This window comes from Trichosurus vulpecula, chromosome 1 (assembly GCF_011100635.1).
Source record: "Trichosurus vulpecula isolate mTriVul1 chromosome 1, mTriVul1.pri, whole genome shotgun sequence".
Classification (NCBI taxonomy): domain Eukaryota; kingdom Metazoa; phylum Chordata; class Mammalia; order Diprotodontia; family Phalangeridae; genus Trichosurus; species Trichosurus vulpecula.
This window is the reverse complement of record NC_050573.1, coordinates 393958299-394102477: the sequence shown is the minus strand read 5'-3', so window position 1 is coordinate 394102477 and position 144179 is coordinate 393958299. Positions and strand designations below refer to the sequence as shown.

The 144179-nt window shown below is 37.7% G+C and overlaps 1 protein-coding gene across 3 annotated transcripts; it reads right to left on the bottom strand.

Annotated features, from left to right (window-relative positions):
• Positions 1-47734: 47734 nt before the first annotated feature.
• MALT1 (MALT1 paracaspase) lies at positions 47735-143927 on the bottom strand. 3 transcript variants are annotated; one of them, XM_036761093.1, is made up of 17 exons: positions 143612-143927; positions 136981-137147; positions 125359-125480; positions 123796-123946; positions 115155-115333; positions 114582-114678; positions 112378-112410; positions 109652-109678; positions 88629-88661; positions 81426-81629; positions 58724-58901; positions 56613-56687; positions 56136-56263; positions 53596-53745; positions 52553-52710; positions 51235-51360; positions 47735-49702 (listed from the first exon to the last, which is right to left on the bottom strand). In XM_036761093.1, exons 1-17 carry the CDS (start codon positions 143827-143829, stop codon positions 49280-49282), a joined length of 2469 nt encoding a protein of 822 aa, XP_036616988.1. In that variant the 5' UTR covers positions 143830-143927; the 3' UTR covers positions 47735-49279. The 3 variants fall into 3 exon arrangements, with proteins under 3 accessions (XP_036616988.1, XP_036616996.1, XP_036617004.1); XM_036761101.1 differs by lacking the exon at positions 112378-112410 and having other exon boundaries at positions 47786-49702; positions 143612-143907; XM_036761109.1 differs by lacking the exons at positions 109652-109678; positions 112378-112410 and having other exon boundaries at positions 47786-49702; positions 143612-143907.
• Between the last annotated feature and the right edge of the window lie 252 nt (positions 143928-144179).

Genomic DNA, 144179 nt, shown 5'->3' with positions numbered 1-144179 from the left:
TTTTATTTTTGGAGAGGGGGAAGGCAAGGCAATTAAGTGGAGTTAAGTGACTTGCCCAAGGTCACACAGCTAGTAAGTATGGCAAGTATCTGAGGGTGGATTTGAATTCAGGTTCTCCTGACTCCAGGGCTGGTGAGCTACTCACTGCCCCACCTAGCTAGCCCCTGATTGTCTTTAAACAAGATAGCAGCTTGGTATAGTTCAGAGGTTCCCAAACTTATTTGGCCTACCACCTCCTCTAAAAAAATTTACTCAGCATACCTCTGGAAATCTACTTTCTTTAATCCTTTAATGGTTTTTTCAAAATTTGTGTCATTTCAAAAAATATATAAAGTATTTTTTAAAAAATGATGTATCAAAAACCTACACGACATAATGCTGAGTGAGCGGAGCAGAGCCAGGAGAACACTGTACACAACCACAGATGTATGGATTCCGTGAGGACCAACCCTGACAGACTTTGCTCTTCTCAGTAACACAAGGTGCAGGCACAACTCCAAAGGACTCACGATGGAGAATGCTATCTACATCCAGAGAAAGAACTATGACATTTGAATGCAGATTGAGGCACACTTCATGCTCGCCTTTTTCCCCTTCTCTTTTGTTTTTGTTTTTGGGTTGTTTGTTTTTTTTTTCTTTCTTTTGGTTCTGTTTCTTCTTTCTCGTTATTCATTCCATTGGTCGTAATTCTTCTCCGAAATTTGACTAGTGTATAAATTAATTCAATGCGAAGTCGTTTGTGGTAGTTATATGAGATTCCATGCCGTCTTGGGGAGGGAGGGGAGAAAATCTGGAACTCAAAATTATGTAGAACCGTCTGTTGTAAACTAAAAATAAAAATAAATTTAAAAAAATGATGTATCTTAAATTTAATAATTTATTGTAAATTTGTAGGGTTTTTTCCTGTATTGAAATTTGCATCATGTAACCATATATTATCATATTGTAAATAAGTCATTACATGCACATATTTCTACCGATGCATACTGAAATTCCTGACAATGTGTGTCAGGCTCATCTCCCAGCACTTGCTTGTTAAGACCTGTCTTCAGACTTGACCACTAATTGGTTATAATTTGCATTTTCTGTGTTTATCTGGAAAATAATGTAATCACTACGACTTTAACTCTGTTACACAACAGATGAAACATGTACGAATGGTCTTTCAAAAATTTCTTCTCTTCTTTCCTTATTCTTCCACCGCCCCCTTATTTTTATTCAGTGCGCCCCCGTTGCACCTGAGGCTACTACCACCCCCCTGGATTGTTCCCGCACCCCCAAGGGTTGGTATTACCCAATTTGGGAACCTCCAGAACTGGTTTGGAATCAGATCATTAAGAAGAGAATATGGAAATTATAAGAAGTCCTGGAGAGCAGCAGCAGAAGGAGAGCTAATGAGGCAGAGTAGGAAGGAATGCTTTGTTATATGTGTGAAAAAAGCACAAAAAAAAATTGGTAGAAAATATACATATGTCCTTTTTAGAGTTAGAAAGACTTGAAGTCAAGTGCCCCCTCTGACACATACTGGTTATGTCATGTGACCTTGGGCAAATAGCTTAATCTCTCCATGTTCCTCCAGGCATCTCTCTTAGATGTTTGGTTGCAAAGAAGGTGTGGGAGTTCCCTCCATCAATTAAATCACCCATTTAGTCCCAACTGACAGACTGAGATGAAGAGGAAAATGTCAATGTTGCCTGACATTGCGGGGTAGATCAATTTACATTTGCAGACAGTGACCCAGACTAACCTATATTGAAAGCTGTGGACACAGCCATCACTAATCCCCATATTCATAGGGCTGTGTGCTGAATTTTTATCTGTGAAAATACTGATGCTTCTGAGTATGTTTCAAAGTCACCCACTTGCCCACACAAATGAAACTGAATTGGAATTCTGAAAAATTATACACTGAGAACAACAACAAAGGAACAACATGTCTATCAGAGACCTGGAGATGAATCAGTTTCCTGGGAGATTTAAAAGCCGTATTATTTTTGTTGATATCCCTCTGTGGTTATAAAGAGACATTAGTTGTCACTAAATAGAGTGGCTGCTGTCTCCCTCTGTGTCTCGTGTTCTGCTGTGGCTGTGCTGGTTACCCAGGCGAAGGGTAACTCCTTCACTCTCATGATCTTCTATGCTTCTATGGCCTCTTTGCTAGTAGTGAGGTTGGGCTCCTGGACTGACATGGAACTTTAATGGAGGATGGATTAGCTCATTTCTATAGTCTAGAGTCATTTGTGTAGAATGGACTTGAAAATGCAATTCGATTTTAATTCTACAAGCATTTATTAAGTGCCTACTATTTGATTCAATAAATATTTTTAAAAGTACCTACAGAACTCTGTATGAGGGGCTAGGGTGGGGTGGGAGGGGGAAATGCAAAGTTTAGATAAGACATTCCCCTATGGGGGGAGCTAGGTGGTGCAGTGAGTAGAGGAGGACCTGAGTTCAAATTCAGCCTTGGACACTTGACACACTTACTAGCTGTGTGACCTTGGGCAAGTCACTTAACCCCAATTGCCCTGCCTTCCCCCTTCCAAAAAAAAAAAAAGACATTTCCCTATGGGCCTTGACCTCCCAGGGTTTATAGGATGGTAGGAGCAAATGACATTCAACCCAGATAATTATAGGTAGCTAGTACGGGGATCTTTCTCCCTTCTACTCTCCCAAACATCCCATCCCATTTTCCCATCCTCAAGGGTCTCCTTTAGGATTGTTGACAGCTTTAAATTATTGGATAATCCTGCCCAGTTGCTTAATAGAGATTCTTCCATTATTTAGAGAGAGTTCCAGGGGAAGTAGAGATGAAGGAGCTTTGTGTGCTCCTCAACAAGCCAGGAATATTCTTTCCTGTGGAGGACACACCTCTCAGAGGGATAAAAAGACATCAAGATCTGTACTTGTATCAGTAATTAATGTGGGACTTTTTTACTGTTTTCTCTTTTGGAGCACTTATTTAATCAAGTGCCCTTCATGAGTCTGGCCTTTGTTTCTTTGATTAAATCAGGAGTCTTTGATGACCTCCTTGCCTCAAGGGAAAGCCTAGTTTACATGGGTTTGAGTCACATGTTTGTGTTGCCAGAAGCTTTTAGGCCACTGGGATTTGAGTTTGTGATGCTTTTAGGTCACGTGGGTTTGAGTGCCATGCTGTGATGCCCTTTGACCCTGAACAGGTACTCAGAGGTTGGTGTTTTTCCTTTGGGAAAACTCACTGTCTGGGCAAGTCGTTGTAACTGCCCCCCCCCCCCCCCCCGGCCCTGCTGCTTTTCTACACCAGACCCATTGGTTCTTCTCTGGTAACTGGATTGTGATTTGGTCTGTTTATATTGTCTCTGTAATTTATTTGTATTTGCTGTGAAGTTCAGGTTGCTGGGTTTTCCTCCTGAACTAAGTGACTTATATATCTGTGTTTGATTAAAGTGAGATTGTTAACCCCTTAAAATTACTTTCCTTAGTAAAGCAGATCAAAGAACCTGTGCTGGCAGCTCTTATTGCTTGTTGGGTCTTACACCTCAACAGCAGCTGCTAGATAAATTGTTGCTACAGTACTTACCATCTCTTACCAGGGAATCTGAGACAATGAGTCTCTTGAAGTTGGAGAGTTTTAGGAACCTGCTTCCTGTGCAAGCTTCTGGTAAGCCAGAAGTCCTTAAAGTGAGATCTGGGGGAGTGGTGTGTAGTGGCAAGGCAGAGTAGCCTCAGTGAGAAGAAAATCCTATATTTGATTCTATGGTACTAGGGCTGTGACCAAGGGAGAACAAAGAAATGCTGGCCCTGGAACAAGGCTTTGGCAAAATGTTTTTCTTTCTCCAATTCAATTCAGCTGTTGCTTCAGCTGGAAAGCCTTGCTTTATCCCCTTCCAGCTAGAAATGGTTTCTTTCTTCTGTTTTCCTGGAGTCCCTTGTTTGGATCTCACTTTTACCTCTATTACACTCTAACCAGTATTATGTTTGTGTATATTATAACCAGAATGATGGGATGTAAGTTAATGGGAAGAGGGGAGTGGGTGTTATTTATTTATTTTTGGCTCATGTTTAGGATTTCCCCTAAAGTAAAAAGTTACTGAATGTACAATATAAGGCAGCTAAGTAGCTCAGTGGATAGAGCTCAGGCCCTGGAATCAGGGGCACCTGAGTTCAATTCCAGTCTCAGACACTCACTAGCTGTGTGATCCTGGGTGAGTCACTTAACCCTGTTTACCTCAGTTCTTCATCTGTAAAATGGGCTGGAGAAGGAAACGGCAACTCACTCCAGTATCTTTGCCAAGAAAAACCTCAAAAATGGGGTCAGGAAGAGTCAGGCACAACTGAAACAACATAACAACAACATGGGACAGGTATATATTTCCTATACACAAAAGAAGACAGAAAGAAACTTGAACAAGTTGATAGTACTAACTACTGTTAAACCTGGCTGGGTGATTGATATTTAAAGCATTTAAAAATGAATCCATTTGCAGTATTTTATATTTCAACTTGACTATTCATTGTATCCCTCAAATTCCATATTTTCTTGTCTTCTTGAATGCATGGTTAGGAATTGGGTCTTATCGTCCTCCAGCTGCTTGTCATGTTCTCTAAGAAGGCTGGAGTGGTTGCCTAGGACCCTTTCTGAAGTGTAGTCAGCACTAACACCTAAGATCTCTAAATGTCTTGAATTCACGAGGTGGGCTCTCAAGCCTAGACACATCTATCTCAAGACTGATTTTCATTCACTCAAGATCAGGAAAGAACAAACAGACTCAAATCCAAAACATGGTGGTGATGATAGCAGAGTCAGGGATAGTTTCTCTTTCTCCACCCTTTGTGGGAGGTGGTTCCAAATAGTCCTGATACAATCTTCAGCTAGAAAGAGAAGAAAAGAAGAGACAGCCAGGGTCAGTCACTCCCCTTCAAAAGGTCAATTTAGTCATCAGCTCTTCTGACCCAGGGGTCATTAGGGGATTGCTTCATCATTCCCAAAGCACCAAAGTCATTAGGAATGAGCACATTTCCTCAGAAATGGCCAGGACAACACAGCATATGCTCTATGGGATGTCCCCTATAGATTCATTCTACACATGCTCCCTGGAGGTGTGCTTCAACCCATGCAAACCATCAGCTCCTAAATAAGCCAAGATAGTTCTCCAGGTGGAGGATGCCCCTTCTCAGGTATCAGAAGAAGAATGATAGTCAAGACAGTCAAGTATCTCCATGTCTCAGTAGCAGAGGTGGCAAAGAGGAATAGCCACATTGAGATAAAGTCTCTAGTCTGGTTCTAGGATGCAGAGGGAGGGATACCTTCTAACTAGATAGGAAAAAAACTATGGAAGCAATGTGGTACAGTAGAAAAAGACTGGCAGTCTGAAGTCAGAGGACCTGGGTTCAAATACTGTCTCTGTCCCTACCAGTATGACCTTGGACAAGTCACTTAATCTCTCTGAGCCTAAGGTCCTTCTAACTCTAAACCCATAATTCTGTGACCCTCTCTATAACACTGTCTTCCTTGTCTAGTGAAAGAGAGGCAGGGGGAAGAGGAGAGAGGGTGGAGAGAGAGAGAGAGAGAGAGAGAGAGAGAGAGAGAGAGAGAGAGACAGTGGTGGGACAAAGAGCCATAAAGGAGAGTAATGCCTGACTGCAGTGACACCTAGTGGGAATACCTGGGAACTACAAAAGGGAAGGAAACTGACTGATTAAGAAAAGAACTTTGGAAAAGGAATGCTCTTTGGAGGGTCTCTTTCCCCATCCAGGTGTTCTCTTTTGCTTTGTCTCATGTTTCAATGATATTTTTCTTTTCCCTTTATGTTGTGACCTGTATGCTTGCCAGTAGAGAATTGGTCTCAATATTCTGTGGTGGGATCATAGATTTAAAGCTGTAAGGTACTGTATAGAGTCCATCTGGTTCAACTTCTCATTCCTTCGATAAAGAAACTGGAGCCCAAAGTGGTCAAGTTGACTTCTTTGAAGTCAAACAGGAAGTGACAGATTCAAGATTCAAGTCCAGGTCCTTCAACTCCAAAGGAAGTGCTTTCCCCATTGCATCACCTGTAGTTATCTTGAAAACAATCTGGTGATCACAAGGGAAATTAACTTGTGATTTTATTATGTGAGTTAGTTTATATATTCCAGTGAAATGTTTGATGATGTTGGAGAAGGAAGAGGAGGAAGAGAATGAAGAAAAAAAGGAAAAGGAGGAAAAAGGAAAAAAAATACCACTTGATTTTGCGATCTTTCATTTTCAATTTATTATTACAATACTCCGATTACAAAGCTCAGATTTATATAGAACTTCAAGGTTTGCAAAGATCTTTATTCACAACTCTGTGAGGGAAGCAGTGTGTCATAATGGAAAGAATGTGGATGGTGGAGTCAGATGACTTCCTACCTTTGTGACCTTGAACCCCTTGCTTAAACTCCCTGGGCCCCAGTTTCTTCGACTGTAAAATGAAAGTATTTGAACTAGATGGCCTCTGAGGTCCCTTGCAGCCCTAGACCTATGACCCTTTAATAGCTATGGTAAGCATCATCATCCCTTTTCACAAATGAGGAAACTGAGGCTCAGAGATACATAATAGCTAACTCTAGGCCACACCGCTAATAAGTGGCAGAGCCCAGATCAGAACCTTGGCCTCCCAACTCCAACTTCTGCACTCTTTCCACTGTACAACACTGCCCAACTCAATTTCTATTAGACCCATTTAAAGCAAAATGTTCTTAAACATATTGGAGGGGAAATTTTCTGCCCTCTAAACTTCATCAGAAGCCATTAATAAAATTATTTAAGTAGAACAAGACTCTAGATCACAGATCTATACCAGAAAGATGTTGGTTATAATACCATACTGCTGCAAAACCATAGAGAGATTCTCCAAGCTCCCCTCAACGTGTGCTAACCATGTGAGTCTCTGAGAGGAATGACAAAAAACCCAGCAACCCCATAAAATCTAAGTGCATTAAAGAGGCACCAAGTGTTTTATATGAGGTCTAGGGGGATCAAAGAGAAAGGTTACCAAGTGGGGGAAACCAGGGAAAACTTTACAGAAGAGATAGCCTTTTAGTGGAGTATTAAAGAATTAATTAAAGCTGAATTAAACAGCTGAAGATTGGTGGAGGGAAGTCTTTGACACAGGGAAAGCTTGATCAAGGGCAAAGTATGGGACGTTCCAGCTTGAATGAAAAAATTTGTGCAAGAAAATAACATATGATAAGCCTAGAAATATAACATTTTTAAAAAGAATTAAGAGAAAAAAATTCAGCAAAACCAATCAATACATACGAAAAAAAAAAACCTCAACAACCTGATGTTGTAAGTGGGTTTCCACACCCACAAGCCATCACTTTTGCAAAGGAGCTAAGGGAACAAGCCAATCTCGTTCTTTTTAATTTCTCAGCCTTAAGTTTCAATTGTTTCATGGTGGTTATTTTTTTTTCAGTTCCTATTGTTGCAGTCTCTGGTTATATTGTTTTCCTGAAGAGAGCCTGGGATAGACCCATTCAAATAACTTCATTAAGGAATAAGGAAGGAGATATGGAAAAAGAAGGAAAAGAGAAGGAATAGTTAGAAACTGAGTAGGAGAACAAGGTAAGTGTATAATCTCTGACATCAAGGGAAGAGAAATATAGAAGGAAGTTGTGGCCAGTGGTGTTAAATGCTGCCAAACCTCAAGAGAAATGGGTCTTTAAAAATGCCGTTTGGATTTGTTCTTCAGGAGGCAATTGGTGAGTTTTGAAAGAGCAGTTTCGATAGAGTGGTAAGGATGGATGTCAGATTGCTGAAGGCTGAGGAAAGAGTGAGGGCAAAGAGGTGGAGGCAGCACAGAAGACTTCCCAAAAGTTCGTTAACGAAGGAGAGAAGTAAGACTGGGCAGTTGTTGGATAGGATTGAAGGGTGAAGATAAAGAGTTTTTGTTTTTTCAACATTGAGGAGAACTGAGCGTGATGTTAGTCTGTGTGGGGGAGGTAAGAAGAGATGAGATCAAGGGCACAGGAGGACGGATTAGTTTTAGCTTAGAGCATCATCTCTGTAACTCTATACGATCTTGTTCTGGGATAAAAGAGAGAGTATTGGATGATGGGGAGTTTTAAGGAGTATTTGTGGTTATTGTGGCTGGTGCTGAAGAACATGAAATAGTCCCTGACTTCAAGAAACTTACAATCTAATTGGGACACTTGCATAAATTAGTTTAATACAAAACAGAGAGGGGCAGCTAGGTGGTGCAGTGAGTAGAGCACTGGCCCTGGAGTCAGGAGGACCTGAGTTCAAATTCGACCTCTGTTGCAAGAATTCTGGTAGCAGCTGCTGTGGGGAGGAAAGACCAACACAAGCCCAACAACAAGAACGCGGCCAGCACAGATTCTTTTGATTAAGGGGTTAACAATCTTACTTTAATCCAACACATACATATAAACTCACTTAGTTCAGGAGGAAAAGCCAGCACCCTGAACTTCAGAGCAAATACAAACAAGTTACAAACATACACAATATAAACAGGCCAGATAACAATTCATAGTTACCAAGAAACCATCAACATCTGGGTTGACAAGGCAGGAGGATCTTAGGGTGGCTGCCCAGAGTCCCATGCCAACACTCCTCCAGAAGTGAGACCCTCAAGCAAATAGCTCTGTTCTCTCTTTTTATACAGTCTTTGGACATCATCAAATGTCATTTGAGCGACCAGAACTTAGGCGCATACTATTGGCTCTGGTGTTAGCAACTCCCCTTAGGACCCTGGGGGCTTCATGCCTCTCTCAAACTAGCTACCTAGTCTGCTAACCAGCCTGGCACTTTGTACCTAGCAGTAAAAGGGTATGGGCCTGGGGTTTAGCACCTAGTAAGACTCAATCAAAGACACTTAACTTAGCATTCTAAAACAGTAAAAAAAAAAGTCCCAACTTAATTAATATTACAACTTCAGACACTTGACACCCTTACTAGCTGTGTGACCTTGGGCATTTACCCTGCCTTCCCCCCTCCAAAAAAAATACAAAACGAAATTATGAAGAGTACGAGAGGTACAGAGTACCCCTTGGGGAAGCTAGGTAGCACAGTAGAGAGAACACTTGGTCTGGAATCAGGATGATGAGTTCCAGTAGGGCCTTAGACACTTTCTAGCTGTGTGACCTTGGGCAGGTCACTTACCCTCTGTCTTTTTCAGTTTCCTCAGCTCTAAAATGGGGATAATAATAGTACCTACCTCCCAGGGATGTTGTGAAGATCTAATGAGATATTTTTAAAGCACTTAGAGCAGTGCATAGCACATAGTAAGCACTAAGTAGATGTTATTTATTATCACTATTAAAATTCCTTGAGGAGTTCAGAAAAGGGTTAGAACTTCTAGCTGGAGTTGAATCAGGAAAGCCATGACATTTAAACTGAGTCCTTTGGGATAGGCGGGATTTCCTTTAAAAATTTATTCCAAACTTAACCAATGAAACCAGAATTTACACATACAAAGGAGAACAGCATTATGCATGAAAATGTAAATCTCAAGTACATCTTGCTTTTTCTTTTAAAGCAAATAACTTCAGCATGTAATTTTCAAAATTGTCCTTCTCATCTCTTTCTGTTCTCTTCAGTGCATTTTAATAATTTTTCTTTTTTGTTTTGAGTATTTTGAAAAATACTTCAGCGACTCTCTTTTCTTTTTGGAACCTCTTGCTAGTCACTCTCTTCCACTCACTCTCAACATCAGAAAAAGAAAGAAGAAAGCAAAAACCCTTGTTTCATGAACGTGAAGCACCAATTGTGTCCTCCTTTGAAATCAGTAACTTCTTTTTCATCAGCAATTCTTGTCTAATGCTGAAACCATCTTCGTGGACACAGGAATTCCAATTGCCCTTTGCTCTTCAATCCATATCTTCCATTCCCTCTCTAAATCAGCCCATTTTGCTGACTTGACTCTCATGGCCTTCTTCTGCCATGGCGTTTTCAGTAGGGTTTCTTCTTCCTGTAGCCAGTCTCAGACTGTTTTCTCAGTTGGAAGAGGACCAAACTTATACTCAGCAGCACGATTTCCATTCACTTTTGCAAACTGAATCACTTTTAACTTGAATTCAGCACTGTACGAAAATCTTTTCTGAGTCATTTCTGGGCAGAACATGGCAAAATGTAACCTAATATACCACTAACAAATGTGAAACAATGAGCACAAAGACAACAAACATGAAAAAGCGGGAAATGTAAGTAAAAAAAATCTACAACCACTGTATAAGAAGCACCCAGTTTTTAGATCCCAAATTTTTCGGAAAAGGGTGTATCTTATACATGGGGAAATATGGTACATTGTTCCTGATTCTGTGCATTTTACTCCACATAGTTCATACAAGCCTTCCCAGGCTTCTCTGAAACCATCTCTTTGTCATGTTATATGGCACAATAATAATATTCTATTATTCATAACAATTTCTTCAGCCATTGCCTAACTTGATGGACACTTAGTTCCCAGTTCTTTGCCACTACAGAAAAAAATAAAATATATTGCTATGAATATTTTGTTATATATGGGTCCTTTACCTCTTTTTTTGAGTTATTTGGTGAATATTATAGTATTCCTGTTGGGTCAAAGGTAATTGGCATTAGATGGAATTTCAGCAGGTAGAGATGGGAGGTAGACTACAATAAGCAATGCATTAATATAGGACTCTAGGTTTACAAAGTACTTACATACATTTACTCAAAAGCCATATAAGATAGGTGTTATTGACACTATTATCTCTATTTTTAAAAATTTTTATTATTTATTTAATATTTTATGTTTTCAACATTGTTTTCAACATTGATTTCCACAAGATTTTGAGTTACAAATTTTCTCCCCATCTCTACCCTCCTCCCCACTCCAAGATGGCATATATTCTGATTGCCATGCTCCCCAGGCAGCCCTCCCTTCTGTCACCCCACTCCTGCCCATCCCCTTTCCCCTTACTTTCTTGTAGGGCAGATTTCTATGCCCCATTGCTTGTATATCTTATTTCTCAGTTGCATGGAAAAACAACTTTTTCTTTTGAGCATCTGATTTTAAAACTTTGAGTTCCAAATTTTCTCCCCTCCTCCCTTCCCACCCACCCTCCTTAAGAAGGCAAGCAATTCAACATAGGTCATACATGTATCATTAGGTATCATTTTCATGCTTCTCTTGATTCTTGTATTTAAAAGTCAAATTTTCTATTCAGCTCTGGTCTTTTCACTGAGAAAGCTTGAAAGTCCTCTATTTTATTGAAAATCCATATTTTGTCTTGGAGCATTATACTCAGTTTTGCTGGGTAGGTGATTCTTGGTTTTAATCCTAGCTCCTTTGACCTCTGGAATATCATATTCTAAGCCCTTCAATCCCTTAATGTAGAAGCTGCTAGATCTTGTATTATCCTGATTGTGTTTCCTCAATACTCAAATTGTTTCTTTCTGGCTGCTTGCAGTATTTTCTCCTTAACCTGGGAACTCTGGAATTTGGCAACAATATTCCTAGGAGTTTTCTTTTTGGGATCTTTTTCAAGAGGCAATTGGTGGATTCTTTCAATTTCTGTTTTACTCTCTGGCTCTAGAATATCAGGGCAGTTTCCTTGATAATTTCTTGAAAGATGATATCTAGGCTCTTTTTTTGATCATGGCTTTCATGTAATCCAAATAATTTTTAAATTATCTCTCCTGGATCTATTTTCCAGGTCAGTGGTTTTTCCAAGGAGATATTTCACATTGTCTTCCATTTTTTCATTCCTTTGGTTCTGTTTTAGACTATCTTGATTCCTCATAAAGTCACTAGCTTCTACTTTCTCCAATCTAATTTTTAAGGTGGTATTTTCTTCAGTGGTCTTTTGGACCTCCTTTTCCATTTGGCTAATTCTGCCTTTCAAGGCATTCTTCTCCTCATTGGCTTTTTGGAGCCAATGGTGTTATTTTTTAAAGTGTTATTTTCTTGTATTTTTTTGGGTCTCCGTTAGCAAGTCGTTGACTTGTTTTTAGTGGTCTTCTTGCGTGTCTCTTGCATCTCTCTTTTCTTGCATTTCTCTTCCCAATTTTTCCTCTACTTCTCTGACTTGCTTTTCCAAATCCTTTTTGAGCTCTTCCATGGCCTGAGACCAATTCATATTTTTTTGGAGGCTTTTGATGTAGGCTCTTCAACTTTGTTGACTTCTTCTGGCTGTATATTTTGATCTTTGTCACCAAAAAGAGATTCTAGAGTCTGAGTCTGAGTCTGAGTCTGCATCCTTTTTCGCGGCCTGCTCATGTTCCCAGCCAACTACTTGACCTTTGAGCTTTTTGTCAGGGTATGACTACTTGTTGAGTAGAGAGTGCTTTGTCCCAAGTTTTAGGGGCTGCCCTGCTGTTTTCAGAGCTACTTCTACTCCACTGTCACTGCAAGCTCTGCTACACCAGTGCTTCTCCTCCCCCAAGAACTGCCAACAAGGATTGCAACCCAGGTCCAAGCAGGGCAAAGCAAGCCCTTCACTCCTTCTCTGGTGTGCCGGTTGATTCCTCCCATTGTGTGAGCCAGGGACTCTGGAAGCAGCTGACAGCCTTGGAAGCAGCTGCAGGAGCTTCCTGCTGCTGCTGCAGCTACTGCTGTCCCACCTCTGCCACCCCCAGGGCTGGGGCCAGACTGCTTTCTAACCCGATCTAGCAGTTTTCCCACTAAACTGCTCTGTGGTCTTTGGCGTTTGTGGGTTGAGAAGTCTGGCAACTGCCACAGTTCAATGATTCATGGTCCTAGGGGCTGCTCTGGGCAACTCCCAGTCTGGTCTGTCCTGGCGCGGCCCATGCTGGGCTGTGCTCCACTCCCAGCACCATGTGATAGACCCTTCCCAGCCACCATCCAGGCCGTCCTGGGCAGGAGACCAGCTTCCCTCTGCTATTTCGTGGCTTCCACAGCTTTAGAATTTGTACAGAGCCATTTTTACAAGTGTTTGGAGGGATTTGGGGGAGAGCTTAAGCAAGTCCCTGCTTTCCAGCCACCATATTGGCTCTCCCCCCCTATTATTTCTATTTTGCCAAAGAGGTAAGTAAATGTAAAGGCAGCTAGATGGTACAGTGGATAGAGTACCAGGTCCGGAGTCAGGAAAGACCTGAGGTTAAATCTAGCTTCAGACATTTACTAGTTTTGTGATTCTTAGTAAGACACTTAACCTTTGTTTGCCTCAGTTTCCTCATCTGTAAAATGAGGATAATAACAAATTTAATAACAAAATGAGGATAATAGTAGCACATACCTCCTAGGATTGTTATGAGGATCAAATGAGACAGTAATTGCAAAGTGTTTAGAACAGTGCCTGGTATATAGTAAGTGATGTGTGTGTGTGTGTGTGTGTGTATAGATAGATATAGATAGATAGATATATCTACATACACACACACATATATACACACACCTACATATACATATTTGTATATATACACATACACATATACATACATATACATATACATATATGTATATGTGTGTATATATATAATATACATATACACATATATGTCAAGTATGATGATGATGAATTTCTGAAAGATTAAATGACTTGCACAGGATCAAACAGCTAGTAATTGTCATAACTAGAATTCACTCCCAGTTCCAGTCCAGGGGTCTTTCCATCACAGCTCACTGACTGGCTTGCCTTTCTTTTCATCCCAACTTTTCAATTTATTAGTGTGTTTAAAATTTATGAACCTATTTTAATTTTTAAAAACATAAGGTGTAGAGAATATGAAAAGATGCACATTTGGTATTCTTTTCTTTTCTTTTCCCTTTCTAGTCAAAAGATCAACTCTGGTCTGTCACCTCAGTCGGAGATATTTGATCGTGCAGAGCCGGGGCCAAGGAGTCGAAAGGGAAGAGAATGAGAAACGAAGAGGTTTTATGGAGTCCATTCTGAGGACAGCTCTCACATGAAGGACTGACATTCTGGATTTTCTTAATCTCTTATTGATTTTTTAATAGGAAGGAGGAGGATGGAGAGGGCAAGAGCCACAGTGAAAAGAGAAAGAAAGATAGTTTGGTAGTCCATTAACTGACAGGGTTGTACAAAGGATCAAATAAGATAATACATTCAAAGTTTTGTGTAAACCACAAAATGGGCAGCTAGGTGGCACAGTGGGGAGACAGATAGGTGGTCCAGTCTAGAGTCAGGAAGAATTGTCTTCGTGAGTTCAAATCTGGCCTCAGATACTTACTAGCTGTGTGACCCTGGGCAAATCACCCAACCTGTTTGCCTCAATTTCCTCATCTGTAAAATGAGCTAGAAAAGGAAAAAGCAAACCACTTTAGTATCTCTGCCAAGAAAACCCCAAACGGGGCCATGAAAAGTCAAACATAACTGAAAGAACTGAACAATAACAGGTCGTTGTGTTTCTCCTTTGTTCCTGAAGTGGACCATGACATCAGGGAAATGATGACATGACTTGCAGTTGACTTTGATTTGAGTGAGGGAGGGCTATGTAAGGTACTTTCTCCTCCAGAGCCATCTGGATCCAGTGGCCTGATATTCACCAGGATGACTGGAGATGTCCCAGGATGCATTGCGGGACCCTGGCCCTTTCAGGCTAAGGTGTTTTCAGGTTCTCATTTTGAGTGAGGTAAGGCCCATTCAGTGAATAGGCCTCTTTAAGAAGTTAATGAAGAGTTGGCCCCTTTGATCAAAACTCAAAAAAAAAAAATCGAACTGGGAGGGGAAGAGCCTCAGAGTTCTTGGCCAAAAGAGAAACAGTTACTGTTTGGTATTTACATTCACTCTGTGCTAGCCCAAGAACTTATTGTCCAGTCTATCAGCTCCAGAGGGAATTGGTTTGAAGGCTTAGTTTTTGAGAATGAAATCTAGTCAGTAAACCTGAAGTTAAGGAGGCAGCCTTCAGCCATAGAAATGGAGCATGGAGAGGAGGGAGAGAGGCAGAGAGGCAGAGGCAGCCTCTGAGGAACAACAAAGCCATGAAGCAAGATGTAAATGTCCAACTGTATGCTTCAATTCTTCAATACTTCACTAATCTGTGTAGAGATCACATCTGCTGAAGAAACCCAAACTGCTCCAGACTGCCTTCGAGATAGTTGTAGACAGCTTTTGTGAGTTGATCAGGCAATAGATTTGGAATTGGAAGGGAACTTAATGGCCATTCTACTTTTATAGATGAAAAAACCCAAAAAACAGAAGCCCAGAGAGGTTAAATGATGTGTCTAGCCAGTAAATGTTGGATTCGAATCCTGTATTTCTTGACTCCAAGTCCAGTACTTTTATCCACCATACCAGAGGTGACAGACACATGCTAGAGGCCTTCATTATGGCCAGCAATACTCTGCAACACTTTCAAATGGGAAACTAGATAAAAAATGTAATTGAGGAAATAGTTAACAAAATAAAAATGCAATAGAACATAGATAATGTTAACATGTGTTTTTCTAAGTCCATATGCTGCCAGATTGTACAATTTAATGGCACCATTTATTTGAATTTGACACTACTGCCCTATACTATACTGTTTCTTTGCTGAGGATGAAAAAATATCTTCACTTGGTAGCCAACCTTCTGGTGACCATCCTCAGGGTGAGGGATGAGCTTCTTCAGACTTCATGACTTCTTCAGACAAAAGACTAGATCTGTTGCTGGGTCAGTGCTAGAAATCTTTTCAGCTTTCTGGCGTAGTCTCTAAGAATTCAAGGTCACCAGTACACCATAATGAAACATAGAATAGGACTTTAGTAGTGGGCTGGGCTAGCTATTATAAAGTTCCTAAATCTTGATACCCCATCAAGGCCTAGCTCTAGCTGCATGTCCTCCATGAAGACTTCTGATTAAATTTTTTCACAATTCTTTTTTTTGCCCATTTATTCACTCATTCATTCATCCATCATTCATCCATCTATCCATCCAACCATCCATCCATTCATTCATTTGTTTATTTGTTCATTTATTTATTTATTCATTCATCCATTCATTTCATCTATTCATCCATCCATCCATTCATTTATTTATTTATAGTTTGCAACATTCAGTTCCTCCAGCTTTTGAGTTTTAAATTTTTTCTCCTTCCCTTCCCTCCTCCCTTCCCAAGATGGTGCGCAATTTGATATAGGCTCTACATGTACATTCACATTAAACATATTTTTACGTTAGTTACGTTGTAAAAAAGAATTATAACCAATGGAATGAACCACAATAAAGAAGGAGCAAAACCAAACACAAAAGAGAGAGAGCAAATAGTATGCTTTGATCTGCATTCAGACTCCATAATTCTTTCTCTGGATATGGATAACATTTTCCATCATGAGCTTTTTGGAGTTGTCTTAGAACCTTGCATTGCTGAAAAGAGCCAAGTCTATCAAAGTTAGTCACTGCACAATGTGGCTGTAACTGTGTACAATGTTCTCCTGGTTCTGTTCCCCTCACTCAGCATCAGTTCATATAAATCTTTCCATGTTTTTCTGACATCCACCTGCTCATCGTTTCTTATAGCACAACAATAATATTCCATTACATTCCTATGCCACAACTTATTTTTGCCATTCCCCAATTGATCGGTATCCCCTCAATTTCCACTTCTTTGACATCACAAAAAGAGCTACTATAGATATTTTTGTACACGTGGTTCCTTTTCCCATTTGTATGATCTCTTTGGGAGACAGCCATAGAAGTGATATTGCTGGGTCAAAAGCTATGCACATTTTTATAGCCCTTTGGGCATAGTTCCAAATTGCTCTCCAAAATGGTTGGATCAGTTCACAACTCCACCAACAATGCATTAGTGTTCCACTAATTTTCCCACATCTTCTCCAGCATTATCATTTTCCTGTTTTGTCGTGTTAGCCAATCTGACAGGTGTGATGTGGTACCTCAGAGTTGTTTTGATTTGCATTTCTCTAATCAATTGTGATTTAGAGTATTTTTTCATTTGACTATAGATATGTTTAATTTCTTCCTCTGAAAACTGCCTGTTCATGTCCTTTGACCATTTCTCAATTGGGGAATGACTTGTATTCTTATAAATTTGACTCAATTCTCTTTGTATTTTAGAAATGAGGCCTTTATCAGAGATAGCAGTTGTAAAAATTCTTTCCCAGTTTTCTACTTCCCTCCTAATCTTGGTTACATTGGATTTGTACAAAAACTTTCCAATTTAATGTAATCAAAATTATCCATTTTACATTTCATAATGTTTTCTATCTCGTTTGGTCATAAATTCTCCTCTTCTCCATAAATCTGACAAACTATTCCTTGCTCTCCCAGTTTGCTTATAGTGCCAGCCTTCATATCTAAATTGTGAACCCATTTTGACTTTATTTTGGTATACAGTGTAAGACATTGGTCTATGCCCAGTTTCTGCCATACCATTTTCCAGTTTTTCCAGAAGTTTCTGTCAAATAGTGAGTTCTTATCTCAGAAGCTGGAGTCTTTGGGTTTATCAAAGAGTAGATTGCTATACTTATTGACTACTGTGTCTTTTGTACCTAATCTATTCCACTGATCCACCACTGTATTTCTTAGCCTGTACCAAATAGTTTTGATGATTGCTGCTTTATAATACAATTTAAGGTCTGGTATGGCTAGGCCACCTTCCCTTGTATTTCTTTTCATTAATTCCATTCATATTCTGGACTTTTTGTTCTTCCAGATGAATTTTGTTATTATTTTTTCTAGCTCCATAAAATAATTTTTGGTGGTTTGATTGGTGTGGCACTAAATAAGTAAATTAATTTAGGTAAAATTGTCATTTTTATTGTATTAACTCAGCCCAACCATGAGCAACTGATGTTTTTCCAATTATTTAGATCTGACTTTGTGTGAAATTTTTTCACATTTCAATTCATATTCGAAACAGTTAGAGTTTGAAGGGAACCTAGAAGTCATCAAGTCCCTTTTATAGATGAGGAAATTGAGCCCCAGATAGGTGAAGCAATATCCCAGTGTCACACAGGGACAAAACAGGATTTGAATCCAGATCTAGCAATGGTTTCACTGGACTGTACGACCTCATGTTTAGCACTTAATTGTTCCATTTATGTTATTTTTTCTTCCCCATCAGAAGCTATGGCTTTTGAGGTGGTAAGACCTCTATCTTGGACTTCCATTTCCTCCTAAGTGCCTAGCACAGGGCTGGACATATAGTAGATGCTTTATAAATAGTTATTGAGTCATTGAAAAATGTTGTATAGTAGTGTTTTATGCAAACAGAAATTTCCCCCAAAGAAGCAAGTTTATATTTGTCTGCCCTGATGTAGCATGGAAAGAACTTTTTCTGGGGAGACATGAAGTCCAAATGACACTTTTCTGAATGGGGAATTTCTTTTACAATCTCAGTGCACCTTGCCCCAGTTATAATTAGGAATTATTTAACTTCAGATGGCCTGCAACAATAGCGTTGTAGCCAGGATAGCAAAGCTAGGGAGATGAGACACAAGAGCAGGCGCTATCCCTGAGTTTACAAGTTGGTAATATTTTGATGGAGGCCACTGTGAGGTTCAGTGCATAGAGGGCTAGGCCTGGAGTCAGGAAGACCCAAGTTCAAATTCATCCTTAGGCCCTTGCTAGCTGTGTGACCCTAGGCAAGTCACTTAACCCTGTTCACCTTAATCCTTTGGAGAAGGAAAGGTAAACCCCTTCAGTACCTTTGCCAAGAAAACCCCATCATGGGGTCACAAAGAGTCAGACGCGACTGAACAACAACATCTTTTGAATTTGACTTTTGGGGATTTCATGTGTTGGGACTCGTGTTGGAGGTTTGGATGGACTGCTCTTGCTGTACAGAGTTGTGGCATGCCAAGAGATCAGAACAAGGGTTCAAATGCAAATACCACATTAGAACATCTCCCTATCCCTGTCTCCATTCTGGGATAAGGAGCAGCTCTTCATTTCCCGCCAAATTCATCTGAGTCCTCTTTCTCCTCCTTTCTCGCAAGGGGGAAGAATTCAAATGAGGCCTCTGTATCCAGCAGCATGAACGGCCTGCTTGTTTTTAGCCAACAAACTATTTCCCCCCACCCCATTACTTATCATCTTTTCAGTGCTACCATTTCCCTCCCCCCTTTTATTATATAAGAGAAAATCCAATGGCCTTCAAGTCCTCGTTTGGTGTGATTAATGCTGGCATGCCAGAGGAGAGGTTTGGATCTACATGGCAGGGCAGAAGGTACAGCTGGAGGGTGAGGGGAGAAAGAGCAGACATTGACTCCATTTGGAAGCCCTAAAAGCCAATCAGGAATATTGAAATCATAGCCTTGGAAAGTTCAAACTTCCATAAATAGGAGAGCTTGTAAACAGAGAGAGCATAACAAATAATAATGTTATTAGTATACGCATATGCATACACTCACTCCCCTAGATCTAGTAGAGAGAGATAAGCCCTCGAAGACTATTAGTCAATCAGTCAACAAGGATTTATTAAGTGCCTATGATGTGCCTGGCCGTGTGCTAAGCCTTGTGTAACCAGAATGGCCTTTGTTTTCTTTGGGTGGCTCAGTTTACCTCATTGGGCCTTGTTGGGTCTGCTGCTCCTCTTCCGGGACAGGAAGCCCAGACACCATGCCAGGAAGCAGAGAACTTCCTGTGTGATGAGTCTTGGGGCTGGCTGAGGGGAGGTGTTAACTCCAGAGCCATGCCCTGTTGGGTGTTAACCTAGTCTACGCTAGGGGGAGGGGCCAACTCAAGAACCAATCGGCTCTGGTCATTCAGGCAGCACTTGATGATGTCAAAAACTCTATAAGAGGGGAGAGGACAGCTTGAAGAGCTCTCTTTCCTTTTCCGGTTGGCACGGCAGTGGTGGGGAGTGTGACTCTGGGCCAGCCCTTGCTCTGGGGCCGAGCCCAGATGTTGGTAACTATGAATTGTATTGAGTCTGTCTGTTAATATTTGTAATTTGTTTGTATTTTGGTTTTGAGGTTTGGGTACTGGTTCTTTTCCCCCGAACTAAATGAATGTTCTGAACCTCAGGGTGCTGGTTTTTTCCCCTGAAGTATGTCTCTTGATGCTTGTGTGTATGCTCCCCCGAACTAAATGAATGTTGTCTGTATGCTAACTGAATGCTGGATTAAAGTAAGCTGGTCAACCCCTTCAACGTGCTTTCCTTGTTTAAGCAGATAAAAAGAACCTGTGCTTTCCCGGTGTCCCGGCAGCCTCCTGGGTGCTGGCTGTGGGGGGGATCTTACGCCTCCACAGAAGCTGCTAGCTGGGTTGTTAAAACACCTTGGGGATGCAAAAATTTTAAAAAAGGGGAGGAGGGAAACAAATCCTTTGCTTTTAAGGAGCTCACAGTCTAATGAGAAAAGACAACATGTAAGCAACTCTATACAAATATAAGCCAAACCTGGGAAGATGGGGAACAGTTATAGGATCTCCTGTTACCACACATACAAACCTAATCTGATACCCCTAGGAGCTCAGAACAAGGGTCCCTTGGTGGAAGGGTACAAGAAGTTCTCTTGACTACAGTGGTCTCTGCTATGACTCATAGGGACAACACAATACTTGTATATCTTCTTAAGAGTGAGCACTCCCTCTTTAAAATGCTACGTTGCCAAATCTGATAGCCTTTTCTCAGTCCTCATCCTTAGGACCCCTCTGCAGTTTTTGACACTGTTGGCCTCCTCCTCCTCTTTTCTCCTTCAATTTTCTTGAAATTTATCTCTCTTCTTTTTCTTTTTTTTTTTTTTTTGGAGGGGGGAGGGCAGGGCAATTGGGGTTAAGTGACTTGCCCAAGGTCACACAGCTAGTAGGTGTGTCAAGTGTCACTGCTCCACCTAGCTGTCCCCTTCCTGCTATCTTTTGAACTGGAAATTGCAGGGATACCTGTCAGCTGGGAAATGGCTGAACATACTGTGGTATATGACTGTGATGGAATTCTACTGTGCCATAAGAAACGATGAGCTTGATGATCTTGGAAAAACATGGATAGACTTGCACAAAATAATGAAGATTGAAATGAGCAGAACCAAGAGAACATTGTATATGATAGCGGCAATATTGCTTTAAGAATGACTTTGAGTGAATAAGTCATTTTGACTATTATAAATACCCAAATTAACTACAAAGAATACACGAAGGAAGATGCTCTCTATACCCAGAGAAAGAACTGATAAATAGAAGTATGTATAGAATGATTTACGTATCTATACATATTTGTGTCTTTTAGGGCAGGGGGTGGGGAGAGAAGGGAAAAAAAAGAAATTTGCATGATAACGTTATTACGTATTTAAAAGGAATAGTAAGTTAGACATAACAGATTTTCAGTTTCATGGGCAATCATCTTTTTAATCATACTATGTTATGGAAATGGTTGTTTTATTTCTTAAATTAAAAATAAAATAAAAACATTTTAAAGTCTCATTTTGTAGCCTTTGTCCGTCACCTTTTTGTCAAGTGGTAGATAGTATACTTTCGCATTGGTTTTCTGGCATCCTTACTGACAATGGCATTGGGTGCAGTTGTTAAGTCTTTCAAGGTTGTTTGCCTTTACAATGTTATCATTGTATAAATTGTTCTCATGGTCCTTCTCACTTCTCTCTGTATCAGTTCATAGAAATCTTCCCAGTTTTGTCTTTTCTTAATGAACAGTAGTATTCCATCCCATTTATATGATAGAATGTGTTCTGCACTTCCCTAATTGATGTACACCCTTTTAGTTTCCAGTTCTTTGCCACTTCATAAAGAGCTGCTGTAAATAGTTTTGTACATAGGGATCCTTTATGTCTTTCTTTGATCTCTTTGGATCTCTTTGTAGTAGTATTGCTGGACCGAAGGGTATGAACAGTTTGGTAAATTTGGGGGCATAGTTCCAAATTGCTTTTCAGAATGTCTGGACAGATTTATAGTTCCACTATCAGTGTATTGATGTTCCAGTTTTCCTGCAGCCCTTTCCAAATTTGTCATTTTCTCTTATGTTACCTTTGACAATCTGGTAGTTATGAAGTGGAACCGCAGAGTTATTTTAATTTGCATTTCTCTAATTATTAGTGATGCAGAGTAATTTTTTTTCCTATTCTGGACACCTTAGATTTTTTCCTTTTGAAACTGTCCATTTGGGTAATTGGGGAATAATAGCTTCCTCTTTGTACTCCCGACTCCAGACTCCTAAAACACAAATCTGATCACATCACTCCCCTGCTTGAGAATATTCAGTGGATCCTTACTGCCTCTAGGATAAAGTACAAATCCTTCATATTGGCACTTAAAAGCCTTCATGGTTTGACACCTGTTTATCTCCCAGGATTATTTCACACTACTCCCTATCACAAGCTCTACATCCAAATGTCCATCTCCTGGTCCCACGTCTTTGTACAAACTGTCTTCCATATCTAGAGGCACTTCCTCTTCATCCCTGCCTCTTAAAATCAATCCTTAGCTTCTCTCAAGGTTAATCTCATGTTCTACTTCCTCCTACAGTCTAACCCAGGGGTGAGGAACCTGTGGCTTCGAGGCCACATGCGGCCATCTAGGTTCTTGTGTGTGGCCTTTTGACTGAGTCCAGGTTTTACAGAACAAATCCTTTTATTAAAGGGATTTCTTCTGTGAAGTTTGGATTCAATCAACGGGCCGCACCTGAGGACCTAGAGGGCCACATGTGGCCTTAAGGCTGCAGGTTCCCCACCCCTGGTCTAACCCTTTCCTGTTTTCCCTGGCTAGTAGGGCCCTCTCCTCAAATTACTTAATAATTTACTAATGTGCACACCCCTATTCCAGTAGATTTTAAGTTTCTAAGGGCAGGGACTCTATTGGAACTCTCATGCCTTGCACATAAGTAAGCACACAATAAATAAGAAATTAGTTAAGATACTTATTGGATCGGATTAGAAGATGACTTCCTGGAATGATCTCCTTTCCTAAAATCTGTCATATCCGTGTTCTGAAATCTCTCTCTTCCTCCACTACCCATTATCCATATGAGAGTACATTTCCTGTCTCTTGCCCCAGGTGCAAAAATTTCTACTTAGGGTTTTACTGGCCCATCCCAAATTTCATTTTGGAGACTTTGTTTTCCTCTTTTGTCAAAAGATGGGGTTAGATTGGATGATCTCAAAAGCAACTTCCATCCCTGACATATTATAATTCATTAGTCCTTGCTGCAGAGTGAGGAGGATGAACTTACAGAAAACCTGCTAGACCTGTTGGAAGGAGCCCAGCTGTCCAGCACAGTTCTTGTTGGCATGGAAACCAGAGAACAGCATGGTTTCAGAAGGGCCTGCCCTTTCCTGGAAGTCACAGCTTGGAGAACCTGAGAGCACACGTTGAAAATAATTGTAATTGACAGCCTGTACCCTTGCCTCCCTTGCAAATCCTATAATGATAGGGCAGAGCTTAATATATCCATGGTAGGAAAAAGGAAAAAAAAAGGCTGAGGAATACCCAACCCTTAACACATTAGATGCTATGCAACTTAGAGTTCAGAAACAACGTACAATGGCAAGAACACAGGACCCAAGAACTCTGGGTTCAAATCTCAGTTTTGCTATTGTCAGGCTGTGTGTCTCTGGCCGCTTTCCCTCTCCGGGCCTCAGTTTCCTTGACTGAAAAATGAGGAGGTTGGATTAAGTGATCTCTAAGATGATTTCATTTTTAGCATGAAATTATCCTCCCTTTCCTTTAATAGTGAGTCATAGAAAAAATAGAAATGATAAGATAATTTTGATTGCTAAAAAAAAAAGAGAGAGGATAGATTTTTCTGTTTGCTATAGTCAATAGAATGTATAGTAAGTAGATAGAATGCCAGGAGTCAGGAAGATTCAGCTTCATAAGTTCAAATCTGGCCTCTGAAACTTACTTAGCTATGTGACCCTGGGCAAGTTTTAACCTTGTTTGTCTCAGTTTCCTCATCTGTACAATGAGCTGGAAAAGGAAACGGCAAATCACTCCAGCATCTTTGCCAAGAAAACCCCAAACGAGGTCACGAAGAGTCAGAAAAAATGATTGAATGACAGAGGTGAATAAAGGTAAATTGTAGTTCTTGGCCTCCAAGCAAGGTTTTACATGTCCCTAGTCCCCTGTCCTCTCATCTCTCAGGATGATGGTGATGGTAATACTATGTGTGTATGGGCAGGGGGAGGCGTTGATAGAAATGAGCCCTCCCTTCATGTAGCAGGGATGGTAAAGACACAACCTTCCATCTTCAACCTTTCCAAAATGTGGCTGACTCTTCCGAATACTTTATACAAACGACTAGAGCACAGAAGGGAAATGAAGGGAGTAGGAATTCAGTCAATGGAATGGAACTGAAAAGCATTTATTAAATGCTTCCTATGTGTGAAGTAAACCTCTAGGAACTGAGGACACGAATAAAAAAATGAAGACAAGGTGCACATATTCTAATTGAGGAGGTGACACATGAATGAGGGTTCATGCTCATATTCAATTTATGGCACATAGAAAGGGCAGGTAGTACTTAGGCAGAGAGAGGAGGATGTTGGGGAGTAATAGCAGGAAAGAGGATTGTGGGTCCAAGGGTTAGAGTGGAGTGAGGCTCCGCGTTACCTCCAAGAGGGGTAGGAATTTCGGTGCCTCTTTCCAGCTGCCACTGGGCTCCATATTTCTGTCCCCTCCCTCAAGATTGGGAATGGAGTGAGATGTTTAGGTAGAAGAGTACCAGCTAAAGTGATGACCTTAACAAAGTCATCCAGTCTGGTAGCCAGAATCTTATGCTCCTGAGTATCCTGGGTTCCAGTTCCAACTCTGACACTTCCTAGTTGTTCAGCCTTGGGCAAAGTTTCACTTTTCCTCATTGGAAAATGAGGGAATTGATAAAGATTACGTCTCATGTCTCTTCACACTCTGAATTTGAAACCAAACTCCCATTTCAATGTTTTCTTTTTCTCTCACTAAAACTACTGTTAATCCTTCAGTTTATTGACAGAAAGGAAAGTGCCAACACGCAAAAAGAAAACATTTGGCTTTTTTTTTTCCTTTCCTAATCACTGATTTTCTTCCTGACTTTCTAATGGGACTTGAGATGACCTCATTTCTCCATTTAATCATCTGAGATTTCATTAAGTGTTATACGATAGTGGTAGGAATGTAAACGGGCTTAATGCCCCATATGGGCCAGTGGGGGGCGCATGAGAACGCAGTTTTCTTCAACTAACTCTCCAACTTCCATTTTTCTTTTTAAAGAAAAGGGGAAAGTCCGATTAAAAACCCAATGCAATTTGCCATCCATTCCTCATCAACTCTAGTAAGGAGGAGCCAGCACCAAGTAATGACTGAGGATTTGAAAACGTTCCCAGAAACCAAGGATGCTGAGAACAGCTGTGCTTGCCAATTCCACTAACTGTTGTTTCCTGGAATTGCATTTGTCCTGTGGTTCTCACACTTTTAAATTCCTCCTTCCTCCACCCTATCCTCTATGGCTCCAGTGACCCTTCATATCTCATCTCAGTCCTCTTCCCAAAACAACCTGGCACAAGATTTGGGGGGGGAGCCTTTTAATTTGGTTGGCTGGTTTACACCTTATGTGTTGCTCTGTGGGGTTTTCACTTTTCTTCCCCCCTCCACCCTCTCCTAGTGGAAATCTAAGAAATGCATGTTGAACCGAATTAAATTGAGATCTACACTAGATCTGTTTTTGTATCCCTACAACCTGGCATGGACACTTTGCACATAGGATAATAATAAATGCTTATCGCTTAATGCTTAATAATAAGTGCTTGTCCTTTCTCTCCAGGGAAGGACAGGCAGATGCATTCCTGTATGCTAGGGGTAGGGAAGGATAATATAATCTGACATTCGTTTCTGAGGTGAACTTTCAATGAAAAAATCTTCCTGAAAGCGGCTCTGAACTCTGCTTTGGGAGACATTGACCTGGTGATCACAGAGATTCTTAGTGTCATTCAGAAACATATTCTATTACGTGTCTTAAAAGATTTATTGGTACAAATGTAAACCTGCACCCCTAAAAGGAGATTTCTGAAAGGATGCCCATATTCAAATGGAAATGACTATATATATTTATTGCAAAATTTGTTTTTCTTCTTTTTTCTTCCAATGAGGGGAGGTGATGGAGATAGAAAATGAATGCTTGCTTATTGAAAAAAAATTAAAAATTAAATAAAAGGGAATGATAGGGCAGAAAGAATTGACATGGAGTTGAAATCCAAGACAAATAAATGTGAGGAGAGAAAGAACCTGGCGAAACACTGAATTTGAGCCAGAAGATTCTAAAAGAACTATACTCCAGGGTATTGAAAGAACTTAAAAATGTCATTGCTCCCTCAGTACTCTTTGAAAAACCATGCAGAACTGATGGCGCTGTGACTTACTGCAACTATAACCAGTCAATGTGGTTGATCACAAAACACACTTACCCTAGTGTGGTGCCCAGCTAGCCAGAAGTACAGTCTTCTCTGTGGTTCTCAGAGAATCGGTGATTTTCAATTCCTCAGCTCTGCCTGTCTCTAAGGGGTGGCACTGACTCACTGCCAAGGCCTGTGTGGATTTGTGTATGTACCCCATTAGTTTCCAACCACTGGTGAACCAGAGCTCTATTTTAAACTCACTACGTTTCAGTGAGCATTAGTCACATGACCTCGACATAATGGCGTCAGTTCAACAGAGAAGTAGACGTTCATATACTATATATAGCCTTTTTGCTGTTAGCATAAAATTGGTAAATAAATATTACATTATTACTGTGGTGGGAGAAATATCCTAGCTCCCTGCCCCCATGTAATTTAGGCTAATTTTTCTTTTAAAGGCATTACAACCATTTTTGAGACTTAATCATCTCAGGGCACTAAAGATGGAGCCTGTTGTCATCACTTCCTGGACCCCTGAATATTAGACAGCCATGAGGAGCTCCAGGAATGCTGTGACGCTTGGCTATTGAACCCCGATGAGCGATTTAGATACTGAAAAGCTTTGCTTGGCTGAATTAACTCCCTGTGTGCTGCATTAAAATTCTTGTTGAATATGCATCCCCTGCTATGTCTAAGGAAAACCTTTTGTTACCTATTGAATGATCTATGGGTGTCCTATTTCATTCCAATATCAAACTTAAATTACCAGGGGACTGTCCTAAGGTGCGCCCAGCCCAGAATGATAACTAGGATATGATATATAATAAAACAAAGAGACATCTATTAATTAATTGCAAACCCATTACTCTCCTGCCTCCAGAAGTTTTCCAGACATAGATCTAGGATTTATTGAAACCAAAGTTCTAGGAAACATAGAATTTGAGTTTGTTTAGTTTCCTTCCCTCACTCCCTTTGAGGGGACAAAGGAGCACCCAATGAAGGTTTGGTGAATGCTTCTGTAGGACTGCTCTGTAGATGAAAAGGCACCAAAGTTGGAGGGATTCTGGACCTGGGCCCAGTGATCATCCTGGTGAATGGATCTAGCGTTTAGGAGGATGTGGAAGAAGACTGACACTTTCAAGTAAGTCAAATTAACAAGCATTAATTAAGTGCTTCCTATTATGTGACAAGTACTGGGCTCAGCCCTGGGGTTACACAAGCCAACAGTCTCTGCTCCAAGGAGCTCACAGTTTAAATGGGGAGACAAAATGTAAGCAACTATGTGCTAACAAGATAGACACAGGATAATGTGGAAGAGGGAAGGTAATAGATTAAAGGGGACTTGGAAAGCCTTCTCGTCAGGATCTTAGCTGAGACTTGGAGGGAGCCAGAAAAGCTAGGAGGCAGAAACAAGGAGGGAGAGCTTTTCAGGCATAGGCGACCATCACAGGAATTGCTGGGAGTCAACATATGGAGTGTCTTATTTGAAGAACAACAAGGAGACCAGTGTTACTGGCTTTGTATTACATTAAGGTATAGCTAGGTGGCACAGTGGATAGAATGCTGGGCTTGGAATCAGGAAGACTCATCCTCCTGAGTTCAAATGTGGTCTCAGACACTTGCTAGCTGTATGACCCTGGGCAAGTCACTTAACCCTGTTTACCTCAGTTCCTTCTCTGCAATGAACTGGAGAAGGAAATGGCAAACAACCGCAGTGTCTTTGCAAAGAAAATCCCAGAATTGGGTCATGATTACTCTGACATGACTGAACACCAAAAAAAATTAGGGACTCTGAATACCAGACAAAGGATTTTATATTTGATCTTGGAGGTGATGACTGAGTAGGGGTTGGGGTGAGATGATGTGTTAAGACCTGTGCTTTGATGGCTGAATGGAGGATGGAATGGAGTGGAGGGAGACTTGAGGGAGGGAGACCAATTAGCAGACTATCGAAATATGCAGGGAAGAGGGGATGAGGGCCTGCACCAGGGTGGCATCAGTGTTAGAGGAGAGAAGGGAGTGTATGGTAGTGGAATCAGGAGAACATCTTACAAAACAACCAAAAATGTTTAGGAAAAGAACGTTGAAAGATATTAAAACTCTGATCATTGCAGTGACTAATAATGACTTTAGTGAAATATTGAAGATTGCCTCCCTCCTCTTGGCAAAAAAATGTTCAATGACAAGTGTGGAATGAGGCATATGTTGTCAGACAAGGCCTATGTGTAATGTTATATACAACTGCAATGCTCTGCAATCAATTAAAAACAGCAAAATTTTGATCCAAGTCCTGTGGGTATAAATATTAGACACTGATTATACAAAGGGCTTCAATGTCCTTCATATACATATATACAACACAGCCGATAATTCACTATTCACAGAAAACAATTCACTAAATCTGCCTTAAAACTAATATTCTAGCTCATAATAAATATTAGCTGGGCATTTGTTGAACTTCACTTTCTTAGAATTTTTATAAAGGCTGGGAGGGAGAGAATGATTTAGACAGATCAGGCACTTAAAAGTTCTTGAGGGAAATTTGAGCTAATGTTCTTTCTTTTTTGATATGTTTTCCTAGAAAAAACAAGAGCAGACAGTCAAGATATTTCCAATGAATGTCAAACCCCTCTCAAAGTTAGGGATCATTTTTAAGGGAGTCTTTTTAATCTGGTTCCCTTATAGATTCTTAGGTTTTTACAGTCAGGTGGGAGCTCAGAGATCAGTTAATCCAACCCCTCCCTGGAGCATGAATTCCCACTGGTTTACCTTTGCTCCCTTCCTCACTTATCCCCTATCAACAAAGACAACCTATAAGACAAAAAGAGGGCACAATTGGACATCCTGAAATTTGGAAATGGAGTGGAGGAGAGGCACATTTTCCATTGTCTTGGTGATTCTGGAAAGTGTCTGCGGGTTGGTTGTGTGGATGAGGCTCAGACCTTTTTTTTTTAAACTACCTTCTCTACTTTTACTGTCACCCCGAGTCATTGTCCAACACACAGCATCTGATTCGTATAAATAATCCATGAAACAAATATGTATACCGTAGGCCATTTTCATCATAAGTATTGGCTTTGTTGTTGTTGACATGCTCTTTAATCCTTGGGATGCCTGAACAAGAGAGTGTTACCTATCTTATCCAGAGGAGAGGAGAACAGTTACCTTTGTTCTTTGTTGGATTATTGCAGAAACACTTTAAATTGAGATAAAGAGACAATTTCAGTTAAATAAAGTTTGCATGAACAAGATCATATAGTCATAATTAGAAGAGAAATAGTTGGCTGAGGAAAGAAGATCTTTGCATACCCAACCATAATTCCAGAGGACCAGTGAGGAAGCAGAGTACCCACCTCCTCCTACAGATTCAAGATACAAAATGGGCATAAATTTTCAGACATGGTCAACATTGGAATTAATTTTGTTTGACTATGCCTATTTTTACAAGGATTGTTTTCCTTTTTGCAATTAAGGGAGGTAGAAGGGAGAGATAATAAATTTTTTGCTACTTAAATTTTTTTTAAAGTAAAAATATTTGCAGCAAATTTTCCTGAGCAAGTTATGATATCAAAACTATATAGACAATTGGTGCAACTATGTAAGGATAAGAGCCTTTCACCTAGTAGATAAATGGTCAAAGGCTACAAACGTGAAATTCTCAAAAAAAGAAATGCAAGCAGCCAACAATAATATGAAAAATGCTTCAAAACATTAACAATAAAAGAAATGCAAGTTGTAACAGCTCTGAGGTTTTATCTCATATTACTCAAATTGGCAAAAAAAGATGTAAAAGGAAAATGACAATTATTAGAGGGACTTTGGGGGGGGCAAGTACACAGATTCCCTGTTGATGGACCTGTGAAGAGCAGCCTAACTGTTCTGGAAAGTAATCTGGAATTATACCCCCAAAGTTGATAATTGTATATATTGTGATCCTTTAACTCAGTAATACCACTACTCAGCATATATCCCAAAGGGATCAAAGAATGAAGAAAAGAATCCACATGTACAAAAATATTTATAGCAACCTTTTTATTGTAGCAAACAAAACCCTAGGAACAAAGGAAGAGCCCATAAAATGGGAAATGACTAAATACATTATGGCATATGAATGTAAATGGAATATTATTTTGCTGTAAGAAATGATGAAAGGGAGAAATTCTGGAGAATCTGGGAAAACTTGCATGAAAGTAAGTAGAACCAAGAGAACAATTTATACGATGACTACAGCACCATTAAGGAAAACATCTTTGAAAGATGTAGCAACTATGATGAGTGCAATGACCAGTCATGACTTCACAGGACTGATGACATTCTTCCCACCTCTTGGCAGAGAGGTGATGCTTTAGAGGTTCAGAATGACACATGCATTTGTTTTGCTTGACTATACTCACAAGAGGACTTTTATTTGGGGAGTGTTGTGGGAGTGGGAGACATTGATAAAAATGCAAGAAAAAAAACAGAAACAAGAATTAAGAAAATTCTAAAAATATACAGACAAGAAAGGTAGCGTTGGTACTGCCATGTTAAATTTGATGTATCCCTTAAAAATTACACATGATAGATTTATAGTTTATTTGTATATGGAAATGTTTACGTTTGTTGATGATCATCAAATTCGTAAAAAAGAAAATAAAACTGTATATGAAGAAATCTGGTGGATTATGACCCGAGTTTTGGACTATTTCAGGTAAGAGCTAAGGAGAGACAAAGAGAGCACTAGGCAGCTAGGAAGAGAGGACTTTCTATTTTTAGTGTGTTCCCTGGGTGAACTTTGCAGCGCATCATGACCCCTATCTCTTCCCTCCACCAGGTCCCAGAGCTCCTTCATTTTCTCTCCCATTTGCCTCTTCCTATGTTATTTCCAACATTTTCACCTCTAGTTAGTGGCTGAGCCTAGATTAGTCCAAAGCACTACAATCAACTTTAAAAGCATTGCCTTTCTATCACTTTTGAGTCACAAGCACAAGTCTATATTCTGTTACTGTTTCCTCTTCACAATATTTTTTTTCAGCTTCTTTCTGAGCTCAATGATACTCAGCAATTATCTGTCGAGTAGCCAAATGGATCAGGGTGATGTACGTATATTCGGATGGTGATGTAGGTCAGTGCCCCTACCCTTCCCATCATTTAAACTCATTGACAAAATATGGACTATGCTTTTTTTACCCTTCGATCTTAGAGCCATAGAAGTTTAGGGCTGGAAAGGAACTTAATGACTATCTAGTTTAACCCAGTCATTTTATACATGTGTAACCTGAAGCCTCCAGAGGTGGAATAACCTACACAAAGTCATATAGTCAGCTGGTGGCAGTCTTTTGGCTAAAATTCCAGGGTCCTGATTCTCGATGTTATTTTCACTAGGGGGAAGGGAGCAAGCATTACTAAGTGCTCACTGTGTGCCAGGCTTCAGAATGGGAATTCAGTGGATATGGTGGCAGCCACAGCCTTGATGACAGACAAAAGTGTAGTCCGAGGAGAGTTCTTGCTGCTCCCCCCCACTACAGTGCCCATGTGAGATAAGAGAGGAAGAGGAAAGTAAGCATTATTAAACACCTACTAAGTGCCAGGCATTGTGCTAATGCTTTACAAATATTTCATTTGATCCTTACAATGCAACCCTGTGAGGTAGGTGCTATTATTATCGTTTGTAACAGTTAAGGAAACTGAGGCAGAAAGAACTTAAGTGATTTGCTTGGGGTCATATAACTAGTAAATGTCTAAGGACAGATTCAAAAATCAGGTCTTTCTAACCCTAGGACCAATGGTATGTCCACTGTGCAATCCAGCTAAGATCAAGGAAGGAACCCATGGAGAATGTTATTTGTGGGTCTGACATTGTTACCATTAAAAGTAAGCCTCATATTTGTCGCTCCTCTTATGCTACTGGTGACACGGCCATGAGAACACTGGGCACCAGAGTGGCAGGACACATGGGGAAAGTATTTTTATTGGTTCTGCCCCAGGCCAACCACACTGGGCCCGTGCTCTATGCATCCCTATGGTGGGCACTACAGGATGACAAGATATTTAGAAGTTGCATGTTATTCTTCCTTTCCTGCTATATCCCAATCACTGCTACAGCTGGGAACAAGCAATAACTCACTCCTGTTTTCCACCAGGCCAGAGGCATTTCTAGGCAGCCATGGCAGCAGGAAGGAAAAAGGGCACTCAAGACAATGGGTGGCAAGAGGAGTAACTCACATGTCTTTGATCTAATCTAGGTGTTTGGATTCCAAACTTTTGAAATGGTGAAAATGCTCCAAGTGGTTTCTAATGTCTCACAATGCTGGTGATGTGTTGGGATAGGACCCAGAGAAGACACAAATTAAGCCTGTCCTTCAACTGAGGCCAACTTTTGTTTATAGGCATTTCTAGGGATGCATTATAAAATGCATATCCCAGAGATTTCAGTTGGAACCAATTCCTTAAGACCATACTATAAACACTAGCGCAGATGCAAAAGAGTTCTGAGCTCCTTGGAAGCATAGTACTTTATAAAACCAAAGTGTTATATCAGTATTCTGTAAGGCCATCATCACCTCTATTTTTCATCTTACTTTCCTCTCTCAGTTCTTTCAATTCCCCTATAAAAACGGCATTCCTCCCACCCCAACCCCATGCCCTCAATTTTCTCAGCTCTGTCTGCCATAGCCAATGCATAGCTCTTCTCTATTATATTCTCAGATGGGGGATCAACTAGAATTTTCTCACTAAATTTCAACATTAATCTTGTTCCTGCCTCTGTCAATTAAAAGGGCAGTTGGAAGGCACTAAACATTATGACCATCAGACTAGCTATTTGGTTAGCATAGTAAGCAGGGTGAGGAGAGATAAAAATCGGCATCTCTGATCTATCAGGGTCTTAGGTTCCACTCCATTACCTTCAACTCAGAAAAATAGCAAAGCAATTTTGGCTGTCAACATCTGTTACTTAGGCAACAGAATAACCTAGTGAATTCAATTTAAAGTAATGATCACACTAATACACTGTCGGTGGAATTGTGAATTTGTCTAACTACTGGAAAAAATATGGAATTTTTCGGGACACAGAGATTCTCCTGTTGGACATATAGAACAGTGAGATAAAAGACAGAAAAAGAGATCACATATGCAAAAAATATTCATGGCAGCACTCTTTGTGGTAGTAAGATATTGAAAATAAAAAGCATTCCCACCAATTTGGAGAATACTAAATAAGTTGTGGCATACACACATTCACAAAAGAGTATTACTGTACTGTAAGAAAAGATGAAGATGAAGAATTTAGAGAAGCATGGGAAGATTTACATGAATGAAGACAGCGAAGTAAGCAGGAACAGCACAATAAGGTACCCAATGACTATGATAATGGAAACAAAAACAACATTGAAAAAAAAAAGCCATACACTAAGTAATTATAATGAATGACCCATCTCGGCCCCTGAAAAGAGATGAGGAGGCAATGCCCTCATTTGGAAAGAAAAGTGGGGATTATAGGAATATAGAGTGTTAACATACCGGTTAATTTTGCTTTGTTACAATGGCATACCTAGTATAATTGACACCCAGAGTGGATCATTTTTTAATGCCCCCTTTCCCTACATGACAAAATTATTTCTAACCAATTCAAAATCATTTGGATGATTATTGCTCTATAGCAGGCCTGCACAACATATGGCCCATGGGCTGGCTGCCAAAGGATTTTGGTGGCCCTCGAAAAATGTAGCACTCTCCTGTTTGTCACATGACCGGGAGGGTAACCAATCATAGTCAGTCAGTCTATCTCTAGTCTAACCTATCTGTGGCCTGAAGGAGTTTAGCCTGTTTTAATTTTGGCCCCTACCTACTTCCAAACTGTCTGCAGACCTACAGGTCTGCTTTATAGTATAGTCTGAAGTTTGGTATTCACAAGACTCCTTCCTTCCTACATTTCTCCCCCCGCCCAACCTCCCATTATTTCCTTTGAGATTCTTGGCATGTAGAAGAATCCGTTTATTTTTTTCTATCTCTATATAGTTTTATTGATATAGAATTAATACTATTAATTGATTTTAAGAATTTAGTTATGTAATTTATTTTCAATAAATTTATATAAACAATAATTTAATTAAGAAATTCATTTATTTTTCTCCATTTAAAAAATTCTGAACTTAATGAAAATCAGCTTCCATACCCACAGTAGAATAGGAGAAGATTGTATATTAAAATGCAAATTTCTATGATTTATACTATTTTAAACACAATATATGTATATATGTAATAAATTCAACATGTTACTTTTATAATTATTGTTTGTTTTCTTCTGTACTTCCTTTTCTTCTCCTCTATGCATTTCAAACATGTTTGCCTGTTTAAAGGACCTCTTTCCTTTTTGGGGGACAACCCTATTTCTGGCTTCTCTCTTCCTTTTCAATCTCCCAAAGAAAAACAAAACCTTTGTAACAAATATGCTCAGTATAGCAAACCATATTTCCTCATTGGACATGCCCAAAAATCTACTTCTCACTCTGTAAATTGATCTATCATCTCTCTGTCAGAAGGTGGGAAATATGCTTCATCGCTGATTCTTAGAAATTGGGATTGTTCCTTGTGTTGATCAGAGTTGTTAAGTCTTTCAAGTTCTTCTAGTTTTCCTCACTTTATTCTGCACCTGTTCACACAAATCTTCCTAGGTTTCTCTGAAACAGTCCCTTTCATAATTTCATATGGCATAAGAATATTCCTCTAAATCATATACCTTAATTGGTTCAACTATTCCCTGATTGATGGGAATTCTCTTGGTTTCAACTTCTTTGCTACTACAAAAAGAACTGCTAAAAATGTTTTTGTACATTTATTTCTTCCTTTGATCTCTTTGGAGTATAGGCCCAATAGTGGTATTATTAAAGGGTGCATTAAAGTGTATTAAAGTGGTACATTAAAAGATAGGAAGTTAAATATGTTTTTAGGCCTAGTTCCAAATTGCTTTGTAAAATGACCACATCAGGAAAAGGCCGGGTGGGGTGGAGCCAAGATGGCGGCTCGAAAGCAGGGACTTGCGTGAGCTCCCCTGCCCAGGTCCCTCCAAAAGCCTATAAAAATGGCTCTGAACAAATTCTAGAGCTGCAGAACCCACAAAATAGCAGAGGGAAGCAGGGCCTCAGCCCAGGACAGCCTGGATGGTCGCTGGGTAAGGTCTATCCCACAGAGCTGGGAGCAGAGGGGAACAGAGACGAGCGTGGGCTGCACCCAGACCAACCAGACCAGGAGCTGGGCGCAACAGGCCCTAGCATCCTGAATCAGTGAGCTGTGGCAGTTACCAGACTTCTTAAACCACAAACACTAAAGACAACAGAGAAGGTTAGTGGGAGAAACTGCAGGGAGTGAAAGGAGTTCTTGGTTCAGGGGCAGTGGAGGCAGTGCAGCTCTGAGGACAGAACTACAGCTGCAGTTGCTTCCAGCCCCAGGCCCACATGGTGGGAGGAATTAAGTGGCATATCTGAGCAGGAGTGCAGAGCCTGCTTAAGATCTGAATCCAGTCCAGGTTGGCTGTTCTTGGGGGAGGAGAAGCGCTGGTGTGGCAGAGCTTGCTGTATGGAAATAGCTCTGAAAACAACAGTGCATCCCCTCAAGCTTGGGACAAAGTACTCTCTACTCTACAAGCAGTCATACCCTGATGAAAAGCTCAAGGGTCAAGTAGTTGGCTGGGAATGTGTTTCTAGTACCAAATTGAATAGTAGGGGTGATAATGGACATCCTTGTTTCACCCCTGATCTTATTGGGATTGCATCTAGCTTATCCCCATTACAAATAATGCTTGTTGATGGTTTTAGGTAGATGCAATTTATAATTTTAAGGAAGGTTCCATTTATTCCTGTGCTTTCTAGTGTTTTTAATAGGAATGGGTGTTGTATTTTGTCAAAGGCTTTTTCTGCATCTATTGAGATGATCATATAGTTTCTGCTAGTTTTGTTGTTGATATGGTCAATTATGCTAATAGTTTTCCTAATATTGAACCAGCCTTGCATTCCTGGAATAAATCCTACCTTGGTCATAGTGTATTATTCTTGTGACGAGTTGCTGCAATCTTTTTGCTAATATTTTATTTAAAATTTTTGCATCAATATTCATTAGGGAAATTGGTCTATAATTTTCTTTCTCTGTTTTGACTCTACCTGGTTTGGGTATTAGTACCATATTTGTGTCATAAAAAGAATTTGGTAGGACTCCTTCTTCACCTATTTTCCCAAATAGTCTACAAAGTATTGGAATTAGTTGTTCTTTAAATGTTTGATAGAATTCACATGTGGAACCATGTGGCCCTGGAGATTTTTTCCTAGGGAGTTCATTGATGGCATGCTCAATTTCTTTTTCTGAGATGGGGTTATTTAGAATTTTTACTTCTTTTTCTGTTAACCTGGGCAGTTTATGTTTTTGTAGATATTCATCCATATCTCTAAGGTTGTCAAATTTATGAGCATACAATTGGGCAAAGTAATTCCTAATTATTGTTTTGATTTCCTCTTCATTAGAGGTGAACTCACTCTTTTCATTTTTGATACTGGTAATTTGATTTTCTTCTTTCTTTTTTTTAATTAAATTGACCAAAGGTTTATCAATTTTATTGGTTTTTTCATAAAACCAGCTCTTTGTTTTATTTATTAATTCAATAGTTTTCTTGGTTTCAATTTTACTAATCTCTCCTTTGATTTTCAGAATTTCTAATTTGGTATTTAATTGGGGATTTTCAATTTGCTCTTTTTCTAGCTTTTTCAGCTGTGTGCCCAGATCATTTATCTCCTTTCTCCCTATTTTATTCATGTAAGCATTTAGAGATATAAAACTTCCCATAAGAACTGCTTTTGCTGCATCCCATAAGTTTTGGTATGTTGTTTCATTATTGTCATTCTCTTGTATGAAGTTATTAATTGTTTCTCTGATTCGTTCTTTGGCCCATTCATTCTTTAGAATTAGATTATTTAGTTTCCAATTAGTTTTTAGCTTATTTTTCCATGGTTCTATATTAAAAATGATTCTTATTGCATCATGATCTGAATAGGATGCTTCAACTACTTCTGCCTTTCTGCACTGGATTGTGAGGTTTTTATGCCCTAGTACATAGGATACAGGTACAAAGGATACAGTATTAAAAACCCAATAAAGTTAGATGGCACCACAGGGGTGGAGAGTAAATTGAGAGAAAAAAAAAGAAGCACTGATCAAATGGTAGAGTTGTACAGATTTGTTTTAGAAACACAGGGGTTTATGGTGGCAATTCAGGATCAGGTCATTGCTACCAGAAATCACAGAAGTTACCCTTAGGGAGCCCGGGTTTAGTGATCTATTATAGATTTTGTAAGGAAAAGGTAGAAACAATACATGTTACTATCTTTCATGGATTGTCAGTTGACAAATCCCCATACTACAAAGATTGACCTCAAAACATCCTGCAGAAATTAACCTATAAACCGTTCTGGAGGGAGATTGGCACAGAGGAAACAGCATGGAGATCTGGAGTCAGAGGACCCGGGTTAGAATCCTGGCTCAGACGTGTGTTTCATGTATTACCTTGGGCAAGTCATGTAACCTCTTTGGACCCCAGTTTTCTTCTGTGTAAAATTAGGGAGTTGGACTAAATGACATATAAGGGCAAGTCATGTAACCTCTTTGGACCCCAGTTTTCTTCAGTGTAAAATGAGGGAGTTGGACTAAATGATGTCTAAGGTGCCTTCCAGCTCCACCTCTATAAACCTATGAACTGAACCATCATCACTGAACTGTTGCCCACAATTGCCCAGATCTAACGTTATAGATGTTGGCCTCCCCAGTATTCATAATCTTCGAGCGAGATGGAACAAAAAGCTTTTAAAATATAGAAACCTAACTAGGAGATGAGCATCGCATGAGAGCAGGAGAAGGCACACATCATCTCTGTTGTCCTGACAGCTGCTGAAGTTCTACCGAGGATATTCCCAGGGAATCTGTGGAGGATGAACTTACATCCTCATACTTTAATTCAGCTACAAAAATTTTGTCTTTTTATATCTATCTGTGCAGTAATCTGGGGGACATTAAGTATGAAAGAATAATGGCAGCATAACAATTTGTTCAGAACTATTTCTATGGGAACCCCATTTAAAAGAATGAGGGTGAGAATAATAGTGATAAAAGTACAATTTCATCATGAGAGAATGAAATTATAACAACAGGAAGCAGTCATTTTATCTACCTGGCCAATAGTCTATAAAATATTGCTATCATTAATAGCAACACTAATAATGGCTAACATTTGCGTAGCATCTTGAGATTTACAAATAGGTAGGTACAATTATTATCCCCAATTTTACAGATGATGAAACTGAGGCAGACAGCTGTTAAGTGACTTGGCCAGGGTCTCACAGCTAGTAAGGATTTGGATTCTGATCTTCCTGCCTCCAGATCCTGTGTTCTATCCACTATGCCACCCTAGTCAATTTAAGTGAATAATAACATGATAGTGACTTGGCCCTGGACCATTTCTATCTGAACTTCATTGAAAAATATAGAAGAATGAGATAAGAATAATCATCCTAGCAGCTGGCATGTATGTGGTGCTTTAATGACTGCAGAGCAATTTGTACACATTGCTTCACTTGAGCCTCATGACAACCTTGTGAAGCAGGTTTTATAGGAATTATCATCCTCATTTTACAGATGAAGAAACTGAGTCAGTCACTATTAAGTGACTTGTCCATGGTAACACAGCTAGATAGTGTCCAAAGCATCATCTCAAACCAGATCTTCCTGGCTCTCAGGGCAGTCACATTAGGATGGTTGACATTTTCCCAATTAATATAATCATTGACATGGAGGGGCTGTGTGATGATATTTGAATTTGGAAGTTATCCCATGACACTTTAAACACTCATATTGTGTTATTTCTGACTGGGGCCATATTGGACAACTGAAACCCTCGTTAGCATTTGCTAGAGAACTATCAGTCTGGGTACTTTGATTTTTTCATCTTAAGAAAACATGTCAAACTTAAGTAAAAAGAGAAATGTGTCACTGTCTTGAGTTAAAGCACTTCACCCTAAAACTCATTTTGACTCATTATTGACTCTTATGTTCACTTCAGGGAAATCTGTCAATCTAATTCTTTGTTCTTCACTTAGATAGTAGTTCCTTTATAACCCAAGACAAGGAAAGTGAATAATGGAAGTATTGCCATTAATGTGCCTTCCTTAACATTTATGGGATACTGATGTTTTATTTCCGATGGGATCTTATATCTATTCATCAGGCCTGTACCTCTGAAGTTAGTATGTTTAGAACTTATATGGTAAGAGGTAGGAGGCAGGAGCCTCCTTTTTCATTTGTAACCTGTGATTCACTCATTCCTAGAATTCACTTTCTGCTGGCTAACATGCTGTAACCCAGACTTTCAGACTGTCTTACCTGGTACGTTAACACACCCTCCATCTGCCAAACTGGGGGCTAATGATAATTGGTGTTCAGACAATGCTTTCAAGTTTGCTAAGCACTTTACCTACATTACTTCATTTTATTCTCATAACAAGCTTGGGAAGTACATGCTACAATTATCTTTTCCACATTGCAACTTTCCCCTTTGCAGTTTTGATGTATCAAGGGTCTTCATAAGAAATTAAATGGGAATTTGGGGGGAGTTTTGTGGAAGCTGCAGCTGACATACAAGGGCCAGCAGACGACACAGAGTCTATGACCAAATAGTTAAACCAATTTTTACAATAAGGTACTATAAATACCCCATAAAAGAAAAAAGAAAAAAAATCAGATTTCTTCTCTGGTACAAAAGGAAGGCCAAACATTTTATGCAGATTTTCCAAATGGTGGAGGCACCACCCTGAACCCCCATGATGTGGAAGGGATAACTGTATTATTATCCTCACTTTTACAGATGAGAAAATTAAGGCAGAGGGAGGTAACCTGACTTGCCTGAGGTGGAGTGGGGGGAATGTAACACAGCCAGTAAGTCTAAAGCTGGATTTGATCTCAGGTCTTCCATATTCCATGCAATCTAGCTGCCCCTGGAAACTGGAAAAGTTTTCCTGAAGAAAGTTTTTTATTTTTTAAACCTTCAGCGTCTGCCTAAAATGAGCTGCTGTTATGATACCTCAGTAATAGATAACATGCATCCCTCTCACTGGTCCCAGTTATTCTGGGATCCACAAGTTCCTATAATTTTATTGTTCAGTAGTGTTTTTTTTTAATTCTAGATCTCTGAAAGTTGGTAATCCATGCTAGATAGCAAAGGTACTTGATATAGCAGAATGCTCCCAGCCATGCCAGAATACAGAAATCCTTGGGCATAGGAAATAATATAAAGGCATTGGGCAACCAGAATGGTCAAGCCAGAGCTCCATTTTAAAGAGAATTTCTGAACACTCAAACAGGGACTTAAGCACACCCACAGAACCTATATCCCCTTTTCAGGAAAATACTCCACATTTTTCCAGTACTCTCCCACAATTCTGACACTACTCATTCCTCAATACAAACTCACATTTTCAAAAAATAACAAATTCAATATTAATCTCTAGAGAGGGACTTTACTCAGTCATTGACCAGAAAATGACAATTCTACAGTGCCAAGAAAACCCCAAATGGGGTCACAAAGAATTGGACATGACTAATTGACTAAACACCACCAACAAACATATATTGCAATGGAGATAAAATCAAAGCTTCCTGCATCTTTTTAGGGGTGGGGTGGGGCTAGGGATAGGTTTTGGGAGGGCACTATTTTGTGAGATCCTTTACTTTCCAACAAATTGAAATGCTGCTCACAATGCAGGCAATCATAATTGTCTCGAAGGCAAGGCCTTCAGATTTGGGGGAGAACAGGACTTAAGATTTTCCCCGAAGCAGAGCTGTCAAATTCTATCCTTTTTAGATAATCAGTTTCAAATCATTTAATGAAATTAATTCCAATAAGATTTTGCAGTTATACACTGTGTGAAAAAAATAGCAATTCCATTTTACTCCATAGGATTTGACTGGGATGCCATCAAGGTCCTGGTAGCTCAGTGACTGGTTTGTTCACCACTACTTCTAAAAGGCTAAATGATTAAAATTCCAACAAAGTCTTTCTTCGGTCTTTAGCAGTATGTAGGTTTTTCCCCCCACTGGATATGATTCACGATCTTAGTCCCACTTGCATTTTCTTTTCAGTCCTTCCCCGTCTCGCTCCCCCAAATACATAAAAAGGAAGCAAAGCAGGGTTTCAGTTCAATGATTAACATCATGAAACACTTCCAAATCTACAAAGCTACAGATGGTAATGTTCACTTATAGTAAGCTCCAGGGTAAAATTCCAAATGATTGACTTTGTTATCTAACTACACTGACAAACAAAGCAAAGCAAGATTTATTATGACTGAAATCTCACTTCTCTCTTGGGCTCTCTTCTTTTTTTTCAGCAGGAAAAATATGTTACTTAAGGAGTTGTTGCTATGGTAACAAGTATTGGCAGAGAATAATATCAACATTATTTTCCTTATTATTTCAAAAGTTCATATCATAGAAATGGAGAATTTGGTATCAACTAATGCAAAGATAAACATTTTAATTTTGGAGTTAAAATGATACAGGGGGAAAGTGGGCAGTGATTTTAAAATATCTATCCCTGGGTTATAGGAATTTATGATTTTATACAAAAATTCTGTTGCTGAATAATTTGGGCTTTGTTGGCTGATCTCACTGATATTGGTAACCTCTCCACAGTAAAGGCTTTAACCCAGGGGTGGGGAACCTGCAGCCTTGAGGCCACATATGGTCTTCCAGGTCCTTGAGTGTGGCCTTTTGACTGAGCCCAAGTTTTACAGAACAAATCCTTTCATTAAGGGGATTTGTTCTGTGGAGTTTGGATTCAGACAGAGGGCTGCACTTGAGGACCTAGAGGGCTACATGTGGCCTCAAGGCCGCAGGTTCTCCACCCTGGCTTTAACCTATTCCAAGATCATGAAGGATGTTTTTTTCATCCAGTGGGACTCTGATCTTGAAATCTCCACGAAGATTCCTCTTTCTGTTCTGTCAGTAATTACTTTTTCTTATCTCATATAGAACTTCCATACTATTTTTTTATGTGTACTTTTTCTGCTTCTCAAAGGAAAATAATTAAGATTTTGGTTAGGTTACTAAAGTAATTATCATTTGGCTGTTCTAATTCAATATGCAGTCCTACCTTTACTACATCAAGCAAATACAACACATAAACACTGATGTTTCAAAAAGATAGCCTTTCACCTCCTGACACAGAGGTGATGGACCTAGAGTACAACTTGAGACAAATTTTTTTTTGATGTGATCAGTGTAGGAATTTACTGACACATTTTTGTTACAAGGATTTTTTTGTTTGTTTTCTTTTTTCGGTAGTGGGGGGTGAGATGGGAGGAAGATAAGGCAGATTTATGCTAATTGGAAAAATTAATTTAAGATATCCATCTCATGAGAGGTGATGGATCAATTATGCAGAATGAGTTATATTTTTGAACGTGACTAATATAGGAATTTGTTTTGCTTGACTATGCATATTTATAACAAGGTCTCCACTATCTCTCGGTCTCTTCCTTCCTTCCTTCCTTCCTTCCTTCCTTCCTTCCTTCCTTCCTTCCTTCCTTCCTTCCTTCCTTCTTTCCTTCCTTCCTTCCATTATTGAGTGAGGGAGGTGAAAGGGAGATAAAATACTTAATTTGAAAAAATCTTAAAAAAAAGATAACCTCTGAAACAACAGGAAAGGGCTCAGAAAGTGTTGTCAAAGCCACATCTTATTACTGACCAAATAACATGAATTCTTCACCACAACTTTCTATATATTCTGAGTCTAGCACCTGGGGTAATTTATAGCATGTTCTGGTATAAAAGACTTCCCCGGGGGGAGTAAAACATGGGGAAAGTCAACAATGAAGAGTCCTTTCTTTAGCCATGATACAGCTACCTACTCTCGAAACAAGTGACATTTTGATTATAAGGCAGACAACAAACCTGACCAGCATGAAAGGATAATGTTCAGGAAGTTAGCTGATGCAGGTGTTACCTAATCTATTTCTAGCACATTAAAAATAGTTATTAGAGGAGGCTCTAACGTCAGCACCCTCTTAGTTCAGGTTTCATATTGGGATGAAATGAGGCTTGCAAGTCATTGAATATTTTGTTTTTGCAGCAAGGATACAGTAACTCTTAGCTAGGTACCCCTTGTCCCACTCTGGAAACCTGTCTGGTCAATAGGTTATCAGGGTATGGCAATACAAGGGTTTTTTAATGGGGCTTTTTATGACCATAGATGACCAGGAAGCTGCATTAGAGAGGTCAGTCAATCAGGACCAAAAAGCCTCCCCAGGCAGTGAGTAGGAAGAAAGAAACTGGATCAGAGAAATGCTGGTCCTATCATAGTGGTCAGCTACACTTCCATTTAACTCAAGTTCATCATCTAAAAGTTTACTGTGCCATATTTTTGTAAGCTCAGTAATAAATCTGTTGTAACAAGGAGAGAAGTGTATACCAATGGCCTCATAATGTTTTAAAATTCTGGATCATCTAGTCCGTTCACTTAAATAAGCTGGAAAAAAAAATCTGAAAACAGGATTTCAGAACAACTTTGTTAAAGTTTAGGTCAAGACTTTTAGACATGGCCAATGGAGTACTGTGTTTTTCTTAATTATTCATATTTGTTACAAATATTTGTTTGTTTTTTCCCTATCAGTTTGAGGAAGGGAAGTCTCAAGGGAAGTGGCTATGATTAGGGTTACCAAAAATAAAAGACAGAGAATGGGATCACTAAAGCAATTTTTTAAAATGCATAGAACAGATGAGAAGCAAGGAGGAATCATACACAAGTAGGACAGCTTTGAAAGTTACCTATTGATTTATTATATACTTAAAATGAAAATGTAATACATTGTCATAATATAACTAGCTTGTTTTAAGATTAGGGGCAATATGATGGTCCTTAACGTCCAAATGGTTTCCTCCTCTTCAGCTTCAAGAAGTTTATTTTAGACAAAAAGTTAAGTCCGGGCTCCATCACTTCAAGTCCCCACTTGGGAAAATTCCTGACATTTATGCAGAGTTTGAGCTTCCTGACTAATTTACAATTACGAAGGGACATTTTAGAGACTCTAGTTAACTCCTGTCTTCTTTGTGGTTGAAGTAAAATTCATTTTACTGATCACACTTAGGTGTTGTTGTTTGTCCTTTATTCTCGAAGAGGATCAATGACATAGGGAGAGTGATGTCTTGACTTGCAAGTGAATTGGATTTAAGTGAGGCAGAGCTGTGCAGTCATCAGCCTCACTCTCTCCTCCAGAGGCAACTGCATCCAGTGGCAACACATAGGTCAGGATGACTGGTGATGGCCCCAGATGCAGTGGGAGACTTTGCCCTTTTTAAGCTAGGTTTTTCCCGGATCTCATTTTTTTCTAAGGCAGCACCTATTCAGTAATTAAAGGCTAGGTAAGAACTGAGGCAAAAGATGGCCTAGTTTGCCTTCACAAAAGAATCAATCTGGCAGGGGGGAAGACTCTCAGAGTTTCTGGCCAGAATAGAAATAATTGCTATTTACACTCATTCTGAGCCATCAAAACCCAAACAGTGGGCCATAGCTTTAGGTAAGGAAAGAGCAAGTTACACTTATACCTTCCACATCGTGACATTTTGTTTTGATATATCATGGGTTGGCGTAAGAAATTAAATGGGAATTTTGGGGGAGTTTTGCAGAAGCTGCAGACAACACACGAAGGCCAGCAGAAGACACAAAAAAGGTAGAGAAACTCAGAAATGCTTAAAATATATCAACATATCAACACATTTTTATCTTTTAATACCATAATAATTCAGACTTCTTTTCTGGTACAAAGGGAGGGCCAAACATTTTTACATGAATTTTCTAGATTGCAGGGTGCTGTAACCCTAACCCCTGTGATATGGAAAGGATAACTGTCTATTATGATGCCTGTCGATAGAGAGGCACCAGAACGGAACACTTGGGAAAGACATGACCTTTTCTTGGGTCCTCCCTCAGGTCAGTTCTTTTGCTGATTCCTGTAAGGCCAGCCAACAGCTTCCCTCAGCATGTCCCTCTGCCACAGCTCCATCTCATCTTTGCTCCTAATAGATATACTGGAATGCTGCGCTTGCTCCTCTCCAATCCAGATCCTCAAAATCTCTATCTGGTCCTGAGAGAGGGCCTTCCTTTTACACCAATTTCTTCTGGCAGTGGTTCTCTTTTGGTGGTTCAAATACAACATGGTGGCTTGCCAACAGAAGGGGTTTGTGCTCAGAATTCTTTAATGGCTCAAGCAATATTAAATTACCCTGGGGATTCACAACACATTTTTTTTTGACGTTGAAAGAGGTTCAGGGAATAAAAAACATTGGCAACCACTGCCTGAGGGCATGACTGAGTCTCTCTTATGTGGAGGATTCAATTGATATAGGAAGGAAGAAAGGCCCTGTTCATTCTCACTTCGGACTGCTTCAATTTAAAAAGTGTGCTTACCTAATATAGGCAAATAAGTAGGTAGGATAATGAATGTAGCCTGAGTCTTACATAAGGGAGATCAACAGTTTTATTTGCTTTTTTTTCCCTAATAATAGAAAACTAGTATTTACGTAACACTTAAAAGTTTGTAAATATTTCCAACTATCTCATTTGATGCCCACAACTCTGAGCTCTAGGTGCCATTTTACAGATGAGGAAATTCAGGCAGAGGTTAAGTGACTTGAACAGGGTCACACAGCTAGTAAGTGTCAGAGGTCAAATTTAAATTCAAGATTTCTTGATTCCTGGTCCAAGGTTCAATCCTTGGTGCCACCTAGCTGACTTCTACTGTGGACATGTTATTTTCTTCAGGGTTTAAATTCAGAATTTAAAAAATAAAAAGAGTTTAGGTTAAGTATGCTATACAATGAATTTCATATCTATGACAAAAAAGATGTTCAAATTAGTTGTGTATGGGACAGAATTTTCAAATAATAGGAGAGACATCTTTAGGAGAAGCAAAGTGAATTTATTTTACAAACCTTGCAAGATTTGGGCACACCTCCATAGTGGAGGAGGTGAGGTAAAAGGGAACGCTGCCTTAATTTATACTCTTAATGAAAAGATTCCCGCCCACCTCTATCCTTTCCCACCATTGGCTGTGAGGCGGGCTCACAATCTACTCGCAAAAACTAGATAGAGGACTAGGGGACCAAGGTTGATCCGGTCCGTTCAGGTTTTCCCTATCCGGAACTCAACTGCTGGGGGTGGCGTCTGAAAGTCCAGGAGAAGAAATGAGGAAGGAAGGGGGAGGCAATTCCTTCGGCCTCATTCAGTGCAGGTCACGGTCATCCTTTCCTTATTTGGTCACTGAGAGAGAGAAGGAAGGGAAGGACCCCTACCGTTTAGGGCCCTGATTTTCTGGACGTTTAGCTTAGTCACTACAAGGTTAAATTCTAAGCCTCTCCTACTCCCTCAGACATTCCCTATTTCAGAAATATGAGAAGAGTGTAACCATGAATTAATTCAATACTTCAAAAGATGACTATCACAGGTTTGCTGAGGGCCTTCCCTTCAATGGAGGCAGATGGCAATAGCTCCACACCTTAGCTGACAATCATGATTCATTGCTATGGCTAGGTTTTTTGGTGAGAACTCCAAACTTACCCAGACTGGACCTTGGGTCACTAACACAGTCCATCAACTGGCTGTACTTGAATTAATTGAAACCTTTCCTGCTTGGTACAAACTCAGAGAGCTGGATCTCTGTTTACACACTTTTTTTTGAGAACTCAGGCTCCTTCCCCCTCCTTCTTCCACTTCCTTTCATTCCACAATGAAAACACCTGGTGGGATTTTGGTAAAATAAAGTTTAAGAGTTTAAAACTGCATAATGATGAGATCAAGGCTCTGTTTGCATTTTTTGAAGTACATCATTATGAATAATGACTTCTTTGACTACAGCATTTGTCATCTGTTTTTTAGTGACACTTCTACATGGATGAATTTACTACATCATTTTCCTTCTAATAGCAACTGGACATGAAGAGATTTCTGAATTATTTATACTATGTACCTTCGGAAGTATATTACATTATAATTCTAAAATCACTCAAAAGGATTATTTCATTGAATTCTAAAGTAGGAAATCAAACATAATTTTCCTGTTAGTTTGCTTAAACTTGTCTGTTTTATATAATATTTAATTGTATTTAATATTGAATTAAAACATATTTTAAGGTGTCACTTTATATTAATTCAACAAAATATCTATGAAATACAGATTCAAGGTATAATGCTAGACCATAAGGTTGATATTAATATACTATTTACTCAAATTCCTACTTTTAAAAACAATTACTTTCATTTGTTTTAGTATTTAATTCTCTTTTGTATGGTAAAAATTTTTGGCTCTTTGTAATCACCAACACTGTCTAGCAATCAATATCTGAGATGCAGAGACATATTTCAGAAGGAAATTATATAGACAGTTATTGAATTTATAAATTATTTTTATCTAATGACATATTCATTTCATTCTTCTCAAGTTACACAAATTGGCTAGAGTGTGTAAATAGTGAGTAACTTTGCACACAATACTTCAAATATTGCAGATATATTTTTCTTTATTAAAAATTTATCAAAAAATCAGAAATAAGTAAGCCATATAATATACTGAGTAGCAAGTAATAAAAACCCTTCATTTTAGCCCCTCGCAAAATTTACAATTATATACAAAGGTTGAAAAATACAATCAAAATGAGAATTTGGTAAGCTAATACCAAGCTGTTATTTACAAAATAGCAATGATCACATCATGATGAACTTTCCATATGAAGATGAAAACTTTACTTGTTTTATACTATGGCGCATAAATTTTTGTTTTTAATGTTACCAGGAAATAACTATTAATAGATAATGCTATCCAGGAAATAACTATTTTGGGAACCTGAGAATGCATTGCTTATATCTGGTACCCATGAATCTCAGGCCCCCTTACTGAAATTAAACTTCTGTTCCCCTCCTACCCTTTAATTATCTCGGTATAGAGTATGCATTGGTCAGCTGATTTTTTTGTTGGTTTCCCCCAAAGGCTGTATTTCTAGCAAGCCCATGGTTGCCTCCTGTGAAAGGTAAAGAACTGAAAAGTAGCAGATAAGAAAGAGCAGAAAGGAACTAATAAAGTCACTTTCATTTTTACTGATATAAGAATGCTCCACTGATTCCTCCCACTCTTACTTAACAAAGGTAATGACTTTTAAGTGGGTGAGATAATTAATGGAGCTCCAACCATACACAGGTATATTCTCCAGTATTAGAAATGGAAGTTTCTAAGAACATAGTTAACTTACTTGAAGGAAAAAAACCTGCCTATTGCATCTAGTGGTAGGTGCTTAATAAATGCTTGTTGACTGATAAGTCTTGAAAATGTGTATGTGGAATTTAAGTCAGTCAGAGTACCAACACAGGGCTCATAAGGCTAGATGGATTAGTTAAGAAAGCACATCTTGTCGGGTAGATGTTTTAAATGGTGAGATTATTCATACAGATTGCTACTATGCCGACCCAAATCATATGATTCCGTACCTGTGGAGTTTTGTATTCTCCAACATTTTTTAAAGAACAAGACTATCTAAAGGACTAGAAATTTTAGACTGTTCTATAAAGGATGTGAATATAAAACCATTCATTAGCAATTTTGACAGTCTTGAAATCATAGGATAATCAAAATAAGTGTATTTCTACAGATGTATGTTGGAATATAGATCACAGACAAACGTATCTCTGAATAAGAACAGGATGTCCTAAAAATAGTATCTATAGGACATTTGCCTCAATGTAAAGCTTCCATTTCCATTATTCCTACTTTGGAATAGTCATAATTTAATGCACTTTTATTTCTCCTTATATACACTAAATTCCTGTATTTACATAGTACAAACCAACTTATTTAAAAACCTTAAAGTGAAGGAAAAGGATATTTGCAATTCCCTATATAACACTTACATTTGAAAGAGGACAATCCTGAGTTTTCTAAGAGACTTCTCTTCCCCTTATAGCACCTTTTCTTTAAAATCCCCCAATACTTAGTTCATGCCCAAGTAATACTGAGTATCAGGAATCTAGGAGTTATGCTATTACCACAGACTAACAGTTATTTTTCAGAAAGTGTGAGCTGGTCTGAAAAAGTGAATGGCAGTTCATCAGTTGTTTCTACAGGTACATTACTCCTAATGAATGGAGAGGAATAATTCTGGGCACCATGACTTGAAATAAGTGTATCTGGAGTCTGGTTGCAATGACAACTCCCCGAGTTATCAGGTTCTGAACTGTAAACAATATGGAATGAGTCCGGAGAAGAATGATAATGTTCAGCTGCCGCTGAGTTGGAGGGAGGGTTCTGGCAAGGACTATTTGGCATGAAACAAGCCTGAAAGCAACTCTTCCTTCGTAATCCTCGATGGATGTCTAATTTAGCAATGAGAGGTTTGCCAACATTCACTTCCTGTCTTTCTTCTATAGTATCTTCCATTCCTGGATATTCATAGGATAAGCATACGGTGAAGATTAGGTGTTCCTAAAAACGAAAAGAAAAAATGTTCTGAACAGTGAAAATACATCATCCTTAAACATTTCTTCCTCAATATTGCATATACTGTCAGACACAGTTGCCACGTTAATTTTGCTGAAAATTTTTTCTCTCTCTCCTTTTTTATTCTTTGTTACAAGAGATGGCTCTCTGGGAAGGGTAGGGGAAGGACATATTTGGAAATGAAGTGATGTGGAAACAAAAGATACCAGTAAAAATAAGATAAAAAAATTCCCGTCTCCTTTCTTAGGTCCCATAACTCTCCCTCTCTAAACCCATGATCTAACTCTTCCTGGCTATTTCCTGAATCCTCTTCATTTCCTCTAAATTCACAGATGCTGCCTTTTCCTTCACTGTCAGTCTGGAGTTGTAATATAATCCCAATTCTTGGGACTGAAAGACTTAACTACATAGCCCTCAAATCAATCTTCCTAAATACTGCTATAAAGAAATCTGTATATCACAGCTTAGAAAACTTGCCTTCTACAGATATGTCTAAAGCAACAATGACAAAATCATCCTTAAATATGTGAATGTACTATATTGTTCAATGGCTAAGTGGTTTGAAAATGTTATAAGGTAAAAACTTGTTTCTTATTTCAATACTTCAAAGACCTTGACTTTATTAGTATGGAATCTCCCTCAACTGATGCAATTATCAATTTCTCAGTGATTTAGTAGATCATCTTCATGGGATATAGTGGCCAAAAAAATTAAGCCCTGGTGGTCAATTCCTCTAACAGCCAGCCTTTCCCAAACTGAGCTAGGCTGGTTGTCACACCACAGATGTAGAGTTCGTCACCAGTCCTGCCTGCACTTAAAGGCTTTTCAGATTGGAAGAACTTTGCCAAACTTCTGCTCTGCCCACTTAGCCTCCAAGAAGTCAGGATCAACTGCTCCATGCCATGATGAAACATCAGAATGGAGTTTTAATAGTTAAAAAAAAAAAACTACTGAGGTAGAGGGGGAAGAAAACTAACTAGAACAGGTTAGGAGCTGAATCTATAAGAATGAGCATATGTGCTCACATCAAATACTCAAGTAAAACACTGAAACTAAGCAGAGATCTATTTATATCTAATAAACTCAATCATAGAGAAAATTTCTCCACAAAAGGCAGGTGGAAGAATGAAAAATAAGATCACACCAGTATTGGGAATTCTAAAACTGAGTTTGCTAATAGCTTCCTGTTAAACTTTTGGAAACAAACTCATTCTTGTTTATTTTGAAGTTGTTCAGGAAGGAAATTATAAAAGAATGATAGAAATATTTAAAAGCAGAATTTAGTCATAAAAGAAGGAATGATAATAGTAGATAACAGATAATAGATAAGTTTTGAGGCTAACACAGAAGGCAGCAACTACCACAGAATACAGGCCAGAGATCGATATCTTACCCAGTATCCCATTATCGGTCAGCAAATGTCAGTCTATTAACGACTGAAATATCTGCGGACAAACAAAAGATTCACATTGCCAAATACAACCCCAAGAATCACAGAATTCAAGGATGGTGGTTACCTTTAACTTCTGCAGTGAACTGAGTCGAGTGTAAAGGCAATGCTTGGGAAGATCCTTGGATACTAAATAGCTGCCAGTCTCTTCAGGGGTGCCTTTATTTGCATCTTTTGGATCAACATCTAGATCCTGTGACAATTTGAGAGACCAACAAATACAGCAGTAATAGTCACCAACTAATTATATTGTGTACAAAATCTTAACAGAATACTACTGTTGGGTGCACTTGTAGTGTAGAGGGAACATGGCATGGCAGGCCAGGCACCGGACCTGGACGCAGGAGGTGAGCGACCTTGGGTAAGCGACTTTTCCTTGTAGTGCCTTAGTTTTCTCAAAGCAAAAAGGAGGTTTGCATTTTGTGAGTCTAAGGTCCCTTTCAGCTCTAAATCTCTGACCCTATTGAGAGAGTATGTTAGAGAAGCACATGGAAAAACAGAACTAGAAACCAAAACTCCTTGATTAAGTTAATTTTTAAAACAAAGATCCAATCAACAACTTGAATAACAAAAATAGGGTGAGAAGACTTAGAGTATCAACTTAGAGTATTTTCATAGCCAGCGACAGACTTAGCATTTTAAGAGCCTACATCTTGGACTAAGCAGATGATTCTTTCCCTTGAGCTAAAAAGATCTTGCACAATGCCTTCCAGAGAGCAGGCATTTAATGCACATTAAAATGAAAATGCAATCAATAAACAATGGTGCTAAGACTATCTTCCTACCTGCCCATGCCGTGTGCATGGAGGTCCTGCTGACCTTTAATTATAACAGCCTTAATCCACAGGAAGTACATTATTTCTTCAAGGCATTCTAGTGTCCTGAAAAAGTGAACTTACCGTGGAAAAGTATGCAGTTTTCTTTTTGAAAGATAACTGTATTCTTTAGATAGTGAAAGATTTCTAATCTGTTAAATACTTAGAAGTGATAATAGTAGCTGATTCCCACTGCTCCAGTAGATTATTATAATGTATTTAGCCAAAAGGGCTCATAAGGATGTGAGTTTAAATGAGATTCATCAGAGTTTAAAATATAAATCCATGGTAATTTCCATTTTTATAGTATACTTTATTTTTCACATTACCTCCTTTTAGAACACAATAATATTTTAAAGCTGCCTTTTCTGAATTAATGTAATTTCTTTTTTATACTCTAAAACACTGAATAATAAAATAGTATGATAATCAATTTTTTAATATTATAATCATTATTGCTAATGTAAGACATACTTCTATCTCTAAAACTATCTGTTATCAGATTGGAAGCATCTTACTTTTCAATAAATGAATATTGTAAAAAGGTAATAGGAAAAACGAGTAACTTACAAATGGGAAATCTGTAACATAGGCTTCACACATCATTATTTCAGGGGGTTTGTATACTATTCTTGTATAGATTATCATGACATTGGAAAACTCAGCAGCGAATCCCAGCTGAATCTGAACACCAGATTTAAAATCAAGACACATACTTTCTGGAAGTTCTGAAAAAAAATGTTGTACATATTTAAGTTATTATTTAAAGAGTTAAATTAAAAGAGTCTTGATAAAATTTCTAGACAATATAAAACACACATACTTCATCTATTACACTATAGGCTCCTCAGCTGGACTGAGTGGTTAGATTAACCACTTTCCTAGTGGGAGGCACCATGTTTGTTTGTCTTTCTGTCTCTTAAGGTGGCTAGTAAAATAGATGTTCAAGAATATTTGTTGAATTAATGTTCAATGATGCACATGATATGTTTTGATACTTTTTAAAAATGATTCAGTTGTTTGTGAAATCATCCAATACCCACTTTTCATGTGGATGGGCTACAATAGTTACATGGCATTTTACATTTTGAATGTGCATGGACATTAACTTACTAAGAGGAGATCTAAATCTTAAGGCTATTATATTTAGTGACAGTGTGTTATGGGTGTTCAACAAATACAGCTAACTTCCAATTATCCATGATAACAGATTTATACATAGTACAGATACTTTTAAGTGTCCAAAATTGTTTTAGCTTTTTGCACCAAACCTTAGAGTACTGCCCACATAGAATGAAACTGATAAAATATAGATGGAGAAGAATATAAATAATGCATTAGCTTGATAATTATTTCCTCAATATGAAGAGTTGGCCATATTAAACAATCAAAATATGTTCATTCTACTTATGGGATTATTAGTCTCTTTGTCCAACATCATACTGAAATTAAATGCAAGCTGGAATTTAGAGCCTGATTCAATTCTGTGTTCCCTAATAAAGATAAAGTGCTTTTATAATAAAGCTGAAAGAAATAATAACAATTTGAAAAAACTCTACATTGTCATATTAATACATTTCTAGGAAGATCTTACTAAATAAAATTTACTGTACCATGTGCCTTGGCCCACTGCAAATTTCGCACCAAGGATTCTGGAGAACATAATGTTTGCTGTATGGGATCAGTAAGTGCCCTCTTTTCAGATAAACTGCTTCGAATCTCTAAGGCCTGCTTGCCTTTGGTTAGGTGACATTTTCCCATATCTAAAAAGATGACATATTCATACATACATATGCATAGCACACATACATAAATATAGACATAAAGCATACACATTGAATTCAGACTGATTTCTCTCACTAACATAATCATTATATCAATATATCTATTTTTTCTTGTGTTCAATTACCTTACTCTAATTTCTCTAAATTATCCTCCTACCCATCTCTCTCTCAAGGTTGATTATATGGGAGTTAGGTGGGAATACCCAAGTGTTGATCAAAATTTTTAAATATATTTTTTATTCTGCAAATAGAAAACATAAATACTGTAGGCAACATTGAGATCTTAATTCAAAGCAGAAGTAGAATGACTTCTCAGGACTGTTTCCAAACCCCAAATTCAGTATAACTTTTGAAGGGATCAGTTAACACTGCCAATTAGTTAATCTTGTACGATTTCAAAATAAAATACTGATCACTGATCTAAATATATCATGGTCTACTCTGAAGCATATTCATTCTATTGCATTATTCAGTTCACTAAATAATCATAGCATTACTCTCTTCCTTTTAAATTATTACTATATGTTATATTCTACATTTCTGATAAATTTAGTAAAGCAATCTGAGCAGACTGAAATGTGATTCTTAATCCAGAATATGTAAACAAACAAAATTAATCGGTTCAAAGAAAAGTGGGTTTAAAAGAAGAGTCAGGATGGTAAAGAAAGTTGTCCAAATTTTAAAAAGTCGGGCAAGCCTTTAAAATTTTTTTGGCATTCTTAGGAGAAATGAAGTATATTTAATAGACTTTTAAAAGTCTCCTTTAAGGGGGAAACTTGTGGGCCTAAGAAAAAAGATGTTCTGTTTGCTCAAACATAAAGCATACAGTTATAACTGAGGAAGCCAGGAGCCCTTAAAATTATTGACATTTTTTGTTTTTAATATCACTTCTGAACACATTCTCCCACACTTTACCTTGCGAGCCCTGCCTTGTGAACGAGAACTGTTTTTAGAAATAAAAAAAGAGAGTAAGAAGCAGTTTAGCAAAATTAACCAACAAATCCACTGAGTCTGATGGTATATACAATGTCCCACACTTATAGTCCTCTGCAAAGAAGGGAAGAAATTTTCTTATCTCTTCTCTAGGACCACTCACAGTTATTATAATTATACGATATTCAGTGACATTTTTTCATTCAATTCATTTACATAGTTGTAGCTATTGTGTATAGTATTTTCCTGTTTTTCCTTATCTTATTCTGCATCAGCTCCTAAGTGTTCCCATAAATCTTTGAATACTTTATATTAATCATTTCTTAAGACACAGTACTATTCCATTGTATTCTTTTCATCTTTTCTTTAAAAAAAATCTTTCCATTAAAAAAATCCGAACTCAAAGAATACTAAATAAAATGAGAATGTCAATATACACTGTAAGACAGAAGGAGAGGATTGTACATAAAACTACAAATCTCTATACTTTTGTAAGTATATAATAAATTCAACATGTAATTTTCAAAGCTATTCTGCTAATCTGTGATTCCTTCTGGACTTCCTTATATTTTCAACTAAATTTTGGGGGGAACCCTATTCCTAATTCCTAATTCTCTCCCCAGAAGGAAAAGAAAAAGAAAAACAAAACCCTTTGCATGGAACCAGCTTTTTTTCTCAGTGTATCTATGAAAACTGTCCTTACTTTTATACTTAGAAATCATGTAGTTTAATCTCCTTCTTTTACTGAGAAGACTGAGGAAACAGCCTTTGACCTCAGAGAGCTCACATTCTTATAAGGGATAACATTCAAACAACTCTATACTGAGTAAACAGAAGATAATCTCAGAAGGGAAGCACTCACAGTGGTGGGGACTGGGAGAGGTTTCCTGCAGAAGGTGTGATTTGAGCTGAATCTTGAAGGAACCCAGAAAGGCCGAGGAGTAGAGAGGAAAAGGGAGAGCATTCCAGATATGAGAGACAGGTAGTGAAAAGGCGGCTAGGTGGCACAGTGGATAGAGCAGTGGGCTTAGGACCAGAAAGACTCGTCTTCCTGAGTTCAAATCCAACCTCAGACACTTATTAGCAGTGTGGCCCTGGGCAAGTCACTTAACTGCCTCAGCTTCTTCATCTGTAAATGAGTTTGAGAAGGAAATGGCAAATCACTCCAGTGTCTTTGCCAAGAAAACCCCAAATGGCATCACGAAGAGCTGGACATGACTGAAAAATTACTTTACAACAAAAACGACAGTGAAAAGATAAAGAAAACATATATATATTGGAATCACAGAACTTCAGAGTTTCACTATATATTTCAAGAGAAATTACTTTGTGGAATAAACATTATCTCCAAACTCTAATAATCCCAAGTATGCGGAGAGGAGAATTCTAAAAACAGGGACCTGGAGGAGTAGCTTCCCCTTAATTTTCACTTTTACCTTCTGCAACTTCATCCAGTAACACAGTAATTTTCTTGTCTTCTAACAACCGATCTTTTAAGAACTTCATGAAGATTCCATTTGCTAATCCAGAATGTTGGATTTCAAAAGCTTCTGCTCCTTGGCATCTTCAAAAGAGTAACAAGAACCATATATTTGTTACAAAGTAAAGAGGTTTTCCTAATTACTAATGGACTTACTTTTCCCACTTCTTTTGGAAATATATAAGCAATATGCCTTCTTGGGTCTGAAGTTCCTATTCAGAGAAGTAGTATAACATTGCTGGGTGGATGTGGGAAACTAAGAGACAAATATACTTGTAACAAATCTGCAAATCTCTAGATTTTTAATCAAAGAAAAGAAATCATTATTAAAGGAAATCTTAAAGGTTACAAAAAGGGAAGTCAAAGATGAAATGCGTTAAGAGTCAGTTTTATAAAATAAGACATTTTTGAAACAAATATTAAGTTCTCTTACGTTGCATATCCAAAAACAATATTAGCAGTGACTCTCAGGGCATCCAAGATTGGAATGGTATCATCATAATCATTTCTAGAATAAAAGCAACAGATATGGAAATAAAATGGGAAAAATATTTTAAAACAGCAAAATAGTGTAATAAAACCACTATATTATGACTTTGTACTTAATATATATTTATTGAGTTAAAAAAGATACCCAAATAAGTTACAGAAGTAATTCTCAAATTACTTCATCTGATGATTGTGTCCCTTTTCCTCCCTTCCTTCATTCAGCATTTCTTTCACCCCCACAAAAGAAGTGAGGAACAATTTACATGCAGATGAAAAGACAAACAGAATTAAAACAACATTTTCCTTCCTTTAGATCAGAAAAGACATAGCTGCCAGATGATAAATAATTGTGACTATCTATTGACTAAGGGGCAACAGATAATTCCCTTGGGAAGGGGGAACAAGAACAGAGGATGTGGGGATTTCCTATACCTAACAACTCTCAGCATCTTAAAGTGCCACTTAGAGCCAGTTTGTATTTCTCCTAAATTCTTATCAACAGATGAATTACAATGAAATGAACTAAAAGAAAATTAGTGAAGCATAGTAGAAAGAACACTGAATTTGGATTTAGAAGATGGAGGTTTGAAGCCTTGCTCTGTAATTCACCTTTCTGGACCTTAACTTACCTGTAAAATGAGGGTGATACACCAGATTATCTCCCTTCAAGCTCTAAATCCTATGACCTATGGCCCTGCTGCTACACATTTAAAGAAAAAATATAACAAAAGGGGATCTGATTAGCATCAGGCTACTTTGCAAAAAAGTACTAACCATATTCAGTATCTATATCAGCTCTGCCAACCAAGAAACGGAACCACTGAACCAGAAAAGTTTGAAAAGTAAACAGAAGTCAGTGAAGTTGGAATCAGGAAATCTGACTCATTGTAGCCCTATAAGGCATTGATATGAGCTCCATCTTTGGTACCCAATCACTAGCAAGAACTATTTCAATTTATTTTACACGAATGCAGCTAAAATCTACTCAAACAAGGTGATTGGTTTCATGAATTTAGGTCGCAGAGAACAATCATTTCCACAGCAACAGTGTTACAAATGGAAGATACTTTCTTGGACAATCAGAATTTGGAAATAAAAAGCTTAAGATTAGTTTTTATAGTGACCTGAGATTAAAATAAGACTGGACTAGATTGAACAGGAATGTCTGGATAAAATAACAGACCTAAGATGTGGAGATATGAAGTCATCAAAATATTTCAGACTGTCAGCCACCTGAATGAGAATGGTAGTGATGATGATGGTGGAGGGGTGGCCGGCTGGAGGACAAAAACGATGAATCCAGAGACATTTTGAAGACATTTGGGAAAGGGGGTTCATTATTCTTTAGGAATTTCCTAATTCAACAAAATTTACTAAATGCCTAAAACATACAAGGTTACTGGAGATACAAAAATTAAAAAAAAAACCCAATAGTTCCTGCCCTGAAGGAACTTAAATTCTACTGGTGAACATATAACCCAAGTAAATATGAGGCATTATTCCCATTTTAATCAGGTAGGAAGCTGAGGTCAGAGAAGTCCAGTGGCCTGCTTATAGTGTATAGTCAGTTATCAGAGGTGGGATCTGAACCTAGGTATCCCTGACTCCAAGCCCAGCATTAAATCTATCATACATGACAATGATACTGGCATATCATCTATAGGTTTAATTCTCTTATGCCATGTATACCATATATATGTGGAGTGAAATAACTAGACACAAAGAAAATAAATTTTTTGATGAAACATAATTTCTTCCTAAATAAAGTAAATCAGTGATCTAAAACTCATTAACTGAAGTAGCTTTTGCTTGAATTACAGTACATGCTAAATAAAAAATAAACTTTTATTATATCTCTCTCTATATATGTAGACATACACATATAGTTTCTATTTTTAGTTTTCAGCAAAGATTTAATATCTATTTAAATAAGAATTACCTTCTCATTTCACTTAATGTCAATCATTCCGATTTTTGTAGATTTAGACCTCAAAGACTAACATTTCATTAATTAGAATAAATTCACTACTTAACAAGAACAAAAACTTTATTTACCTTTTCCGACACATATCCAACAAGAACACATTGAGTCCGGTCTCTTTTTCTTGCATCAACTTAAGTATACTTTGCACACACAGGCAATTTGCAGACCTATATGGATTTGGAGCATCCACAGGAACCATAAAACTGTTCCCATAGTTTTCATAGCCATGTCCCGCATAATATAATAAGCCTGAGAGAACAAATAAACCCACAGAGAAAATTTTTAAATCCGAACATTCATGTTTTAGAAAATGCAATTTATTCATCAGATGCTGACATAAACAAAATTTAGGAAATAAAATGCATGAGGATGAATATTCATAAAGATATAAAAATAAACCATATAATGGAATGAATAATTTACTTCATACCTAAAATCTAATTACTAAGACAGCAAATGCCAGCTAAACTTGAGTTTAAATTTTTTTTAATAGTTTAAGTTCAAGTACCGCATTTTTGAAAAACAGAGGAAACCTATGTATATAGCAACTATAGAGAGGAGTACAAAATAAAATATATTATCCCTGTCCTCCAACCTCGTATAATCTAGTCTGGGAGACAAGAACATACATACTCAGTAGCATATGATGACATGCCACCAGGACAGAGATGAGTCCTCAGTAAACAACTGGCCCTAAACCAGATACTCCATACAAACAGGAGTAGTGAACTTCCTCTAATGCACACAATAGAACACAACTGAGGCAGCCAATCCAAAATAAACTGTCAAAATCGCTTGTCTAAACTAGTTTATTTTATTTTTTCAGTTTCTTTTAAAAAAGTTTTTTATTGAGATTTTATAACTAACATCACCATGGTTATTCCAAGTATCCCTCTCTCCCTTGTCTCTCAGAGACCCATCACTATATGACAATATTTTTAGAAGGGAAAAAGGGTCTGCCCAACTGATGGATACATTGGACATAAAATGTGCAACACTTCTGTACCTCCCACCTCCACAGAGAGGGTGGGTGGATCCTCTGATTTCTCTTCCTTTGAGTCTTGCTTTGAGTTTTATAATTTTTTTAAAATTTGCTTTTGAATTTTTGGTCTGTAGTAGTTCTTTCAATTTACATTGTTGTAGTTACTGTGCATATTGTTTTCTTGGCTTTGCTTCCTTTACTCTGAACCAGTTCACACAAAATCTTTCCATGCTTCTCTGTATTTGTAATACACATAATTTCTTACATCAAAGTAATATTACATTATATTCATGTACCACAATTTGTTTAGCCATTCCTCAATCGATGAGCATCTACTTTATTTCCAATTCTTAGCTATTACAAAAAGTGTTGCTATAAATGTTTTAGAGTATATGGCAACTTTTTTTCCTCTCTTATCAATGATTTCCTTGGAGTTCAGCTCCGTAAAGGAGTCTCAGATCCAAAGGGCATGGACATTTTAGTCACTTTATCTGCATAATTCCAAATTGCTTTCCAAAATGGCTGTACCATTTCACAGTTCAACCAATAATCTATTAGTGTGCCTGTTTTTCTGCAACCCCTCCATCACTGACTATCACCATTTTAAAAATTACTTTTTGCCAATTGGCAGGGTGTGAGGTGAAACCTCAGGGTTGTTTTGATTTGCATTCTTCTTCTTATTAGGATTATTATTATTATTATTTGATTTGGAGCCTTTTTCATGTAGTTGTGAATACTTTTCGCTTCTTTTGAAAATTCTGTTCATATATTTTGACCATGTAATGGCTATTAGTCATATATACATATATGTGTATACGCACGATATACATACATATACTATAAGAATGGCTATTAGTCATATAAACATATGTATATTTCTATACACATGCACATGTAAGTGTGTATATATACACACACATACATATAGATATGTATGTATACCTGAACATATAAACAGATAGGCAGATAGACAGATAGATAGATAGATAGATAGATGGATAGTTTATATATCTTGGATAGCAAACCCTTATCAGAGAAATTTAATATGAAGTTTTTTTCCCGTCAACCACTTCTCCTCTTATCCTAGATGAATTAATGTTTTTTATGGAGAAGCTTTTCTGTTTCAAGTAATCAGGGTTATCTAGTTTATCTTTTATAATTGTATTTCTTGTTTGTATTAACTACAGTTGTAATACCTCCAGCACAACTGATAGATACAATTGCAAAATGAGAAAATTAAGGACAGAAAGCAAAAGGACGGAGTACTAAAAGTAGTGTGATCAATACTTTAACATGTGCTTCTACTTTTAACAATTTTAATTTTTCCAAATATACTGGCATAAAGTATGCTATTAGTATAAATGAATTAGTTCTATTTTTAAATGTCTATAAATATTTATTAGAAAATTTGTTTACATTGATTAGTTTCCACAACTTTTTAGAATAACGTGTTTCCAAACTGTCGAAAGGACATCTTTATCTAAGTCTAAATTCATCTATACCCCAAATCTATTCTTCTTCCTGATTTCCCTATCTCCATCAATAGCATCATTACACTGTCAGTCATCTACGCTTGTAGCCCAAAGGTATTTTTGATTCCTCTTTATCTCTAAAAGAGACTACAAACTCTACGAGAGCAAAAAAAACTTGTCTTATTTTAACTCTGGAGTTCTAGCACAAAATGTAGTACATAGTAAATAAGTGCTTAACAAAAATTTGTTGAACATGAAACAAAAACCAGTATTTTGGGAAGATGAATCACAGAGTTTCACATCTGAAAGGAACTTCAGAGGTCCTCAAGTTCAGCCCATACTTGAAAAAGAAGCCCCACTACAACAAACGCTTGCTGACTCGGCAGGACAAATGGTCATCCTGCCTTTGTTTGAAGGCTTCCAATGAGGGGAAATATACTATATTACCACGATTTCACTTTCTGAGAGCTGTGAAGAAGTTCTTCTATAAGCAAGCAGGGGTAGATAATTTTGAGGAGCTCATCAGAAAATGAGTCTTTGTTGGGACCCTTTGATAGCTCATATCTTTCCCTATGGCGTGGGCATGTCAAGTAACACTTTAGAAAGATAACTCTCCATTAGGTCTCAGTGAGTGAGGCTTCCTCAAATTGAATTATTTGGTACGCAAGGAAAATAAATGAGCATTTATTACTTATAACCCTAATATCTGCCAGGTACCACGCTAAATACTTTACTAATATGATCTCATTTGAGCCTCACAACAAACCAGGGAGGTAGGTGCTATTAGTATTATTCTCATTTTACAGTTAAGGAAGTTGAGGCATACAATGTCACATGACTTGTCTAGGGTAACATAGCTAGTAAAGTGTCTGGGGCCATATTTGCACTCAGGTCTTCCTTAATCTAGGCCCTGTGCTCTATCCATTGTATCACCTATTTCCAAGTTGACTGTTTATGGGTCATCGGGAGGTCCTTTATGTGTTTTCTACATTTGTTCATGGGTTCCTTAAAGTTTCTTGTATCTTTTGCATTTTCTTTGTGAAATAAAGGCTGTCCTATATCCAGTAACACATTGACCTGAATGGGTGCTGGGGACTCTATTACCCAGAGCTATGGAACTCTAGACAGGAATTATACATATAAAATATATTCTGAGATGTTTGACTGTAAAGTCTGGGTGGCAAAAAATACAATCACAAGCTAAAGAGACACTGGTTATAATTTCATGAAGCCTAAATTTCCTTCTTTGCAACTTTTCCCATTGCTCCTAACTCTGACCTCTGGGATCAAAAAGAACAAGTCCATCCCTCCCACATGACAGCCTTTTGAGTACTTGAGGGAGATATCCTATCCCCCTTGTTGGCCTTCTCTTCACTCTTTTCCTTCAACTGATCTTCCTATGGCATCAATTAGAGCCTCCAAGCTATTTTTGTTATTTGCTCCAGATGCCTTTCAGTTTATCAATATCCCTCCTAAAATGTGGTGCTCCAAATACTAGAAATGTGCTCTGACCTGTGGCAGGAGAGGGAATTTAGGAGGCTACTCCTCCATTTCAGGACTTCAGGCATTTAGTGGTAAAGTATGAACCTTAACTGGATTTTCCTTATCTACCATTATAGAGACCCACTTTTTTCCTATTGCCTTGAAGCACAGGATTATTAAACTAATTCACAAACATTTTAGAGCTGTCCTAAAATATTTATGGAAATGAAAACAAATATCCAAACAAATTACATATAATGCATTTGTAATAATTTTTATAATGAAATTAGTAGTATACTTTATATAATTATGGGCAAGAAAAATAAAAATGGTTTAAAGTAAAGGGAAGCAAGTTTTAACTAAAGCACATCAATCACATTAATCTTATCCCTCTAAATTCTTTATTCTTATCATGCTATGGCCACAATCCAGTGAATTTTTATTTTGGTAACTGATTTCATCAGGCTATGTAATAATTATCTACCAATTGTGCTCTTAAGTTGGCATTTAAATAAGTGGATAGTATGTAAAATAGATTTTGATAGTTTATTTTGGACTGATATGCCACTAGAGGAGTTTGGGGAACTTGATTTCTTTGCCAGAGTTCCTGTACAACAACTGTTTGTGCTAGTTGTATTATGCTTCTATTTTAGAGATGATGAGGTCAGTTAGATTCAAGAAGTCAAAGATAAGAGTTGTGAAACATGGTCACTGAAAGACAGCCAAGTGCTGGAACCAGTTATTTATTAAATATAGACCTGGGTTCAAGACCTAGCTCTGAATTATACTGGCTGGGTGACCCTGGGCAAGTTACCTAATTTTTCAGTGTTCTACCTGGTGACATGCATTGGCAGAGAAAGAAAGTTCCCTATATCAATGAAGCCACAAGTCCAGGTCCTCTCCCCATATATTCATTACCTCTAATAGCATACTACATGGGTGGAATAAAATATTTTGGTTCATTTGTAAGCATCTGAAATGCATAAAAGCATTTATGAATTTTATAGAAAACTGAAACTTCAAAGTATAGCCAATTTCTTCAAACTAGTTACTGTTAGCTATAAAGTTTGTCAATTCTTGGATTTGTTCAAGAGGTGCAGAGTTAAGATCTGACTCCAAACCCATTGTAATGGCTCCATGATTCCAATTTCTACTACCAATAATACATTTTGTCTGATTAATACTCATTATTTGAATTTCATAACAACTGTGAATTATTTTCATTTTACAGTTGAGGAAATGGAAACTTGTGCCTGTGGTCAACACACTAGGATTGAAGAAGAAAGGTGGTCTTTATAACTTACAGAGTGAAAAGCTCATGAGTGTGTGGTCCTGACAGATGAATTTGGGCTTCATATCAGGTATTCTGTTCAGTACAGAAGCATCAACTCCTTCATACTCTCTGTCACATTATTAGCACAACAATTATAAAAGACCCAGATCAGAAATATCCAGTAAATGATGATACAAAGATCTATAGAACTTTAAAAAAATTTGTATGTGAAAATTAAAAATAGTGTATATAGCTTGTACCAAAGTCATAACACAGTGCAGATCAGAATTACTTTCCAATAACTTTCCAAATTTACTGGTTTTAGTTTCTCTTTAAGTATGGCATATGCATTTAACTAACTACTCCATTTATGAGGGGTAGTAGGTCAAAAGACTCATCTCTCCAAATGATTTTGAGTTTGGTATGGAAATTTACTCTAGCAAACTGGATATTAAAGGCACACTAATTCTTTGGTGCTCATTTCCAAGGAAATATTTTGTCATAGCAAATCAAACTGCAACACACCATAATTAAAATGGATTTTAAAATACTTTCTGCAGAGACAGCAGGATCAAGCAGATGAACTGGCAAATGGCTAGCAATTACATAACTGTTGGAAAGGATTTATTTTTCTTTACAAAGCATTCATTGAACGTGGAAAACTTTCCATTGGGGTTAAAAACACATCGAGCATCTTGAGTAAACTTACATATTGCCCTGCTTTTACTGGGTATCCCATAAACACTGTTGACTGCCACAAATAAGATTTTTGATAATGATAGGACTCATGGAAAGATGTTAAAAAGTTTTTCAAACTGATTAAATGAGAACTAAGTATATTTAAAATTCTATACATTATACATACTATGGTGCTTCATTTAAAAAAACTTGCTTGACATTTTTTTTAAATAAGAAGAATCCCATTTTTCTATAAAACATTATGAAAAATAGCTCTATACCACAAAAATCCTGTATTTCTGATATGGTGAAGGAAGCTAAAAATAGCCATGAAGGTCACTATGAAAAGAAAAAATTTTTTGAGATTATTGGTCAATATCGCACACCTACAAGAATTTAGCATACATTAAGGAAACAGAAAGCTCCATTTCAAATGGTCTCATTTGATTTCTACATTCTAAAATAAAAGACTCTATGGCAAGTTTTCTATTAGTCCTAGAACCAATCCAAGATTTTGAATATACTTTAAGAAGGGAATCTAGTTTGTACTAGTAATGCCACTATTTTGTCCTTTCTGAGAATGTAATTTACTCCAGTTTAAATGAATATGCTTTATTTTTCTAGAATACGTGGGAATTCAAATGTGGAATTCAGTATCATGTTCACAATTTTATAAGATAAGATCACTCTGTCTTCCCCATGGTCTCCACTATAGTTATATTACCATACAACTGTTTTGATAAAAAAAAAACAAAACCAAAAACAAACCACAATTAAATCAATTTAATCAATTAAATCAATTTAGCAATGAGGACTCTCTTAGAAAGATCCAGGTTATTCCTATATTCACTCAAGACTACTAATGTATTTCATGTTTTAGCACAGGATGGCCACATTCAGTGCTGAACATGAGGTTCATTTCGTTAGCATGGGAGACATCATGCCAAACTGTTCCTCCCCATATTGACCGCCAACGTGCAGCAATTAACATCCTTACCTTGATTTTCAAGGTCTCTCTTAAGAAGTCAGTTATTTCTCTCTTTGGCCTCCATTATACTAGTGCAATATAGCTGGTTAATTTTAATTGTTTACTAAGCTTAATTTGAAAGAAACATATTGAGTTGAAAGCTCTGAACTATGTAATTTCTTTTGCTTCAGATATTCTTCTGTTGCAAGATAAATGACACATGCAAACGGAAAATACAGTGGTATGGAGAATTCAAAATAGCATAAAAATTAAAATGTCATTAAAATGACTTATAAATGACTAAGCCATTAAAATGATTTAGAAATTGGCTTGGAATATGTTTTTATATTTACAGTGAAGGAGTTAATTTACCTTTTGTTTGAAATATGAAATTGAACATGTCCACAAGAGGGTGATCAGGATGATGGGGTATTTGTAAATTACATTATATCAGGAAAGGATGAATAAATCAAAATACTTGAAAGTCTTAGGGATATTTAGGATTGGGAAGAAATGGAGTTAGACATGATAACTTTCTTCGAATATCTGAAGGACTAGCATGTAAAAGAGTTATTTTAGGAAACAGAAATTCTCCAAAGGGTAAGAACTAGGACCAATAGATAGAAATTTAGGTACATTGTAAGTGAGAATCTTCCAACAATTACAAAATCAAATAAAATCCCATGGCCTCAGAACTGGAAGGGGCTTCAGGGGCCGAGAACACGACTTCCCTCTACAATATCCTTGACACTTCCTGACACTGCCCATTCTATTTCTGGATAGTTCTAGTCAGCACGAAGTAATTTCCTATCATTAAGTCAAAGTTTCTCCTCTGAAATCACCATCCACTTTTCCTAGTTCCGTCTCCTGGGGCCAAGGGGAACAAGTCCAATTCCTCTTCCAAATGACAGCTTGCAAGTTTCCCAAAGTTGTGTCTTTTCCATGTTAAACATGATCTTGAGTTCCTTCACCACCCTGAATATTCCTCTCCCCCTCTCCCCTAATCTCTATACCATCACTGTCTTTGCTAAGAAATTGCAGTCCTTGGAATTGACCACAGGCCTCCATATGGGGTCTGATCACAATAACCATAGGAGAACGATCTTCCCCCTAGTTCTAGACACCATACAGTCTAAGATCACATTAGCTTTCTTTGATTGTTGTGGTGTACAGCAGTTGCTACCAATTCTACTGAAAACCTCTGAGCTAGACATAAATTCATATCTTAAGCATTGTGACTTTGCTTTTAAGTTCTTGCTTCCAAGAAAACCATACTTCTCCAGTTCCTGCCCCTAACTTCTTCCCTTTCCAGAAATAAGGCCCCTATAAAGCACATCCCTGATTCTACTGTGAAGATATTCCACAGAAAGATCTCAGAAGAGATAAATTAAATACTCCAGATAGGAGCAGTATTTTTGGGCACCTGGGCCTGTTTAGGTCCTGTTTAGGATCATAGGATGATTTATACAATACTTTTCCTAGCTAGAGTCAAATGCTATTAGTGGATAATATGAAAATTTGTTCATTTATGTATCCATGTGACCATCCCAAACATAGGTTGAAAGGAACCCACCTTTCTTGATTGGTTTACAGATTATGGCAAATGCCTAGACAGAGACCAAACATGAAGACATCTGCTGAAGACTGCCCAGCCACCACCGCAACAACTAAACTGGATTCATTGATGCTATCCTTTTAAATATTTCTTTTACCAGTGAGATGAAGGGATGAACAACAAAAGATAAAAAACCAGCTGAGCAACGGAGTAATACCTCATTTGATACCAAGCATATCTGACACTAGTAAAGGCCAAAGTATAACTCAGAGAGCAGGAAGCTGAAACTCAGAGGTCAGCTATACTGAAAGGGAGCAATAATTTCAAGGCTAATAGAAATGTACCAGAGGGCTATTGATCCTGTGTATACTTTGATAAATTTCTTTAGACTTGTAAGTCATCTTCATGTAATCATTTACGGTCATCTTATAATTTGAACTCAAACACTAATTGGCTGGCCTATCAAGGTAACTCGGTATCACATAGTTCACTTATATGGGTTTTCAGTCCATTAAAACCCCCAGAGCTTTTTCCCTGACAAACTGCTATAGTCAAATCATCCCCATTTTGTATTTAGGAGATTGATTCTTTTTGGAAGCCAAATGATAAGCCTTATTCCTGTTAAATTTCAACCAGTTATATCCATCCCAAATTCCAGAATGCCAAGATCCTTTTGAATCCTGACTCTATCACCCAAGGTGTTTGCTGCCCCTTCCAGCATTGGGTAATCTGCCAATATGATAAGTATCTCACCTGGACCTTTATCTAAGTCATGGATAGAAAATGTTAAACAGCATGAGACCAAGCAGAGACTACTGGGACATGCCATTAATAACTACTCTTTGGGCTTGGCTGCTTGGTCAGTAACAAATCCACCTCGCAGCACCATCATCTTGCCCACCTCTCCCTATCTTTTCCACAGCGATAGCCTGAGAAGCTCTGTCAATGCTTTGCTAAAAGCTAGGCAAACTGATCTACAACATTTTCCTATGTTATTAGTCTTGTAACCCTGCCAGGAGAGGAAATGAAGTTAGTCTGGCCTGACTAATCTTTGATGAATCTACACTGGCTCTTTGTGATCATTTTGCTTCCTTTGTCAGATGCTCACTAATCATACTTTTAAATAGGATGCTGTACAATTTTGTCAGGAACTGAAGTCCGGCTCATTGGTCTACAGAATAAAAAGACTCCATTATTTTCCCTTTTGCAGGGAGCTTGGTACAAGATTTACACTTTCCCAATTACATGAAAGCTCACCCACTCTACAATTTTTCAAAGATTAATGACAATGGCCTAGCAATCACAACAGTCAGTTCTCCTGGGATGTTCCCTCAGGGCTGGTAATAAGATGCCACATGCTCTCTTAGTATTTTCTTACTTGACTTGGGTATCAACTTGAACACTAATAATTTTTATTTTGTTTTTTTTCAGTCCTAAGATCATTTTTTAAGATAGAAAAAAACAGTAGCAAAGTAAGTGTTGAGCAGGTCAGTTTGGTCACCAGTTATGACTGTGCCTTCAGCCTCACACAGCAGTTCTATTCCTTCTTTGATCTTAATCTTTTCCCCAATGTACCTTAAAAAGAAAAAAAAAGCTCCCAACCTTTGGGTTATCCCTAGTTTTATTTCTTAGCTGCAGCTCATTCTGAGGTTTAGAGGTCCTGACACTATTCTTACAGAACTTTACCATAACTCTTCTTCCATGGCATACATACTTTTTGAAAATGTAATTTTTAAAATATATCAGTTGAGAGCTGAGTTGCTGCACATCCACATCTGTCTCTTTAGGCAACATCCCTTTTCTTTTCATTGGAATTGTTTCTTTGTGTCTTTGGCATTTCATTCTTGAGAGCTCCCAAGCCCTCCTGGGCTGACTTCTGAAGAATTTTAGGCTATAAGACCCTACCTATCCTTTCTCTGAACCATATGAAATTTGTCCTCCCCAAATAAAGGGTGTATACTAGAAAATAGCTCTAGAAGAATATATAGTATTCAGGACTAGGGAAAGTAAAAAGTGGAAGCAGGGTAGCATTCTATATTATATATGTCAAGAAATCCAGGAACCAGAGAGGAATCATGGTACAGATCATTTGGATGAAGATCAATGCAGAAATAAATAGAAGTAATGCTGTCACTGGAGGATGATAAAGACTGCTAGTCCAGAAAGCAGAAATAGATGAATAATTTGGGAAACATCACAGATCTGCCATTAAGACATGATAAGTACTGTAGGTTATGCATTGAAAGGTACCTGAGAGGCCATCTAGTACAACCTATGCCTTTTTCTTGCCTTGTTCCTTCTGAATAGTCTAGTCATAGGTCTCATTCTGACAAGTCTCAGTGATAACTATGATATCTAATTTGTCTCCTTGCATTAGGCACTCTAGTTCATTTTGTCTATTACCTACATTTTGTCTATCTATATTTAGAAAACCGAGGTTGTACATTTTTAGTGCTGACTCCTTTCTTGGATTTTGTCTCCCTTGAATTTCCGGGCATCTCTACTTCTTTTCTTGTTTGTATACTGTAACTATTCTCTGTTGAGTCTGGTCTAGTGGATATGTGTAGGCAGTTTCGGTTTAAAAGTCCTTTTGATTAGATTAGAAAAACTCCAGGCAAACACAGCTTCTAGCCCCACTTAACTACACTCAATCCCTAGCTAAAAGTCTATAATTCCCATAATTTAAGCCATGGTCCAGAAACTCGAACAGTATTTTTAGATACTATATTCTTAACAAGTTGTTCAATTCCCAACCACTATTTAAATAAGAATTGGTTAAAATTGTTCTGTTGTATGAGGTTCTTAATTTCCCTTTGCTGGAAGTATTCAGTCAAAGGCTAGATAGGTAATAGAGGGGATTCCCATATTAAGATGATAGATTTATTCATGACAACAGTAGAAGCCATCTCATATGACCTTCTTTATTTTGTAGATGAAAAAACTTTGGTCCAAAGAAAGTAGGTGACTTGTCCAAAGTCACAGAGGAAGTAAATGGTTCTCAGACTCAAATTCATCCCTCTTTTCTTCTGTACAACACTGCTTCCCATTGTGTGGGAGGCTGGACTAGGGATCTCTAATATCTTCTTTTCAATCCTACTGTGATTTTATGAAATTAATCAACTAGTATTTATTATAAAGTGGCCCTATAAATCTTCTGATTCTGCTCACAGTTTTTCACTCATCCACTTCTTACAACTGTCATTCCCACACCGGTAGTACAGGTCTTCATTTCCACTCAATAACCTAGACCACCACTGTTTTAGTCTTCTGACTTCTCTTCCCACCTCTCCTCACTGTCCCCTCTGACTCATCCTTTATGTCACTGACAGTATAATCTTTCTTGTGCAGACTTCATCATGTTACTTCTCTGTTAAAATCTTTGTGGTTCTTTTTACTGCCTCTCAAGTAAAGTTCAAACTCCTTTCTCAAGTTGTCAAGGATCTGTACTCACTCTTTCCACCAGCATAGTTCACGACCCTGTTAAAAGTCTTTGAAAGATTCTGTGACCAAAAGATAGAGCCTTTCCTGGAAGTATTCAGTCAAAGGCTAGATAGGTAATAGAGTGGATTCCCATATTAGGGAGGTTGTCTATGAAAGTTTTTCCCCCAATTTTCTGCATTCCTTTTATTCTTGTCTACATAAGTTTTATTTATATGAGCATTTTAATTTAAAATAATTAAAATTATCCTTTTTATACATCAACAATGCTCTCACTCTATAATACAGTTTAAAGTCTGATACTACTGCATCTACTTCCTTTACATCTTTTTCCCCCATTTTCTTTTTGCTCTTCCAAATGAATTTCATTATTGTTTTTTCCTAACTCGGTAAAATAATTGTTTTATTAATTTAATTGGGATGACATTGAGTAAATAGAATAGTTATATAAAACTGTAATTTTAAAAATTATATTGGCTTTATCTGACCATAAGCAGTAAATATTACTTGAATTATTTAGATCTGAGTTTATTTGTATAAAATGTTTTATGTTTATACTCATATAGTGATTGTGTCTGTTTTTGGCATGTATACTCTCAGATATTTTATACCGTCTCAGGATTTTAAATGATCTAAAACAATATTGATTAATATTGCCTACACAGTGTAGTTTCTCTGTTTTTCACTTTTGATGAAATCTATTTTAACCTTAACTTTGTCTGAGATCATGAATACTATCCTTGCTTTTTTTACATACTAATTTCTACTCTTGCCCTTTATTTTATCTTTGTGTGTTATCTCTCATTTTTATAATGTTTCCTGAAAGCAACATATTGTTGAATTTAAAATTTTAATCTGCTATCGTTTCCATTTTATGAGTAAATTTGTCCCAATCACATTCTATACTTGTCTGTTTCCCTCCTTCCTATTTTTCCTCACTATCCTTCTCACCCTATTTACCCTATCCCTCCTCACTCCTCTGCTTTACATCTATCTACCCTCTACCTTGCCCTTCTATTCCTTAACATGCCCACCCCTCTAAGAGTCCCTCCTTTATCCTCTCCCCCTACTCTATCTCCTTGCCCTCATTTCTTTGTGAATTTAGAAGACTTTTTATACTATCTGACTTCCCCCCACCAGCTTCTTCTGTATCAACTTTTCCTTTTATGCCTCATTTTTATGAGATGAGTACTCCTTTTTACCTCTCCTTACAGTTTTAGTTTTTCTTTAGAATCACCCCAACATACTCAGCTCAGCCCATGCCTTTCTTTCAAACTACCCAAATAACGATGACAATCATAAGAGTGCTGCTAATATTTTCACATATATGAAATAAACAATTTGACCTTATTGCATCCCTTATAATTGGTCTTAGCATTTGCCTTATATCTCTCCAGGATGTTATATGTCTAATTTTCCTGTTAGTGCTGGGGTTTTTGTCACAAAAACCTGAAAGTCTTGGAGTTTATTAAATATGCATCTATTTTTTTTTATTCAGAATTATACTTTTTTAACTTTTTCAGGGTCAAGGGTGAGTCACACATGCAACTCACCCATGTGACCTAGAATTGTCACAAAGAGGCGACTTGAACCCACGTGGTCTAAAAGCCTCTGATGTCCCAAACATGTCACTCAAACTCATGTGTATACTAGGCCCTCCCCTGAGGCAAGGAGGTCACCAAGGACACCCAAATCTAATCAAGGAAACAAAGGCCAAACTCTTCAAGGGCACTTGGTTGAACTGAGTGCTAAGAGCCCATTTTCTTTACCAACACACTCCACCCCTTGTTCCAGGATACATAATCTAATCATCCATGGATCCTTGAACAAAATTGACCCATTATACATTGTGATCCAATTATGCAGGAAACTAAAACATATCATTCACAACAAAGTAAAACATATCATTCAGTGACATTCACAAATATTTGTTTACAATTCAAATGTCCACCCCCTAGGTCAAAGCAAGTTAATCTCTTTAGCTCATACTCATAAAGTACTTCTTGAGCATCACACTGCCATTGCAGGCTTCCACTTGCCATCCAAAGTCCCAATTTCAAATAAAGAGTTCAAACAAAGTTCTTTTGGGATCTGTTCTTCCCATTATGTTCCAGTCCCTGGTTCCAAGTCCTGAGGGTCCGCTGGGCAATAAAGCCAACAGGGTGGGGTCCTGGGGGTCCAAGGTACTTCCCCCACCCCAACAAAAACAAATCCACCCCTCCCTCCTGGATCCCAAGCAGCCCAAGGGGGAGGCAGAAGAAAGGCACACTTAGCCCCTTGCTGCAAAGTTTCCATCTTGCCCCAGGGCTGAATTCCAAGCTCCTGGGTTCCAACTCTGGATGGCCTCACCTGGCTTCTGCTGGAATGTAGGTGATTCTCCACCATTTCACTCCTCTCACCAAAGTCAGCTCCAAGGCAGCTCAGCGCTTTCAGCTTTCCAAAGTTCCCATGCGGGCAGTCTTCTGCTCTGTCTGGATCAATATTTCGGCAGCCACCGTCTACTTCTTCTTTCTCCATACCAGCCCCTCTGGGCAAATCTGCAGCATAGTCCTCCCAGGCCAGGCTTGTCAACTTAATCCCTCTGAAGGAGGGATTATCTTCCAGGGGCCCTGTTCTGGGATCCTGGGAAACCACTAGTCTGTTTTCCTTCAGGCCTTTGTCACTCCTGGGGCTCAACAGAACCATAGCCACCCCAAATACAAAGAGCAATCCAAAAACTGGGAAACATTCAGTCACCCCAGTACCCCAAAACGCCATACTTTCCTTTTAAAACGCAGATCCTGCTGAGTTATGCCATTTGTACGTTACCTCTGGTTGTAGCCTCAGCTCTTTTGCTTTACAGAATATAGTATTCCAAGATCTATGGTCCTTCAATATAGTAGCTACCAGATTTTGTGTAATTCTTATTGTAGCTCCATGATATTTAAATTGGTTTTTTTTTTCTTGTTGCCTCCAATATTTTCTCCTTAACCTGGGAGCTGTGAAACTTGGCTATAATATTCCTCTAAGCTTTCCTCCTGGGATCTCTTTCAGGTGGCGACTGGTGGATTTTTTCTATTCCTATTTTGCCTTCTTATTCTAGAATTCAGGGCAATTTTCCTTGATAATTTCTTATACTATTGTACCAAGATTCTTTTTTTATCATAATTTTCAGGCAATCTAACTATTCCTATATTATTTCACCTTGATCTGTTCTCCAGATTGGTTGTTTCTTCTGATAAGACGTTTCACTTTCTTCTATTTTTTTCATTCTTTTGATTTTGTTTTTATGATTTCTTGGTGTCACACAATGTCATTAGCTTCCCCTTGTCCAATTCTAGTTTTCAAGGAATTATTTTCTTCCTTAAATTTCTGATTCTCTATTTCCAGTTGGTTGACTTTCTTTTCATAATTTTCTTGAATTGCTCTTTTTTTTCTAATTTTTCCTTGATCTCTCTTATTTGATTTTTAAAGTCCCTTTTAAGTTCTTCCAAGAATTCTTTTTGTTCTTGGGACCATTTGATGTCTCTCATTAAAAAAAGGAGTGGCTTTTTTTTTAGCTCCATTATCTTCTTCTGAATATAAATCCAGATCTTCTCTGTCCCCATAATAACTATCTACGGTTAGGTTCTTTCTCCTTTGCTTACTCATTTATATTTATTTACTTTTTTTTCCTTTAGCAGCTACTAGTGTAATCAAGTTGTAGTCCTGAGGTATGTAGAATGATGCCCCAAGCCTCAGTTCCTTCTTACTGTTATTTTCTGAGGTCTTTCTCAGGGGCCCAACCTTGGGCTCTCCTCTCCAATCCTAAGTCTCAGTTAGGGCCCCCAGCCATACTGTCCTGCAAATGATCATGCTCCCTGTGGTCCCTCTGGTAGCTGCAAACTACAGCTGTCCTCTCTGCCCCAGAACTGAAACCAGGGACTCTGCTCTACCACAAGTGCCCACAGCCAACAGGGTCCTTGCCCCTTGTTACTCCATTCACTTGGTGTGTGCTAGCTCCTTTTCCCCATAGCCACAATGCAGGACTGATTAGTACAGCTGTGCTTGGTGTCTCTCAACAATGGAAGGTCCTTCAATCTTCTACTCAGCCATCAGACTCCCCACACTGTCTGTGAAATGAAAGTTTCTAAGGCTGAGGCTGCCTCTTACCCCAGCTTCTCTCAGGGCTTGTTTTTTGTTGATTCTGCAGTCTGCCTGGAGGTTTTTCCACTTCACTCAGGCCAAACCTCTGCCCCTGGAGGTTGGGTCTTTCCTGGGGTCTTCTCAAATTGCCTTAGGAGTACAACTCCTTTACCCTGTGTTTATTTCTGCTTCTCTGAGGTGATAGTTCTCTTTTTTTGTGGAGAACTGAAAGTTTTCTGACCTACTCTGCCATCTTCCCAGAATCCTCTCCCTACATTAATAATTACTGTTTATCTTTAACGCTACCAACAAACAAGCTTTGAAATGTCACTTTCCTGGCAACCAAATGTTATTGCACAATAAGATGGTAAGCATTATAAATATGTGAAATAAGGCGCCAATAGGTTCAACAGCTGCTCCCTTAAAATCTGGAGGTGTGCCCATTAAAACTAATAAGTTACAAACAATTTGAAAAGTGACAGCAACTTTTATGTGCTTCTAAATTTTATCACTACACAAAGCATCTATGAAAAAAAGAGAAAATAAAATTTTCCTGGCTTTACAACTTTTTGTGCAAAGTATTGCTTTACTAAATTTCACCAACAACCTCTAAGAAATAAAGCCAACTAGGTTGTGCAGAGTCTCTCTTTCTCTTTATGTGTGTGTGTGTGTGTGTGTGTGTGTGTGTGTGTGTGTGTGTACACACACACACACACACACACATATATATATATATATATATATATTCTCTTAAAGAAAAGTGCCTGCACATTTTTATATACAGAGTTATTTTACAGGTCAAAGTGGAAAAAGTCATAGTTTGCAAGAGAACTGAAATAGCACCCAGAACAGTGGCATGTACTTTAAATATTCAACAGATAATGTCTGGGTTGGGGAAAGAGAAGCACTAGTAAGAGTTTTATATATACATATATGTTAGGATTACAGAAAATCTTTGGCTCTGTGACCATTGGCTCTGACAAAATATATATATATATATACTGACTATGAAATGTAGTTTCAATGCTGAATTATTGGTAAGATGAACATAACAGATTATTACCCAGATGTTGAATTTACATTACAAAATTTTTCTGTGATCTGTAAGCTATCACAAAAAACAAATCCAGGTAAGTCTTTTTAGGACAGCATTAAAACAACTTTAGGTTGAAATCAAAACTAGAAAATTTCATTCTAGTTTTATAAAGCTAAATGTAACTTTAGTCTATTATAAAACAGCCCATTAAGAGAGTCCACTAATAATGGACAGGTCCTTCACCTTCTTATTATCAACTTTTGTTTCATAACCTCCAGTATATTATCAAGAATAAATTGTATGAGATTAAATGAATTAATAACTCTTGCACTACTTCATAAGGCTTTTGTAAGAAGCATGTTTTGAGAACCTTACAGTACCATAAGTGAAGGTTGTTATTACCATCATCAAGAGCCATCATCAATGAATGACTTGAAAAGGAACTACGTCAAGCACAGAAGTTTGAAAAAAAAAGGCAAGCCTGAATACTACCATGGGTACCATAAAATATATTTTAAAACTGGAGAAAACCTTTTAGTGATTTGGAAAGACTTTCTATGGTGGATTTATAGAAATAGAGGGACAAGAATTGCACAGAATCAGGGGTAGTCTGCAATCTATACCAGTGAAGAGAGTATCTATCTCACCCTCTACCATACCCCTTCTAAATTTATTCTGCATTCTCACCATGACCTCCATGCACTCTCCACCCCTTTCCAGTTCTCCCACTCTATCTCCTGACCTCACTTCCCCCCCCCTTTTCCCCTTAACCAACTGAACTACACACTGTCCTCTACTCTTGATTCCCTAGGCCTTACTAAATCTTAACTCCGGACCACCTCCTTCCTCTACTCCATTTTGCATTCTATTGAACACTGCTAGAGGAAGTCACCCAATTCTGATGACTAGGTCCACTAAAACTTATGTTATTTAATCTGAACTAGCCCCTCACTGTAGCACAGCAATCCTTATATTTCCTTGATTGGTTTTCTGTCCCATTTCTCACAGCAACTATTCTAAATCTTTGCTTCTCAAGCCACCTATGCCATACCACACCCCTTCGCTTTCTCTTAGCAGAAGACCTTGCCTTCTTTCCTAAGTCGAGAGCATCTATTTTGAATTTCTTCCCTATTCTGCCTCTCAAGGGTACTCTACATGTCCCTGTTCTCTTCCCCATTCACTCTAGTATACGATTGGTAACCATTCTCACCAGGACCAATCAGTCCTTTGGAATCTTTGAGCCTGTCTCCTCCAAAAGCCTACCCTTTCAATTATCCCTCTTTTCTCTAATCTTCAATTTCTCTTTGCTCACTTGTTCTTTCTTTGTTGCCAACAAACATTAAACGTCCCTGGTCCTTCGCTTGACCCAGCTCTCATTTCAAGCTATTATCCTGTATCTCTCCTACTTTTCACAGCCAAACAGTTGTAGAAGCAGAAATTTTGATTCTTAGTAACAATAAAATAAGAGGCTCTAATCACATTTCCACATTGCCTTCTGATTTCCTTAAGAAGGAGCCTGAGAGGCAGCAATTAGGACTTGTAGTCTCTGAGAGAATAAAGCTTAGAATCAGAAAAGCATGTTGGGTTAACTGTGACACAAGTTTCTGCTCTATCCAGCAGATGGTGCCACTTTTCTCTCTTCATATTGTACTAGACATTTTTCCACAGTTAACCATATGGCTATGGAGGTTTACTATTAAAGGGGTAAATTAATGACCATTTTAATTAAAAAAAACCCTACTTTGCTAGGTTTATTAAGAAATTTATTGGTTTAAAAGCTACTTTATTTGTAAACAATTTTCCATAAAATGAAGTTACATAAAATCATCCTCTTTGTATCATGTGAAAAAGTACCATGAAAAAATATAAGAACTTTGGAGAACCTACAGATGACCATTATGGGAGATGAATATTTTTATACATCTATATATGAACTACGCAAGATAAAATGAGAACAATATTTATTTAGTCCAAAAACAATAACTTAAAAAAGGAGACAAGGCTATAATGTTACATAAATTTTACCTAATAGAGGACAAACATGAATGAGCATCAAATTGCTATTGGTCAGAGAAGTTAGGAGATAAAATTAAGATTGATTTTTTAAAAGTTGCATATCGTTTTCAATTTTTTTTGGTAATAGTAATCTTAGAATGAAATTAAGGAGAGGAAATACTTAGATTTTTACTGACATGCAAATATGTGACAGTAGTATAATTCAAAAGTGAAAAAGTAAATAATTTTCATTTCCACAATTAGTTAATTCTATTTGTTGGGAAACTTTTTTTTACTATGTTAAAGTAAGTAGATATCTTACTATTTTAAGTTGACTAGTCTTTTCTATGAAATTAAAGGTCAAAGATCTGTTTGGAAGATGAAACAAAAATACCCTTGCAGATTTATTTATAATTTTAAGACACTTTTCTTTAAAACAGACTAAGAAGAGACCTTAAAGATTCTCTTGTTCAACTTTCATTCTAATGAATTCAGACTATATCTCTCTGTATCAAAGAACAGCTGGGATTATTAGATCCATTACTTATCACAATGAAAACAGGTTTGTTAGGGGCACCTCGCTGGAGAAGTTGATAGAGCATTGGACCTGAGTTCAAATCCAGCTTCAGCTACAATTCCCTGTAGATGGTGAAGTTTTACTGATGTTCTTATTTGGAGATAGTATTGTGCTAATAGCATCAAAGCCAGGAATGCTGCAAAGTCTCCTAAATGGATCCATAGTCACTGAGGAGATTAGCGTAACTATGTACATAACAAAAACCAAGTGGTCAATGAATGTGTTCTATTAATACTGTTAATGTGCAAGGAGATAGCCCCTTGAGTTCATATATCAGTACATGTATCTTGGACAGCAGATGCACAATGAAGTGCACCCAGAGGTGACTATGAAGAGAGTGAGCTAAATTATAACTGGGAAAAAACGCAGTGCTGCTAATGATCCTAAGCTCCTACTGAAAACAAATATCTGTATTTTTAGGGCCAATATTTTTCCAGTGATGCTCTATGCTTCAAAGCATGGGATAGGACTATTTTTTAACTGCAAAAATTTCAATATATTTTTGTCAAATTAGATGTAAAAACAATTAGCTTTTGTTTTTAAAATTTTGAGTTCCAAATTCTCTCTCCCTTCCTCTCCTTCCCTCCCTCTGAGAGAACAAGCAGTTAGGTATAGATTATACACAGGCAGTCATGCAAAACATTTCTGTATTAGCCATGTTGCAAAATAAAAAAAAACAAGAAAGATAAAGTATTAAAAAAAAGTTTTGATCTGCATTCAGACTAATAGGACCATTTTCAAAGAATTAAAGTTGCAGGTCACCCAAAGGAAAATGGAGAAGTGTATGGTAAGCACTAGACTGCAGAATATTACTGATAACAAAGTGTTCAGGAGAAGTAGTATGAAAGAAATTTATTATTAGTAAATGAGGTGAATCAGTCATGCAGTAGATATCACCACAGTGATGTCAAATGCTCTCCTTGGAGTAATGGAAGATCCCCCCTTAAAGGATGACAGGAAGACATGGACAAGGTTGGCAGAAGATGAGAACTATAATCTTCATTACAAGGAATACCCACATGGTTGAGATTCCAGATCCATCACAATATCCAAGTATTACTTGTACACATTTTAGTTCCTGTATTCCTGTAAGTTCCTCTAGAGGGGGCTAAATCTAATTTATTTTTGTTTTTCCCTTTTTGCCTAGGATATAGTAAACTTGTATTTCTCTTTTTTCAGGGCACAAGTTAATTATAGCAATTCTGACCTATACAAATAATGTTTATGTAATCTAAAAAATAATCTTCATATTAATTTTCTAGAAACATACTTATCTTTCATTGGTCTTTACTAGCAATTTCTTCTCACTACTAATATCTTCATAGGAATGGTTCACATACTTTTTTTTTTTTTTTTTGTCAAACAACTGTCTTTTTTCATTAATAGTCAGGTTTGTAGGCCATATTCCTTCTCTTATTAATATCTTCCCTGTTAGCTTTTCTGCTTGTACTCAAGGTCTTACTGAGTTTTCTTGCCTCTGAGATCTCTGATAATTTCAGCCTTCTTTTCAATATTCATTATTAAACCCCTTCCCCGTTGACTGTTTTTCTTTTTTTTTTTTAAATTAATTTATTTATTTAACATATTTAGACTGTTATTCTTGACGGTGGAAACTCAAGGCAGTCTCAGCCTCCTCTTATGCTGGGCAATTCACATTTTACTTGCTTCAGGCTCTGCCCCAAGTGACTTCTGGGAGAAAAGAACTGGCCCAGCTAGCTGCCAGGCCCTTTTCTCTCAGGTTTGCTGAGGTCCCTCTGTTCCTCAGTTCTCTATTTAAGCTCTACGTGAACACAAAGCATCATCACGCTGCACTCCCAGTCAGAGTAAGCTCTGGCTTTTGGCTTTCCTTGACTGGTGGGGGCAGACAGGAGGGGCAAAGGACACAGGTGTGTTCTTTTGAAAACCTGCAGGTTGGCTGGTGCAGCTCTGAGAGACCTTGATGGTCAGTGGCGGCAGGGGTGCTGAATAAGTACGGCAGAGGTTAGAAATTAGCTTTCTCTGCTGTTGGTTCTTTAGGTTGTTATCTCATTAAGGTTCTTGGTGTCTTAAACTGCAGAGAAATTGCTTTACCTCTTGTGCATGATTCACATCACAGAGAGTTCTGAGAGGTTGTGAGGATCAAAGAGAATGTCTCATCCTCCATTCTGGTGGTCAGGTAACCTGGAAATTAGCAACTCATTTCATGGCTCTACTTAGAAGCATGGGATTTTAAAGTTGGAAGGAATATTAGTCTTCATCTAGTCCAATCTCCTCATTTTTACAGATGAGAAAGCAGGCCCAAAGAAGCTAACAGGCTTGTCTAAAGTCACACGGATTGAAGTAGGAGTTGTTGTTCAGTCATTCGGTCTTATCCACAGGACCCCATGGACTTGTCCGTGAGGTTTTCTTGGCAAAGATACTGGACTGGTTTACCATGCACTTCTGCAGTGTATCCCCATTTTAGATGAGGAACTGAGAGGGATTTGCCGAGGGTCATACAGATAGTAAGTGTCTAAGGCTGGATTTGAACTCAGATCTTCCTGACTCCAGGCCTGGTGCTCTATCCATTGTACCACCTAGCTGCCCCTTGTACTGAATAGTAGTACCAAGATTCATTTCCAAGTCCTTACCCCATATCTAGTGCTCCTTTTACTCCTCCATACTTTTTGTTTTATGCAGAACCCTGATTTCTACAGAAAAAATCATGGAAAAAGAAAAATCCTATAACTATTTGTGAATCTGCATCCTCTATAATAGTTATGCTAAAATCTTCTCTAAGTTTAGGATTTATTTCTGAAAGGTTACATAAAGGAAAAATAAACAATATTTTTATGATGAGAAATCATTACAGGTAAAGCAGAATTCTTTTTTTTTTCTTTTTCACTTTTAAAAAACAATACATGAACTAGGAATGTGTTCATTAAGGAATGAAAAATAGTAGTAGTAACAGTTTGGTATTGGTATCCAATCTAAAATAAGAATATAGATAAGGAATTTGTAGTTCAAATGAAAGGTATAGTTTTTTTAAACTTCTAATATGATTAGCTATTATGTAATTTTATCTGAGCTTCTATTTATTTAACACACATGCTATGACTAACAATATGAATGCTATGCTAGGTGTTACAAAAGATTTTAAAACAAAACATATAACATTTGGTGATTAGTGGATATTGAATAGTTTGAATGATTTCGGGGGAATGTGAAAATCAAGAGAATACCACAAAAAACTCACCATATACTCCTTGGTCCAGAAGTAATAAAAATTCATCCACAGCATTGCGCATTTCATATTCAGTAAGATCCAATAATGAAACCACCTTGAAATCTAGTTGTCTTAACAAATTGGTCAATTCATAGACATCTACCAAGGGAGCCTTAAGTTTAGGGTGATTCCAATAATTCATATTCCCAATCAAAAGGGCTACTTTGTCTTTTGCTGTAAGAAAAAAATGGACTGGTTTTAAAATTTAAGAGTTTTTTTTTCTCTTTGTAATATGTGGCAATATCAGAACCAGAAATTTCATTAAATGAATTGTAACAAATATTTAAGTAATAAGATTTCATTCTGTACTATTTTTAGAACACAATGTTTTTTATTATTTTACATAGGAGAAAAATACATAGACATTATCAAGACTTTTTCAAAAACTGGAATTAAAAGAAACACTTATGAGAACCAGAAGGGTGATAAAAGTTTTAAGAGAGTCTAACACTGAAATGTAGTTATTTCCTTTGATGTTATACCAAATGTTTGCTGAATGAGGACAAAAAAAGAATGTTAAGACTTTCAAATGGAGTTTAAGTAATTAGAAGTACACGTAACTTTAATTTTTACAAAATGGCTATTTGATTTACAGGAAATGTGTCAATGAATAGGAAGGATGGGAAGGTTATGAGTGAGTGTCAGAATAAAGGAAATGGTGAGAATAACAGGTCAAAAAAAAAAGGATACAGAAGCAGAAATGAGAGGGAATGGATAAAGGATGAGGAAGTAAAGAGAGGTACTAAATGAGGTTTGGAAAGAACAGAAGACTCTGCCAAACATTTTCTTCCATTTTCACTCATGCGTGTAATATGATTATTTTTAAAATGTGCCCTCCAAAACTTCCTCAACTGCTTTCCTTAACCAGTCCCTTAATTTGCTATACCAGAGCAGGTACAGGGCCTAGCTCAGGTGTAGCTGAATGGCTCTAATACATAAACTGTGAAGATGTGTAACTTGGCTTTGAGTAAATCTCTATATGTCAACATATCTGTTTTTAAAGGACAAAAGTTCCTACCCATGGCAGAAAGAAGACACGATCTGTTTTACTTGTTGTGCTGGGCCAAACAGATCCTGACTAGAAGAGTTAGGAGACCACTAGGCCATATTTAATGATGATAAATATGGTTAAAACCTTAAAAGACCACTCTGAAAGTACCTATGTTTAAAATATACTTAAGTTGTTCAGGGGTGAGAAAAAGGCACACGGGCAAGTGACTGGAATAGCAATGGGGAAAAGAATGATACCAGAGATTAATAAAAGGCAGTGGAGGTAAAATATTAACAGCATGGGTAGCAGCAGGTTAAGTGACAACAAAGAGGTGATGTGCCATACTACTGGCTGATGGCCTAACATGCCACCTTCTAGCATAGCTGCCAGGACTTGCTGACCCCTGTCACTGAGTGTTGCTAAGTACTTTATTTATAATAATTAACACTTATAAAGCTGACACAGTGTCTTTAAAAATAATACGAGTTGATCAAGATATTGATTTGATTTCTAATTTGAAAGACATACTCAGATGCTCTCAATAGTCGAGATGACTATTTTATAGGAAATTTTACAGATTTTTTTTTACTAATTTTACAGAAAAACTCAAAACTTTCCTTTCCTTTCCTAATACTAAAAGTCTAATGTCAAATGAATTGTGGGGAGGAAAAAAACTAAACTAATAACTATAAAGCAAATGACCATATAAAGTTAGGCAGGGGGAAACTACTTTACATTTAAAAGGCCTCAAACCTTTTGGTGATATTCTCAGACTTTGGGCTACTAGATGGTACAGCAGATAAAATAGGGCCTGGAATCTGGAAGATTCATCTTCCTGAGTTCTTATCTGGCCTCAGACACTTACCAGTTATGTGACCCTGGGCAAGTTACTTAACCCTGTTTGCCTCAGTTCCTCATTTGTAAAATGAGCTTGAGAAGGAAACAGCAAACTACTCTAGTATCTTTGCCAAGAAAACTCCATATGGGGTTGTGAAGAGTTGGATCCTCAGGAGCAGAGAACCACAAGACTAGCTAAAGAAGAGTGAACTGCCCCAAGTCAGGAGAAACAGCAAATTAAAGCTGTCCGCTCTTTAGTACTGAAATTGGGCCCGTGAGTGGCTGTTGCACTTCCAGCTTGGATGAGAGAGGGTCAACTTGTCTCCTCTTATCCCCACCCCTCAAGAGCCTGAGTACTCATCCCCTCCTTTATACCTCATAAAAGGTGGTATCCCATTCAGATGTGGAGTTTTATTAATAGAAAAGGGCAGAATCAAGGACAGTTGTGAAACACTGAAAAAGCAGCCCCACAGAGAAGACACTCACAGTAAAGACAGCAAAATTCCTATATCTGATTTGTGTAAGATAAACATGAGGACTTTAAGATCAAAACTTGGGAAGCCCTATTATTTATAACTATTTAGTGACTATGAGACAACTGTATAATACCTATTTGTGGTGTTGATGCAGAAATGTGGATTTTGGCTTCTTATTATGAGATTGAGATGTATTATTTAACCCAAGACACTCTGCTCTAGAGCAGTAGGTTTATCAAGACCGGACCTCCTACTGTATTTGAGAAGAACCCTTAGTGCTGGGTCACAGTAAGACCTCAGAGACTACACTATTATTTGCTGCTTGAAGAAAAGATTTGCTGTTGAGAAGGGCTGACTGGAGGGGAAAGATTTTACTTTTATCTTTTCTTGCGCTGCCATCTATAGTTTCTGAGTTGGAAAATACCTCAGATCTCAGTCAAGGGAAGGGACCTGGAAATTTTGCTCAGCAGATCTCAGGCTTAGGGGGAACTGCTTTTGGATGAAAGAGTGTAATGCTATCTCAGAGTGCAGACAAGGAGGAAGGGCTGGAAAAGCTGTGCAGTACCCAGGCTGAGGGTTCTGTCTTGATGAAAAAGTTAACATTGCCTTGGAAGCTGAACAGAGAAGTGGTTCAACCACCAAGCAGGGAGAGGCCCTTGAGGGCTGACTCCAACCATTTGTGAACTGTTGTGCATTGTTCCTGAAGGAGAAATCAAGGCCTGAAGTTTAGACCTATGATTTACCTGGGGCAATGTGCTTCCTATTAGTGTGCCTCTGTACTACAGAAGTGACCACTCTTGTCCACAGACACTGTGTACTTAGACATAATGTATCCAAGGTTTATGGAATGCTATGTTTAATTAGTGTTATTTTGCCTTATGTTTAGTAAATGTTTTTGATTAAGAGTTAATGGTATTCTCTTCCTGCTTCTTTTTAGAAGTGTGGGTTCCAAGGGTGTGGAAAATAAAATATAATATCAAAATTTTTGATGTATTGATTGGTTTTACAGCTGGGTCCTGATTAGGAGAAAAATTAATCCCCTACACGTATTTGAATTCACAATACTCAAAGTCATAATTATGTAAAATATGGTAGGTAGTTCTAGACCAATAGAAGTATTTAGTATAAATTCAAATAATGCAGCCACTCCTGGGAATTCCTTATTTGCACTAATTGGGACTTAGGTATATTAATTTTTTTCTTACTTTTTTTTTTTGGAGGCAATTGGGGTTAAGTGACTTAATCATGGATCACACGGCTAATAAGTGTCTGAAGCCGGATTTGAATTCAGGTCCTCCTGACTCCAGGGTTGGCACTCTATCCACTGTGCCACCTTGCTGCCCTTCTTTTTCTTAAAAATAATTGTTTTTAAATAGATGGCTCTCTAAAGGGAGGAGGAAGGAAATAAAGAGAAATGGAAGCTATGTAAGAAACAAAAGTTCAATAAATGACTTTTAAAAATTAGTTAATGTGTAATCTTAGCTGGTTTGTTAAATGGGAAACAGTGATGGGGGCTTAAAACCTACAGTTGTGAGTAGGAGAAGCACAACTCCCCCACAACAGGGTTACTCCTAGGACCCTGAGCATGAATTGTAGCAACATGGCCACCCCTTCTGGGAACTCCTGATTTATCAGTGTGCAAGTTCAGGTTGGGTGAGTGAGCAAGTCAACCCAAAGAAAAAAACAGGAAGGAGGACTGGGTGCCATGATACTATATCAGTATTATCCTTTCCCAGAACAGTATGTAATCATCCCTTCTCTGACATGCATCTTCTTTTTTAAAAAAATAATTTCAGCTCTGAATTCTCTCCCTTTCACTAGCCCTTACCTCACCTACTTAGAAAGCAAGAAAAACAAAGCCCACTACAAACATGTATACTCAAGTACAACGAATTCCCATGTTAGCCATGTCATTTTTAAGTTTTGTTCTGTGTCCACCACCTCTAACTGGAAGTGATAGTATCTCATATGCATCTTCAATCTCTACCTATCCATTGGTTGCTTCCCATTATACTTAAGTCTCTTTAATACTACAGAAGTTTTCAACCATTCTACCCCATTGTATCACTGTCTCGTCTCTCACCTCCCTTTCACTGACAAATTTCTATAAAAAGCAGACTACATATCTGAATGCAGATTGATGCAATGATCAATTTTAACTTTGGAAGACTGATGATGATAGTGAGGCAGTGGACCATAGGTGTAGAAAACTGTATAAACTTTAAGTCCATTGATGTTTTTTTCAGTTTCTTTGTTACAAGAAAAGGTGGGGAGAAGCAGTTACTGGGAAGTAAAATGTTTTTTAAAAAGCATCGTTAAATTTTATGTAATTTACATCTTCATTTCACAATCTTCACTCTTCAGTTTGCAATTTGACTTCCATGTCTACAACTCTACTGAAACATCCTCTTAATGGTTGTCAATGATGTCCTTTTTTCATTTTGAACTAGATGTCTCATAATCATCCAATATTTTGTGTCCAAAACAGAACTAATTCTTTTCTCCCAATCACACTCCTCTTCTGAACTTCTCTAATATGTCAGAAGCACCATCCTTCCAGCTACCAAAGTTCATAACCTCAATGTCATCTTCAACTACTCTCATTTGCTCACCCCACAGATCCAATCATTTGTCAAATCTTGTCATGTCTTTCTTTATAACATGCTTCCCACACATACCCATTTTTCCACCCACACAGTCACCTCCCTGGTCTTGCCTTGATTACTGCCATAGCCTACTAATTGGATTCCCTTTCTTGTGTGTTCCTCCATTCTAATACGTTCTCCACATAGGCCTGACCATATCCATCCCCTTCTTCATCTTCAACTCAATGAAGTATAGTACCTCCCTATCACCCTGAAGATCAAACGACATTTAAAACTCTTCACAACCTGGTCTCTTTCGACCTCTTGAGTATTTTCATACAATCACTCAAAAGTACAGATCAGGGGCCTCTTACTTGCTGTTCCTCTCTAAATTTATTTTTTAATAAACTGTATATGTGTTCTAGCTTCTTATTGAATTGAAAGCTCCTTGAAGGTAAAGATCTTTTTATTTACTACAGTGCCTAGCACTCCGTGCACAGCAGTTAAATTAACATATGTTTGTTTAATTGAACTGAATGTCCTTTGTAGCCTTCTAAATGAGAATTAAGCCTAATGATCCCACACAAGCAACAAATGGGTCAGATTTGGTCACTCTGTATCCTTTTTTGTTGTTGTTTAGTTGTTTAGTGTCTGACTCTTCATGACCCCTTTTGGGGTTTTCTTGGCAAAAATACTGGAATGGTTTACCACTACCTTCTCCAGCTCATTTTACAGATGAGGAAAATGAGGCAAACAGAGTTAAGTGACTTGCTCAGGGTCACACAGCTATGAAGTATCTGAGGTTGCATTTGAACTCAGGTCTTCTTGACTCCAGGCCTGTGCCACCTAGCTGCCCCTCTTTATCCTTATACATATATAATGTATTTCTCTCACTATTATATGGAAAGTCTTGTTCTATAAACTTGTCCCTTAATAATAACATTCTATACCATTTTGCTTTATTTCATTTGGGCCATAACAATCTAAATTTTTTCTAGTAGCAAATTAGTTTTATCATTACAAAAAGAGTTATGCAGTTTTTTTGGTGCTAGTAGAATTCTGCATTTAAGAAATCAGTTTATAGTATGGGGTTGGTCAATGCTAGATGAAATGTGTCACTGAGACATACTAGTCATGTTTAGAAATCTCAAGGGGAGTGGTATCAAAGCTGCAACTATGTTAGGTATGGCAAAATTTTGCCTCTATGATACAAAGATGACACAGATAAAAGTATTTCATTAGTATCCTAAATTAGGTACATATAAAACTTCTTTAAATACAAAATGAACCAACTGTTGGTGATAATGATCCTTAGTATAGTAAAAGCAGCTGCCAAGTTTAATCATTTTAAATATCTTTAGTATTACTATGACATGTTTTTAAAACTTTTTAAAAAAGTTTTTTAAATTCATTGTATTATGTCCGGCATAGCCTCCTAAATGAGATCCGCCACCACCCAAGAGAATTCAGCCTAATGATCCACACAAGAAGAAACAAGTGGGTAAAAATATTTTGTTCAAAGCTAATATAAAGTTAATTTGTCATTACAAATACCTTAGAGTGATCCCAGAAGAGGAAGAAGAGAATGAGCTACATTGTATTTGGGAAACTGCAGTGTTTTCAACAATCTCAAGCTGAGCCTTTAAACAGAAACTCATCTCCTTAAAAACTAGTATCGTTCTGGTATTGTTACACGTGAGTCACAAAATACCACATCTATGAAGAGCCAAAACTGCAGGGGAGCCAAAAGGCAATGGAGAAATATTGTGGGTAATAGAGGTGACGGTATATTGCCAACGATGACCCCTACACAAGAAGCGTCACAAGACATGTCATTCAGGAGATACACGCTTGGAAAATGAGGCAGGCCAATCATGCAGCAAGAATGAAGGGTAATAGATGGGAAAGCTCTACGGCTGAACTGGTATTCACATAACGTTAAAGATCCAGAAGGCAGCCTCTAGCATTTTGATTAGACACCTCCTTCCTATCCCCTCCCCCCAGACCCCTATTCTGCCCAATACAGAAGGTTTATAGGACAGAGATAAGTCATGCACAAACTAAAAAAGCATAGATGAATTGTGACCTACTCCACTGGAAGGAGAAACAACAATTCAATCATCGATCCATTTAAGTATTACTACCACAAAAAAGGGCTAAATACTATAGACACGCATATAAACATATGCATTTATGTGCATTTGTATGTTCGCATACATATATACATACATGCATATATAAGTATATACATATGTATATGCATACATGAAAAAGCTCTACTCACCAAAAGGCCGGTCAGTTAATTCATCTTTAATATCTGTTTAAAAAAATGAAACAAAAAGATAGTGATTATAAATTATAATATTTTTCACAGTGCTGACAAATGTTACTCAGAAACAATTCATTTTTAGATACAAATGAAGGGCCACATAATGCTATATTGGGAAGAGGGTATTCTCTTCTAGTCAATCGGCAATCATCTGCTGTGCTTGGGGAGGGGACTCCCATAATTTCATGGGTACTGCCTATTTGCTTACTACTTACTCCACTTTACTTTCTTCACTCAGATATTCTTCTGCTTTTCTCCTCAGTAACTACATAAATTCCACCAAAATCTTCTCAGGAGATTTTGATGGCTGCCCTTGCAGCTTTATACACTCCAAAGAAGGGACTTCCTATACATTCATCTCTCTCCCAAGCTTCATCTTCAATTCAGCTTTTAAGCAAGGGAAATGTAACGACTTTATAGCTTGAGTAACCATATTGTTGGGCCCCCTCTGATTTTGTACCCTGATTACAGGAACAGTCTCTTGCCTCTGGGCCTGAATCCCTCCCTTGCTAATTTATCTTAAGGATTACAGTCCTATCCTGAACTCTAATACCAGCAGCTGGCTGCCTGAAACTTGCTATTAGATCTCTCAGATAATGACCCCCTGACTTCCTGGACTGAGGCTTTTTAGCTTTCAAGATTTTCCTGATATGTAGATAACCTCTGTGAAATAACTTGTCCTTTACCAGACCCTCCTAGTCACAGGATCACAGAGATGGAGTTGTAAGGGAGTTCAAATGTAATCTAGTCCAACCTCTTCATTTTACAGGTGAGGAAAATGAGGCCAAGAAGTATTTAGTGGCTTGCCCAAGGTTACAGAGGTACTAAGTACAGAGCTGGGATTCATATTCAGGACCCATGACTCCAAATCAGTGCTGTTTCTACTAAGCCATGCTGTAATAATTGCATTCCCAATGTCAAAAGATGTTTACATTCCCCTAATAAAACACTTCCTAGTATACTTCTATGGCTCTGTAATGCCATCCATATGGATAATCCTCCCTTGATGTAGATCATAACCCATCTCTATCTTTGCAACTAGGGTCCATGCCCTCCCATAAATTCTTGAGTAGGAGTCAACCAAAAGTAGTATGGGCTTTCCTCTATGTCTCTTGAAACAGCATGTGAGGACTAGGGCATGATGGCGTATGCATTTTTGAAAAATCCCTCAATTTTGCTAAAAGGTGGCTCCATCTCCTTTTCTGGGCATACTTCTATGAAGACATCCTTGACCCTCTTCTCTTCACTCTCTGTCCAGGGATTGTTATCCTGGAGTACACAGAACCTCCCGCTCTCCTCACCCACACTACCACCCAAGACTCTCCAAATAGACTTCTGGGAGCCTGTGAACTTGAATGAATATTTTCACTAACTAACTAAAATTTAGCATTTCACTAAATTAAAAAAAAACATAAGAAGGGGTTCACAGGCTTCACCAGATTACCAAAGAGGTCCACGACAAATAAAAGGTTAAGAAACCCCTGCTCTATGCTATCTCACTTGGTAATCACATCAGATCCAATGGGTTCAGCTATCATTTGTATTTAGAGGCATCCCATAGCTATCTATCCAGCTTTAATTCTCTCATGGGCTACAGTCCTATATAACCGTCTTTTCGATCTCGAGTTGAATGTCTCACAAGCATCTCAAAAGTATGTCCAAAACAGAACACATTTTTCCCCCAAATCCTACTGTTAAGGGTATCACTATACTCCCAAGCATACAGACCCTGAACCACAGTAGCTTCCTTGACTCCTTACTCTCATTCACCCCAAATATCTGATCCATTGCTAAATCTTGTCATTTCTATACCCCCTTCTTTCTAGTCATACAGCCACAAGTCTTTTCTCATCTTATATCTCCTGAACACGTATATAGCTTTCTAATTTATCTTGCTGGCTCTGGTGTTTTCCCATTCCAATAGATTCTCCACTAAAGTATAGGTCTGACCATGTCAACCTCCAGTCAGTGAACTCCAGTGGCTCCCTATAAGCTCTTCTATTTGGCATTTAACGCTCTTCACCCCTACCTTTCCAGTCATCTTACTCCCCCTCTATTCACTCTATCACACAGGCCTATCTCCTGTTTCCTCCTTGCACAGGACATCCCATTCTCACTTATCTCTCTACACTCTGCCCCTCATACCTGTGCTCTGCTCTTCCACCTTCTCCTTGGTTTCCTCAACTTCCCTTCTAGAATCAGCTCAAACCCTAGGAGATTTTTCAATTTTTCAAACTCTAGGAGATTTTTCAACATTCCTGTATTTCTTAAAATTTAACTTTATATTATATTCAGTTCCCAAGTCTCCTCCTCCTCCATGAAGAAGGCAAGAAAGACAAAGCCCATTACAAATGGAAAAGAAAATATGCTTCATTCTCCACTCTGAGTTCATCACGTCTCTATCTGGAGGTGAAGAGCATATTAATTACGAGTCCTTTGAAATTGTGGTTGGTCGTTATGAAGATCAGAGTTCCTAAGTCTTTCAGAGTTGATCTTAGTGTTACTGTACAAACCGTCTCCTGGCTGTTCACTTGCTGCATCACAGGGTATACACATTTAATAGCTATTTGGGCACAGTTCCAAATTGCTTTCTAGAATGGTTGGACTAGTTCACAGCTCCACCAACAGTTCATTAATGTACCTGTTTTTCCACATTCCTTGCAGCATTTGTATTTTTCCTTCTTGTCACCTTAGCCAATTCAATGGGAGAGAGGTGATACTTCAAGAGTTGTTTTAATCTGCATTTCTCTAATTAATAGTGATTTTATTTTCATACGGCTACTGACAACTTGGATTTCTTCCCTGAAAACTGTTTATTCAATTCCTTCGACCATTTATCAACTGGAGAATGTCTCTTATTCTTGGAAGTTTGCCTGTTTCCTATGTATTTTAGAAATGACTCCTTTATCAGAGAAATTTGCTACAAAATTTTTTCTAGTGTCCTGCTTTTCTTGTAATTTTAGTTGCATTGGTTTTGTTAGAACAAAAACTTTTTAATATTATGCAATCAAAATTATCCACGATATATCTTGTGAACCTTTCTATCTCTTGTTCATTTATAAACTCTTTCTCTAGTTCTGACAAGGAATTTTTTCCCAGCTCCACTAATTTGCTTACATCACCCTTTATGTCTAAATCATGCACCCATTTTAAGCTTATCTTGTTATACAACATGAGATGTTGGCCTGTGACTAGTTTCTACCAGACTACATTACAGTTCTCCCAAGTTTTTGTCCAGTACCTGAGATCTTTGGGTTTATCAAACACCAGGGTACTGTACTCATTTGCTTCTGTATATTGTGTACCTAATATATTCCACTGATTAACTTTCTTACCATCAATTTTTTTAAACAATTATGGTTTAGTGGTATAATTTGAGGCCAGGTATTGCTAAGTATTGCTTCCTTCTCATAAAAAAAAAATGGGTTCCTTTGTTTTTCTTGAATTTTTGTTCTTCCAAATACATTTTATTACTTTTTCTAGATCTATAAAATAGTCTTTTGGAACTTTGGTATGGCAAAGAATAAGTAAATTAGTTTAAGTGGTTTGTCATTTTTATGGTATTGGCTTAGCCTATCCATAAGCAATCAATAATTTTCCAATTATTTATATCTACCTTTATTTGTATAGTCTTTTGTAATTGTGTTTACATAGTCCCTCTGCATCTTGGCAGGTAGACTCCCAAGTATTTTATACCATCTGCAGTTATTTTAAATTGAATTTCTCTATCTCTTCTTGCTGGATTTTGTTGGCAATATGTAGAAATATGGATAATTTGTGTGGTTTTATATTATATCTTGCAACTTTGCTGGCATTGTTAACTGTTCCAATTGACTCTTTAGGACTAAACTATCATGTCATCTGAAAAATGATGGTTGTCAGTTCTTTACCTAAGCTTATTACTTTAATTTCCTTTTCTTGTCTTATTGCTATAGCTAGTATTTCTATAACAATACTGAATAGTAATGGTGATAATGGACACCCTTGCCTCACTCTTTATTTTATTGGAAAGTCTCCTAGCATATCCCTATTACAGACAATATTGGCTCTTAGTTTTAGATAGATACTACTTATTATTTTGAGGGCTGTTTATTTTTATGCTTTTTAGTGTTTTGTTTTTTAATTTTAAACAGGAATGGGTGTTGTACTTTACTGGTTTTTCTACATCTATCGAAATGATTTTTGTTTTTCTTATTAATATAGTCAATTAGCTTTATAGATTTCCAAATACTAAACCAGCCCCGTATTCCTAGTTTAAATCCAGTCTGATAATGGGTTTTGATCTTTGTGATATATTACTGTAATCTCCTTGCTAATATTTAAAATCTTTGCATCAGTATTCATTAGGGAAACTGGTCTCATTTTCCTTCTGTTTTGTCTCTCCTTGGTTTAGGTATCAAGATCATATCTGTGTCATTGAAGGAATATGGTAGGACCCCATCCTTAAATGTTTTTTCAAACAGTTTAGGTAGTATTGGAATTGTTCTTTCAATGTTTGGTAGGATTTATTTGTAAATTTAAATTTGTAAATCCACCCAGTCCGAGGTTTTTTTTTTTTTTAATTTGGAAATACACTTATGGCTTGTTCAATTTCTTTTTCTAAGATAGGGTTATTTAATTTCCTGTTTCTTAATCTAGGCAATTAATATTTTTGTAAATATTTACACTTTTCATTTATATTGCCAGTTTGGCAAATAGCCGGGTGAAACAGCTCCTAATAATTTTATTTTTTTATTAGTTTGTAAACCCAGCCTTTTCATTTTTGATACTGGCAATTTGGTTTTCTTTTTTAAAAATCAAATTAGTTGCTTATCTATTTTTCTTTTTAAAAAAACACTACCTAGTTTTATTAGTTCAATTCTTTTTCCTTTCCATTTCCTTAATCTCTTTGATTTTCAGGATTTCTATTTTGGTGTTTAATTTGGGATCTTGAACTTGTTGGCTATTGAGTTTTTTTTTTCAGTTGCATACCCAAATCTGTTCTTTCTCCCTTTTTAGACATTTATTATACATTATATATGTGTATATATATGAACAGGAGCATCTATATATATATATATCATATAAAAATATTATATAATAATTTATTTATTTAGAGATTATTTAGAGACATATCATTTCCCCTAAGTATTGCTTTGGTTGCATCTCTCAAATTTTGGCATGTTCTCTCATTGTTGTCATCATTTTTAATAAAATTATTGCTTGTTTCTGTAATTTGTTCTTTGACTCACCCATTCTTTAGGATTAAGTTTAGTTTCCAATTAATTTTTAATCTATGCTTCAAAGGCCCCTTATCAAGTGTAATTTTTATGTATTGTCATAAGAAAAAAGATGCATTTAATATTTTTACTTTTTTGCATGTTTGTGAGATTTTTTTGTGCCCAAATACATGGTCAATTCTTGTGAAGGTGCAGTATATAGTTAAGAAATAGGTATACTCCCTTGTATTTCCATTCAATATTTTCCAGAGGTCTATCATATCAAATTTTTCTAAAATTCTATTCAACTTCTTATTTATTTTATGGTTAGATGTGTCTAGATCTGAGAGGGGCAAATTGAGGTACTCCACTATAACAGTTTTATTGCCTATTTCCTCTACCTCATTTAACTTTTAAGAATTTAGTTTTGATATATATATGTTTATTATTGATATGAATTCATTGTCTATGGCACTTTTTAGCACAATGTATTCGCCTATTTATCACTTTTAATAAGCTCTATTTTTGCATATGTCCCTTACTTCAACCCTGTGTGTATCTATCTGTTTCCAATGTAATTCTTGTAAACAACAGATTACTGGATTCTGGTTTCTAATCCATTCTATTACCCTCTTCCATTTTATGGATGAGTTCATCCCATTTATATTCAATTATGATTGCTATGTATTTCCTTTCATTCTATTCTCTTAAACTTTTCCTTCTTTTTTTCTGCCTTCTTTAAAAGTCTGTTTTGCTTCTACCACCTCCTTTAATCTACGCTCCCTCCTTTCCATTTTTCCCTGTTGTACAGACCTATTTCTATACCCAACTGTGTGTATGTGTATTTTTCTTCCTTGAACCAGTTCAGATGAAAGGGAGGTTAAAGTGTTATCCACTCCCCTGCATACCCCTTTATTTGCATAAACTCCTGGTACGGCCCATTTAAGTGAGATAATTCTCCCCATTCTTCTTCTCCTTCCCCACCTTTCCATTCTTTTGAGATCACCAAAAACAAAACAAACCCAGGCCCTCTGTCTAATTAGATTCCTTCTAATATCTTTGGTAATGATAAATTTCTGAGGGCTTATGTGTATCATCTCCTCAAAAAAGATTGTAAACAATTTCATCCTATTCAGTTTCTTATCATTTCAGACATGTTTGCTTTTCTATGCTTCTCTTGACACCTGAGTCTGTATCAAATTTTCCACTCAGCTCTTCTCTTTTTATCAGGAATGTTTGGAAGTCCCTTTTTTTCCCCCATTCAAGGTCCATTAACCTCCCCCCGCCAACTCCCTGCTCCCTTAGCATTATACTGTTATGCTGGGTAGGTTTATTCTTAGTTGTAAGACTAGATCCTTTGCCTTCCAGAGTATCATATTCCAAGTTCTCTGCTCCTTTTTAGTGGTGGCTGCTAAACCTGGCACAATCCTGACTGTGGCTCTGTAGTACTGGAATTTTTTTCCCTGGCTGTTTGCTGTATTTTTTTTTTCTTGATCAGGGAGTGCTTGATTTTGGGTATATTATTCCTGGGAGTTTTCATCTTAGGATTTCTTTCAGGAGGTGACCAATGTATTTTTTTAAATTTCTACTTTGCCCTCTGGTTCTAAGATGAGACAGGCAATTTTCTTTGAAATATGATGTCTGGTCTTTCTCTCTTCTTTTAATGGCTTTCAGGTCATCCAATTATTCTTAAATGCTCTCTTTGATCAGTTTTTTTCCTATGAAAAATTATTTCACATTTTCTTCTACTTTTTCAAACTTTTGAATTTTGTTTTATTATTTCTTGATGTCTTATGGAGTCATTAGCTTCCATTTGGCCAATTCCAATTTTCAGGGAGTTGAAGAAAATTTAAAATACTGTGCAACTTTTCAAATGCAATTAAGCCCACTCTTCTTCCTTTTTAATTCTGGACCCAGTTTACTGTTCAACTGTAGAATATAAACAAGTTATATTGTACTGATGAACTAATAATGCATATCTGGATAATACATTTCATTCATCTACTATTTTTATTTTTATGCATGATAGGTGAAATTTTTGAGTCACTGCAGATTTCATCTGAGAGGCTTTGCAATCTTTTGGCTTTGTTTTTGTTTAGTCATTTTCCAGTTGTATCTGGCTCTTCTGGGTTTTCTTGGCAGAGATAGTGAAAGGGTTTGACATTTCCTTCTCTAGCTCACTTTACAGATGAGAAAATGGAGGGAAACAGGGTTAAGTGACTTGCCCATAGCAACACAGCTAGTAACTGTTTGAGGCCAGATCTGAAGTCAGGAAGAGGAGTCTTCCTGACTCCAGGCTGGGCACTCTATGCACTATGGCATCACCTAGCTGCCCCTGCAATCTTTTGTAGCTTGATTCCATCATCAAAAGGTCATTTACAAACAGGAGTATCTATAGGAACATATCATCTATAGGGAATATGCTATTTGGATTTTGTGCTAAATGTTTACTATGACCATGGCAAATACCTTTGAGGAGAATGTATCTCCATCTATATCATTAAGGCAGAATTCATGACCTCAAAGATAACCATGAATATGCCTAAATGATATATCTGGTGGCGAAGTGGATGGGATCACTAGGTATAAGATCTCTATTTAGAAGCAGAACTTCAGAGGAAGAGATGAATGTCCCAGGGTGGAAAGATCCATTTTATTCCTCCCTAGCAAAGGAATGGGCTAAGAGCCAGACTCTGTGAAAACTAGGAACCAAGGCTACAGAGAGGAGATCCCAGGGATTTGGAAAAATGTTTACAAGAGGTTAGAATTCAGTCAGGGCCATCACTATCTAGGCAAAGCTGGATAGTGTTATCAGCCTACCAGCTAGTATGTGAAAGATTGAGATTAAGTGAAGGAAATAGGGGTACTCCTACACCATGGTGAAAAGGGGAATCTCAGATAGCAGGAGAACAAACTGTTGCTCAAGAGTCTACTGACTCAAATGAGAATTTTTCTGTTAATATGGCTAGAAGCAACAGGAGGCCAAATAAGCCAAGAGTGCATTTCAACCCAGCTCAGGTCGAGCCTGACTGCCTGCTTTGACCTTGCCATGGTGGCATGGGAAAGGAGTGGAGAGAAAATGAGACAATGTCAGGGGCTGAGGCACAAAACACTACTAGGGTTCAGGATGTCCCTTGCATAGAGAATGAGAGATGGTCAAATACTCAGACAGATGTTTGTCCCATACAAAGGAGGAGGACAGAAACCCAAGGTGACAATTCAGTTGTGAGGGAAATTCAGGAAGATTTTTCACAGCAAGAGACCACAGACATTTTGAGAAGATTCACCCAAAGAATGAGAGAACCGTTAATATCTTGGATAGTAAGACTCAGTGATCAAGGGGCTGGTGGAATATCAGTAGGTAGCCACAATCCTCCAGTTCAGCAAGCATTTAGGGAACATCATCAGCAAAGAGATGGTGATAGCAAGACTAATCTGTTGGTGTTTGCCGCTGAGGGATGTAATAAGAGACATGCTACTGATTCTATGTGGCCTACTGAGAATAAACCTTGGTATTCACTTAGAGATTGTATCATAAAACTAAAGGAGGAGGTAATGAAGACTGCTATCATGACAAGAACTGCAGACAGCTATTACGATGATCCCTTGGGAGTCCCTCATAGGAATTTAATAGTCAGGACAGCTCCTCCTGCTTATAAACACCTACTTTTGACTCTGTTACTTGGGGAAATAGGGAGCTGTCTTTCAGTGGTGATAGATAAGATTTTACAGTTAAGTGACTTAGGAGGCTGGGGAAGGGATTGATCTCCCTGAAAGAGGAGAGTGAACAGCCAGCGAATTTGGTGCCAAAATAGAGTGACCAGAAAAGAAATGTTCACTGCTCTATTGAGAGCAGGGGCAGACTTTGAAATGACAGATGGCATTCCAACCAAAGAATTGTACAGAAGGTACCGAGATAAAGGACCTGATAACAGAAAAAATAGGGAAATAAGAATTGCTCCTGTAGATGTTACAGACCCTGAACCCTCACACCCAAGTGAATGACATGTTAGGGAATACTAGGAAACAGGCCAAGCCCCAGTCCAAATTAAGGAAATGCACAGGCTGGATTGCAGACCCCACATTAACTTGACCATATATTGGAAAAATGGGTCAAGTATGGTAACTAGGGCATTAATAGATACTGGGGCAGAGGCCACCCTTATATATGGAAATCCAGACAAGTTCAGCCATGGAACTCCTATTACCATCACAGGATTAGAAGGGGCTGAAATATCAGCCAGACAAGTTAAATTGATGATGAAAATTGGACAGTTGCCCAAGAAAGAATATAGTGCAGTTATTGTGCTGATTCCTGAATACATCATTGGGACAGACGTATTGAACAGTATGACCTTGAATTTACCTGAAGAGAAATACCAATTTGCTGTGAGGAAAATAGGTGTTAATGCAGTCTTAGTGGGCAAAATAAAGATGGATCCAATCACTTTGCCCAAACCTTCTGAAGTGATTACTTTGAGGCAATATCGTGTGCCAGGTGGGCAAAATGAAATTGTCAGTACTATAAAAGAATGTGTTGAAGCGGGAGTGTTAGTCCCTAACTACTCAATGGAACAACCCTGTCTGGCCAGTTTGAAAGTCAGATGGAACGTGAAGGATGACAGTAGATTATAGACAGCTGAACAAAGTGACTCCTCCCCTGTATGCTGCTGTTCTAGACACTGTTACTTTAACAGAGAGGATACAGAAACATGAAGGGACTTGGTATGCAGTTATTGATTTGGCCAATGCCTTCTTTACGATCCCAATAGACCCCAAGCAACAGGACCAGTTTGCTTTTTACTTGGCAAGGCCGACAGTATACATTTACACGCCTGCCCAAAGGATATCTTTATAGCCCAACTATCTGCCACAGGATTGTAGCTGAGCATTTAAATGAATTAAAGTTAACTGGTGTACAGCTTACCCACTACATAGATGACATCATGATACAGGGAGAAAATATAAAAGTGGAGAAGAGTTTGACACTATTAATTGACCATATGAAAAGCAAAGGATGGGAAATTTACCCCACAAAGGTTCAAGGGCCAGCTCAAACTGCAAAATTTTGGGGGATACAGTGGAATAAAGGACTGCAAGAAATTCTCCCACAAGCTCAACAAAAAACCCAGGATTTTCCTACCCCTACTAATAAGAAAGAGGCCCAAAAGTTCATAGGGCTATTTGATTATTGGAGACACCACATCCCATACTTGGGACAGATTTTGAACAAAGTCACCTTGTACAAAGTCACCAGGAAGAAATATGAATTTGACCAGGGACTTGAACAAAGTAGAGCTTTTGAGGAAGCAAAGGCCGCTATACAATTAGCCCTGGATTTATGGCCTATGCAAAATGTGCCAGTGGAATTACAAGTGACTGTGCAAGATGACTATGCGAACTGGAGTTTGTGGCAAAAGCAACAAAGCCAAAGTGTACCTTTAAGATTTTGGTCCAGGAAACTACCTTCATCTGGAACGCAATATATACCTTTTAAGAAGCAGCCGTTAGCTGCATATTGGGCTTTAGTAGAAACTGAGCAACTGACTCTGGGTCATGAAGTGGTATTAAGGCCTGGAATTCCAATTATGACTTGGGTAATGAGTACCCCAGCTTCCCACAGAATTGGACATGCGCAAGAGGTGAGTATAATCAAATGGAAGTGGTATATCCAGAACAGGTCAAGAGCAGGCAAAAGTGGAGTTTCTGCTCTACATGAATCTGTAGCGAATACTGACACTGAGGCGAATGAAAAACCCCTTGAACCTAAGCAACAGTTGGTACAATCCTTGGTGAAATGGAATAATGGATATGATGGACTAACTGAGGAACAGAAGAAATATGCTTGGTTTACTGATGGGACAGCAAAATATTTGGGACACAAGAGACATTGGAAAGCAGTAGCCTATAATCCCTGTACTAGGCAAACTCTGGAAAGTTCTGGGATAGGTGGAAGTAGCCAATATGCCGAACTGATGGCAGTGCATCAAGCCACCAAAACAGAGAAAGGAGGATAGTGTCATATATTTACTGACTCATGGGTGGAAGATAATGGGTTAGCTACATGGATGCCTATATGGAGGAATCAGAATTGGGAGACTCATGGCAAACAAGTTTGGGGTAAAGAGTTATGGGAAGAGGGGGGGGGTGGAGCCAAGATGGTGGCTGGAAAGCAGGGACTTGCATGAGCTCCCCACCAGGTCCCTCCAAAAATCTATAAAAAATGGCTCTGAACAAATTCTAGAGCTGCAGAACACACAAAATAGCAGAGGGAAGCAGGGATCCAGTCCAGGACAGCCTGGATGGTCGCTGGATGAGGTCTATGGCACATGGAGCTGAGAGGAGTGGAGCCCAGCATGGGCGGCGGCAGGACCAACCAGAGCAGGAGCCGGGTGGAACAGGCCCTAGCTCCCTGAATCAGTGAGCTGTGGCACTTACCAGACTTCTCAACCCACAAACACCAAAGACAACAGAGAAGGTTAGTGGGAAAAGCTGTGGGAGGAGAGAGTGAAAAGAGTTTGTGGTTTGGCCACTGCCCTGGGGGCAGCAGGGGTGGTGCAGTTACAGAACTACAGCTGCAGTTGCTTCCAGCCCCAGGCCCACCTGGTGGGAGGAATTAAGTGGCATATCTGAGCAAGAGTGCAGAGCCTGCTTAAGATCTGAGTCAGGTCTGGGTTGGCAGTTCTTGGGGAAGGAGGAGTGCTGGGGTGGCAGAGGTGGCTGTATAGAAATAGCTCTGAAATCAATGGTGCATCCCCTCAAGCTTGGAACAATGTACTCTTTACTCTACAAGCATTCATACTCTGCTGAAAAAAATTCAAGGGTCAAGTAAGGTGGCTGGGAACATGGCCAGGCAGAGAAAATGGACTCAGATTCAGTCTTAGACTTTGGAATCTTTCTTTGGTGACAAAGAAGACCAAAACATACAGCCAGAAGAAGTGAACAAAGTCAAAGAGCCTACATCAAAAGCCTCCAAGAAAAACATGAATTGGTCTCAGGCCATGGAAGAGCTCAAAAAGGATTTGGAAAAGCAAGTTAGAGAAGTAGTGGAAAAATTGGGAAGAGAAATGAGAATGATGAGAGAAAACCATGAAGAACAAGTCAATGACTGGCTAAAGGAGACCCCCAAAAATACTGAAAAAAATATTGAAGAAAATAGCACCTTAAAAAATAGACTAACTCAAATGGCAAAAGAGCACCAAAAAGCCAATGAGGAGAAGAATGCCTTGAAAAGCAGAATTAGCCAAATGGAAAAGGAGGTCCAAAAGACCACTGAAGAAAATACTACTTTAAAAATTAGATTGGAGCAAGTGGAAGCGAGTGACCTTAGGAGAAATCAAGATATTATAAAACAGAACCAAAGGAATGAATGGAAGACAATGTGAAATGTCTCATTGGAAAAACCACGGACCTGGAAAATAGATCCAGGAGAGATAATTTAAAAATTATTGGACTACCTGAAAGCCATGATCCAAAAAAGAGCCCAGATATCATCTTTCAAGAAATTATCAAGGAAAACATCCCTGATATTCTAGAGCCAAAGGGCAAAATAGAAATTGAAAGAATCCACAGATAGCCTCCTCAAAAAGATCCCTAATAGAAAACTCCTAGGAATATTGTCGCCAAATTCCAGAGCTCCCAGGTGAAGGAGAAAATACTGCAAACAGCCAGAAAGAAACAATTTGAGTATTGTGGAAACATAATCAGGATAACACAGGATCTAGCAGCTTCCACATTAAGAGACTGAAAGGCTTGGAATATGATATTCTGGAAGTCAACGGAGCTAGGATTAAAACTAAGAATCACCTACCCAGCAAAACTGAGTGTCATGCTCTAAGGCAAAACATGGACTTTCAACAAAATAGAGGACTTTCAAGCTTTCTCAGTGAAAAGACCAGAGCTGAACAGAAAATTTGACTTTCAAACACAAGAATCAAGAGAAGCATGAAAAGGCGAACAAGAAAGAGAAATCATAAGGGACTTACTAGAGTTGAACTGTTTTGTTTACATTCCTACATTGAAAGATGATGTGTATGATTCATGAGACCTCAGTATTATAGTAGCTGAAAGGAATATGCATATATATATATATATATATATACACACATATATATATATGTGTGTGTGTGTGTATGTGTATATATATACATATGTGTGTGTCTATGTAGGTATATATGTGTATATAGATATGTATGTATATATACATATATATATATATATACACATGTATATATACATACACACAGACAGAGGGCACAAGGATGAGTTGAATATGAAGGGATGATAGCTAAAAAAATAAAATTAAGGGATAAGAGAGGAATATATTGAGAGAGGGAGAAAGGGAGAGATAGAATGGGGTAAATTATCTCACATAAAAGTGGCAAGAAAAAGCAGTTCTGTAGGAAGGGAAGAGGGGGCAGGTCAGGAAGAATGAGTAAATCTTGCTCTCATCGGATTTGACCTGAGGAGGGAATACCATACACACTCAGTTGGGTTTCTTACCCACATGAAAGAAGGAGGAAGAAGACAAAAAAGGGAGGACGATAGAAGGGAGGGCAGATAGGGGGAGGAGGTAATCAAAAACAAACACTTTCAAAAAGGGACAGGGTCAAGGGAGAAAATTGGATAAAGGGAGATAGGTTAGGAAGGAGCAAAACATAGTTAATCTTTCACAATATGAGTATTGTGGAAGGGTTTTACATAATGATATGCCTGTGGCCTATGTTGAATTGCTTGCCTTCTTAGGGAGGGTGGGTGGGAAGAGGGGAGAGAATTTGGAACTCAAAGTTTTAAAAACAGATGTTCAAAAACAACAAAAAGTTTTTGTATGCAACTGGGAAATAAGATACACAGGCAATGGGGCGTAGAAATTTATCTTGCCCTACGAGAGAAGAAGGGAAAGGGGGATGGGAGGGGAGTGGGGTGAAAGAAGGGAGGGCTGACTGGGGAACGGGGCAACCAGAATATATGCCATCTTGGAGTGGGGGGGAGGGTAGAAATGAAGAGAATATTCGTAATTCAAACTCTTGTGAAAATCAATGCTGAAAACCAAATATATTAAATAAAATAAAAAAATAAATTAAAAAAAAGTCACTTTGAAAAAAAAAGTTACGGGAAGATATGTGGGATATGTCTCTGGTTACAAGTTTGTCAGTTATTCACATTGATGCTCACGCGACCCTGACCACACCAGAACGTGAGCACAATCCATACACGGAGCAGCTAGCACAGATTGCTACTGAACGTATTATCCCTACTGTGCCTCCAACTGATGACCCAGCCTTAGCAAAATGGGTCCACTAGACCACCAGCCATTTAGGGGTCCAGGCTACTCAATGATGGGCACAGGATCGAGGTATTAGTATCTCTTGTGCACTGTTAAAACAAATAACAGAGGAGTGTTATATATGCCAATTGGAAAAAGAATGAACTGTTCCTAGGATAGTAACTGGAGAAACAGCAAGGCGAAAAGTTTGAGCCCAAATTTGGCAGATAGATTATATTGGACCACTACCCCAAGATAAGGGATGTAAATATGTATGTACATGTGTTGACACCTATTCAGGTGTACTAGTGGTTTGTCCTTATAAGGATGTAACTCAGAAGAACACGTGTAAAACCCTAGATATGGTAAGTTTATACTATGGAACTCCGATGCAGATTCAAAGTGACAATGGGTCACATTTCATGGGTAATGAAATGAAAAGATATTGTGTATTGAATAATATAGAGTGGATATATCATATTAAATATTACCCACAAGCATCTGGGCTAATTGAAAGAATGAATGGATTGTTGAAAGAACAGCTAAGAAAATTGAGCTCTAATAATTCATATCGACATTGGAAGGATAATTTGTCTATTGCCTTACGTAATCTGAATAATAGGCCCTTAGGAGGGAGTACACCTCTAGCCAGAATGATGACCCCAAACCTGCAGATTAGAAAACAGCAAACATGTGAGATCCCAAACACTGAATTTTGGACTGTGAGGGAAGATGTCCCACCACTGTGCCCAGGAACACCTGGTTTGGCAGGATATGATTTGCGTTGTATAGAGAATTTTCAGTTGAATAGGAAAGAGATAAGAAAAACCTCGACTGGGGTATGTATGAGAATCCCCAGGAATCATTTTGGACGGATTTTACCTAAACCAGGATTAGTGGCTCAAGGAGTACACATATTGGCTGGAGTGATAGATTCTAATTATCAAAGAGAAATTGTTGTGACACTCCATAATTTGGGTAAAAAACCTTCAAAATTTTGTAGAAATGATAGGATAGTCCAAGTGATTATTATCCCCTGTGAAAAAATACCCTTTGTGAAAACTGATCCTTCTTCCAAAATAACTCTCAGAGGAAAGGAAGGCTTTGGTTCTACTGATGGAATAAATTTGGCAGCTAAGGTATGGGTAAAACGGAAGCCGGATGATATTCCAAAGGCTGCAGAAGTCATAGCCCATGGGAAGAACAACACTGTAACAGTTGTCTATTCAGGGGAAGATAACTACCAAATCGTACCCCCGAACCATATATTTTACTGTGAATAGGGCTATAATAACAGATTCATGGACTCCAGAAGTACAGCTGATGCTGATAAATGCCACAAGCCACTCAGAGGGAAGGTGATCTTGTGTGATTAACAGATGAATGTTTGTATCTGGGGAAAAGGCCTAGAGGGCAATCCTAGTGTCCATCCAGGATGGGACCATTCTGGCTTAGTTTCCTTATTGTGTTCCCTTTGGGAAGAAACATTTCCTACTTGAGTTAGGCTATGAGATCGAATTTTTATATAATTGGAGTCTCAACCAGAATGGAGATGATTTTAAGTATAATAGCCCATACTTGCCTACTCTTTTGTTCTTTGTTTTAGTTAACCTTGTTGCTAGTTCTGTCTCCTTTAGGCTTAAGAACCCTATATTTTCAGATGACTGCCTAAGCACTAGCATTCCTGGAATTCCTGCCAGCTTGCTCAAGAACTGACCTCTGGAATGGGACTCTTGGGGCAGGGACAGCTCTACCTACATCCAATTTCAGCAAGCTGCTATGGGAAATGAAACCTTCACCCCTTACCCCAAGATTTTGAGCCCCATTTGTTTGAGGTGGGGAATGATGACATTGTTCTATGTACTTATTTTGTATTATCCTTACTGTATTGTTTTATGGTTATGGTATCATTGACACCAGTTTCCCATTGAGCAGTGTAATGGATGTGAAAGATCTTGGGGCCGAATGTGAAAGATCTTGGGGCCGAATATGAAAGCAATCAGTGAATGGGAAGATCTTCCCCACCCATTTGAGTGGGCTTTGGGGGCGGGGCTCTCAGGGCCCTGGGGGGAGTGGCTAGGACTGGAGCAAATGGAAGCCTGAAGTGGGAGGAGCTTGCTGGACGGTTGGACCAGAGCTAAGAGGCAACTGAAGAGGCAGTTGGTGACAGCAGTTAAGAGCTGAAGGAGAGAGGAAGCAGTCAGCTAGCTGGAACACAGCTTGGAGACTGCAGTGGAAGCGGTGGCAGGTGCTACAAAAAAGCAGGACTGACCCTCGTGGAGACCAGAGAGTGATGAGCAGGGGCTTGAGGCCAGTGGGTGGTCTTCTTGCTGGAGGGCCCTGGCATTGGTGGGGGAAGCACCAGTATGGTTTGGCTTGCTGCCATAGTGTTTTTCTGTGGCCTCATGGTCACTATTGTGAGATGGGCATACTGGTCTTGGAAGGCTCTTACCAGGATGTTGAATTAGGGACACTGGACACCGGTCCATGGGTCTGCTACTTTCGAGTTTCAATAAATGCTTTAACTCCTCTGCCTTCTACTTAGAGAATTCCTTATATCCTGCGATTCTGGACCATTCAGGCATATTCATGGCTATCTTTGAAGTTGAATTCTGCCTTACTGATATACCATCCTATGTATGTTACTTAACCTCTTTGTGGCTCAGCTTCCTCACTTGTAAACGAGGGGGTTGGATCTGGTAATCTGATCTCCCTTCCTGCTCTAAATCTGTGATCCTATGATCTGCCTGATATTAAAAAGATGGACAAAAAGAATTAGCTCTGTTGAATCTATCAAAGAATCTTATATGATCTTAACACATGCATTAAAGACAGCTTATTTGAGGATGGCCTTTAAAGCTTCATTTTGCTCTATCAAATTAATGCTTTTCTACAGTCATAATAAGCACAATGAAATCATGTAGTCTTTATGCTTTTCAGTCAATAATGTAACTCCACAAAAATGTGGTCTGCTGTAAAGTATCATGTGTGAAAGCTTGCCTGTTTTGTTCCTGTGTTTTCATAAAGAAAGTCCTTGATAATTTTATAAGATTATTATAATAATTAATGATTTTGTAAGCATATGTCAGTAGTGACTGACAACTTCACAATTACCTTTCTCACTAGTAGTAACAGCAATGATTTTTTCCCCCAATTATTTGCTTCTTTCCCATTTTAAAATACCTTGATGACTGATCTCTCACTGAACGGCTCAAAAATTGTTGTGACCTATAAGGAGCTCCTCCGTGCGCAATTTATCTGATGAAGCTGCTCTTACCACCTTTGTTTACTTTAACATTATTTCTACTTCCTCATGGCGAAATCTCTGATTCTGATGCTATAGTTCAAGTGTGGTGGTTCAGTCAATACTGATAGAGAAAAGTTTGTTGTGGAATTTGAGTGCCATGTTGTTTTTGGTTTCATAACTGCTTAGGATGACCTAATTTGATTATGTCTTTCACTACATTTTCTGTAAACCTCTTTTCCCCCTACTACTTCACTGTTTTATGAGATGACACTACTCAGAACCTATTATCATAAGATGTCCTTAGCTATCCTGTCATTGCTTTGCAGAAGATCAAGTGTTTGGTGGTCAAAATGATTTCTACTCTTCTGAACTCCTCCTTATGGCACTTATACTTGCTTTATATCAGTGAAACATCTATAGTTTGTTCCCATGTTGTCCCCACAATTTTTTTTTATTTCTTAACAATGGTAGATATATTCTGAGAATATAAACTCTTTAATTTTTCATTTATGGAAGCATCCACAATAGAGAAGAGTTTTCGTGTGACAATGGTCAGATTATACAACCTCCCTGGTTCTCTGTTTCTCTGTAAAATGAAAGTTGGACTAGATGGCCTCTGAAGTAACTTCCAGTTCTAGAATTATGACTGAATTTCTGTAATAGAACACATGGTTACAGCTGGAGACATAAGGTATTTTTACTAGGAATCTTGGTAGGTGAAAAAAAATTAAATGTAATGCTCTGTTACAGGGTTTGTGTTGGGGGAGGGAGACATCAATAAATTTCAATTCTTACATGAAGGAATAAATAAGGAATAGAATTATAGTAAATAGGTTTTCTCTGTTTCCACTAATGATAGAAAAAGAAACAAATAAAGAGAAGTAAAGAGAATTTAGAGTACTCAGTAAGAAAGCTTCCTGATTGTAATAGTTCACCTGGTGATTAAAAATTAATTACAATACATAATCATTTACAAATACAGTGTGTCCCAAAATCTTAGGGCAGCTTTAAGCTATTAGAGCTTAGAACTGCCCTAAGATTTTTGGGAAACCTCCCGTATTCTGTACAGCAAACTTAAAAAAAAAAAGAGGAAACCTCTAACTACTTAGTGATATATTGGTCTATTTAGTCTAATCTCATGTTAGTTTCCTAACACGATTTTACAGGCTTAGCTTCAGTTCTTTTCTGAGGGACTATTCCAAAAGCATACACTCAGGAGTGCTATTTGTTGGCTGGCCTCACTGAATCACCTTTTGCCTCAAATAAAGAACTCACTGGGTCAAGCTGCTTCAGGTACATTATCTTCAACTAAGTAGGCATTCGTAGAACTTCCCTCTCTGACCCCAAACAGAGTTCGACAGTCATTTAACGCGAGTGCTCTCTACCACGCCAGTTCAGGAATGTTCTCTACTTGACTGATGAACTGAGATAAAGACAACCTCTGCTCCAAAACAGCCTAGTATGGTTAGAGTTATTTTCTTCTGATGGTATCACGGCTAAAACACTAGACTTGTAAGTAGAAAGACCTAAGGTCTTGCCTCAGACATCTACTGGCTGTATAAACCTGGGCAGATCGTCTAACCTCTCTCTCAGTTTCAGATTTCTCATCTGTAAAATGGCCATAATACTAGCACCTACCTGGCAGGGCTGTTAAAAGGATCAAATGAAATAATGTAACTAAAGGGATATGCAAACATTTAAACACTTATTAACATCAGATGCCAACTATTATTAAAACAAGAGTTCATAGATTCATAGCTAGAAGGGAGGTCAGAGGTCACTGAGTCCAAGTTCTTATTTTACAGATGAGGAAAGTGAGTTTCAGAGAAGCTAAATGACTTGCCCAGCTTCTACGTACTAGAAATGAGGTGTGAGCCCAAGTCTTCCTGAAGCCAAGTCCAATACTCTAGATGATCTCTTGTTATCAAAATGTCCTGCTTAAAGTGCCAGTACTTTCCATAACACACAGATTATCTAAAAATTCCTTTATTTCCTATTGCAAGGGTGGGAAGAAGCTGTGGCCTTGAGGCCACATGTGGCCCTCTAGGTCCTCAAGTGCAGTCCTTTGACTGAATCCAAACTTCACACAACAATCCCCTTGATAAAAGGATTTGTTCTGTAAAACTTGGACTCAATCAGAAGGCCATACTCAAGGACCTAGAAGGTCACATGTGGCCTCAAGGCCACAGGTTCTCCACTCCTGTCCTATAATTTCAGGATTCTGAAAACTAATAAAGGTGTTCATAATATTAAGCTTTATTTTGAAGTCATTTCTGTCATTTAGGTATTTTACAGTAATTTCAAGCTGGCATTAAAAGAAATTTATACATACTAGGCATTATGTAGTGGATAAGAAAACTGGCCTTAGAGTCAGAAATCTTCTCTCTGATACCTACTAGCTGTGTGATTATGAGCAAATCACTTAACCTCTCAGTAATCCTGACTTTTTTTCCTTCTCTCCACCCCTTCCCTTTTTTTTTTTTGCTTTTTGGCAGGGCAATCAGGGTTAAGTGACTTGCCCAAGGTCACACAGCTAGTACATGTATCAAGTGTCTGAGGCCGGATTTGAACTCAGGTCCTCCTGACTCCAGGGCCGGTGCTCTACTCACTGCGCCACCTAGCTGCCCCATTCCCTTTCCTTTTTTGAGACTAGATCATCCTGTTTCAAAAACAAGGCTAGAAGGACAGAGGTTACTCACAGGCCTGACCTCACTTTAATCAGCATGACAGCATTGACCTACCCTGTTTTTCCAACCTGGGCTGGTTCTCCACTTCTTGGGCAACTGGTGACTCCCTACTTCCAGGAGCTCACCACATTAACTGCTGAACTTAGTGTGGACACTAGATCAGCTTAGCCTACAGCAGCCCAGAACTCCTGAGCTGCACCAGCTCAGCCTCACTGGTGGCAGGCCACCATTCAAGCCAGGCAACTTTTTAGGATTAAGTTACAGTTGCATTTGTATTGGTGGAGAGGGTTTCCCACAGGGTTTGAAGCCTCCTCTAAAAAAATTCTACACAGTAGCATGGTTGATCTGGTTTTTTTGTTGTTTTTGCCAAATGCTATTTTAAAACATTTTTAAAAAATCTTTTTTATGAGTGTTTCTTTTTAGGTAAGGAAGAGATATGTTTAGATAGGAAGGTGATGTAAAGACAAAAGACGTCAATTAAAATAGAATTAAAAAAAGAAAAAATCTACACTGTATATTTTAAATCAGGAATTCACACTAAATAGTTGAAATTAATAGTGTTTTGTACTTGTACTACTTACCAGGATGCCCAAGATTATTTAATTCATCTATAATGAAATTAAAGAAACTAGGTTAACTTTATTGTCGTTTTATCAATATTACACCAGATTAAGTCTAATCAAGGAAAATAGATTCTTAAAAAAAAAGCTATATAATTCTTAGTATAGAACTTTCAAAGGAGTCACATGTGAGGAACTGAGATACTTAAAGAGGGAGAAGGAATATGTCCCGTTGCTGCCAATTATGGTTTCTAATTAATGACTGCTTTTTTTTTTTGAATTTCACAGTTTTCTCAATGTTTGTCAAGTAAGTACAGAAAACATTTTTATGAGAGACTTTGATAGCAGATTTGGGAAGATCACAGGATCACAGAGTTATAGCTAGGAGGGACCTCTGAAATCATATGATCCAACACTTTCATTTTATAAATGAGGAAACTGAAGCCCACAGAGGTTCGGTGATTTGCCCAAGGCTAACAAGTTGCAGAGTTGGGAATCAAATCTAGGTCTTCTGACTCCAAACAGATCATTCTTTTCAAGTTTGTTTACTGGCTCACCACTAATTTGAAGGCAGTATGGTACTGTGGAAAGAGCACTCACTAGCTCTGGAGTAAGAAGACCAGGGTTCAAATCTCACCTCAGACACTTGTTAATTGTGTGACCTTGGGTAACCTCACAATCTCCCCGAGAATGAGTTTCCCTTTCTGTAAAATGATGGGGCTAGATGGGATGACCTATGAGATGTCTTCCAGTTCTAAATCTATAATCCTATGACAGGAAACATAATTTTAAAAAATGATTTAATGAAAAATGATTTACGTATATTTATCATATATATGTGATTTAATGAAAAAATGATTTATAGTCCAAACTGAATGACAAATGGTCTTTAATGTATAATATGAAACAGAGAGAGTACACATTCTGTGGGTAAAAATAAATACTGTAACTACAATATATTGTTCATAATATTTCCAACTACCAATTATTTGAAAAAAAAAATTTTTAAGTTAAACTTTATTTGGGGAAGAAAAATTGGACCCTAACCTTTCTACTGTCATTTTGGGTATAATTTTATATTATGTCATCCTCAGAATTTTGAGTAACTTTTTGCAAAGTTATTGTTTGTAGGATTTATAGGAGGACATGGACAAAGACAGCACAGGATGAGAAGGTAAAGAAGGGTATCTTTGGAGGGAGTACCCACATCTACGAGATCACAGATGAAAGTATACATACTGTACATACAGTGACTACTCATATTATTTATAGTATAGGCATTGACTAGTGACCAAATTACACTAAAAAGGACTCAATAAAAAGGGAAGCAGAGCAAGGTGATTGTTCAAATGGATCAACTTGTACTTCATGAAGACAATGATAAATTGTTTACATCACAGAGAAGGCTTTGAAACTGTTATTAAGCATGTTAGAATTTTAGAAGGCCAATTATATTGATTAGTAAATTCTAGAAATCATGCAATTCGTCAGTTAATAAATGTTTTCTGATGAGAGTCTGTCAGGGTAACTTCAAAGCCCCTTCCCTGGATAATAAACATTTAATGACTCAGTTTAGGATCTTTTCAGGTGCTAGGGGATAATTAATTCACAGACTGTGATTTAGAGACAAGGACTTTATATCATCAAGCATTAAGACTCCAAAGAATTATAACCATGACTAGGATTGGAAAAGGGAATTATCATTCCAATAAGAAATATTATGGAGAAGAATTAGACCAGTAGGAAACGCAGGAAACATGAAGCGATTATGCTTTTCTTAGTACACCTTAGTATAGTCTAACAACTCTATGTGAGTTTGAGAGGCAGGAACTGAAAAAAATACTTGCTGAACTAAACCATATTTTTCTAATAAAATGGTATTATACTAAAGAACGATAATTTAGGTTTTAAATTTAACGACTGCAATTGAAGTAAAATACTTGTTTAAATACTTTTTTTGTTTAGTCCAAAAAAATTTTTAAATCCTTTATTCTCAAATTGTACAATACAAAAGGTGACACCGTAGATTAGTTCAAAGGGTTTTACTTATAAAAATAACTAGGTAATCTATTAATTTTACATTTTAAAAGTATGCTTAATATTGTTTAACCAGACACATATGACCATAAACTTTATTTTTATTTTCCTGAGAGGCAACTGGAGTTAAGTGACTTGCCCAGGGTCACACAGCTAGTAAGTGTCAAGTGTCTGAGGCTGGATTTAATTCAAGTTCTCTTGACTCCAGGTCAGGTGCTCTGTCTACTGTGCCACCTAGCTGCCTTGACCATAAACTTTAAATATGACATCTGAGAAATAGTTTCATTTCAGAGGCATATTATTATAAGAGAAAGAGATGAAAGAAACCAAACAAATATTTAGCAAAAGAGATCCTTCTATCATCTTAGGGTCTTTTAATATTAAAGATATAAAAACTTCAAGAAAACACTTGCAACTCGTGCCATTCACTTAGGAAAATTATTAGTATACTAAAGATTAAATCACTGCATGAATGGTACTGTAACACCAGAGTCACAATGTTTGGAACAGTTTACAAAATTCTGAAAACCAAGAGGAATCTGAAATAAATATGGAACATTTTTAATTGAAACATTTTTATACTTGATTACCCCATTTGTAGCTAGTATTTTTTTCTGTCACTGCACTCACAGTGTATCTACAGATAAGCCAATCCCAACAGTAATCAGCATGCAGAATATTTAACTTTTACAACCACAGCATTATACTACCTTCAGTGCATTCCACTGCCTCATCTGTTCCTCCTTGTTTTAGAAAAAACAAATTTGAATGTATTGTAATTCATGTTTTTAGGAAGGGCAGGAATTAAGAACACAAAAATATAAATACTATAGAAGTTGTTTTTGTTAAACCAACATATTAAATGTCAACATTTAGTGTTAATATTTTCTGTGAACGTATAGAAAATAATTAAAATAGGGCTACAAAAATATATAAATCGTAATGGAGCTTTGATATCTAAAACAGAGCTTTCCGTTATCTTACATAACACTTTCATTAAAAATTCTCCATTTAAAATGTTTTTCTATTTTATATAAATTTATACGCTAGCACTTGAAACAGAGAGCTTTCTCCATATACATATACCTACATACACATAAGTAATAAATACATACATATGTATATGTATCTTTTACATATAACGTATTTGTATACACATATATATCTTTTTCAATTCTTTTCACAGTTTTTCCATCTGTATAACTGGCTTTGAATTTAGTATGTCATACTCAGAAAACAGAACACCTTAAAGATATCATTTGGTTTCAATAACAAAAGCAACAATCCTCTAAATTTAACAGGTAATCAACCAATGAGAACAAATAGAAGGCATCATAATTGAGTGGCAGGACAGAATGACTTCATCAAAAAATTACTCACAATGGTTTTATCAGGTATGTTGTTAGTTGCCAGAAAAGGAAGTTAAATGAAGCTCAAAAGATTCATATAAATCAATAACCAACAAGAATTGATTAAGTACCGACTATGTGCCAGGCACCACGGTAGGTGCTGGAGATATAAGTACAAAGAATGAAATAATTGCTAGAGGTTGTAGTAGTAGTAGTAATAAAAAAACAATAACAAAGAGCATTTATGCAGCACTTTAAGGTTTGTAAAGTGCTTTATATTATCTCACTTTATCCTCACAAAAACACTGGGAAATAGGTGCCATTATTATTCCCACTTTAGAGATGAAGAAACGAAGGCTGACAGATGTTAAATAATTTGCCCAGGGTTACACAGCTATTAAGTGTCCAGGGTCAAATCTGAACTCAGGTCTTCCTGACTCTGGGCTTAGGCCTCTATCCTCTTTTGACACCTAGCTTCCTGGCACATAGTAGGTATTTAATACTTATTGGCTGAATGATAGGAATCCTATGCAATGAGCTTACGCTGGGGGAAACATGAAGTATATATACAAATTCACAACAGCAGAAATATTAAATTAATAAATACAAATACGTATAAAGTAGTTGCATATAAGGTAGTTTGGGAGGGAGGACTCTAGCAGTTTGGGGGATCAGGAAGGCTTCACGCAGAAGATCTTAAAGGAAGAGAAGGAATCTGAGGAGGAGATGAAGAGGAAGTGCATTCCAGGTATGGAGAATAACCAGTGTAAAAGTATGGAGATAGAGATGTAAAGTTGTGTATGAGGAATATAGAGTGACCAGGCTGACTAGTGTGGGAAGGGGGAGCAACGTCCAATAAGACTGGAAAGACAGGTTGGGGCTAGGTTGTATATGGCTTTAAGAGCTAAATAGAAAAGTTTCTAGGTTATCCTATGGGCAAGAGGAAGCCACTGGAGTTAGCTGAGTAAAGGTACCGCAAGGTCCAACTGGTACTTAAGGAAAATTACATTGACAGCAATCTGTAGGCTAGATTGGGGTGATGAGAGATTGCAGACATAGGGATCACTTAAGAGACTGTTGAAATATTTTAGGTAAGAAGTGATGAGAGCCTAAGGTGGTTGCTGTGTGAAGAGAAGGAAAAGGTCAGTTATTAGAGATGTAGCAAAGGTAGAAATGATGAATGTGCACAGTGAGTGACTTCAACAGAAACCAGTAAGTTTGTAAGAGGGGAGAGTTTAGGGAAAAAGATAACGAGTTCAGTTGCACATCCTGTCTTCCTGGGGGTTAAGTTTAACAACAATCAAAAACCTTCCACATACATAAGACGTGGGAAAACTGGCCTAGGCAAAAACTGGCCTTTTATTTGGATACCTGTGTTGATATAATAAAATCTGAAGTAAAACTTTGCTTCCAAAAAATAAAATGTAATTATGTGAATTCAATTCAACAGGCTAGTTATATTTAAAGGAAAAGAAAATTGCTTTCAAGAACTCTAGTTACTTAAGTGCAGATGAGTCTAATCTTACAGTTTATATTATTGCAATTATCAAAACAGTACGGCTCACCTACAATGATTTCTACTTTCTTGCTGTCTTGATTGTCATGGTCATTATATACATGACACCAATATGTTCCCTGATGCTCCAAATCGACATAAGGCACCTGTATAAACAAAAGGACACAAAAACAGCTCCTTAATTTTAGACTTAATTAGAACAAACCAGTAACTACTAATAAAAAGGAACAAAAGTAATTTTCTAACAAGACTGGATAATTTCACAAATTTCTGGATAAGCTTTGCTACATTTTATCAAGTTTGTTACAAGCTAATAAATGACAAAAAAGTGGCGTTCATATAAAACTATACTATTCAGTATTCCGACTATGCTCTGGAAAAACTTTAGGATCCAAGTGTAGTCATACATAAAAATCAATATGTATTCAACAATAATAGTTATCAGATATTAGAGGTAGGGTATGAAAAGATCTTTAAAACCAAGAAGTGTCCACACACACTTTTATTCTCATGTAACCAGCAATGAACTGTTTGCTGAAATAAAGAATAATATTCTCATGTAACCTGCAATAAACTGTTTACTAAAATAGAGAATAATATTTTCCAAATATCATTTCCCTACCATATATAACTTTTTTGTCCCATGTGTTATTGGAAATCCATTTCTGAACCACTGATAATGAGGAAGAGGGCTCCCAATAGCCACGCACTGTAGAACTAATGTGTTGCCTGGTCTCAACTTTTGGGGTTTTGGTTCAATATAGATTTGTAGTTTGGTTTCAGAGAAGCCATCCAAACTCCCTTAAACAAAAAGAAAAAAAAAGATTAAAAATAAATAACATGTGCATTCACTGTTTATTCTTTTAAAAACAGAAGTAGTTCACAAAGTTTTTCTTTAGTCTTTGTGGCTAGTTTATATTCAAAGACATTCTATTTATGCATATCAGCTCTCTGGGGCTAGGAAGAGTGATAAAATACATAATCTTGCACTAGTAATTTAACATAATTAGGAGTTTCAAATCATACAAAATGGGCCCACAACATCTCTGGTTCATTGTTAGAACACATCTAGAGATTAGTGGTCTGGTAACTCTTCTGTGAGATTTTGTTAAACTAGCTATCACAGTGCTTAAAAACCAGCTCCTAAAGTCCATCCTCTTGCCCTTAGCACTACAGTCCTTATGCCTTCAAATGCTAGAAGCCACAGTCACAGTAACCAGGGTATTGGGTTGAAGGTATTTTGCACAATTTCTAGGTTACTAATTACATAATGTGGTAATTTACAGAAATATTGAATAGGTTAGGGCCAAGGAACCTGTAGTATACCAATGAATAGCTCCCAAAGGGTCTATGGATTAAGTTAATAAGCATCATTATAGTAAAACCTCATTTATTAAAAGATGAATTTGCTGGAACCTTCAGATATTCATTAACATTTCAGGACTGGAAGTAACCAGCTGTATGATTTAGTGCAGAGATTACTGCGTTTGGATTCAGTTGATCTGCCTTCAGATATGGATTTCTGCCACGTCACCTTTGTGACTCTGATCAAGTCACAACCTTTCTGGGTTTCATTTTCCTCCTCTGTAAAGTGATGAAATTCTATCAGATGACCCTTCTAGCTCTACATCAATGAACTATGATTCTAAATGGAAAAACTCCTTTTTGGTTGCAAAGCATGGAGTAAAAAAATATAGCCAAGAGGAGTCAAAATTATATCTGACATGTCGTGACTGGCTAACTTGCTACACATACAGAAAGGTACACTGTAACAGCATGGAGATATCTGTAAAAGTTCATTTTTCCACCTGTAAAAGCAAGAAGCATGGGAGAAATGAAAGGAGATAAAAAAGACAAAAGGAAAATCAAGCAGAAAAAAAGCAACAATCAAGAGCAGTGACAATTAGAAGCAACAGTAGGAATGTAAGGAAGCAAATGCAATCGAAGGCAATCAGAAACAAAGCTGAAAAAAATTAATGAACTCTGTCATGTATCTCCAAGTCTTTAAAGACCCAATACATCTATATTCTCTGTTTATATGAGAATGGGGGAAGGTGTGAAGAAAGCAACTGTGGTACAACTCAATGGACACTTGAAGGCATCAGTGAGCCACATAAAAGACACACCAATCAATACTGATCAACAGTGGGAGTGCTGCCCAAACAAGATTAAAATGGGGAAATATTTAGCAAAACAAGTAAAAATACAATAGACCATAGATAATGTTAATATTTAGTTTTCTAAGTCAATCTGTGGCCTAGAGGGATACTTAATGTAAGGTTTAGTGGCTCCTATTCTTACATGAGTTTGACATTAGTGGTCTAGACTGGTGTAGAAATGGGGGAAGAACAGAATTCATATATATATATAATACATATATATATATACATATATATATAATACATATATATATATATACACATATATATATATATAATACATATATATATATACATATATATATATACGTATATTACCTTACTAACAGATGTTTACCCTGAGTTATCAATAAAAAAGGTGAATTGTGTTGTATAAAGGTCACCAGCTTCCAAAGAGCCCCTCCTTGACTCCAAGCCCTCATCTCCACCTACTCCCCGACTAGGAACTTTAACTCCATCCTGGGAATCACCATGGGTTCTAAGAGGTGAGCCTTTGCCTTAGTCTGCTTGGAAACAAGCCTCCACCTCACTTCCTGTCTACCTGTTCTAAATCATGCCATCTGTATACCCTCCCAGGCCTCCTTCATATGTTGTCTATGTCATTAAAATGTAAGACAGAGAACATTCAAGGCAGAACTGCCTTGAATTGTGTAATTTATTTTTTATGAATTGAGTGGGAGTTCAGAATATTGAAATAGATTTAATTTCTGCAGGTTCTTGCAATCAAAGGGAGGGAAATCATATGTAACCAGGAAATAATTTCTACATAGATGTTATCTTCTGAGTTACACTTTTTCTTGAACTATAAGAGTTGTAGGGGAAATAACTGAACCCAAAGTACTGTTTTTAATCTCATTTTTTTTAACCTCCCTGACTTGTATTTTTCAAAAGTTATTATGGGGTGTTTGATTTTTATAATTCTGAATATAGTTTCTATCTCACAAAAAATGTCACAATAACCAAATTCCTACTCATCATCCTTCCTCTAACCTAAATATTCAATAGCAGCAGGATTTCTATCCTTTTAATTAACACTCCTTTCCATACAAATGGTCCAGAAATCTAGCTTCACGAACTCTCAAGATAAAGGGAGGGGTCTATTATCAAAGGAAGCAGACTTCTAATGTAGCCACTTGGCAGGCTTTCTTTCTGTCACCTACACCCAGGCCCTATTTTAGTTCTCAAATGCAAATGAGTGATATGGATGCTACTGTGGAGACAAAAAGAAAAAAAAATCTCTTTTAAATAACTACTGTATATTAGTCTTAGTTTAACCCGCTAGTTTTCTTGTATTTAATGCAATGATATCATCTCATCATCAAATCAAGCTGTTTTATAAAAACTAATTCTTAAGCACCAAACCCCTTGGTTTTCTCCTAGCATGTGAGGGACACATGATTATCAATTTAGAAAGGGGACTTGGAGGTCATCTAGTCCAACCTCTTCATTTCACAGGAGGAACTGAGACCCACAGAGTTTAAGTTGCTTGTCAAAGGTCACACAGACAGTAAGTGGCAAAAATGTTTTGGTGATTTGACTCAATATGTATCATTAATCTATTTCCTAGCATGCTGGAGAGGTAGTTCTGAAGAAAAATTATTAAAATAATTGTATATGGAATGTATTTTGCGATTCAATACACATTTCCATTATTATTTTAAAATGAAAAAATAATGGCAGTCTCCTCTAACACATATGCAAATTTCTGATTATTTGTGGACAGAAAATATTAAAATCAGTTTCAATACTATTTGTGTTAGAATTACATAGTTTATCTTTACAATGTTTCAGTTTTTTTTAATATTAGCACTTACCATAAAATCTCTGAATAATATGTACAGCAAGAAAGGCTATTTTAAAATTCACTAAGGCATATAAACATACATGTTTTTAAAAAATTAAAATAAAAATTTAAAATATGTATTTTAAAAATAAAAATAAAATTTTGCTCTCATTTTTACCAATCATTATGTTAATCATTTTATTCTCCTACTCAATCAAAATCTTCCACGATTTTTAGAGACTTAAAAATAAGTAGGGACACAGAATTACAAATATAGAATAAAAGAATCTATTTTAAAATGTTTTAACTTTTTTTCTTATTGTACCATTTCCACCACTTCCATTCAAAAATTGGTAACCATACTTATTACCTTTCTAATGTGCATTATATTCTTTTTGAAGCAATCAATAATATTCTTCTTAATCAATCAATCAATCAACCAATCAGTATTTATTAAACTCTGTGAGGTACTGTCCTAAGTGCTGGGATACAAAACACTAAACATTCAATTTTTTATTCTCCCAAATGGTAATGATCACATAAGTGAAGCTAGCTATACAAGGCATCTACTGGGGACAGTAAAAACTCTACTAGAGTAGAAACTCTAAGAGTACAAGAATGTTAGTGCTGGAAGAGACCCTGGAAGTCATTTAGTTCAAACAACTCATTTTGCAGATGAGGAAAGTGAGGTTTAAACAGGTTTAGCAGCTTCCCCAAGATTACACAGCTAATCAGCAGCATATATAAGACTAGAAAACAGGTCTCCAGCGTTCTACTAAACCATGCTGCCTTAGAAGTAATTTAAATATATGTAATTTATTAATGTAATAATTAATTATATTAATTGGGCATAATAATTAATATAATAACATGATAAAAATATAACAATATATAGTAATAAAAGAATAAATTTAATAATAAATAAGTATCCTATGGTGGTAGCATATGAAACTCTGGTTTATATGGTAACACCTAGGTATATAATCTATAATGATATGGGAATAAAATCTATTTATTTGGTAGTATCTAGGCATAGATTATATGCTATTATTTAGGCATAGATCATATACCTAGGTAATGCCAAACCAGAGCTGAGCTACACAGGGATTGTAGAGAATGACATATGGGCTTTACATCACTGAAGATATGACAGTTGGGATAAGAAGTCTCTTCACAATGGGAAGGCATCGCTATTTTGTCCTCATACTGCTCTGTTTGGTAACAGCCAGAATTCACTTTGTAGAGGGGGAATTAGGGCTGCCTCACTGTCACAATCATAGACTGTGGCTTTCCAACAGCATATTTAGTAACAGAACAGAATGACTTAATCTTTGCATCTATATCTACCCTTCCCCGCAGTTTCCCTAAGATCTTGATTCAATTTTTTCCCCGAATACATATTAGTTTTATGACCTTAGGTTAGTTCCCTAACTTCTCTGCCTCAGTTCCCTCATTTGTACAGTGGAAAGAAGGAACCACACATGTATTAAGCATGACTATATGCCAGGTTCTATGCCAAGTGCTTTATATATATTATCTCATTTGATCTTCAAAACAACCCTGGGAAGCTATTATTACCCTCATTTTATAGTTGAGGAAAGTGGGGTACACAGAGTTTATCTGCCCAGGGCCTGAAGCTAGATTTGAATTCAGGCCTCCCTGACTCTAGGCCCAGTGGTCTGTCATTCCACCTAACAGCCAATGATGATAATCATAATTTATGGAGTTGCTATAAGGATCAAATAAGAAAATGTACATAAACCGTGTTGCAAATCTTGAAGTGCTACGTAACTGTCAGCTATTATTGTTGTGATTATTATTAATACCTGTTATGTGTAAAGCCCTGTTAGGTGCTGAGGTGCAAAAATGAACAGCAACAACCAGCGGTCCCTATCCTCATGGAGCTTACATTGTGATGGAGGAAATGACCTTTAAACAAGTAAGATTAAGTAGAATGTGATAAGGGCAAAGGGGAAATCCATACAAAGTGCTTTGACATTTTCCTAAAATTATAGCTCTTACCATGTTACCTCTCCCTTCCCCTCCCCCCACACCCCAAAATCTCCAGTAGCTCTAAGTTCAAATATAAACTTTTTGGCATTTAAAATTCCTTACAATCAGGCCCTTCCTTCCCTTCCAGTGTTCTTATATTGACCAGGCACTCAATGGTCAAGCCATGAAGGCCTACTTAATGTTCTGCACATACAACATTCCATCTCGTGTCTCCATGCTGCCATGCACTGGATGTCCCCCATGAAGCCACTCCTGATCCCCTTAGCTGTTAGTGCCCTCCTCTCAAACTCCCTTGTATTCATTATGCATATGTTTTATGCATATATGTTCATATATACGTGCTATCTGCCCCGTTAAAATGTAAGCTCCTTGGGGACAGGGGTCGTCTGTGGTTCCTAAGCACTTAGCACAGTGCCTATCATATATACAATCCCCTATTACCTCCACTTCAGAGTCCCTCTCTTCTTTTAAGATGCAGTTCAGGCATCATCATCTGCCTAAAGCCTTTCCTGATTCCTCACCTGTTAATGCTCTCCTCCCAAACCATCATGTATTTATGTTTACATATACACATGTATTTTATTAACTTTAAATTTGTGCTGTATTGATTTTTATATGTGTTTTAATGTGGTGTTTCTCACATTAAATTAAAAACTCATTGCATGTAGGGATTATCTGATTCTTTGTACTTTTGTCTCCAGCACCTAGCATAGTTCCTGGCACATACCAGGTAATAAATACTTACTGAATGACTGATGCTATCTGTGATACCATCCACATAGCTTGTGTTGAGAGGTGCTCTTTAATGACCAAAGCCCCTGGTAACTAAACTTTCTCAGATGGCATTCAAAATAAATGCTTCTCTGAATTTGTCTGTGAGGTTTATATGCCTGAATACTTAGCCGATTCTGGTGAATGTGGCACATACAGCTTAGAAACAGGCACACTCCATTCTATTTCCATTAAATATTCTCCATATTTAACTTTTATAAAATTCTATTTATTAATTTAACTTCTTATTTTTTGGTTAAACTTATCTAGTTCTGAAAAGAGTAAACTGAAGTCTCTCATAATTATCATTTCACTGTTTTTTTTTCCTCTTATAACTCATTTAACTTTTCCTTCAAGAATTTGGTTGCTATGCCATTGGTACATATATGTTCAGTACTGATGTTGTCTATGCTACCTTTTAGCAAAAAGTAGTTTCACTGTTTATCTCTTTTAATTAGGTCTATTTTTGCTTTTGCTTTGTCTGAGATCATGATTGCTACCCTTGCCTTTTTTTTTACTTCAGCTAAAGAGTAATAAACTCTGCTCCAGCTCCTTACTTTAACTCGGTATGTATTTTTCTGTTTCAAGTATGTTTCTTGTAAACAACATATTGTTGGATTCTGGTTTCTAATCCACTCTGCTATTCTCTTCCATTTTGATTATGAGTTCATCCCATTCACATTCACAGTTATGATGGCTGTGTATTTCCCTCTATCCTATTCTTATACTTATTTTTTCTCCCCCCTTCTTTAAGAATCTGTTTTGCTCTTGGCTAATACCTCCCTTAATCTACCTTCCCTCTCATTTATCCCTTTTTCCTTAGTCTCTTTCCTTCCTATTTCCCTTCTTTATTAAAAAATTCAACAGTCTTCTTTCAGTCCTCATCCATCTTGGCCTCTCTGTCACGTCTGATGCTCTTGACTACTCCCTCATTTTGAAAATTCATTTTTTTCCTTAGCTTTTGTGATACTTCTCTCTCCTAGCTCTTGTCCTTACATGTCTGAGTTGTCCTTTTTAGTTAATTCCCTTTGCTGGATCAACATCTGTGTTTTGCATCCTGTGTGTGGATGTACCTCAGTGTTTTTTCCTTCTGGCTCTATGTCCTCTTCCAGTGACATAATCTCCCACGAATTCAATTATCATCTATCTGCAAATGACTCCCAGATCTATATCTCATGCCCTCATTTCTTTTTTGAGCCCCAGTCTCCTCTCACTAGCTTCTGAATTCTTCACCTAGGTAAACTAGTATTCTCAAATAACTTAGATAGTATTTTCAAATCCAATCTATCTGAAACCTAAGTCCACATCTTTTTTTAATTTCCCTATTTCTGTTGAAGACTCATTATCCTCCCAGTCACTCAGGTTTGCAACCTCGGAGTCATTCTGAACTCTTCACTTTCCCTCACTACTGCATATTGCATCAATTTCCAAATCTTGATTCTTTCTTCAAAACATCTCTTGGATTGATCCTCTTGTTTCTATTCATACCACACTACTAGTTTAGGTACCAGTCACTTCTTGCCCAGATTACTGTAAAAGACTAGGAATTACTCTTCCTAAATCCATTTTTCTCCTCTTCTCAAACTATCCTCCATGGATATCAAATTGGTTTTTTTTTTTTTCAAACTGATTCTTAAAGCTCAGATATGATCATGTTTCTCCCTTGCCCAAGAAGCTTCAGCAGCAACCTATCACTTCTAGAAAAAAAATACACATTTCTCTGCAATTTAAATTCCTTTACAATCTGGCTACAACCTTTCTTTCTAGACTGACTTGATATATTCTATGTTACACTGGCCAATTTGCTGTCTTTGATATGACGTTCCCTCTTTGGCCTCTCTCTAGTCCCTGATACCAGGAATGCTCGGTCCCTTCTCAGTTTTGCCTCTTGGACTTAATAGCTCCCTTCAAGATTCAGTTCTAGGGGCCTTGCTTATGAGTGGCCTTTCTAGATCCCCTCCAGTTGTCAGTACTCTCCCCTGCCAAAATTACTTTGCATTTCCTGTGTATCTATTTTATAATTACTGAATTGTATATTCGTCCTGTCCTACCCCTTCACAAGAAATGCAGGCTCCTTGAGGAAAGACTTTTCATTTGTCTTTGTATTTCTAGTGCCTAGTGCACTGTCTCATACATAGTAGGCACCTAATAAATGCTTATTGAAGTTTCCATGAACCACATGACTGATAACCCATTAAATCTTAATGTGAGACAGAACTGATTTCTGATGTTTGTTTTATAATATAATGTGAGATAGAACTGATTTCTGATGTTTGTTTTATAAAATGGACAAATCTTAGCCACCTGGGTAGGGATAAAAATAAATACTATAATACAGGGTCTCGACTTTTTCAAATTTATTTTGTTATCATGATCTAGATTAGACACAAGCTTCAGTAGAAAATGGGGGAGGATGGAATTTAAATTGGTTTTAAGTAATATTACTAATTCCTTCTCAAAGCAAATAGTATTAGGAGGAAAAGCAACCATTCTCCTTCCCACTCCCAAATTAAAAGAAAATTTAATTTGACACTTACTACAAGAACCTTCAGAGACTTCACAAACATCCAGCTGTGCCCACTGGCTGAATTCAAAGGTAGAATTATTATTCACTCGACAAACATAAAAGCCAGAATCCTTTACAAGCACTGGATTAAAAATAAGCTCTGGTGAATTCCCATGTGGAATCTGTGTCAAAAGTTAATAACAAAAAAGGGAAGGATTCTTTTAAAAATAACTTTAAGAAAATAAAAATTAAAAGGCCTAATATGTACAATTCATGATCTCTGGAAATGTGTAACAACATGTATGATTCTTCTTCTGTAATAACTGTTGGTTTAAAAAATTCTTTTACGATTAAAATGTTTAAAAATCCAGTCAATCCTCATGAAGAAGCTCACTTTCCCTTACTTTATTTTTATTTGGATTTTTTTTACATCACTTAAATTTTCCAATGGATTCCTCTCTCTCCTCTTCCCAGAGAGTCATCTTTTATAACAAAGACTAAAAAGGAAAGAAAATAATTTAGCCTATCTAAACAACACATTTTAAAAGTATGTAGTGTTTCACACCCACAGTCTCCCACCTCTGGGGGGAAAGAAAAAAGGTGCCTCTTTGGGGCCAAACTTGACCACTATAATTTCATGACTATTTCTGGTTCTGTTTATTTCACTCTGCATCAATTCATATGCATCTTCCTCTGCTTCTATGCTTTCTTCTTAATCCTCATTTCTTCACTATCATAATATTCCATATTATTAATTTACCACATGTTTAGTCATTCCCCAATCAATGGCTATCTCCTCCCTTAACTTCTTACTACTATCCTGTGTTTTCTCTTCAAATATTGTTAGTACTCATGCTATTCTCCTACTTTGTTGTTTATTAATCATAAAGGTAGACCTCAACTTGGGTCTTTCTGAAAGATAAGTAATTTAACAGAGATAAACAAAGTGGGTAGGAGGAAAGGGACTAATTAACCAGAATGTCATTTAACCTGTAACACTAACTTGCTAATTCACTATTTGCTCAGCTTTTGGGATGGGCAGCTCTGCATAGGTTATTCTATCACAAAAGTGTCTATCCATTATCTTATGTAATAGAAAATTTACTATACTACTATTTTTTTAAATAGCTCAATTACTCACATCTTATAGGGATTAGAAACTGCTCCTCTATTGTTTTGTGTAAAATAATTTTATGAGTTAAGTAACCATAAAAAAAAACAAGTTTTTTTTTCCAATGCACATCTATTATTAGAGTTAACAGAAAAGAACCAAGGTTTTAGGAAAAACCCAATGAGAGAGGCTATGAATTTGAAATATTACATTTTTATTTATCCAAAACATTTCATTAGGTAAAAAGTAAAAAAGGTCAAGGGCACCAGATTATATAGAAAATGGACTAAAGAACCAACCAGAGAACTCCCAACTAGGCTAAGTGGTGCTAGAATAACATCTAATAAAATAAACTAGTTTTAATACAATTTTTATGAGTACATTAAAAGAAATTCCCCCAAACATATTCAGTACACCAATTTACTTTTCATGATTTTCTTATCGATCTGCTTGAACTTATGCAAATTCTTTAAAAGTTATTACCTCTTTTTTCATTTTGAACCACTGATACTGCACAAAAGGATGTCCGGTTGCCCGACAACAAAGCTTGACGTATTGTCCTGCTAATATAGCCTTTGAAACTGGGTTTACAATAATCTTTATTCCTATAGAGGGAAAAACCCAAAAAATTCATCTTACTATGTGAAAAAATCATGTGAGAAAAATGTTCATAATTATTATTCCCCAAATTAAGTGAAAATTTTGCAATTAGGTTGTGAATTTATTTCTATTGTAGTTTCCAATCAAAAATCACCACGTCAAGTTGATAGAAAAAGTGAATGCAATGGTTCTCGAAAGTTATTCAGAAAAAAGTACATCTAACAAAGACATTTCTAGTTTGCTCATGGCAAAATATGATGGGGTGGGGTGTAAAAGGTACAGATTCTTTAATATATTATTCAAACATTAGTCAAATGAGATAAGGTGCATAAAACATTTTGAAAAATTTAAAGCATTTTACACATGAAGTATTGTTATAATTATTGTGATTCTGCCACAGATTAACCCAAACTCTTTAGGATCAAATTCAAGACCCTTTATAAACACACTCCAACCTTCTCGTAATACTATTTCGTATATCCTACCCTAAAATCAACTAAAATACTTGTCAGTCTTTAATACATCCACCAAATTACACACACATTTGTGTCTTTGCTCACATTGTTCCCTATGCCTTGAAACCTTACCCATCTCCATCTCTTCTGGTTAAAACTGTAACCACTCTTCACTGAGCTGACTCAAATGCAGGAAGTCATGAAGTGTTCCCAGATCCCTTAAGCAGACATACTCTTCTCCCTCTTATGCCCTTTTATAACACTTTAAACTGCACTTCTGGATTTAATACATTCTACTTTATATTAAATTTATTAGCATGCATTTTTTCCTCTGCAACCAGACTGTAAACTCCTTCAGAGGAGGAACTGTGACTTTTTCATCTCTGTGTCCTACTAGGAACCTATCACAGTATCTGGCACACAGTAAGCACTCAATCAATTTTTGCAAAATGAATGAAATTGACATTTCAGCAGTAACATATTCTCTTCTAATGATATCATAACACATTACAATAAGGCTGTCAATACCTAGGAAATAAAATCATAGAATCTCAGAGTTGGAAGGGACCTTAGAAATCTTCTAGTCTACCCTCTAACCTACCAGGTTCTCCTTTACAACATGCCAACACTTTATAGACCTCGAGTATGAGAGAATCAACTACTGCCCTCCCTCCAGATTGCCTGTACTATTTTCTCATTGCTATGGTTTCTCCTTTCATCAAGGCTTTCTCTTTTTAATTTCAACCCAGTACTCTTTTCCAGGAAATTGTTGTCTAGCCATTTTGGATCTATAAAGTCGATTTTTTAAAACCAAACTTGGATGTTATTTATATAAATGCCTATTAAATTTTATTTTATTAGAGATGGCCTAACATTTCAGTCTGTCGAGGTTTTTGGATATTAATTCTCACCTATCCTTCCTAAGTTTGTATCAATGGCAAATTTAATAAGCATGTTATCTGTGATTTATTAAGGTCATTGATAAAAATGTGAAAGAGCAGGGGGAAGCTAGGAGGCACAGTGAGTAGAGCACTGGCCCTGGAGTCAGGAGGACCTGAGTTCAAATGTGGCCTCAGACATTTCACACACTTACTAGCTATGTGACCTTGGGCAAGTCACTTGACCCCAAATGCCCTGCCTTCTTCCCTGCAACAACAAAAAAAATGTGAAAGAGCAAAGGGCCAAACAAGATCCCTGAAACACTCCAGTACATACTACTGCCTTCCAAGTTGACATCAAACTATAAATGATTGTTCCCTGAGACCAGCCATTCAAATAGCCCCAAATCTACCTAAACTGTATCATGCCCAACCCATCTTTCTCCATCAAGTCCACAAGAACAAAAAGAGATTTTGTGAAAAGCTTTGTTAAAAATATAAGTTAAATCTATTTATTTTATTCCAGGTAAGTTCTTCTAATAATCCACCTGGTCCAAATAGGTTACCGGTTCCATTAACTTCTCTGTAATTCAGAAGAAAAAAAGGTAGTTCAATTATCTATAACATAGTTATATTATCGCTTAGATCTTCAGAGATAAAGTCAACAATTACAAAATTCTGTTTTCAGACAATGAGAGATGACAAAATTATAGAATAAATGATTTTTTAAAAATTCTTGTAAAGGGCTACTAGGTGGTGTAGTGGATGGAGCAAAAGGCCTGGAATGAAGATGTGAATTCAAATCTGGTCTTAGACACTTACTAGTTGTGTGATCCTGGGCGAGTCACTTAGCCTCAGTTTCCTCAGCTGTAAAATGGAGATAATTATAGCACCTACTCCCCAGTGTTGTTGTGAGGATTAAATGTGACAATAATCATAAACTACTTAGCACAGTGCCTAGCACATAAGTACAATATAAATATTATTATTATGAAGATATATTTTATGACATAGCACACATAAATTTATAATAAAAGCATTGTGCTGAAAATTTCTAGTAAAAAGGTTTTATTTCATTTTAAAATAGTTGAATATGTGACTTTTATAAGGATATGCTTTATGATATGATATTCATATCACTAGTAATGTCTTAATATCTGGCATAGAAGTTCTCTCAAAAGAACTTTATGATAGTGAAACTGTGTTAGGGAAAGATTTACACACTGAAAGAACTTGAAGAATTGTTGAATAAAACATTAATATAAATTGGGATTTTGATGATGTCTTTTCCCTACTTCCCAGATAAAGTTTTTCAACTATCAAAGCTCCTTACTCTGGCACTTAAGGCCCTCCTTGATTTAGCCCTAACTTGGCCTTCCAAGTTTCTCATTCCTCTATTCAAATGCTATGTTCCAATTTATGTGATCTTGGTTAAATCACAAACTCTGTGGGCCTTAAGAGTTCTTCTCTTTTTTTAGTTATAAATCTATGATTCTAAGATTTAACAAACCCTTGGCATTCCTGAAAGGAAGCAGACACTGATGGATGCAGAAGATATTTAAAAAACAAAAAACCCTGAGAGAACTTAAGAGTTCATCACTCTTTCTTCTCTAGGTGGGATAATGGACAGAGTGCTGGACTTGGAGTCAAGAATTCTGCATCGGACACTAACTGTGAAACTCTAGGCAGCCCACTTATCCGCTCCTGGACCCAGTTCCCCCTATAATAGCATCTACTTCACAACTGCTGTGAGAATCAAATAAGACAATGCATGTGCTATGTAAATGTTAGCTATTATTTTTTCCTACCACTTTTCAATTCATTTGTTTCTATTTCTTAAATTTTGAATTTAAGCATCAACTAAAATAGCACTGTTATAAACACATTTTCTCTTGGAACCTCCAATCTGAGGAAGGGCATAAGCCAGCTATGCTCACTCCTCCTTTCTTCCTCTCCCACCTCCCATCTTGCCTCTCCAGACTTCACCGACCCCCAACCACCTTCTTTCCTTGTAAGATGCCTCTCCCCGTGCGGCCTTCTCACCCTGGAAAGTGTCTTGTCCTCTGAGGCCTTCCAGAACCCCATCCTAAGGGAAGTGCTCAGGCCAGCCACACTCACTCCTTCACTCCTCTCTAGGCTTCATTAATGACCTCTCCTCGTCCCAGTTAGTCTTTCATTCCTTCTGGTCTTATTCTAGTTTTTTTTTTCCCCATGCACTTCAAAAACAAATATCAATGATCATTTCTTTCCTTTTTGCTACATAATCATAGCTTCCTCCTTCCCTCTTTCTTTCTACTCCCTCCTCCCCAAAATTTAGAGGAAAAAAGAAAAACCAAAACCTTAATATGTAGAGTAAAGCAAAATAAACTCCAATATTGGTTGTGTCTGAAAAAGTATGTTTCATTCCTCAACTTGAGTTTATCACCTCTCTGTCAGAAGAACAGTATGCTCTTAAAACTATTTAATAATTTGCTCTAACAAATATTTTCAGGTAAATATGTGCAAATTTTATATATATATATATATATATACACACACACACACATACATACATACACATATATATAATTTTACATATATATTATATATATCCAAAAGGGGATTTTAAAACTTCCTATATAGTACTGTCAAACAATGGAATGAGTTATTTTTTAAAAATGCATTAAGCTTCAAACTCCTTGTCAATGGAATTACTTGAGCTAGATAACCATCTGCAAGGAATTACGTTAGAAAGATTTCTTGGACTAGGTAGGTGGTTGAGCTCAATAAGGTCCCTCTCAAATCTAAGATTTTCTAATTCTGTAATGTACTCCTGATACCTTCTGTAGTTTGGTTTTCTAACATAAAACTGAATCTACTACGCCTGCATGTTGCTTCACAGCTGGGAATTAAGACATAATATTATTTTTAAAACTACACTCAGTTAGTAAAGAACAGCACTCTCAATACTTGATTCTCATGTTCTACCCACTCATTTCCTTCCTTATATGTAGTACAACTGTGTTACCCTCAACTACCCATTTAACTCCCATGAGAGTGTGATGCTGAGCAAATATAATTAAGGACATCACAGATACGTGAAATTTAATGTATATCTAGGATATATATGATAGATATTGAATATAAATGAAAATTCTATTTAAAAGGATATGCATAGTTTCTGGGCAAATAAACACATTTTTAGATATTATCTGCTGGTAGTCTGACAGGTGACTTGATTTCCTGTTAAGCCTGAGAAAATACTACACAACATAATGAAACTTAGTATTTATGCAAGCATATGCATGCAATACCTGGAAATAAAGTGTATGCAGCTGTGTTGAAGACTTGATATGTAAAAATTCAAAACATAAAAAAGATAAATTAGGGGGTGATTCTGCATTTTCCAAGAGATTTGCCACAGATTCCCTTTGAGAAATTCTATTTCCTTCTGCACTTAAAATACAATTAGAGCTTTTCAGAAATCTATCTACTGTGCCTATCAACATAAATGTATACAATAGTTTTACTTTTACACGTAAAACTCTTCTATGCATGTGCACCTCTAGAAGCTAATGATATAAAGAATGCCCCTATACTTGTAAGGTAATTACTCAAATTCTCTTGCACAAACAGATACTAAAAATAAGCACGGCCTTTTGTATCTTAACATTAATCCTGAAAAAAATCTTTTAGTGTTGCAAGGAAGCTAAACATGATATCCCCCAAAAGTTCCTACGTCTGTAAGTAACATATGGCCCCCTACAGGCCAACCCCATTCTCCCAGAATAAAGCCAGTTTCATTGCAGCAAAGAACAATCTTGACTGTGTTGCTTGACTTTGCATATCTGTTACAAGGGCTTGTTTTTTGTTTTAAAAGGGAATTAAAAGGGAGGAGGTAGAATAGCAGTAGTTACGCCAAAAAGGTAGAAAAGAAAAGGAGCGCTGAAGTGTTTTTTTTTAAAATGCACAGAAAAGAAAGAAGAAACAGACAGGCAAGACATCTTTGAAACTAACATATTTTATTTATTACATACTTTTAAAAAGCAAGCTGTAATACAGATTCAGAGTTTCGTGTACAATCGTCTTTGTTCTTCTTTATACTGTTGGTATTTTGCAAGTTCAGAATAACAATAAATACATTATTTTTTAAAATGTAAGCGAAAATGCTCTGAAAACCGCAAAGCACTATATGGATGTAAGGTAATATATTACCTTAATAATATTATATAATAATCAATACTGCCCTCTGCTTGGAGACATAAGACAAAAACAAAAAGGTGAAAATAACAAAAACATCTCCCACAGCACAACTGTTTTTTTTTTTGTCAACATGGCAATACATGAGATGGAAAAAGATCTTCTAAATGACTCCATCTTACCAACTTGTTACTTATAGCCAATGCAGAATTATCTAAACAATTCAAACAATGTTATAAGAGCAGTTATAATTTTGTACTTCTGTCAAGAAAAAAATGTGCTGATAATTACATTTTTAGAACCTAGCAGTTTTTCAAATCTAAATACATTTTAAAGTAAAAATTTAACACATAATTGTGAGCAGGGATGACTGGACACTGTTAAAATTAGGATATACAAGTAAGCAACCCAACACCAAAGATTATTTCAAACATTCTGAATATAGTTTGCTTTCAAATATGTTCATGGACGGAGAGACATATGAATAATATAAAAGGAATAATTTTAAAATGACTTATATTTAGCTTTGGGGGAAAATATCCTACCTCATAGGGTTGTGAGGAAAGTCATCTGTAAACTTAAAGTGCTTTACAAATGTGAGCTAGTACTATTTATTATCATGACTGCTATTAATTTAATAGAGTATTAAGTAGGCCACTATACTGAATTACTATAGTAGTACATATATCTGGGACAGATTCTGCAAATGGACAGTAAGCAGAATTCAGAATTGAAGAGAGCAGACTGAACTGCCCTTGGAAAATTATGCGATGCTTTTTAAAATTTTTTTTGATGTCTTCTGTTTTCACATCACAGTCTTCCCTAGTATCCCTTTGTTTCCCCCTCCCAGAGAGCCAACCCACATAATAAAAAGTGTTTTCTAAAGACAAAAAAAGAAAAAGAAAAAAGGAGGGAAAAGCAGTACAACCAATCAATACACTGAAAAAGTTCAAAAACATGTTATATGGTGCTTTTAATAATCTTCAGCTGCTCCCTGGTACAAAACTCTTACCTTTTTAATACAAATTTTCTCCAAAGAATATTGTATAGTTACAAATCTCAGAGAATCTCAGTTCCCAAAGAAATAAAATTATGGATAACCCAAAGAGCAATGGAGAGGTGGATGATAATTGCCAATACAAAGTATGACAAATTTCTTAAGAGTAAGAAAAAGAATTAAGGGGTCTCACTGAGGAAATCTATGTCCAGAAAATGTAAGTGGGTCTATCATACAGTGAGATTGATGGATAACAGATGGGTGTCCCAGAGACATCTCAAACTCAACATGTCTAAAACTGAGTTCATTATCTTTCTTTCCCTCTTACAAACTCCTATTTTTTGCCAAAGGCACCACAATTCCTAATTTATCTCTCTGTCTAGTCTCTCACCACTTCAATCCATCCTGCACATTCCTGATAAAGTGATTTCCCTTAATGTCAGAACTATGTGACTTCCCAATTAACTCTAGTGGCTTACTATTGAGGAGCAAATAGAAACTTGTCTGTTTAGCTTCTGAAGACCTGCAGAGCCCAGTCCCAGCCTGCCTTTCCAGCCTCATTAGACATTATTTTCCATCCCATAGAGCCAAACTAACCTTTTCTTTGTTCCTCAAAATACTCCATTTGCCATATCAGTGCCTTTGCAATGGCCATTCCCCATGCCCTAAATGCACTTGCTCCTTACCTTGGCCTCACTGAGCCTCCTCTCTTCTAAGACACAATTCTAGCACCATATTCTGCATCACAATCCTGATACCAATTGCTAGTGCCCTCCCTCTCTTGTATTTAAATCCTTTGTATGGGGCAGCTAGGTGGTGCAGTGAATAGAGCACCGGCCCTGGAGTCAGGAAGACCTGAGTTCAAATCCGGCCTCAGACAATTGACACTTACTAGTTTGTGTGACCTTGGGCAAGTCACTTAAACCCAACTGCCCTACCCCCTCCAAAAAAGAAAAAAAAATTAGAGCCATAAAAAAATCCTTTGTATTTACTGACTTATAGACATTTGTTATTTCCCCTATTAGATTGTAAACTCCTTGTGAGTGGGGGTTATTTCATTCTTTGTACTTGTATGCCCACGACCTACCATACTGCCTGACACGTAGCAGGCACTTACCAAATGCTTGCTCAATGACTGGGTATTGCACTAATATCCACAAAATGCAAAAAGACTCAGAAAAAGAACAAGGGGTTAATCCTGTGGAAGATCTGTGGGTGAACATAAGAGACATATAAGAGAAGAATCCTCACGATGGATTGTAATGGAAGAGGACTGCAGATCCAATAAAGAAATGCAGTAATTGTTAAACAATAATCTGAAAAATATTCAGTGTCCTAACTGAAACACATTCACCTCTCTCCTTCCTCTTTTCTGAACATACCCAATCTCTTCATCTCTTCCCTGCTCGACTCTACTAGACATGATCCATTTGGATAGCTCTTACTGATTAGGGAAAAAATTTTTATGCTGTAAAAATCTGCTACCTAAAAAAGGGCTGGTCATCAAAGATAATTATTCACAAAGTAGATAATTTATGTGCAGATAATTCAGAGTTCACTGAACTCTACAAACTTCTTGTAGCAATCCCCAACGTTCTTTTTAAAATAAAAGTGATGAAAACAGTGCCCTATAATTCCTGTTTCTAGACTTGTAATGTTCTTAGATACAAAAGACTTTAGGTTAACAGTGTCCCATATATCTAGCTAAATTATTTTCTTTTGCTGCTAGTTATAATTTATCCATTCATTGTGATTATAGCATTATAGCTTCATAAAACACAAACCAAATACAAAGGACTCCTACTTCCATCTCCAAGTCCTATTTATATTTTCCTCATTGTATTTAGGGTTTTTTTTTTGTTTCTAACTATATTTAATTCATAGATAAATTCAGGGGATGGATTCCCCCTTGAAAAAAATAAAGGCTAGTTTTATTAAAACATCTTACAAAAGATTTAACTAAACACAGGAAAAAATAATTTCTAAAAACGACTTTAACATCTGTACATCAGCCAGAGTAAACAGCAAAAGTATCAGGAAAAACAAACTCAGTATCATTTAAGAATTACTGTCATATTTCAAAATAAATATAGATATGAAAAGGAGAATGGAGGATAGGAACATTCTTAATACAAAATATTTCTTCTCATCCTAATGATACTCAAATGATAAATGATTCCTTATTTTTCTTATTCCAGATATACTACATAACTACTTTAAAATTAAATATCCAAAACCAATACATAATTGGTAAAGCACAAAGTACTTTTCCTTGTTTCTTGCCTTTCTCCTAAAATGTGTGAGAGTGTCTTAGGTACAACCCTGAAAAAACTGTAGGCTATCAGAACAATCTACCTTAGTGATGGTGAAAAGAATATGTTAATTCTATCATTAGGGGAAAAAAAAGCTTAAAGGGCAAAAAGGACTTTTCAAAGGAGGGATACCTGAGCTTTTCAGAGTGGCACTGAGTCAGCATCCTGCTTCTCAAAACTAAAGGACAAAATACGGTCATAGAATTTTATACATAATGTTATATGTTGACGTATGACTCAAAACTCAAACCTAGCTTAATGACGATGAGAAGACTTTTCTTTTTAACGTGAAGTCTTTGAGAGAAAAACTGCTGGGAAAACAGGACAGCAGTCTGGCAGACACTAGTTTTATACCAATACCTCACTCCACATGCCAAAATAAGCACCAAATGAATATATGACCTAGATACAAAAGGCCACATAATAAATGAGAGGAACAGGTAAGAAGTTACTTTTGAGATTTAGGGATGGGGGAAAATTCAAGACCAAAAAAGGACAGAGAAGATCACATAAGATAAAATGGACGAGTTTAATTACATAAAATGTAAATGGTTTTATACAAACAAATCCAAAGAACTTAGATTAGAAGGAAAACAGTTAGCAGGGGATAAAAATCTTTTGTAGCAACTTTCTCTGTTAAAGACGTCATTTCCAAAATATCTAAAGAAATGATTCAAAATTACATGAAGAGTTATTTCCCAACTGGTAAGTGGTCAAGGGAAATGAATAGGTAGCTCTCAAGGGAAGAAACCCAAAATATCAACAGTTACATAAAAATGCTCTATACAACTAATAACTAAAGAAACCTAAATTAAAGTAACTCTGAGGTTCCATTCTTACCAGATTGGCAAAATAGAAAAAAAAATGACCAACGTTGGAAGGGCTAAGGGAAAACAGGAATATTGATGTACTAGTGGTGGAACTGTGAATTAGTAGAGCCATTCTGTAAATCAATTTGGAACTATGCCCCCAAATTGTGTATAGGGTTGCCAAAGTTAAATTCTCCATCACAAAACAGCTGGCCCAGTGGTGATGAATCTCTCCATACTTAGCAAGAGGCTGATCCTCAGTAAGCACACAGTTTGTGGACTTTACAACATGGTGGAACCAGTCAGAACTGGCACAGCATCCAAGAGCCCAGGGTAATCTCCATGACTTAAAGAAATATTGGAGTAGGACTTTGTGTAGGAGTTCAAGGCACCTGAAGATTTTCATAAATTGAGATCTTCAGGTAAGAGAAGAACAAGAAATCTTCCCAATCAAATCACTATCGTAGGTACAAAGCCCGTGAAGCTAATTTCTGATTTCAATAGCCTTTTCTTAGTCTTCTATTCCAAACTTTCTATTAGACACCATCACTTGTGCTCCCTGCCACCACATCAAATTCAAAACTAAACCTACCTTTCCCCTAGACCTAACCCTTCTCTTAAGTTCCGCATCTCTGTGTGGACTTAAGTGCTTGGAGTCATCTTTGACATCCCTCATTATCCTTTCCCTCCACAGCCAATCAAATGCTAAGTACTTTCCACTCCCATTCTCATAACCTCTTACCTAAACCCAGCCTCCTAACTAGTTTCCTTGTTTTTAGTATCATTCCTTTCTAACCCAACCTACACATTGCTGCCAAAGTAATATTCTTTCTTAAAAGAAAAAAAAATTATTTTTATCCTTCTTTCCAAATTCTCTCTCCATTCACCCCCTCCCCCCACATCAGAAAGCTAAGAAATGATATCCATTATATATAAGGTGCGTTAAAATATTTCAATATTAGCCATGATGCGAAAAAAAAGCAAGAAAAAAATTTTTTAAATGCTTCAATCTCCACTCAGTGTCTATTAGTTCTCTCTAGATGTGTCCTCAAAGTAGTATTTTTAATGCACAGGTATGATCCTATATTCTCACACCCAAAAAACCTTCAGTATCTTCCCAATGACTAAAGGACTGAAGTAAAAACTTCTTGGCCTGGCATTCAAGGTCCTCCCCTTCACATACTAGAAGTTCCAGCTAATCTCATCTTCTCCTCCTCCACCTCAGGTGCTTTTGTGAAATCCTTTTCTTCTTTTAGGTTCAGCTCAGGGGCTGTCCCCACCACAAAGTCCTTCCTGATGCTCTCAGATAGAAGTGATCTATCCCTTCCACAAATCTTTTAATCCATCTCCTTTGACCTTCTTCTATGCATATATCACATTCTAACTTGTGTTAAAGTAATCTGTCCACGCTTTATCCTTGTACTAGACTGTATGGTTCTAAAGGGAAAAGACTGTCAATTTTCATATTTGTATTCCCAGAACTTAATATAATGCTCTGAGTCCATGCAGTCATTTGAGAAATGTTCATTAATTTGGGGAGATATTTATATTGACCCAAGTTGAAAAAATATCACTTTATTAATGATCTCATACTTTAAAACCAATTTTATAATCACATATTCTTCAGAAAGTTAAAGGCCAAACCTGGTTATTCACAAACATTTCTCAATTGCATTGGCTTGCTGAATCACAATTTCATTTGAAGACTTCAAAAGAAGGATGTTTTACAATTATGTCCTCAAATAACAAAAAAGAGTGACTAGATACATTTATTATTATCATGGCAACATAATTCAGTCACTTAAATGAGACTATTATCTTGTCCCAGTGTCCCCATGGCTCTATGAATGAATAAATTTAAAGAAAAAGACAAACCTGGAGGACCCAGAAGTTGGAGAACTTCAGTATGTTCCATGGCCTGAAGCAACTCACTCAATTCCGTGACTGTGCAGCCTTTTTCACCCAACAGCTTCAGTAAACATCGACTAGGGCTTCCTTCTGGTTCCAGTACTTTAAGAGAACATTGCTCTAAGTCCAGAGAACTGAAAATACAAACATTTTTGGGAGCTTACTCCACATGTGTGGCAGTTTCTAGGAGACTTTCATACTTTGTCAAGGGAACAAGAAGTGAAAATATAAATTTAATCTGTCCTTACGTGGTCTGATCATCTGGTATTTACCAACCAAGTATCTTACAGGCCTTTTCATCACTTGGTAACTTTGGCAGGAGGCACTATCTCCACTTTCATCACCATCTGCATAACTGGTATCTACACTGTGCTACATCTTCACATAACCCATAAGGGTAGAGGCTGCCACCACCACTGAGGTAAGAAGAAGCATTGCTTTGTCAGCTACCAACATTGCCACCTATGTCCTAATCTAGTCCCAACTCTCATAAGGTCTGTGGTGGTGCAGGGAAGATGAGGGAAAGGGCTATTCCTGCCACATGCTTCCTAGGATTAACCACTGAATTTAACTCCTGCTCCTCTAATCCCTGTGTTTCAGTGTCACGTTGTCTGCTGAGGAAGAAGTCCCTTTTTACTTATGAGCTCTCCCCCAATTCTCATCTCTATCCAGGTCAGCCCTTTCCCTTCCTAGATCCTATCATCCTCTGCCAGGCAGAACTCCCATTCTTCTGTTTGTAAACTTCCTCTTAATTCTGTATCTTATTCTCTCACATCATTTTTATTTTTAGTACTCAAAGAAACCTGGGCTCTTCCAAAAATAACTCATGGTTTTCCTCCTCATCAGTCTGATGACTTCATTTCCTTTGCTGGAATACAGTTCATCTTCTAGCTCTTAAATGTGGATGTTCCCCAAGACCATACAGAGTTTTCATCTCCACATTTCTCTCACTGGTGATTTCATCTGCTCCCATGAGTTCTCAAATCTATACAGCACCCCTCACCCCAATCTTTCTGTCTCTCCAGTTCTGCATCTCCAAATCCCTCCTGAATATCTCCATCTGAATATGCTGTTGCTACTTCAAATTTGACATGTCTATAACTGAAGTCATTCTCTTCACCTTTTCTCTGCCCCCCCCAAAACAAACAAACAAACACAACCCACCTTCCTCTACTCCAAAACTTCTCTATTTCTGTTAAGGGAAACCAGATTCCTATTTGCCCTGGTTTATAACCTCAAAATTCTGTTTGCTCTTCCTTCTCTCTCTTCCTTCCCAAAATCAGTTATTAAGTTTTACTGATTCTGCCTCCTTACCATCTGTTTATCATTCTCTTCTCCTCTCATTACTCTATATGACACTCATCACTTCAGTGGAAAGTTAATACACTAAGTTCCAGAAATATTTATTTATTTCTCCTATGCCTTGTCAAATATGTCATTTCTTTTTTTTCTCTTTGCTATGAAATGAGTCCTCAAGCAAATGAAAAAATTTCTACATAACCTGCCAGCTGCTTTTAGCTCTTTCATGTGACTGCATAACACCTTTATGTTTAACACTTCAGAGAAAACTCCACTTTCCATAAGACTCTGTCCTGGCCCTGGGCAATTCCATCACCAGACACACAATGTTAGTATTATGATTCCCATTTTACACTTGAGGAAACAAAGGCTCAGGGAGCTTGGGTGACTATTCCGCAGAAACCCAACTAACATGTGTAAAAAATGAGAATCAAAACCAAGCCTTTCTGATTTCAAGTCCAGTGCTCTTTCTACTACATCAGCAAGGCAAACATCCTACTTGCTCCCTGATCTATTAACTATCCCCTTCTCTACTGTGGCTGTTACACCAAACATTCTTGTCCTTCCTCAAGCTGCCCAAGGCATACCCTTTCCCTCATCCTTTCAGCTGAGGATCTCACCTCATACTTCACTGACTATTCTCTGAGATCACTGCCTTCTCCCCTCTACCTTCTCTCATTCAGACACTTGCTTATGTCATTTAGACATCTTCCCCCATTATCTCCTTTATTTGCCTTGATGAAGAGGTGGCACTTCTACCTGCTAAGGCCAACCCTTCTACAAGTGCCTTGAGTGCCAATCCTTCAAAAATCCTCCAGTAACTATGCCCAATGAGCTATAAAATTGTGCATACCCTTTAACCCAGCAATACCACTTCTGGGGCTGTATCCCAAAGAGATCATAAAAATAGGAAAAGGACCCACATGGCCAAAAATATTTTGTGGTGGCCAAGAATTGGAAATTGAGGGGATGCCCACCAATTGGGGAATGGCCGAACAAGTTGTGGTATATGAAAGAAATGGAATACTACTGTGCTATAAGAAAGCAGGCAGACTTCAGAAAAATCTGGAAAGACTTATATGAACTGATGCTAAGCAAAATGGGCAGAACCAGGAGAACACTGTACACAGTAACAGCAACATTGTGCGATGACTAATTTTGATAGACTTAGCTCTTCTCAGCAATGCAAGGATGTAAGACAACTCCAAAAGACTCATTATGGAAAATGTTATCCACATCCAGAAAAAGAACTATGGAGTCTGAATGCAGATCAAAGCATACTATTTGCTCTCTTTTTCTTTTCTTTTTGTTTCTTCTTTCTCGTGGTTTCTCCCACTGGTTCTAATTCTTCTTTACAACATGACTAGTGTGAAAATATGTTTAATATGAATGTATATGTAAAGCCTATATCAGGTTGCAAGCTGTCTTGGGGATGGGGGAAGGTAGAGAGGGGGAGAAAATTGAGAACTCAATCTTATGGAAGTGAATGCTGAAAACTAAAAATAAATAATTTTTTTTAAAAAAAGAAAATAAGCTTACAACCTAATAAAATTATCTACTTACAGTACAATAAATAAATAAATAAAATGTAAGCTTCAAAACAAACAAACACAAATTCTCCAGTAAATTGTCCCCTTTCCTCCTCTCTTACTATAAATCTCTCCCTGTCTACTGGCTCTTTTCCTTATACTTACAAGCATGCCTATGTCTTCCCCATCCTTAAAAAACTCACTTGATCTTACAGCCACCAGTTGTCCTCCTATATCTGTCCTTTTCTTTCTGGCCAAACTCTATGTTCAGTGCCTTTACTTCCTTTCTTCTCATCTCTCTTCTAAACATTCTGCAATCTGGCTTCTGATCTCTTACGGCCAAAACTGCCCTCTCCAGTTACCAATTACCATCTTAATCACCAAGTCTAATGGTCTTTTCTCAATCCTCATTCTTTCATATTTCATATTTCCAGAGTCTGCATAGGAAACTTCTCACTCTAAGCAATAATTGCCCGACTCCATATTTCGTAGAAAAGGCATGGGTGTGAGTAGATGGCCTCTGAGGTCCCTTCCAAATCTGAAATTTTGTGATTCTTATGTTGATGCTCAATATAATATTGAGGGAAAGATGTAATCAAAAAGCATTTATTAAGTTCCTTCTCTAATCTTTAGGTGCTATAAAAAACACAGAAGAAAAACGAACATATGGTACCTGCATTCCAGAACACTGTAATCTAGTTGTGGAGACAATACCACAGTACACAAAGGGGAAAGAAGCTAACAGTACAACAGTATATAATTATTACAGAAATTCAGAGAGGAAGATTAAGTGGGGACTTCCATGGTAAGGGAGGGGAGGAGCTCTGATTTGAGAGCCAGAAAACCTAGGTTCAAATCCTAGCTGGGTCACTGATACCTCTATGACCTTGGGCTTGGACTTGACATTTTTGGGCTACAGTTTCTTCATCTATAAACTGAGAAGGTTGGACCAGATGACCTTCTAGTACTAACCTATGATCTTATGGTCTATAAAACAAAGAGGTTGGATCATATGGCTTTGAAAAGACTCTTCCAACTCTAATTCTATGAACCTATGATCTTAAGCATGGAAATCTGAGCTTTGAACGTGAGTCTGAGAGAGACAGGTAGTAGCTGGACAGGCAGATGGGAAAAAGGATGATGGGTATCAAGACAGGACATAAACCCAGGTCTTCCTAGCTCCAAGGCCAACAATGTACCCAGTATGTTATGCCTCTCACACTACTTAAGAACATTAAAAATAGCTCAAAACCATGGTACAGGAATAAATGCTTGATCTGCAGTCAGAGACCCTGGGGTTGAAATCAGGCTCCACAACTTATAACCTGTGTAATCCTGGCAAATTACTTAACCTTTCTGGGTCTCAGTTTCCCTATTTGTAACATGAGGGGGCTAGACCTGATAACGTCTGAGTCTCTTTCAGCTCTAAATAAGTGATTCTGTGTGAATGAATCCCTCCATCTTTTTTCATTTCATTCCTTCTATGTGAAATGCCTCCCTCCCTATCTATGTCTGTCAAAATCGTAGCTATCCTTCAAATTACCACTTAAGTCTTCCAAGAATACTTCACTGATCCCATCTCCTCTGAACTACCATATCCCTACGTTTGCACAACCCTTGGCACTTTTCACATACTGTCTTATTATAGTATGGCGTAATGGAAAGTGCACTGGAGGTTTTCAGAAGAAGAAACCATAGCTATATACGCAGTCATATGAAAAAATGCTCTAAATCACTAATAATTTTAGAAATTCAAAATAAAACAACTGGGAGGTACCACATCACTCCCATCAGATTGGCTAAGATGATGGAGGAGTGACAGAAGCTAGAGATGATGTGGGAAAATAGGTACACTAATGCACTGTTGGTGGACCCATGAACTAGTCTATTGTAGAAAACAACTTGGCACTATACCCAAAGGATCATAAAACTGTGTATAACCTTTGACCAATAATACTGCTTTTAGGTCTCTATGCCAAGAGATCAAAAAAAAAAAAGGGACAAGATCCACATGTAGAAAAATATTTACAGAAGCTTTTTTCGTGGTGCCAAAAAAGATGGAAATGGGGGAAGCCCGTCAGTTAGAAAATGACTGAACAGTTATGGTATACTATAATGCTGTAAGAAATGCTCTAAAAATGCTGCAAGAAATGATGAAGAGGACAGTTTTAGAAAAACCTGGGAAAACGTATATGAACCGATAGATATAAAGTGAAGTGAGCAGAGCTAGAACGCTGTATACTGTACTGGCAATACTGTAATGATAATCAACCATGAAAGACTTAGCTACTCCGATCAATACAGTGATCCAGGATAGTTCCAAAGGGCTGATGATAAAAAATGCTATCTACCTACAGATGGAGAACTGAGGGACTCTCAGTACAGACTGAAGCATACTTTTTTTCTTGCTTCTTTTTTCCCCCACAACGTGGCTAATGTGAAATGTTTTGTACAACTTATGTATAATGAGTATCATATTTCTTGCCTTCTTAATGGGTGGGAGAGGGGCTAGAAGGAGGGCTATAATTTGGAACTGAAAATAAAAATTAAAAAGAAAATTGAAAAAAAAAGTGCAGTGGACTGAGTCTGAGGCCCTGGATGTGAATCTCAGATTGTCCTATTTATTACTTCTGTGACCTCAGTCGAATCATTTTATCAGAGCCTCATCTATGAAAAGAGACTGCTGCACTAAACTTTCAACTCTAGGTCTATGACCCTCTATTTTGGTACTTTTGTATCATTTCATCTACCACACTGTAAACTCCTTGAAATTAATAAATATCTTATTTACCTCTGCATCCCCAATCGCTTAGCAGTGCCTTGCACATAAAAAATTCTTAAAAAATAGTCACTGAACCTCCTATTTGTGCTCTATATATCGTTTGGACATAGTTGCTTTCACATGGTCTCCCCAATTACACTGAGGTCCTTGAGAGCAGGGTCTTCTTTTGCCTTTCTTTGTATGCTCAGCGTTTTAACAGAGCCTGGCACATAAGAGTAGGCAAAAACAAATACTGATTGACTGAATGAATGATACCAGGCCCGTCCTCAGCAGGCTTCTCCCTCCTTCTAGTCTTTCTTCTTTTTTTACCCTTATTTTTCAGGCTATTTCTCTCAATGTCTTCTAACCTCGCACGAATCCAACATTTCTTGCCTTTTAACCTTTACCACCTACAATATTTCTCTTTCCCTGGTCTCTTGGCTCCGAGCACTTTCTCTTGCTGTCCCTGCCCTGCTCAGACCACCGACCTCCTTTGGCTTCCTTGAATTCCCAGCTAAAATCCCACCTTCTACGGGAAGCCTTCCCCAACCCGTTTCCTACTTATCCTGTTGTCTACAGCTTGGTGTATGTGTGTGTGTGTGTGGGGGGGGGGGGTTTGCATGTAGTCTCTCCCGTTGGATTGTAAGCTCCCTGAGGGCAGGCATTGCCTTTTGCCTTTCTGTATCCCCAGTACTTAGCACTGCGCTTGGCATAAAGGAGGGGCTTGGTCAATCAATGTTTACTAAACCGAACTGGTCCCACTTTACTCCCTTCTTTGGCATCGGGGAGAGGAGAGGGTGCTCGACACAGTCAAAGCGCTCTAATCCTCCCCTTTCTGCCTTCCCACCATCACCCTCGCGCCCTCCCGCCCTAACTTTCCCAATCCCAGCCCCCGGACTCCGGCTATCTTCCCCCAGTCTCCCCAGAGTTACGTCCTTACGCTCCTCCATCCCCTTCCCCTCCGCCCCTCTCCAGCCCCTCATTCATTCCGGCCCCGCCCCCCGGACACCTGAGCCTGTAGCGCCCGCGGCTTCCCGCCAGCTCTGCCAGCTTCTTCCAGCCCCGGCCCTCCGCGGCTCGGTCCAGGGCGTCGCTGAGGCCCCGCAGCGCGGGCTCCCGCAGCCGGTTAATGTTGACAGCACCGGGGGAAGGGGACGCGGTGGCCGTGGGCGCTGGGGAGGGCGCCGGCGGCGGGGCCTGCGGCGTGTGCCCCCATAGCGACGACATGTCCCCCACTCCAGCGTCCGGTCCCGTCACGCCGCACCCCCTACGGCCCGGAGCCACCTTCCGCTCCTCGTCCTCTGTTCGCTTCTCTTTCCCAGGACGCGGCCGGGGGGCGGAGGCGGAAAGACACGTCAGAGGGCGTCTCACCGCACATGGCGGAGGAAGCTGCTTCTCTCCCGGGAGAGACACAGGTTCTCCCCAATCCCCGCCCCTCCCCGGGCTCTGGGCCAGCCGGCGAGGCTCGCGCCGGGGGAAGCCGTCGCATACAGGGGCGTGCGCGCATGCCCGCGTGCGTGCGTGGGTCTCGCGCCTCACGGGGTTGGCGGCTGGCAAGGAAAGTCCCCCGCCATTCT

Excerpts from the sequence above, each read along its gene's own strand:
- MALT1 (XM_036761093.1), bottom strand. The coding sequence starts at position 143,829 with ATGTCGTCGCTATGGGGGCACACGCCGCAGGCCCCGCCGCCGGCGCCC. Across the intron at positions 115,334-123,795 it reads AGTCTCTGAAGGTTCTTGTA|GGAGTTTGGATGGCTTCTCT; the intron begins GTAAGTGTCAAA and ends TTTTTGTTTAAG. Across the intron at positions 51,361-52,552 it reads ATGTTACAGATTTCCCATTT|GATCTAGATGTTGATCCAAA; the intron begins GTAAGTTACTCG and ends AAATTGTCACAG.